Raw genomic sequence first — 144,179 nt, 5'->3', positions numbered from 1 at the left:
AAAATGTAGTTTGTCTTCTGCTCTCTCCTTCTAGTAACTCCATTTGCACATATGGTCTCCTGTCCTCTCCTGCCCAATTTCTTATTTTTCCTCACTCCATCTCAACCCATTCGCTTCTGCTGTTTACCTATCCTCCAGCTTTTTCCCCATACACAACAAGCTTTAGCACATTCCAGTTTATAAAAAAAAGAAAACCTTTGTGTCTCTATTTTGATGTCTATCAAGCTGCCTTTAATGCCTTCTTCTGACTAAAGCCTGAAGTTGTTCTTTGCCACTTACACCCTTTAGCCCCTCAGGAGCCATTCTGTTTTTGAAAAGTTGTGTTTTCTTTCTTTCTGAAGTTCTTTTATTTTCTCCTTAACCTCTGTTTATATTGCTAGTAAGTAATGCACATTTCTGGTGAAAATCAATGTCAATTTTTGCTTCTAAATTATCTACAGCTTCTTGAAATCCCTGCTTTCAATCTGCTCATCAGTTTGAAAATATGAGTCATTTAGAAAACTGAGAGGATAGTTTCATGTAGAAGCAGGTGCTACTCAGCCTTTTTCTGGAACTAGCCCTTATGTAAATGTGCTTACATATTGATTTCGTTTAATGCTACTGAGAACCTTCCCTTAGCATAATTTTAAGCAAAATTTCATGGGCAATTTCTTGAAACACACTTACAGTATAGATTGAAAGATAACTGTCTTAAAAGGTGTAATCTTGAAAGATGTTTGGGTTGCACTCTATAAGGTCAGTCATGAAAAATGGAGTAGGGCCATGTGTATTAAGTATCTCACAGATAAACACACATGATGAAGAGATACAGACATAGAAAGCTGTTTGGTTCTGGGACAGATTCCAAGGACAAATAGAGCACTTTGACTGTAAAAATATAATATTTTCTCCTGATAGATTGGCTAGTATAATCTAGACATGGCAGACTGAAAGCATATTTTACCTTCTTCATGGCTCAGAAATAATTTTTTTTTTCCTTGAATGAAAACTTTCATTAAACACTGAGCCCTCAAATTGACTGTTGTTCTGGTTCTGGTCTTTAGGTTATTTTATTAAATTCTCTGAGCCATCTCTGTATTCTGCTGCAGACAACAGTGTTGATACATCTCCATGTACTGGAATTTGCTCACTTCAGGATGCTTATCTGCCTGCAGTAGGAGCACTGAGCCCCTGTTCCACAGTATCACTGGCCAGATTTTTTTCTAACTGCAGCTGCGTCTTTCTGTGTTTTCCCCCCTCACTTGTCATGGAACAGATCAGTGGGTGTCTTACTGCCTCCACTGTCCAAAAGGGGCAGACTTACAGAATACATCCATGGTTGACTTGCAAACATTTTGTACTAGAAAAATAACAAATTACTGTCTGTGATATGCACAGGGAACTTGCTCATATTAAACTGCTTTCAGCTACTGGCAAAGAATGAATACTTTTTCCTATGGGGGGTTTCCAATCACTCTCCTCACCAAGATTTTATTCCTCTTTGATGTTGCAGACAGAGCCCTCCATCCAGCATTTGGCTAGTGGGATGGTCTTTTTGCCATTAATGGTCAATTGAATTTATCCAGCTCTGCTTTCCAGGCTAAGATGCCTAATTTTTATGTGAAAGAAATTAAATTCTGCCTATTAGTGTCAAAGTGCAATTTATCAGCTGTCCTTATGTGTGCATCAAGCATGGATAACCCTGAAGAAGAGAGCTAAAGGGTTAAATATAAAATGTAGAGTAGTCACCAAGCAGCTATTTTCCCTTCTCAGTATGGAGTGCAGTGTTATCACTGTACTGCTCAGAGATAGGCATGAATGACACAGTGAAGTGGGCCCAGGAAGCATAATCAGCTTCGTGTCCCTTTCTCCTGCAAGCTCAGCTGCTCTGTTTGAAGAAAGACTGCAAAGTACAGGACACCATTCCAGAAAAGCACATTCAGAGTATCAAAAATCCAACTGACTGTTGACTTGACTGAACATTTTTCTGTATGTCTGAGTTGATGTTCTATGGCGAGGAATTACAAACTGTTGGAGTATGTCAGCCCAAGGTTTCTGAAGGTTACTCACTCTGGCTGGATTAACCTTTTCTAAAAATGACCTCCTGCCAAGACTAGATTCACACTGCAGACAAGCTTTGGTGTTCACTGCCCTTCCTATGAAGTAAGCATAGTACCTTACTTTGATACTGACTTCCCTCCAGAATGATTACCTAGAATTTTAGTGCTTTGTGCTCTGTGTTAATGCAACAGCCATGAAACCTCATTTCTCTTAGCAATGCCTTCATGCTAACCTTGAAGTCCTGTCACTGCCCAGTACCTCCCTTACCCCATCTTCAAATTATTATCTTCATGATAATAATCTGCTTTAAGAAGTGCTTTGACATCTGCAGATGAGAAGCTTTATGTTGTACAGAGATACTTTCAGTCATGGGAAAGGATGCTGAACTTTTGAGAAGGGACTATGGTAATTAGTATAAGCTTTCTTTTATATGCAAGCGTGTATTTGAAATCAAGCAAATGGGATTTAGCAAATTGAATATGATGAGCAAAATACAAGTCTTGTAGAAAACAGCTTATGAAAAAATATGTATTTCTAATCATAACACTGCTGATTCTATATATCACTTCATCCCTTACTACAGGTCTAAAAATGTCTGCCATGTGTCTATCACTTCCCTAACTAGCTAACAACATCTTGAAGTGTGCCATATCATTCCATGATGATTAACATAGTCATCTTTCATATGAATTATGTGTCAACAAGTCCCTAAGACACAAGACAGGGTAATTTTAGAGAGATGATCCAAACTGAAGACCTTCCATGAGCAATGGATGTTCAACATAACAAAGAAAGCACCAAAATGTGACTGTGGAGGATGGTGCCATATGGCAAAAGGAGCTGAGAGGCAAACTTCTGCTTCTCCAGATTTCTTTTGTCCGTCCTGAGAAGTAAATTCAGTGTGTTACTGGTTAGCTGTGTTAACTGTTGTTTCATACACTTGAAAACAGCAGGAAACTTCCCACATTTTGAAAGACCTCATTTTGTGGGGTCTTTCAAGAAGGGAGGTCGTATTTCTGAGGAATCCCTATGTCTGGCATAAAATCCAAGCACAATGGGTTAATGAAATTGGGACAACTAACACAGGCAAAAGGAGATTATGGTCATATCTCAGGGGGTCATTGCTGAAAATGTATTTCAAGATCAAGACAACTATCTTTATAATGTGTAATTGATTTTGCGTTCTTGGCCTGTCCTTTAGATCCTATTAACACTGCTCTAGAATCTTTCAATGAGAAATATCTTCCTGTGGTTGGTTTCAGAAAGCAATTGCAAATGGTCATCTGTTTTTGGAGGATCTCAGAAAGTGGAGAATACATACTTTGGAGTAGTCTTGGACAAGAACTAGACCTTGGGCAGGATGGCACTGTGGGACTGGCACTTCTGGGCTGTGGAGGTGACTCTGTCTAGCCTGCAGCAACAGAAACGGTGCCCAGCTGTTCATCTCCCCAGTCCTGTGCAGATGCTGACAACTTGTTGACAGTGCTGGTGATGAGGTCAAGCACTGAAAGTGCAACACTCAGTCCTTTATTCATTCTCCTCTGTTATGCTGACACTTGAGAGGAAGTACTGTGAACTGGTGTGGATGGAAGAGGATGCTTCTGGTCTGTTGAAGAAGACTTCAGCATCATCAAATTGCTGTTCCCACTAGACAGCAACTTTCAGCTTTGATAGAACACTAGAGAGGAAATGGTTAACATAAAGAGAGAGTTGCAGTGTTTTAGTATCTTGTTGGGAAGTTATTTTGGCATTGGATTCAGATGGTAAAATATGTTTCCTTTGATGCTTTTCCCCCACAGAGGGGATTGGAGATGATTTGTCCCAGAACAAACTAGCAGTAGATACTGCACAGATCTGGCTGGTGTGCTGCAGCTACAGGTTGATGTTAAACCAGAACATCAAGAGAGGCTGAGGGGTGCAGGGATGAATAATGCAAAGACCAAGAGATGCAAAGACACTGGAAAGATGCAATGATGAGAGGTGTAAAGATAAAACAGATGACAAGTTGAATGCCAGCATATGAGGTTTGGAAGTTATGTTGTGGCTACTGCCCAGAAAAGAAGCTGTTTCTTTCAGCTTTACTTTTAGAGAAAATAAAAATTACTCAAATGAGATAAAAAGTAGGATGTTATACCATTCTATCATTTTCATGCCTTAATCTCATTTGACATTGTGTTTACTACATTGGCCTCAGGCAGGTTGCAAAATAAATGTCTAAAACCGCTAGAGACAAAGCAAATAACATCATTAGGGCAATTAGCACAGGCTGTCCTGGTATTTGGCACTAATTTACTTAAACATCAACAACACAATCTTTTTGATCATAGTCTGTATGCAGGATGTCTACTCACAGGAAGATACTTTAAGATAGAACAAGTTACTGCTGTCTTAAGTCACGAACAAAAGAAAACTACAATCCACAACTGTTTTCTGAGAAAATAAATCTTGTCTCGTTTTTCTAAACTGTTGATATATTTCAGCTTCTCAGCTGGGTTTTTGCTTTTTTTTTTTTAATACACTCTGTAATAACAATCCACAAACAAGTCCCTTAATTAAGTTTTGATTGAAGAAGAACACGAGGCCACGCACAGCTCTTACAAGGTTTCTGTGCCTCCATCCTGCCCCAGCCTGAGTGGAGGCATGTTAGAGTGACTTCAACAACACCTACTCAGAAAAAGATGACTCTGTGGTCAGAAAAGAGAGTCAGAATATTGCACACAGGCAACTGAGTCTCTAACCCTGTCATGATCAACATATTTTTCAGTTTAATAATCTATGAAGCTTTTGCAGGGGATCCATCCTTGAAGAGGTTTTATTATGGACACCAATGGGTTTGCTTTGCCAAGAAGAAAAAAAACAAGAGAAAAAGTTAATTTGCTAGTAGTATTTGAGCTTCAATCAAATTTGCTAGAATTTTGTTTGTATAAGCCTCACAAAGCCAGATAATTTCAGGAAGAATTAATTTAGTGTGCAATGACTTAACATGGCAAAAATGTGTGAGATGCAAAGTCCCTGCTTCTGATTCTCTTTTTACAAGTTGTCTGCACATCCTGTGTGTTTGAAAACTCAGGTATCTGTTAGGTCTTTCTAAAATTGTAACACCCCTCTCTCCCCTTCAGATGCTCCCTTATAGGAAGTTTCAAAACGGGATATAACCATAAAGAAGGTACATATGGTGAACATTGTCCCAGCAGCACGTGTTGAATAGACATCGGTGAATTACTTTAAGATGGAAAATAGCTTTCCACTTTGATCCAGAAGTCTTAAAGGCTTCCTCACATTTCTGCAAGACTGGGATCAAACTGAAAAATTATTTGCCAAAGGAGTACAACTGCTTTTAAAATATATCCAAAAGATATGTTTCCACACTCTTGATTTCTCTTATTGTTTCTCATGCTTTATATGTATTCACATTGCCAAGAAAATAATTATTCTGAATTTCAGAAGAACCTATCTGCTGAAAACCTGAACAAACTTTCCTCTGCTGGGAAAAGTACAGTAATTTCATGACTATAAGGCACACCCTTTTGACTAAAATTTTGACCCAAACCCGGAAGTGCACCTTATAGTCCGGTGCGCCTTATATATGGACAAAGTTCAGAAATTTGCCAACCCAGAAGTGCGAGCTGCGAGCCCCAGGGGAAGCTGGCAGGGCCGCGGCCGGTGGGTGCAGGCAGGGCTGTGGTGCCGCGGTAGCCAGGTGGAGGCGGTGCCACGGTGCTGTGGCAGCTGGGTGGAGGCGGGGCCTCAGCCAGCAACCGTGCGGGGGGAGCCAGCGGCAGATCCTTGCTCCAAAAAAAAAAAGTGCGCCTTATAGTCTGGTGCGCCTTATATATGGGCAAAAGTTTGGAAATTTGCCGACACCCGGAAGTGCACCTTATAATCCGTTGCGCCTTATAGTCATGAAATTACTGTAATTATTCTTCCTAGTTCTGGTCCTACCTGGCTTTTCCATGCACACAAAGCATAAGTCTGTGTTGTTCATCTTTTCACACCTCAAACACAGTAATGAGTCTACCAGCTATTTAAGGTTTTGTATGTCCATGGTCCCATATGGGCTGCTAGGCTCCTACTTGGTCTCTTGCTCCAGGCAGCAACTAACAGAACAAGAGGACACAGTCTCAAGCTGTGCCAGGGGAGATACAGGTTGAATATAAGGAAAAAGTTTTTCACAGAAAGAGTGATAAAGGAATTGTCTGCCTGGGGAGGTGGAGGAATCACCATCCCTGGATGTGTTTAAAGAAAGACTGGATGTGGCACTTAGAGCCATGTTCTAGTTGAGGTGTTAGGGCATGGGTTGGACTCCATGATCTTGAAAGTCTCTTCCAACCCAGTCATTCTGTGAATATTGTGACTACTTTTCTCAGAAAATGGCAAGGAACAACAATAGCCCCCTTCCTGGAAATTTCATGTGCTTTGCTCTTTACTCCTGTCTCCCCAGAGAGCTGATCACATCTTCTATGACTTCTGAAGGGCTCACTTAGAAGTCCAAGAATAGTTGACAGTAAAGCCCAGAGTAGTTCATCAAATGCAGAGGATGACTGGACTGGGGAATGGCAAGTAGCTTTTTAAAGGCTCAGCTACAATAGACAAAGCTCTTTCAGGGCACAAACATATGAAAGCCTAGTCCCCAGGTCACATGTCTTACTCCCACAGCTCCTATTCCTGTGTGAAAGGTGGAACATATCCCATCCAGTGCTGGTTGCCAAAGTGCTGCACAGCTGGTCCAACCCATTCAAGCAAGCTCATCTAGTGGCCAATGGGGAGACAGTGGTATTTCCAGACACTGATTTACTCCTCAGTCCTCTGATTCCCCAGTGTATGACAAACTCCTTATTTCTATCATCTTTTCCTCTGGCAAGTACTTTCCTAACCTAGGGCAGAGGTATCAGGGGTTTCCCAAGATTGGTGAGCCATGAGCTGGAAACCCACTCAGCTCCCACTCAAGGATATAGGACCTCAGCATCCTTTAGGAAAAGTAGGAGCAATCTTTTTCTAAGGTCATATTTGTTGGCTAAATAATTCACTTTTCTCGCTTGTTTGTAGACAGCAAGTGCAGTTTTAGTGCTTTGCCTTAGTTATGAGGCTCTACAGGCATCCTTCCTGCCATTTAAACTGTTCATACTGCTTTTGTTAATCATTGTTTTGTGAAGGCCAGAGGTTTAAAAGACACTGATATCACATAATGTCTCCACCTAACATCAGCAGAATAGAGCTGCCAAGAGCAAACCACGTAGATGTGAAGGCCGTGGTCACTGTAAGGACATTATATGAAGCTACCTACAGAACAGAAAGTGCTTTTCTCTGAGAAGTCTGTGCTGAGGCAAAAAGATGCCAACTGCTGAATGACAAAGACAGCCCTTTTGGGTTTGCAAACTTCTGCTCATGTGGAAAACATAATTCATGCTCTTGAGGAGGTAATGAGGATAAATCACCAGGTGTCCTCTGACATTTCCCTTCCTCAACTTCAGAGGGCACACCTTTCCTTGGACATTAATTCTCCTGGGAGTTTTGCAGGAAAAAAATGTTGCATGCTGATTACCCAATGAAGAACAAACTGTTGTTCCACTCTAAATGAACTTTGAGTTGTCCAGGGAAATTTTTTTTGTCCTTGACTGATCTTCCCTTTAGCTCCTTTAGACCTTTCCAATTTTTTTGATTTTCAAGCACAAAAAATTCCATGTTGACTGTTTAGATGGGGCACTGTATTGCAATGTTCTAGCAGCGTTGTCTTTAGTTCAGCAGTAAATCATGTAATTCCAGGATATGGGAAACTGTGGACATGATTTCTGGTAACACACTGTAGTATTGCTTTCTTGTTGACCTTAATTTCCCTTTCCTTCTAGCAGAGTTGTGTGGAAATGTTTCTGATCTGAAGCCATCTTTTGAACTCCCGTTGCTGTCATCACTATAAAGGAGGCAGAAATAAATGAAGCAGAGAAAGTACTGTGGGCACAGCAATCAGCAGCCACATTCTTCATTCCACCCATGCTTTTTGCAGGCTTGTCCCTCAAGCACAGAATGTTGCACCATGCTCTTGCCAGGTGTTCATGAAATAATGGTAGAAAGGGATCTCCATCAAGAAAAAGCCTGGATGAAAAAGGCAAATGATATATAGCTGGCATGTGAATCATATTTCCTGGCTGCAGAGCTCCAGATTTTCTGATGTGCAGCCAGGTCCATGTCCATCTTCTCTGTAACTCTTGTTTCACTGTAGACATCCTGTCTGCACTTTCCTGTCTCTGGGGAAGACAGCAGTTCTCTTGGATTTCAGAGATTTCATATGCTAACTTGACATAATGAATTTCCTGTGTGAATTCTGGTATGAATGTTAATTAGTTGCAAACTTTGTAAATATACTCTTAAAAATATTTGATTGTAGTCAGCATAGAAGACGTCAAGAACTTAGGGGAAATTTTCCATATATAATCAACAAAAAATGATTTTATTGTTGTGGAACTAGAGAAAGGCTCAGACACAGGTTTAGGCTCTAGCTGTGCTGCTGGCTACCTGTCCAACCTGGGCTAATTCACTGCAGAATTACCACTTTTTTCTTTCCTTTTCACTGTCCTGTTTTGTTCTGATTTCTCATATTGGAAAAGTCTCAACTTTATAATTGTCTTAATGTGTGTTTGTAAAGCTTCAATGTGAGAGGATGCTGAGGTGCAGCTGTGTTACTCATAATTGCTTTGCCAGTCTTATGCTTCACTTGGCAAGAAAGACAGTGCTGCAGAACACCCAGTTATACTCTGGTTTGATTTGGTTTATTTGTAGCTCTTCAACAGGCTTAGAATAGCAAGAGTCATCAGAAGCACGTAAGCAAGAAAAAAGAAAACTTTTTCTGCTGCAACAATAAGATCATAGCTTCAAGGGGAAGTCATGTTTGACCATTTGACAAACTTCTATGATGAGTATCTTGTTAGGAGGGGCATGGGGCAGTGAATGCTGTCCACCTAGACTTCAGTAGGGTTTCCAACACTGTCTGGATCTGCAGATAGTGAGGTGAATTGAAAATTGCCTGAACTGCTCTGGTTGGACCCACAGGGTGGTGACCAGTGGGAGAAAATCCAGTTGGAGACGAATAACTTGTGGTGTGACTAACAGTGTAACCCAAAGAACAACAGCTGGGTGTATCTTCTTAACATTTCCATTAATGATCGGGATGGCAGAGCAGAGTGTACTCTCAGGCTTGCAGATTACACCAAACTGGGAGAAGTGGCTGGTAAACCACTGTTTTTTCTGTCATCCAGAGGAATCTTAACAGGCTGGAGAAACAGGCCAGCAAGAACCTCATGAAGTTCAACAAGAAGAAGTCCTGCACCTGGGGAGGGAAAACCCCAGATACCAACATATGCTGGAAAGCAGTTTGGGAGAAAAAGACCTGGGGATGCTGGCAGACACCAGGTTGAACATGAGCCAGCAGTGGACCTTCTGAGCAAGAAAACCTGGTGTTATCCTGGGCTGCATTGGGCAGAGCACTGCCAGCAGGTCACAGGAGGGGATCCTTTCCCTCCACTCAGTCCCGGTGAGACCACACCTGGAGTGCTGAGTGCCCCACTAAAAGAGGGATATGGAGTTACTGGAGAGAGCCCAGCAAGGGGCCACAAAGATGATGAAGGGATGGAAGCATCTTCTGTGAGGAAAGGCTGAGAGAGCTGGGACTGCTCAGCCTGCAGAAGGCTCTGAGGAATATTATCAGTATATATGAATACCATAAGGGAAAGTATAAAGCAGATGGAGCCAGAGTCTTCCCAGGGACAAAAGAGGCAACAGGCACAAACTGAAACTCAGGAAGTTTTCTCTGAACATTGGGAGACACTTTTTTTACTGTGGGAGTGATTGAGCACTGACGCAGGCTGCTGAGAGGGGCTATGAGGTTTCCATCATGTGGAGATCTTCAACAGCCATTTGGGCATGGTTTTGGGCAATCAGCTCTAGGTGGCCTTGCTGGAGGAGAAGGTTGAACCAGGTGGTCACTGGAGGTCACTTCAAACCTTTCTGTGACTCTGTGTAAGGCTATGAAACAGAACAATTTCTGGCAATGCTTATACTATCTATCAGCAAAGATCCTGTAAGAACAGAGCCAGCCAATAGTAGGCAGAGCTTTCTTTCAAAAACCAAAAATATAGTCACATGCAAGAAAGGGTTAGTGCAGGAATGGTGGCATGTTCTTATTTATGAACCTGAAGCTCTGGAAATGGAAGAAACTTGCACATTGTCACTGCAGTATTGTTCCCCCTAAGACACTCCACGTCTTCCAAATTTAAATCTCCTGGTTCATATACTTCTAAACTCTTCCTTACAAAACTGCTTTACAGCACAAATCACAAAGATTTTTTTGCCACTTTTTGTCTTAATCAATGTGCTTTAAACCTGTGAAACCAATAGTGTCCTGGAGCTGAGGTTCCAGTGATACACAGGGTCATGGGAGGCCGGTCTTGGGGACAATCAGTGGCAACATCGTATCAATTTATGACAACATTCAATTAAATTCTGATTATTAGGGAGCAGGATGAGGAGATGAGCAGTGCAGATTCCTCTCCAGAAAGCTGAGGAATCAGGGCTGTGCAGTGCAGAGGAGAGGCATGACAGTGTGGTTTGGATGACAGAAGGTAGAGGAAATCATAGCAATGCTTTTGTGCTTTCAGTCAGGACTTCCAAACAGTTTAAAAGGCCATCCAGAGAGATTCTGCCCCAGTTTTATTATCAAAGAAGTTTACTAGGTTGCTGGGTATTTGAGTTAAATGACTGCATCCCACTGATACTCCCACTACCCCCTGTCAGGAGCTACTGACCTTTCCTAGTCCTATGAATTAAACTAGGTAAGAAATGAACTGAATTAGTCATTAGTAAAGCAGGATATACGCAGCAAATCAGCTCTGTGATCTGGAGCAAAAGATCTGGGGTGGCTGGGCAAACTGGCCTCCATTTCGGTAACCATGTAACCATGATTTTGGAGAGATCACAAGGCCCTGGAATGCCTCATCATGTTCTCTTCAGAATTCTTTTTGACTGTCTTGAACACCTGAAATATTTTGTAATATATGTACCTAAGATACTGGATGGACAGTTGAAGATGTGTCAAAATTGACAGTATTTTCAGACTTTCCTCTGACATTTTGGCATGAAATAACACCTATCATTTAAAAAAAAAAAATCATCATTAAAAATCATTTTAGAACAGAACTGCAGTTGATGTTTGTATTTACATTTTTAAAAACACAACTTGAATTAACTTTTAAAAATTATTTTAGCATAATAACCAAGTTTAGTTTTCACTTGAGGTCAGAGATGCAAGTGGATACCAACTGCATATCTCCTTTTCAGGGGATAAATCTTCATGTCCTGAAAAGACACTTGTTCTAACCAAAACCTTCTGAAAATACTTGCACTTATTTTAACTTCAGTTTTTCCTGGTTATCTAAAAAGATTACACTGTACTTGCTTAAACAAAACATTGAAAAATGCAGTTGTCATCCATTCTATTCCTCCTGTAGCTGAACACTTTGTTGTTTTATAATAAATGGTGACATTAGTTCATATCATGTGATTAAAAAGGATTCATCGCACATTAGAGCCCATAATCGCAGCCTATAGTCTCATTTTAACATTTCTCACTGGCATATCCTACTTGACCCTGCTTACTGCAGCACTTCTATTATGCTGTCTAAAAGGACAAGAGGACTGAACAGAAACAAAAATGCAGGGGTGAACATTGCTTTCACACTCACAGCTATGTGTTCAGTACTGTTATAGCTCTCAATGAATAGAAGAAATCTGGAGTCTGGCCAACACCGCTCGATAGAAATCTCCATCTTCCAAAAAAAATGTCCTGATGTGTTTAAAATAAAGTGACCAGCTAAACCAGTGAGCAAGAACTTTCTTTCACAGAACTACAGGACACTACTGAAGACAACCTGATTTAATTACAGCATCAACTTCATGCTTTATGCACTATCACTGTTTAGTAGTGTATATTTTTTTTCTTGGTACACTGGTAAAGTACAATGAGGATAAATATCAAAAGGTTGAAGGTTACTGAGTAAATCTTTCTGTCTACGTTTGTAATAGGTAATGCAGCACTGATTAATTTCTTAGGAGACACATCAAGATATAATAAAGGAAAAATCACCTTAGTGTGTCAATTTTGTCACAGATGGTATGCTGATAACAAAATGAAAATAGTTTCCATGTCTTTATTGGGTGATACAAAAAATGAAACCAGATCTTTATTGGTTTAGCTCTTTCTTTTTGCTATCTTTCAAGAGATCTGCATATCCAACCAACGTGAAAATAAAAGGCATTAAGGTGCTGTCTGAAGCTGAGAAAAGAGTTCAGCCAGAGCTGAACCATGGGCAGGTTTGTGCCGAGGGCTCCTGGGGAGGGCGAGGGTAGGGAGGCTGCTGCTGGTGCTGGAGGGCAGGCAGCTCTCGCTGCTGTGGGACAGGGAAGGAGGGTTTCACCTCCAGCCCACAGGATTGGTGCCACTGCCTGTTTGCCATGTGTTGCACCAAGAGTTTCCAGATGGAAATATGGTGAGGAAGCCCAAGCTCAAAAGAGATCCCAGCCTGAGGATTAGCTTGGACATTTCTGCTTCTCTGCTACTTTCACTTGGTTATCATTATTTGTCATCTCCACACTGCTTTGCTGTGGGCTCTGCCACTCACCTCTCCATGGCAAACCTGCTTGAGATGGGGCTGGCTTGGGACACTGTTTCCCTGGCGCCTCAGGGCAGGAGATTTTGTCCTGCTTTTGTTAAATTTAGCATATTTAGAATAGCCTCACAGCAGCAGATCTGAATGAAAGCTGTAGGCTGAGTACATGGTGTGGCACAGTGGTGAGGCAGCAAACATCCCCCTGCCCTTGTACCCTGCTTCTGGGTGTCCATCTGCACCTGTTTGAGCTACACCTCTGGCTCAGCCAATTTAACTCAGCTTCTGAACCAAATCTTCTCCAGCTTTGCTGAAATCCAGGTGCTCAGTGATAGCCAGTGTCTACCCAATGGCAGTTTCCTTCCCGAGGGGAAAAAATCCCAATCAATCTGAATCACAGCACCTCAGTTCCTTCATTTTAAGACCCTATTCCCCAGCCTATTGCTCCTCTCTCAATTGCTCATGTATTCTTCTGTGATGAAGAGACAGTCTGTCCTAGTGGCCTCTTTTTCACTTGGCAAAAGCAAGGTAGGCTCAGGCTTTCCCCAAATCTCTCATAGCCCTCAAAAAATGTACAAACTCCTTGGGCAGAAAAACCACACGAGACATTCCACAGTCGAAAGTATTTTACATCTCCCATGGGGGACATTGCTCAGGTTTTCAAATTTAAACAAAATCTCTGCTCATTCTGCAGAGCTTGATTATCATGCCAGGGATTTTTTTTCCACATTTTTTCACATATTTTTCATTATATCTTCTAAAGTTCATTTTTCAGGACTGCCTTATAGTGGATCTCTTTTAATCTTCCAGCATGGCTGATGATATGCTGCCTTTGCATAGCTTTCACTGTCCTCTTTCGCCTCAGCTCTCCCCCTGCCTGGATCCAGCCCCTTTGGCCAGTCAGCTGCTGTCCCATTTTGCTCACACCGGGGCCATGGAGCAGGCATAGGGTAACATGTGAATATGGAGCTGTGTGGGAACCAGCGTGACTATCCCTGCAGCTATCAGAGCTCCCTTCCCATGGGAAAGGAAACTGCCCTCCAAACTCAGATCCTTTTGCTGGCTACCAGAGATCTGCTGTTTCTTCCAGAATCCATCCCCACTGGTGCTATTTTGCTACTGAATCAGCATTTTTTCAGCGAAAGTAATAGTTAAATAGTTAAATGATCATTTCCAGCACTTACAGAGAGGTACTTACTGTACTATCCAACCTCCTCATACTCTATAGCAGCCAGGTGACATGGGGGAATTTTGTTACTTTGGTTCTCGGGTTTTGATTTTGTTTGCTCACAGCCATACAGAAAATCCACAGTACGGCCAGCTCAGGAAACTCAAGCTCATATGGGCTAAGACAACAACCAGATGAGATATGGCTATCAACACAGAAATGATCCTCTAACAACTCTCCATGACAGTGGAAATGAACAAGTTCTATTTCTTTAAAAAGGAGTCTGTGCAGCACCGGGGGAAGATATTGGAAAACCCTTTTAACTTTAGCACAATAGTGTTTGGTCCCTATATCTGTGGTTAATGCTTATTTTTGCATCATATAGTGCTTAGTGAAAATGCCAGAGATTAATGTGGTTTTGTATTAACTCTCTACATCTGTAACTAATAAGTCCTGTGCCAGTTAGAGCTTCCTTATTTACCTATATCAGTGATTAATATGTACTGGCAGATGACTCAGTTTTGAAAACAAAGATAATGCGCCAAAGCAAAAAATGATAAGAAAAGTGCATCATGACCTGACCACATATTTGAGATACTCTTAAGGAGAAAAGAGTCATTAGAAATCTGGAACCATGAAAAGGAAATTTAGGATGTTCCCAAACAACCACCAAAGACCCTCACGCATCCCCTACTCGTATCCAAATAAGTCCACAGATATAATTAGCGTATATGGATGTATTCAGGAAATGTAATGAATATGTAATAGAAAAGTAGACAATATGTATTAATTTAATGAATACAACCTGATCTGTTAGGTTGCTGGGTGTGCACGTTAGGTGGAGTGATCCCCATGCACCCAGTGGTCTCTAAGTGCACTTGGTCTCCCAAAACCTCTCCTTCCATGCTGAGGGATTTAATGATGAAATCATTGCTGCTTGGTTCAGTCCTCCACACCAGGTACCCACACACCCTGTGGCTGGGGGTGGCTGCAGGCCTCCTGCAGTGCTCTACTGCCTCACTTAATTTCTCTCTTGTCTGTCAAATTAGAAAGAAAAACATGCAGTGTAAAATTCCCACCACTCTCTGACTGCTTTTTAATAATATATTTTTGTTTGAATTAATCTGGTTAACACTGGTTTTATCTTGCCCTACTTTATTATAGCACATTGATGTGCATAGAATCCAGCAGCACTGAAAATAAAGCTCAGGAAAGTAACAGAGTTAAAATTGGATAATTACTGTCCCATCATTCTTAAATGAAATTTTTTTTTTTTCTTGAAATCTTTTGTTAACAGCACCATGTAATCATTGTATCTCATTTCACTTTAATATGAAACTCTCTGGGACCTGCATTGTCCATGTTCCTGAGTTTTCACAGAGTTGACAAAAATGTGGTTACACCAAGCTTTCATTGTGTCAGTGATGCTCTGTGGGCTTTGTTGGGCACCGGCTGTGCACGCACCCACGTGACCGTCTCAGACACCTCACACAATGGCATAAAAAGGCTCTGGTCTTGTCAGCAACACCAAATCTGTCAAAAAAAGAAAGGAAAACACTTCAAACAATTGTCTTCTGTTGGAAGAGCATATATTTTACTAAAAGCTCTGATATATCATTTGTCTTTTAATGCTTTTTTGCCTCAGTGAGAAACATGCAATGACTGCACTGTGGTCTGCCTCCCCTCATGCATCACCAGCTAATTTGGCTGGCACTGCCAGCTGGATTCTTTTACAGCACTCAGAACACTGAACAACTAAAAATTATGATGAAAATTACTACAAATTACGGAGTAGCATTATATAAGCTACCTGCCTGCTGGCATATGTTGTTTCTTCTGTGAAGATGACAGACAAACTTCTAACTCAAGACTTACGGAAATCAAACCTGGTAGAGACTAGAGCAGTATACAGCAAACAGTGTTAAGGTTCCCTTTTACAGGGAAAAAACCTGATTTAATTCTTACTGTAACTGAGAAACAGAATCACATAGCATGCCTGCAGATCTATGTACAAAGCTCATGGAAGCCATTGTCACTGCTCTCCTTTCCTGCAGCCACCACTGCAGCAGGTGATACAGCTTAAAAAGGCTAAAAGACACGTAGCATTTTTGTTTTTAAGAAATACTGTTTGGCATTGGGGAAAAATGTAATTATTATGCAAAATGATTGGTTTGAAAATACTAATTTTTGTTAAAAGAAAAAGGTTGATTTGTCTCAGGTGTGTTATATGTGCTCAGAATTCACTTACAATTGTGATCCTAGTGGGAGAAACTGTTTAGAATCCTAGAATCATGGAATAGTTTGGTTGCTGAGAGCCCCACCTAACCTGTGAAACTTTTCACCAATGAACTATCCACCACCTCTCTGGGAAACCTGTTTCAGTGTTTCACCACCCTCATCATAAAAAATGTCTTCCTTATGTCTAGTCTGAATCTTCTCTCTCTTAAATAAAAAACATTACCTTTGTCCAATCACTACAGGCACTGATAAAAAAATTTGTTTCTTTCTAATGAGCCCCCTTATGCTCTCCTTAAGAGCCTTCTCTTCTCCAGGCTGAACAACCTCAGCTCAGTATTTCCTCAAAGGAGAAGTGGTCCAGCCGTGAGCATTTTTGTACTTCTCCTTTGGATATGCTTCAACAGGTCCATGCCTTTCCTATGCTGAGGACACCAGAGACGGATGCAAACCCAGTTGCCCATGGGCTGAAAATGATGCATGAAAAGATCAGTTTTCTGTGCCTGATCTCCCAGCTATAGCTAAATAAGGTTTTTCTCAGAAGTTGATTGTCCTGATAAGAACTGAGTTTTCTTGAATTGGACCCAATTACCAGGAACCTTCCTGGGTATCCTGGGTTAAGTCCTCCCTTTGACCTTGGCAATTCTTCACCTTTCTTAACCACAGACATAGAAACAACCTTTTATAGTCATAGTCTCAATAGACAGGACCTTTCATATAGTCATGGTCTGTTTCCAGGGCTAGTAAAGCTGTTTCAAAGGCCATCACTCCTGTGTTGGTTACCTTCCTGAAACAGGAAGTTTGGATCTATTGATTCCTCTAGCAACAGTTCAGCAGTGACTGGCATGAACTAGAAATGATGGGCTGTAAATGCTCAACTCCAAAACCTTTTCAAAGAAAAAACAACCCCAGCCCTTAAAGGTTTCCTGGATCTCTCTCTGGTACCTGCATTTCCCAAAACACAGTTTGGGAAGCTGAATGCTGATTCCCCTTGGGAAGTTGAGAAACACAAAAAAACAAATTGCAGCAGAGCTTCCGGAGCTGCATTCAAATGAGCCAGCTCATGCCAAATTCCCTGTCCCTCGCATGCATTCCTAGGGACTTCCAGGAACATCGGAGTTAGGGGAGCTGGCAGGGCTCTGCCAGAGGCACGAAGATCAAGAGTTCTCAGGCATGACTGGTGCAGCTGCCACTGCTTCACCCCCAGTGACATTTCCAGTTGGACATGGGAATTATTCTATTGGTCAGAAGGAACAGGAGCAGGCAAACACCAGAGCAAACACTAAACTGGGCTGGTGTTTCCCAGGACAGGCACATCTGGCATCTGCAGCAGCACCTCAGCCTCCAGCCTCCTCCACCTGCCAAATACAGCCCCCATTCTCTAGTACATGTGAGGATGACAACAGCACTGAGAAATCTTCCTCCTGGTAATTTTAATCTCAGAAGATGATAGCAGCAAGACACAACTCCCTCCTTAACTCCTTCCCTACGCTGCTAACAATTGTGCCACAAAACTCATAGAAGTTCTTGTTTCCCCAAGGCTCTTTCTGCTCACCTGCTTCTCCCTGCCCTGCAAAAATCTGTCCCAGGATGCTGCTGAAGGAGTAAAAGGAGGCAGAATACTTGCTACAAACAAACAAACAAACAAACAAACAAACATCACTTTCTTGCATTAAAAAAAAAAACTCTACAACATTTTGTGCAAATGTAAGTGCAGCCTTGCATGCATAGAGGACTTGGCAGTGTTGCTCCTGAGATCACATCCCAATGGATTTCTGCACAGTAACAAAATAGTACGAAGGAGGCATTGCTTTTTGTTGATTTTTATTTCTTTTGCTCAGCAGTTTTCTTTAACATCCCTTGCTATTCACTTTCTCCCTACTGAGCTCAAGCAGTCCAAATTGTTCAGCCTTGCTCCCAGAAAATCTTTTTCATGCCTTTGTTGTGCTCAGATCCCAAGTAAGTTCAATAACTTCAGCACTAAATCTGGCTCCTTGCTAAACTGACTGCAGAGCCACCGAGGAATTTCAGAATCACAGAATATTCTGAGTTGGAAGGGACCCACAAGGATCATGGAGTCCAGCTCTGAAGAGAATGGCCCATCCAAAGATCAAACACATTACCTTGGCATTATTTGCACCATTCTCTAACCAACTGAGCTAATCCCTGGTATTTCACAGGATTCTCTCTTGTTCTGGCAACATACTGAGACTTAACTCACCACTGGCCTGTGGTTCTAGAGATTTAGCTGATGTGAGGAGTTGCTTTGAACCTCCTACCCCCTTACTCTGTGGGACTCTCCAGCAGAAGCTGGAGAAGAAACCACCTTGTATCTTGATGAGATACCAGTGATACAGATGAGAATGTTCTCCCTTCAGGGTGAGGACACTTTTTAAAAATTGCCCAAAATACATGTTGGACACCATCTCTGGAGATGAGGTGGAATTTTATTATAAGAAATACTTTCTGCCTGAAGGTCCTCAGAGATGCCTGCTTCAGTAGGAGCTGTCCAAGATACAGGAACATGAACAAGTCCGTCCATTGCTAAAGGTGCCTGGGCTCCTATCCTCCAACCAACCTGACTGAATGGACACACTGGTAGAGAATTCAATTCAATTTCCATCAGTTCCATCAGCTGACATTAGGGCCAAAGACTGCTCCTCCCCCTGTTCTCTTCTAAACTTGTCTTTTCTTATTTATTATGTTTTACAACTTTCACCTTTAATCCCTGTTGGTCACTGATACAGCCAGAATTCATCAGAGGGGAAAAGAAAGGAACAAAAAAAGCTTTCTTAAATTAACAGAAATTAATTATAAATCTTCCCATATTATTCTGTTATCACAATAGAGTTATTACATACTATTGTGGATGTCACATATGGGGCTGGAAAACAGAAAAACAGAAAATATTTTAAGATATAACGAGGAGGGAAGCTGATGATTTTGTATGGGTGGTGAGCCCCTTCGTCTCAGTGACACAGTTTTATCCTGAGCTGAAAAGCTCTCTTTTCACTTCTAAGTAGGGTGTTTTAAAATATGCTGATTAAAGACAAGAAATGCAAATACTACACATATTGCCCTGTATAATGCATGCTGAAAGCAGAAATAACCTTTGTGACTGGAAGTAATCTTCATTACTTACTCAGCTAACACACTAAAAAATAAAATTCTTCGTATTTTAAACCAGTAAAGCACTTCCAGTATTCTGGAATGTCAGCAGTTCTAATCACACAGATGACAAGGATGTCCCTTTGTCTAAAAGGACACAGAGGTTTCATGTTTTACAAACCAGAATTTTAGTATAAAAACAAAACAGAGTAGATACTTACAAGTACCTAAGCACATCTTAAATCACACCACCCACTAATGCTTTGAACACTTCCCTCTCCTGTGACTGTGAACCAGGAACAATTATTTCAATAAACAAATCAACAAATATATAAATAGAGGAAGAAGATGCTAGAAGATGTTCCTTGTATGTGCAGAAGACCCATCCTTGAGTTCTTCTGAGAGAAACCAAAGCAGCCTGCTCCTGCTTGGGGGAAGACCTGGCCATCAAAACCTTTTTTTAAATACACAGACTGAAATCCAGGAATATGCATAACTCAAAGGAGGAGATGGTTTAATGTTAGGTTTTGTTCTTTCCAGACCTCTTAATTCCAAACTGCCTCACTTGCTTGGCACCCATGGGCTTTACCTTCCCAAGCTTTCACCTCCTGCACAGCTGTAGGTACCCAGTGACAACACACATTTTCAGTATCTGCACTTCTGTCAAAGCCTCAGTAATTCTGGGCCAAGACAGTAAAGATTTAAACTTGGGGAACAATTCTAGGAAGCTTTCAGCTGTCACATCAGGAAGGAAAACACAGCTTTGTTGCTTTGTTGCATTGTCCCCTGGCCCAAGGCAGGGTGGTAGCCAGAAATGGCCCTCACCAAGTGCCACACACCACCTCTCCAGGAAATGCCACATTTCAGAGAAAGCAAAACTCAGATCATGTTCATGTCTCATCCATACTCACATTGCTAGAATTTGAAAAAGCAGTTGAGTAAGAAATCAAAGTTGAACTTCATCTTCTAATTTTCTTTCTCTACTTGTTTTTGAGAACATCTGCAGAAATTGCTCTGCTCAGAAGTGTTTCCAGGACTGGCACTGAAACCCTGCTTCATGAGGGGAGCAGGAGAGTCGGGGCACTCATGTCATAGCTCTTCCTAGCTATGACAAACAAGAGGGCTACTCTATGGCTCCTTGCCATTAGCCACCTCTCACATCCTCCTGCCAGAGGAAATAGCTGATGGTGTCCTTGAAGGATTTTTCTAAGAACTCTGTTATCTTCAGAGATTTTCTTCTTTCTTTTCACACACCAAGCAACACAAAACAAAACCAAACCAAACCAACCATAAATAAAGGGGGCGGGTGTAAGCACACTGAGATAGAAAAACAAGTCATGAAACCATCAATAAATCAGAAGTGCTGCAATACCTCACTAGTACCTGGGGCAAAATACAGACAGTTAACTGCATCCTTCCAAATTATGCACTTGCAAATGTATCATGCATGACTGCTGTTATCAATAGCTTCATTCCAGTTCTTGGGTGAGGAAACAATTTTCCAGATATATGTATTTGGAAACACCAAATCCACCAACAGACCAAGTTCCTGAAAAGAAAACTTGCCGGACTAAAGCCTTTAAATACATACCTCTTTTCTGCATCTACCACACTGTGTACAGCAATTGCTGGCTGAAAATCCTTGAGTCAGGCTATGCTGGAAGTTGTAACACGTGTCAAAAGCTCAAAAGGCCTCAGAAAGTACATATTAAACCCGCAACTTTTAAACTCTGGTAGCTGTTCAAAGTGGACACAGTCACCCTTTTCTGTCCTGTGTCACAGACACACACACCAGCCTGAATTTCAAAGCATGCATCCCATCACATGCTGGTCCCAAATGCTGAGGCTTTTGGGCTTCAAATTCAAAAGCTGACAGAGGAAAGCTTTATTTCTTACTTGAGATATTGCCACACATAACTGAGCCCCTAGGGACAGCAGGCCACACTCACAAACCCTATGGTTTAGTTCTAGCCCTAAACAAAGGGCAGCTCAAACACCAACACATCATTAACCTTTAGCATTATAATCCAGAGATTCACTTCAACTATGATGGTCAAACACCCTCCTACATCTCAGTAACTTAAACTCCCTCTCCACGTACTCTGCAACATACTCAGTCCTGCACATATTGTGTATTACACAATGCACAACACAAGTGCAATGAACTGAAGAATGGATGTTTAAAAAAATGGAAATTAAAATATTTAACTGCCACTCCTAACAGCAACAGACAAAAAGGGAAAGTGGAACAGAAAAAAGGTCAGCAAAAATCGGTATGGGATGAGTTCCTACCACTACTCATCCCTTTTTCTCTTCCATCTCACATATCACCTCCTTGTGTGACTGCAAGGTTTATGGACCACTTCTCCTGTTTTTCCCACCTATTTATATAGTCTCTCATGGCACAGAATCACAGACACTAAGGAAAAAAATATTGCTGCACCATAGAGTCCCACTGTGAGTACTTTAAAGGTAATTAATATTGTACACAGTGAAATTATTTCACAATCACAACCTTTTGTTCAATAAAAAGCAACCGCTGTAATTAATGCTTAGTTCCCTAATTACAAAAAGCTGCATTATTCTCACAGTCACAGATAAAAAAGATGACTCACAAAGTAAATTTATTTTCTGGAAATTTCATGAATTTTTCACTGTTTCTCACACTGAATTATATTTTCTATGTAATCTTCTTACTGCTGCTAACTTTCTTAGTGTCTTAAGGCCACTACTTCACCTGGGAATTGCTCAAAACTTCATCTGACAACTGGAGAAGTTAAGAAAACCCCGCCAGGACTGGAGTGCAGGGCTGTGTGTGGAAAGTGGTGTAGTCCCCACACTGCACTTCTCAGGTAATCTCTATCAGAGCTCACAGGGATGCACTCAACAGCCAGGGGTGCCTCTTCACACCCTCTTAAGGAGGAAGATGAGGGCAGGCTTCTTAGGCACATCTCTGCCTGAAAGCTGTGTGCCTGTGTAGAATAGAGCACCATATTTTGTCCTGCACAGCTTATAATTCCATGACATTAACCTTATTCTACTCCAGCTGCTGACAGTTCAGTTCTGCCAAAGCAAAAAAAAATTAAAAAAATAAAAAAAATTTGCCCTGAACTCCTACTTATTATAAAATTGTATATCTTTATTTTTTCAGAACTACGGCATTTTATTGCATTTCGCATCACCATTCAAATTTAGGAATAAAATGCATACATCAAACCATGATGCAGACTTGACTGCAATATCCCTGCAGTTTACAACGTTCAATCTGAACACATGAACCACTCGAAAAACATTATTGCTGATGATGGAATAGCTCCATCTTCTGGAATTAAAGTTATTTTCCTGACAACTGTCTTTATATTCCCAACATGGATCTATATGTAAAAATGTCTATTTCAAAACCAAACCTGGATATTTTTACTGATTGCAGATTAATCTTGAGTAGAAAATGGAAGGAATTTACAACAATAATGTGGTTTCTGATAAAATTTTAGAAGCATTAATTATTTCCTCTTGGTGGTGAAAATGCCTACAGATTGTTCAACATGCCATACTAAAGACTGACCTTACTATTTCAGAGACAGCTGTAATCTGATTTTGAGAACAAGAATTTAAAACTCTTATTTAAGACAAAACACTCAACATATATACTTAACTTTCAGCTTCACATTAAAGGTTTGCAGTTTTACAAAAGTGTGTTTGTGATGAAACACTGTTACAATCAGGGAGCAATTGAAGCCTCTGCTGAAGTCCCCAAAGCCTGAACTACAGAGAAGGGGCTGAAAGTGATCCCTACAGCTATTTATCAAAACACTTCAAGTTATGTTTAAATGAAGTATTTCAAATTTCATTTTACACAAGTAATTAATTAGTAATGATCCCCATATGTCTTACGGTCAAATCAGGTGTTGAAAAAGCTGGAGAGACCCGAACAAAACAATGACTACAATTCCTGATTTAATCTCTTTTATATATCAAAGGCATATTCTATGGCTGCTGTTTGAAAAAAAACAAGTGTTAATGAACTAAGTTCTTAAGTATTCACTCACAAAGTGCATTGAAGCTCTTGGTGATCTACTCACTGGTGCTGTGTTGTATTTCTCAATTTCACAGGAAGGGTAATGCCACCAGAAAAAAATGAAAAATTAAACACGTACATTTCCATCTCCATTTGAAATAGTGGTATATCTAAAATTAATACATACTCACAGACACACCAGAATAGCAGAAATTTAAATAAACTTGTTTAACAAAACAAAGCAACTGAAGCTTTATTTATCTATATAGAAAGATGCATCCTTATGTGCATTCTTTTAAGCTAAGGAAAATGAAGAAGCCATGCAGTCCTTGCAAGAAATAAATCCTCAGGTGGTAATATATATACATAGAAAGTTTCTCCTTTAGTTGATGATTCCTCTTAACAGATAATTAATGCCATTTAGGAGAGACTTAAGCTTATGAGTACTTTATAGTAGAATATTCTACTACATTTTTTTTCAGTACAACAGCAAAAACACTGCTTGAACCACCATATTGTTTGCATCAGTTAAATAAGAGCAAGTAACAAAACTTGAGCAGTTAAACATGTATCTGGAAATCAGACTACTTAAGTAAAGTAAGCACAAGGAAAGGATATAGAGCAAATGAAAGGATTTTTCTTCAAGAAAAATTATCTTTCAACTTGTTGCAACTTCACATCTCATATGGCTTTTGAATGGAGGCATTAGTTAAAAGACGTCCCACCCATAGTCATTACTGACTGTATTTAAATACAGCAATGCAAGGACAAACAGAAGTTAAAAATTTAGCATACCATATTACTTCATGTAATATGGCATAGAACCCCTTTCTATAAGGCTACAAAAGACAAATTTACATTAATATGAGGTACTGGCATTTATGATTGGAAAAGTAAAGATGAAAAAAGGATTATACAGCATTGTCATCAGACGTTTTGTTTTCTTTCCTTTTTGCTTCCTTTTTCTTTTTTTGAGGAGCTTTTGGTTCTAGTTTTCTTTTTTACAAAATATGTGTCTTGATGACCACATGCTCTAAGCCTATATTCATTTATTTTTACATACATATTTTATTTGTAGGGGCAATTGAGAGAGAGCCACAAATAATGAAAGGACACTAAGGTTTTAATAAGGGCAACAAAAAAGTGTTTTCACCAGAATAGATTCACATTACAGTACACCAATATTGACAGCATTCTCTTTTGTCTATTTTTGGTACATAAGATGGAATCTCTCTACATAACCTTATAAGGCTTCAGTAACTAAAAAGTAAAAAACCTATTAGTTTACAATTCATTTAAAAATTCTGAAAGACACAGCAAGTTCTAAACTTTAGTAGTGCTACCCAAACACAACCATCTGGTTTTAAGAAGCCATTAAAAGAGCCTCCTCCAAGGAAGCTTCCAACAGCAGAGTTGTGCAACATGGATGTATCTTACTACAAGGGGGAAAAAAATTACACATGGCACATTCTCATTCATATTTTGCAATGTAAAAAGTTACAAACATACCTAATCAAATAAATAATAAAAAAGAATCTGAAATGTGTTTGTTATGTATCCTAAAACCACTATGCAGAATAATGGAGACTTTCACTCACAAACTATTTACATGGTAATACCCGGGTGAGGGTACACACTGCTACAAAACTCATAAAACAAAGGGTAAACTTGAAATGTTTTCCATAGTAAAGGTCTAGCAGCATGACTATATCTAATGCTGTTTGTTGTCTTGACAGTTTTTGGAAGTTTGCTTTAATCTATGTCTTCGTCCAGTTCATAATTGTCTTTATCATAAATATCTTTTACTAGAAGAACCCGTACGAGCATATTTTCCAAAGTGTTGCGGTCCAGGGAAGTGGCAGTGTACCAGATGGGGCTCTCCGCCGACACGGAGCACTCGGGCTGCAGGTAGAACATGTCTGTCCTCTGGTTCAGATTCTGTGGGCTACAAGGAGAAAAACCCAAGGGCTTAGAAACACAGCCTCACAGGACAAGACAGTACGTTAGCAGCTCCAAAATCATCCACCAACAAAATTCTAACTGTACCTAGGCAAGTTACCAAAAATACCCCAAACCAACCAAACCGAAAAGAATAATGTGGAGAAATGTGGTCTTGTTGATAGAAGGAGCCATACCAGGTCTGGCCCAAACCCAGCCAGTCCCACATCCTCAGAGTCCCAGATGCCTCGGACACAGCAAGCATGCAAGAGACCATTGACTCTTCAAAAACCTGCAGATCCAGGTCTTGCTGAAGCAGAAAGTACTTTCCATGATTTGCAGAGGTCCAACATTAATTACAACATTAGTGGGTAGTTACATCAATAGAAAATATTGATTACATCAATAATTGCTCACACAATCGTTGGCTGACACAGCTGCCTCTGAATGTAGAGCCCTTGAAAAGTCAAGGATGGTAGGTCTGAGATGCACAGAAATATAAGCAGCTAAAATCCCTTCTTCTCCTATTTTTTTTAAAAGTTTGGTTGTTATAAATCTGAATCCATTAATTCCTTCCCTGCTATATTATGGAATTAGATGCAGCTCAGAAACATCTTCTAAGACACTAGAGAAGACTCCTTTCAGGAAATTCTAGCAGTTCATCCATTTAGGCAAGTCTCCGAAGAGAATTTTCAATTCTGGATGAGCAAGTAATCACTCAAGCTCCCTCCTTCACAAATACTGCAGACTTCAGGAGTCAACTCTATTTCATGTTTCTTCAGCAAAAATAAGGATTTTTACCAGCTCACCTTCCCAAATTTGTTGATAAAATTTCAGGTGTTGCTCTTCACCTGCTGGGGTGATTGTTAGATTGTTTTTCTCTCATGGTAATGAGACTAAGAGTCAGGTAAGAAGTAAAATATGACTGTTTAAAATAGTCTAATAATTTAAATATTTTAACCTCCCTACTTTCTTGAAATAACAGTATTTCTATAGGAACAAGCAATCATAGAATCAAGGAATCAATCAGGTTGGAAAAGATTTCAGGGATCATTGAGTCCAACCTGTGGCCCAACACTGCCATGTCAACCAGACCATAGCACTCAGTGCCACATCCAGTCTTTCCTTAAACACCTCCAGGGATGGTGACTCCACCACCTCAGTGGGCAGCCCATTCCAGTATCTAATCACCCTTGCTATGGAGAAATTCCTCCCTAATGTCCAACCTAAACCCCCCATGTGCAGTTTGAGACTATAATGAGACAATAATACAATGTTTCATAGCTGTGAATGAAATTTCAGCTACAGCTGTCCATTGGTTGCCAAGCGTATTTCAAACAGCTGGCATTACCCAAAATTTTGCAATAGTTTTTACAGTATTAAGTATGCCATTAAAATTATTTCAACAAAATTAGAAGCAGAACCAGGAGAAACAGTCTGCTGCTTTAGTTAACAATGGTGACCAACATCTGCAAGAGAGCATGGCTTGAAACCACATCATAATTGATGCTCCAAATGGGTTGAAGAGCATTATTTTCCCCAAAGCTGAGATGTTCCTCCTAAAGAAAAAAACCAACTAGGTTGTGGTCTCTCCTCCAGTGACTGTATAACTCAGTCCAAAAATACAACTTTGATTTTTTAATGACAAATCCTCCCCAAATCATGAAAGTAGAGAAAGTGAAGGCAGAATTCCCCTGCAACAACCAGGATCAACTGAGTTTATGAAAAACAGGTGGCTGTATTAACAGACCACAAGCTACTCTTTACTTGTTTCTCTCTGTAACATCGCATGCTCACACTTCTGCTGATGTTGTGTGTGAGCTCTACCATGCCATTTCCTAACACATGTTGAGTCTCATACTAACTTTTTTGTGTTGTATATACAAGGTGATTTTAGTTCTTTGGTATCACTTGCCCACACTTCCCTTAGAGCTACACAAAATTAGTCCCTTGAATGCCTGTTACAATTAAGGAAAAGTACTTTCCAAGAAATCTTGTTTTCAAGCTTCCAAAACACTTAGCATGCAAATTAATTTTTCAAAGAGTTGCCTAAACTTTTATTTTTAATGTAATAATTTCTGCTTCCTTCCTTGCTGCACAATTAGTTGTGGAGATTAGAAGGAAACAAGCGCTTTCTAAATCCTGGGTTACTGCCAGTAGTAGTTTTTCTACTACAAAGTATTCTAAACATGCTTCCACGCTGGGTGCCTCAAAAGCACCTACATTTCAGATGGCTAGTAACTTATAATGAAGCAAATCTGTTGTCTTAATCCAATTCTTAGTGAAGAGATGAGGACCTCACAAACAAAACCCTCAGTAGCAAAACCCACCAGAGATCCTTTGCTGGCAATTCTCTGCAGAGATACTTGGTATTCCCAGGTAAGAAAATTGAATTGTATTGCCATTCCCAGATGCAGCCCTTGACAATTAACACTGAAGTACTCCACTGCTCCCATACCTCATGCACGTCTTGTCCAAATACAGAACTGAAGATTTCAATACTTTCATTTAGGTTTTTTTCAGAAGATTTCAATCCATTCCCTTTGCTTGAGTACATTTCATGTTGCATCAAAACAGTTCCCTTTTGGACCTGGTTTACTCTAGACCCTGTCTGTATTACCTTGTATCACACTTACCTTTTAGACAGATAGCATTCAAACATTTTCACAGGGCATCTAGCTGGATCAGATGTGTTTTCAATCTGTTCAAATACTGGCACATCATCTTCATGTTTCCTTTTTCCAGTAGTAATTTTATCTTTAAGAAGAAAATCAACAACATCTAAGCTATAACTTGAAGTTATTTTATATTTTTCAGTAAAATTTCCCATAAGCAGCCCACCGAGTGCCACAAGGCAGTCACAGCTGTGCAAATCCGCAAACTGGAAATGCCACCCACAGCCACAGCAAAGTCACAGCATTTCACATGGAGACCAGCGGGCTCAAATTAACTCAGAGACTCTGCAGTCCCCATGGACCACTCACTCCAATTAGAGTTCTGGGAGCTGAGAGCTGCTAGACTTTGCATGCAAAGGCAGAGCTCTGGCTCCTGACCAGGTGCCCAGATGGCCCTCATCAGTGCCATGTGGATGCTGCTGCAATGCTAATTTTGAACTGCCACAGTACCTTCATTATCAGCTCTGCAGAGGGAAGACACTTGATATCGAAGACAAGCTTTGCTTTCCATTGTTAGAGGATTTTTCTTCCACTGTCTAAAAACAGTGCCAAAAGAAAGTCTTAAGTGCTGCTCCACTGTTTTCAGGCCAAAATATTTAGTGTTAAAGTAAAACAGAGTATTCAAAAGAGCAACAGGTGAATGCGATCCTAGCTGTTTAATCCTCCAAAGGTAATCTTCTTCAACTCGAGAGAATATTGATCCTTGGTAAAAAAGAATAGTAGAGAAAATCCAATGAGTTAGTCCATGAACTGTCAAGGTGAAAAAAAAAAAATCAAGTTCTTTTTACTATGAAATGTAACAAAATAATTATGACAGAAGCCGCTGATAAACTTATTTATTTCTCCACACTCCCCAAATCCACCTGTTAGAGACACTCACTGAGACAATCAATGGGTAATATCAACACAGGCAACTTTAGAGAGAACACATTTCTGTTGAGTTACAACAGCATTGCTGACATGCATCTCTCTCATGCTATTTCACAGAAATGAATGTCCAATGGAGCCACCTTAATTCCATCATAAAAGGCATATTTTTGAGTTCATTTTATTCTGCTCAGGTTAAGGCCTCCAAACATTGTACCTTCTTCTTTCTTATTACTAATGGGACAGCTCACTTGGAAAGCACTCCTGGACCATAACAGGATACAGGAAGGGCCAAACACAGGCTCTCTGGGCTTTAGTGAGAGAAGCCAATATTGAGAAGAGAAAAAGAAAAGAGTCTGGCAAGGACAAGCTCTCACTCAAGAGAGGATTGTGAGAAAGATGGAAGAACAGTTGATTCTGCTGTTCAGGACCAACACTGGTCTGCTGGGAAAAATTTACTTTCTCCATGAACTGATAATCCTTCTGAGCAGAAGAGCAAAGAGTCCTCCTAATCCAGGTGAGAAAGTCTAAAATGCATCACTTGTTAGCCCTACCTACATATAGTGCAGTGCCTGCCTGCCTGCTTCCATCTGGCAAAAAAAAGGGGCAAAAAAAAGTTTGGCTCAGAGAAAAACTACAGGTCAAAGAGCTTTTAACTTTCTCTCCTAAAGATGGAGAGCAAATTTTAACAGTCAGTGGCAAAACCAACTCTTGTAATATGAATTACCCAGAAACAAGACAAATAAAAACAAGTACAGTCTTAAATTAAATCTTAGAAGATGTCTCTAAATCTTCATCAACTACTATTGCAATGGATAACATATATAAATATGCATGCTTAAGAATACATAACTATTAAGAGATGAAAGACATATATGACCAAAAAGAAAATTACCATCTGGAAGTATGCTTGGCTGCCAGCTTCGAAGGATTTTATTTAATTCCTGTTCAAATGTCTGGTAGACTGGATCAATAAATATGTTGTCTTTTCGATTACTTCTATATAAATACTAGAGAAAAGAGAGACACAGTATTTATAATTCCAGATTAGAACAACTCCTGTGCTAGAGAGTTCTTTTTTTTTTGTAACTGTACAAGCATTGTATTGAAAAACGTATCTAAAAATAAGGCTATGCCACTTTTCCAGTATCTAACAGGTAACAATTACTTCCAATATAATTGTATGTTGTAAATTTCTAATTGGATGTGAATCACAGTTTAATTACAACTAACATTATTATGTAAGAGCTCCTGTGTGCAACATTGTATCAGTGACTGGGGAGTCATTAAAAAACCTCCAAACCACAAACAATTAATTTATCTTTTCCTCAACCTAGGCCTTAAAAAAAACCAAAACAAAAAACCACCAAAACTAAAACCAACAAATATTTAGTAAAAGTCTGCCCTTTTAAATGTGAACTCCAGACAGTGACAAAACCATCTTCAATAAAAAAGTGGGAGAAAAAACCCCACCTGTGTATTCGTGGTAATAATATACACCAGTGCAAGAAGGGTGACAGGATGGTGCAAGGTACTGGCCTATTCTGCAATCTAATTATCTTAACCCTCTTGACCTTACAGACACGAAATTAATGGCTGAGGATTACTATTTAACATTATCCTCTCTGGAGACATTTTTAAGAAAGGGAGGACTGGTTTCTTAAATTTTCCACTTTGGGGTTATCTTTGCAAAAACATACCTGTTAGTGAATACAATAAGAGTGACAGACACAAAAATGCATTTGCTTGTGGAAATGGCATCTATTCTGTACCTATGCTTGAAATCACATTAAACACAACACTTATTTATAATAGGTGGTCATGGTTCAGTAGATCCTGGCTTCTTTACTTTGCACTTAATTTTATAATAAGGAAAATGAATGAATACACTTCCTACAGGTTTTCAACATTCTCATTTAGATAATTACATAAGTTTAATTTTTCAAAGCACAGTATTTCCCCCACAAGTGTTTGTTTCTACATACACCAGTTTTGATTTTATAAAGCAGTTCCAAGCCAGATAATACTGTTTACTATACGCTGCATGGTGTTTGCCCCTCCATTCCCTGGCACATTTTTGCACTGTGTGTATTTCCCTGGTTCGCATTAAATGCTCACACTGAAGGCTGGCAGTGGAAATGAAGGCTGAAAACTGGTTCAAAACTAATCTGCACACAAGCCTGTGAGAACTCAACTAAAAATACTTGCTCTTCCTGGTTCAGAATAAGTGTTGACTAAACCCTGGCATCCCCAGTAGAAGTCTGAAGCTCCCTGGACCACCAGCACCACAGAGCCTATAAAAGGATGACACTGTGAGCAGGGCAGACTCCAGCTTATTACCCAAACCTGCAAACCTTCATTCCCAAACCCCCATGCCAGGCTCTGCTGCTCTACAAACCCTACAGGGGCAGGACGAGCAGAAGCCATTCCCACCTGAAATGAGCTCTACTGTAACAGCAGTGCATGGAGAGGAACTGGATGTGCCTCTGGATCCCCACAGCAGAGAACAGGCTGCATCGCTGCCCACAGCGAGTTTGTTTGTCTGACCTTCAGACAAATGTCTGCCAAACTCAACAGCCTGCCCTAACAACCCCATTACCACACATACAAAAAACAAGAAAAAATAGCTAACCAAATCCCAATAATCCCAATTAGGGACAAAGAATGAAGGCCATATTGCAACAAAGGAGCACTGCAGGCTAACACCTTCCTCTACAGGAACCCTCCTCACTAGATGCCTGCCTGACCATGCAGCAGCCTTTATTTCTAACTGCGATGTGCTTCAGGATCACTACTTCAGAGTTATCAAAAGCATTATTGAACCACTTCTGTCTGAAAGCAGAACAATTTCAGCTGCAAATGAACCTGAACTGAGAAACTGTGCCATCTGAGTCAGGGACTAGTTTCCTGGAACAGATTTTATAGCGCTTCCTTCTGGAAAAAGTCATTTTACAAAATTAAAAAAAAAACCAGAAAAAACTAACCAGAAAACAACCAACTTATTACTTGAAGACTCCTGGGCCCAAATCACATTCTCTCCATGAAGAAAAGCTCCAAACTGAGTATTTAGCCACAATGAGTGCAGTAATGCTGGTGGAAAGGGAATGTACTTTTTTACTAGCCTATGGTTCCTACATCTTCTTCCTTTGAAGAGAAACTTACTCTAAGATAGCAAAATATTGACGATCTTTGGACCAACTGTATCCTTAAATGACATATTTTAATCTCCTCTGAGCCCCTTCCAAGTTCAACAAAGTCAATACCTTTTATGCAGTAGCAGAAAATTTATTCTCTTTCAGGGTTGGGATTGTCAGATGGAAAAGACTAAGCAAATTCTAGAAGAGAATGGAGTTTTATTGTACATTGTGACAACTACATTGCACTCAGCTTGCTTAAACTAGCTTGCTTAAACATGTTTGTTCAGAAGCCTGGTACACCCCCAAATATCTGCCATTAGCACACAGATGATGGCTGCAGCCCTTCACAGCTCCTGTTTCTGTCCCTTACTTGCTGTCTGCCTTTGTGAAATGCAAACTCATCAGAACACAGCACATCTTCCTACCAGTCTGGCCAACAAATCAGAGCTGTTCACATTGCATGAATTGAATACTGGACACCAAGTATAAGCAGTAAATTGCAGTAAAATGACCACATGTTGCTCCACTAATGTCCCTGCATTGTGTATGTGTATTAGGCCTCATGATAATTGTGACTGCCACACAAACTATGGTTCTGAAGAGCTGAAAAAAAGATGTTTTATACATAACTAGCTTTCATGACTGACAAAATAGACAATGTCAAATGTACAGAGAGAAAGATTTTAAAAAATATTTGAGTTCCATTTTATAAACACATGCTTCCCTCTGTGTACTGTTTATCTGCTTAACATGAGTATTTTCAATTCAACAGAAAGGTACAGAGAGACAGTGTATCATGCAAGTGCAGAAGCAGAAAGCTACCTGAATTTGAAACACACCTTGTAGCAATATTGACTAAAAAGCCACCGACTAAGATCAATGTTTGCTTCTCAAGTTTCAACGATGAGGCAAAGGTAGCAACTCTATTTTTGCATTCTTGCAACACAGGCAAATTACTATTTTACTATTTATTTTTTAAATATTTCAATTAAAAAATCTGTTACTTGATTCAAGTCCTTTGCCTCAAGTATGGAACAGTTTAAGCAGACCCTGTGAGCAGCTTGCTTTCCACATCATACACATATTTTATTGCCTTTTAATTTGAATGAAATTTTCTGTGCTCTCAGCTCTGAAGACTGCTTATTTTACCTACGTTTTGCCTTATGTAGTAAAAATTAAGACAACCCTTCCTGCTTAAAAGTTAAACTTTGGAACAGCTTCTCTAATTATCTAGTGATAGGTTATTGCTTTCACATACATTACATCTAACCTGACTCCTTCCTCTCTTACTCTGTGTAAGACAGTCAGTACAGCAGTTTCCTGCACTCTATCTTGCCTGCCCACAGTTTGCAATACTCAGTAAATTAGATCCTCCATAAAAGACACTTAATTTAGGCTTTTTCCTCTATATGCTAAGGAACTGAATTCGTAGAACTCTTAGAGATCATGCCTTGCTTCATTCTGTTTTTACAGCGGACATCTTTAGCAAACAAAATGAAGCACAGCATTTGAAAAGACTATGCAGTTTTTGACTGGGTTAATTACTTAACACAGCAAGAAGCTTAAAATTATTACAATATACCAATTTCTGAGTTTTCAGGATGCGTCTGCAAACTCATTTCCTACACAGACAGCTTTCTACAATGTGATTACACAGCAGGCTAATCACAGCCATGTATTAAGGGTAGCTCCTAGCCAGTAAATCCATGTTATCTTCTACTGAAATGGGTTACAGTCAAATCAGCAGCTCCATTTCCCATCTCTACAGCCTCTACTAACCTCCTGAATTCCAAGACACAGATAATAGATGCTGTCAGGTGCATAGTTCTCTCCATTAGGCCTTCGAATTTCATTGACAAAATGTGTCAACCCATAGTTTAACTCAGCTGAAGTGTGTGATAATAGATCTTCCTTTAATTTCACAGACTTTACTGTAAAATAGAGAAGAAATGCTACATTAGACAACAGAATTGTCAGACAGTGAGGGTGGGATGGGGTCATTTTTGGACGGGAAACTGAGAAATTTGCTTGATGTCCTCTCCATTAACCAATGGATGAGACTAAAATGTACTAAGCAGTTAAAATGCTAGGTCTGGATTAAAACAATCAAGGCTCCCACAGTAAAGTCTAGTTAACCAAATGCAGTAACACCTGCTAACAAAGGTACTGTCATGCACAGCTCAGGATGACACAGAGGCAGCGCAAGAAGCTGACGTGAAGCCAGTGGTGTAGAGGGGCACCTTCAGGGGAAACAGCAGTTTCTAAAGATCCAAGAGCACAACACAAGGGTGCTGAGATGCACGTGGGAGCTGAAGAACAGCAGCAAGGAGTAGCAGCAATTCCCCGTTTCCTCTCACAGTACAAATGCGTACAGAGAGGACAGCTGCAGGAAGAGCAGCAGAGTTTCAGGGGATTGAAGGCCACCTTGTGCCAGAGCTCCAGAGCCAGGTAATGCCAGTCTCAGAGGAAGATCTCTTTACAGGACAAAGAGTAGGAGGATGTCCCTCCCTTGCCATTTAGAAGTGCAGAAATAGCGTGAACTCTGAAGTGAGTTAGCATATGAGGAAAAATAGGATGCAAACAAAAAATCAAAATGGTCACAGAAAATCAGAATAGCCAAGAAGGTGCTGTCCTTAGTTTCTTGAAAAGTGTGAGACCCAGCATTTTGAACCAAATAGGAAAAATTAGAAAAAAAAGAGTTTGGCAACTCTCTGGTAAAAACATCTCAGTCATGCTGGGAACATTAAGGACATGAGAAAAATTCTACCAAAAACTCCCATCTGAGAATCACACAAGTATGGTAATTTTTCCTAACAGGTCAGAATCTGGATGGCAGATTTTTGGAAACACTTACTTGATTTCAGTTCCTCTAACTCTGGCAGCTCTTCGTCTAAATACCGTGACTTTACCCAGTGCTTCCAGGCGTTTACCCCGTAGGCGTATTTGAACGGAAAGCTGCACTCGGAGTTTTCAGAGCTGTCATCGTGCGACTGGTACTCTGACACAGCTTTCCTCTTCACACCCTGCCATGGCATGGGAACACAGAGGTTAGCAGAGGTTCACCCTGCTGCTGGCACACAGCATCTGGCACAGCCACCTGCAGGCCAAAGTGCACGCTGAACCTCAGTGCACTCCCAGGATCTCATCCTGTTAATGCACAGGGAGCTAAAGATGCGACAAATCTGAGTCACGGGCTCAACTCTTAGGCTCAGATGAACCCACCGATGGAAAGGCTAGCACTGGTTCCAGATTAAAGCATGCCCAGCAGTGGGTATGTGGATAATAGTGAAAGTTTAGACTCCAGATTTGATACTAGAAAGACTCATTTATTATTGGAAACCCTTAGTAGAGGTTGGTTAGTTTTTTAAACGCCGCAGTATCTACTGCAGTTACTGGAACAAAACCATTTCAGCTTTGTGCCAGGCATAGGAGACTATTTATTGGTAGGGTCCTTCTAAATAAAAGACAACGGATAATTTGTATCCAATAAACTAAGATTGACTAAAAACAATCTGGGAAAATTACAAGAAAATAAAAAAAAATGTTTAAAACTCTTTAGAAAGGAAATGTTATGGCTCCCATTATAGACCAAGGTAATGCCAATGTTTTTCCATCTTACTATCAAATTAAAACAAGACACCTTTGTTCAAAGTAGAAGGTAAAATAGCATTGCTAAGAATACAGTAGGTATATACACAGTGGCACATTACATGAACAGTTCTGCCACTGTAAAGCAAAAACAGAACCAGAATTTACAAATCACACTCCTATCAAATCCAACAGTTATCTGCAAATGAAATAATTTTATTACTTGAAATGTATCAATTTGTATCATAAAGATACGATATTAGGTATGAGTAGACAGTAACACCCTGTAAATCAGTATGAAAACTAAAAAAAAAAACCCAAGTATTTTTTCCTACATAATTTTGGTGCTTTTCTTGGTATTTTTAATAGCATGAAAAAATTACCTTCTTTTTGGACCGAGGCCTTGGCTGTTCCTCATATTCTTCACCAAAAACAGGAGGTAATAAAAACTCATTTTCTGTATCAAGCTCCTCAGTTGCTGAAAATACATTACCAAAAACTTATTTCTAAATGTTTTTTAAATACCACTGTCTTAGAAAAAAAGATGAACTATATTGGTGTGCCTTAACATAAGGTGTCCACAAAGGCACACAAATAAACACAACCAAACACTGGATTTTGCTAAGAGGAAACTAACCTATTTTTTTATATTCAAGCTAAGACAAAGCTGTCAAATTGTAAGATAAAGTTTTCAAATAGTTCATTTCTAATTAAGTTCCAGAGGACATAATGCTCAACATTTCAAGTATTAAGTTGCTACAGCAGCATTTCTTACTATAGATTCTTACATAATGTTTTCTGCCCAGGCTGTCTTTGCTATCAAAAATTTTTAGGTATGGTGAGAATGAGCAGCTATGACTGGAAAAAGTACAAAATAACTTAGTACATGCAGTTTTAGTCATGTATTTAGATTATTTCTATTCGTGTTTTGTTATTTCTTGTAGCACGTTACACTTGGTTAAACACATTAAGAATCAGAAAGCAAACTTCTTCAGAGAAACTGGGTATATCTATATTTATACATGTGGTGGAGGTCTAGCCCATGATGAATATTGCAGTTAAGTTTGGTAAGCAGATGTACTGCAATACATCAAAATATTGTTTATTTAACATTTCAGAGGTACGATTGAGGACTCTATTTCAGGCGATGTTGAGGAATGAGACAACATATAAATAGATTTAATGCTGCAGGTCCCACCTTTATTTACTTTATTGAAGATGGCTCATCCCTTATTTAGCCATCAAAGAACACCTTCACTCAAAATTGAATGCTCTTCTGATAATCTGATTTCACCACTTTATTTCTCACGACAGCTTTCCAACTGGTGCAGATGAAATAGCACTTACATGCACAGATTTCAGAACTCTGCCCCAGACTCAAAAGCAGTCCTTCTCCTGATACCACGGAGAATCTTATCTCAGAAGCACTTCAGTGTAATCAATGCCTCTTACATACTGCTGCTACTTACTACTCCAACTTACTTATTTCTTTTCTTTTCTTCTACAGTTTTTCTTTCCTATGGACCTGGCCTCATTTAAAAGAGGGTTAAAAATCTGGTACGGATCTGATTAGTAAACTTCACAAGACTAAGGTCAGACTAATCCCCAGGCTTTCTCTCTAAACTAGAGCAAACTGGGCATCTACTGCAGATATCTATGACACAGAACAAAAGAAGCCTGTCAGCTCCTACAGGTGAGGTACATGAGAGTCAGGTGTCCAAGAGAAGCTAAGGAAGATGGACAGTTAACTACAGCCAGAAGATTTCTTGGATCTTGGATTGACTGGGCTATGGTGTAAGAAAACAGACACTGTTCCCTGCATTCTGTAGAGTGGTAGAAATTGTATTATATAGCATCAAGAGCTTTTTTCAAGTAAGGTCTCAAAGCAGTGATGTTTTTTCCTGCTAATTCCAAGAACACTACCGTTTCAAATGCAGATACAGACATTACCAAGATATTAAAAGGGAACACAAGTGGTGTGCAGCATGCCAACTTGAAATTTTCTAACAAACTTGAGTTGGAAGTTGACCCTTTAGTAATTTCTTTTCTAAACCATGAAAATACCTGCTGATTGAAGAATGTATTCATTATGTTTTCCATGACACATGCAATCTGACTCCTTGAGCCTTCAAAATAACTTTCCTATATCCATGTTCAAAACAATGATGCAGCCAAGTTCTTTGTGAATGGTTAACTTCCCCTTTTTCTTTGAATAGTTTCAAATACTATATTTAGAAAGATGGAAGAACTAATTCAGAAGTCCCCCATCTTACAAAAGCATGGCAAAGTTTTACTTAACCATCAGTCAGGTGGATCCTGCAATCGAATAAAGCTCCTCTGAAAGGATGATTAAACAAGGTACAATGGCTGCCCACAATATCACAGTATTTATTAAAATTACAGAAGAATTACCTCTTGGAAAGTCTATTTCAATATCAAGGTCTGGCTCATATGGAACATCGGGCAAGCTTGTCCGTGACTCTGAATTCAGGAGATTTGAGTCAACTATCACACCTGTTTAAAAGAAAAGGAAAAAAATCTCATTATTTTAACCAACACATGGATTAGCCAAATGGTGTAGATCTACAATTTTAGAAGTTGAGTTGTTCTAAAACCAATCGTCCTGCTCATTACCATCCTACATTTTCTTGTTCTTGGGATCTCAGATTTACTTCACCAACCCTTCAAACATAACATATACTACTACTAGTCCATTGTTCTCTTCCATGAAGGTGAGTCAGCAAAGCACACGTATAAAAAAATCAAATACTGGTGAACCTGGATCACATCATCCAATCCCAGAACTCAAACAACCTTGACAAACCTATCTGACCCTGTCGCAACAGACAGACTTTCAAGTCTGCTTTTCTAGGATCTCTTTCTCAAATAAGGCATGCAGGCAAGGAGAAACAAAGCTTGAACTCTCTCTCCAGCTTCTGGCAAACTCTGCTCCAAATTCAGTCCTCTGCAAGTGAGCAAGCTCTGATCCCACACATCTGCTCAATTAGCTAGCTGTACTTCACAAAAGAGAGCAACGACAACCTTGCAGAGCTACCAGAAACGTGCAGTTTGAGTAGAAGAATGGCAATAGATTGGAATACAGTAAGCCTCCTGGGACTGCAACTCCACTGGCCTCCTATGTAACAAGGCACAAAGTATAAATTTATGTAATTTGTCATCAACCCTTCAGAAATCTGTTGAAAGAGCTTGGAAAAAAACACCAACATTTCATCTGAGTGAAGGCAAATTTTCCTGGAAAGATATAGTAGGCACTTGAAGATTTGGGCAAGCAGAGCCAGGAAAAAAGAACAAAGAGACATGGACACTGTGAAACTAAAACTACCAAGTATGTGGGACTTTTTGATCTTCAGATATGAATTTTTATTATGAGAATAAAGTGTTGGTTGTTGCTCAGTAGTGCTTACTCTAAATCACGGGCTTTTCAGTTTCCCATGCTTTGCCAGAGTGCACAAGAAGCTGAGAGGGAGCATGTCCAGAATAGTTGAGCTGAAGTGTCCAAAGGGGTATCCCACACCACACAATGCTCAGTATATAACTGGGGGAAGTCAGCTGGGAACCAGCAATTGCCACTTAGGAACAGGCTGAGCATGAGTAAGTGGGTGGTGAGCACCTGTAGGGTGCATCACTTAGTTTTCTTGTGTTTTACTCCTCTCTCTCCCTTCTTTTAATTGTATTTACTAGTATAGTTAGTATAATATTTTTTGTTTCAATTATTAAACTGTTCTTGACTCACAAGGTTTGCTTTTTTTTCCCAAGTCTCTTCCCCACCAAGCACAAGGGGAGTAAGCAAGTTGCCATCTGACCTTAAAGCACAATACAACTTAATGTAAGACCTCAATGACAGCACTGTTGTGCTAAAACTTCCCCTAAAATAAAAACCAAACCAAATCCTTCTTGTCATACACATTCCCCAGCACTCCAAAAAGCCAAAAATTCATCAGGAAACTCACTGGCCACATCAGAAGCTTCAGCTTTTCCAACATGTTCAGGTACCACCCCTGACAAGTTCAGTAGCTCAGCTTCCAGAGGATCTGAGGGTGCTTTTCCTCTCAGCTCTTCTATTGCTGCAAGGATTTTCTCAGTGCTATCCAGAGCAGTGGGCAAAAAAACTGGAACTGGCACCTGGGAAGACAGGGAGGCAGAGATAATAAGAACAAATGCCACAACAAAGCAACCAACAACCAAAAAAATTTCTGTACTCTTCTGAAAGATAGCGTTGATACAGATTAGAAACGAGTCACTCTAGTGCGAGCTAAGAGAAAATGCTGACAGGTTAGAAACACAATACGAAGGAGCTATGAACAGAAGGGAATACTGGAAAGGACACAGGAAGAGAAAAAGACAAAACATAGCTGGTCAAAGAAGGAACAGAAGGGTCTTGGGAACTTCAAACCTGCCTGATTATAACCTCAGACTAACAGTTTGGACAAATCAGCTTCTTGTTTTTGTTTTAGTGGCTTGTTTTTTCCTGCTGTTTATCTCACTCTGACAACCTTTTACAACACAACCTTTTCAGCTTCTTTATTACAGGAACAAATCTTGCTGTTAAAGGTTTATTCAGCATATTCAGCAAAAGCAGAAGTATCATTCAGAACAGTTCCTAAAAAGCTCAGTGGCACAAGATTTTCACACTGGAAGCAGGCAGACAGCTCCTAAGGAACAATCAGGGAATCAAGTGCCACTGTCAGATTCTAATAATTTTTCAATAAATAGTGCTGCAATCCTTTAGATGGACCACAAGGAGAACAACCAGCAACACAAGGTGGTCCCACACATGCATGTGAATGGATGCCAATGCTAAAAGGAAGCTGAAGTCTCACTTACAGGAACAGGAACTGTGGTAGGAACAGGAACATTTTGACTATACATGTTCATAGGCACCGGAACGTAGACTGGTACAGGAATAGGCACTGGGACATACTCTTTTTTCCACTCATCTTCTATTAAAAGAAAAAGGAAAAAAACAAATACTGCCAGGTATTTAAATATATTTTACACCTGGCATTTAGTGAAAAAAAAAATCAGAATATTTGCAGTATGTTAAAATACAGTAATATTTAAGAAAAAGTTTCAATGAGGAAATTAGCTCTAGCACAGTTCAGGAGTTACCTGTCTGACAAGATTTTGTCTGCATATGAGGTTTACAGTACGTGGCTTTTGTCATTGTCAAAGGCTTGCAAAGAACTGCCTTGTTCTTCATTTCTCTGTTAGGTGTTGGAGAAGGTGGTGGAGCTGAGCCCTGCAGACAAATAAGAGAAGGTGCTGTTGCACCACACTGATTCCAACACAAAGTCCTTGACTAAATGTATCAGCTGATACTTTTCATAAACAAGATACTGAAGACGAAACTCACAGAAGCACAATACATCAGCACCAACTAGTATTCTGTAATTGCAAGCTATTCTACACTCCCAGTATTGAGCTGCCACTGTCAGGATTATAACAGGACAGCTAGCACTTCCAGATCATTTTCCTTTTTTTTTATTGAAGATACTCTAAAGATTTTTTTTACATGCCTGTTTAAGTGAAAGCATCATTTAAGCTATTTTTTAACATAAAAAAATAAAGTTAATAATAACAAAAAAAGTAAAATAAGAGTTCACTATGAGCAGCAGGAATAAACTTTAGGCTCAAAATCTAACCTTCTTGAATTATGCCACAGTCAAAAGATCACTTTATTTAAAAAAAAAAAAAAGTTATTTCTGAATAAAAAAGGTATTTCTGAATAAAAATCCACTAAATACTTTTTTTTTAACTTAAAGTATGATCTTCGAGCTCCCCCTGCTGGCTCTACAACAGTGACAACAAATACCTGGGAACATCCCATAATGTTCAAATGCATCCTTACAGTCAAGAGGTAAAAAACCCTCTTGCTCCAGACATGGCTTTTGTACCCTAGAACCTCTTTTAGAACCTGATTTGAGGAACAAACTCTCAGTTCTATTTGGTCATACGTAGGCAGACTAGCCCCATATGTTATTTTAGATGTGGAAGGAAAGTTCAGTCCCAAGAACAGCTCTACCAGGTGTACACTCCCAAAGATATATTAAAAAATACTGTATCACACATAGCTTTGACACAATCTTTAAAAATTTATGGACTGAATTAAGACCATTAAACATAAAATACTAAAATTTTTTAATGTAACAGTTTAGCTTGTCTAATATCTCTAGTTACCTAAGCAATTCTCTGTTTTCCATAAATATATTTATATCGTTATCAAAAACTTCCACCTAAATCTAAGACTTGTCTTTAATGCTTATTTGCATTTAAAAGGCAAGTCTCTCAGATCTTCCATGTGTCCATGTGACAAACAAACCAAAACAAAACTAAGTTTCAAACAAAATACAGTAAGCTAATTGAAAACAATATTTATAGCAGTATTTTGGTAAGTTGAGAAAAACTGAAAGTCAGAATGAAGGCTGCTGCTCCACTGATGATCCCCACCCGTCCAGACAGCAATCCTGCAAAAGGCTATGCTTCCCTACTCTGCAGCAAAGTCAATCAGACCTTGAGCACCTAGAGAATTCTACTCTTGGTAAGGATAAAATTTAAGAACTGAAGATTTATTTTCAGTTTTTTAAAGCTGAGCTACCACCTTAATATTCCAACAGTGGAATTTTCTTCTATATTCAATAAATATACCTATTCAGTCTAAACACAAGAATAAGACACACAATTTGTTGAATAACTTTCAAGCAACATTTATATGCACTATAGATGTAAAACACATGGTTGATGATTTAGTTTCCCAGATGACACTGAAAAGTAAGCATGACTACCTGAATTTTTTATTTCACCTGCAGACTGTGAAAGAGACTAAAAAGCTTCATAAATTTAGCTTAGGATTATTCAAAGACACTAATTTTTGGTTTTTAATAGCATCCCTCTAATCCTTGCATTTTACGTACATCTAATTAAGTTTTGTATATATATATATAGAGAGAAAGAGACAGAGTTAGATATATGAGTGTGTTAAATATATGTACTTACTGTTATTTTTGTCCGGGGGGTTTGACAGCCCTGATCTAAAAGTACAAAGAAACATTTTTAGAATTTTTTTTCCTTTTTTCAAAATCAAAGCAAATTTCAGCAAGCCACTCGAGATAACACCTGTCACCAATATAACATTAAATCAAGAGAACCCATTAGTACCATATTGCAGTGAGAACTGCACACAAGACTTTTCCTTCATGGACATCTCCCTACTGACGTTCTTCAATACTCCAATATTGAGCCTTACACATAGCAAATGATAAATCAATGTTCTAGCCAGATGAGAACACAGGCTCTTTCAGAAAAGTAACACCAAAACGTTCAAGTATGCAAAGAAGCTGAGTTGCCATAATTGCATTACAGTAATTTCACAATTATAAGCCGCACTTCAGGTGTTGGCAACTTTTCATTCTTTGTCCATATATAAGCCGCACCTGATTATAAGCTGCATGTTACAATACAGAGTGTGATAAAAGGTATCTGTTCTATCACCATCTGTTGAGGCTGGGGGCAGTGATCCTTATCTCAACGGCAGATATTCTGCTAATGGGCCATCCATTGAAACCTGGCGTGGTATTGTTCTTTATCTTTTCACAACCCATCCTTCCTCCAGCGAGTCATTTTCTGCTAATGGCCATTGAGTCCCACTGTGTGACTGATAAAATTACTTCATCCCATTGGAAGTTGCTCCAGACAGGGGGAAGAGCCCAACATTTCTCACCAAGATAAAAACAGAGGCTTTGGGACACTAAGGGAGCCCCTTTCTCCAGTGGATTCCAGAGGAAAACCGGATTTCTCCACATCACCACTGGACCTCTGGAGGGAAACTGCACCTTCTGCAGGAGCACTGCTCCAACTGAATCACATCTGTCACTGCAGGAGGATGCAGCCACCATTTAATGGGACTGCTACCAACACCCTGCCTGACTGTTATTCCTAATTCCCATATCTTTGCCTGAGAGCTGCTTGATTTCAAAATTATAATAATGTGGAGGGAGGGGGTTTACATTCTCCATTTCAAAGAGAAGCTCCTGCCTTTCTCAGCAGACACCTGTCCTCCAAACTAAAATAGCAACTTTTTGTTCTTTGTCTATATATAAGCTGCACCTGATTATAAGCCGCACTTTGGGTTCGGACCAAAATTTTAGTCAAAATGATGCGGTTTATAATCGTGAAATTACTGTAACTTAAAAGCTGGTTTATTTGAACTTTGCCTGACTTGCCATTTAAACTACACAAATGTATTCAGTGCCCATCAGCCAATTTACACAGTACCTACTGCCAACAGAAAAAAACCCCCAAAAACCCCAATGTATTCCTCTTATCTAGATACTTTCATTGTATACTCATTTCCATTTCATTTATTTCCTGTAATTTCATTTAATGTATTTCTTTATTTTCATTCCTGGTGCATCCATTCTCTCTGACCAAAAGGCATTTTGAGAAGTGCTTCCACAGAGCAAGTAATGACAAACCGGAGCACAACGAAATAGGAAAACATTTTCTCTTCCCACAATGATACAGCACTAAAATGACACTTAACCCAGAACAGCTCAATGCTGCCTCTGATGACAACACAAAAAAGGATAATCTCTAACACAGTTTATTACGACAAATAAATAATTCGTGCAGCTTTCAATTTTTCATTTAAAGGAAGCACCTGGCTTGGCACTCCCCAGCCCTGAAGCAGCACATACCATAGTGCAGGTTCTCAGGTCCTTTCTGGGTGGCCAGGTTGGGCTCGTTCTGTTGACAGTAGAAGCGGAGCAAGCAGTGCTGATCGCAGAAATGCTTCATCTCACCGCGCCACTGCACCTTCTCTTTGAGCACTCCTTGAGACTTACAACAGTCACACCGTACAGCCTTAATGCAAAGGGAGATGTTCACATTTTTAAACAGGCCTTGGGAAAAAGTCAGTTCTACATTTCAGAAGGCTACATTTTTATGAGTACTGAGGATTCAGTACCACTATACAGTTAAGTCTTGCTCGTGTACAATAGTTAAGCTACCTTCTTTTCAATCGTTTGCTGGGGGTTAGCACCCAGAATAAATCTACTTTGTTTTAGTAATCTGTCACTAGGTATAATTAAAAAAAACATTGTTCACTTCTAAACAGTCATCAAAAAAAGAATTTTGTGCACCAATTTTAATTAATTTTATTGAGGCATTCTGCAAAACAAGAGCAGAAAGCATTAGGCTCCTTAATGACTCTACTGAACTGAGGACAAACATAAGCCATTTTTCTACTTCCAAGACCTGGCAGACTTTTTCTGTTTTGTTTTATAAAAGAATCAGAAGTTTTAAAAAGTCACCAAAATAATCACTTCTCTAGGTATTAAATCTGCATAAATATTTTTAATATTTCCATTATTTTAGTTGTTTAACAACAATTTTATATTCCAATTCTTTAGTTCACCCAAGTTTCTCTATGATTTATAAACCACAATTTCTCTCAAAAAAAAGAGAGCTCCCCAAAATTTAGTTAGCATGTAACTTGAAAACTCAAACATTTAAGTGACATATCTTCCATGAACCTGCACGTTAGTTTCATGAGGCATCACTAAGACAATGTTTTTCTCCAATACAGATTCCACAGCACTTTATCTGCTGTGCTATAAATTATTATCTGAACAGATAACTATTATTGGTAGCTTCAATTTCACGTCTTCAAATAAGGAAAAAATTGTTTGTACTACAGCTCGCCTCAATATTGTTCGCAACCTCCACCCTAAAGCAGACCTTAAAAAATTAAGAACTTCTAAAAATGGTCAGGAATCCGAAGTAAGTCAACCTAATAACATAACCAGGAGAGGAAGAGGGAAGTTAAAATATATGCAACATAAAACATTAATACATAAAACCATACACAACATTGCAGTTATACACGAGGCTCTGATGGCTTAAAAAACAAAACAAAACAAAACAAAGTCCAACTGTAGTTTTTGTGACTCCAAAAAAGTATGAACAGGCCAATCAGTTCAAATATTTTTAAAAATTAATGTTTAGTTTCTTCTCTGTATTTGAACAGTGTGGCAACATTCTCTGGCAGTGTAAGAAATTAAGCTCTCAGTTGCAATTTTCAAGTACTTAAAGGTGATACACAGACTTGTTTCTAACAGTACAACCAGCTTTTAATAGGGAGCAATTGAACCTGCAGCTTCAAGATCGCCTCACACTGAGCACCAGGTGGCCCTGGAAGAGCAGGTATTTCTCTTCCCTCTCCTCTGTGCAGGCAGCAGCAGTGCTTATGCACCTGTAGGCACACAAGGTCAGAAACCTGACAGCACTGCATTATCCCCATGCTCCCTCAATTTTTGTTACACTTGTCACTTGGACTTTCCACAGTTCCTTATGCAGATCACCTCATTGGGACAAAAGAGGAAGTAAGTAGTATTCTTAGAAAGGAGTGGGGAAGAAGATAAAATGTAAAGTGCTGCCAAAATAGTGTAGATTTAATCAGTTCAGGAAAGCTGTGAATTCACACCTTTAAGGCAAATGCAGCTTCCAAAGCCACCAAGACTGAAATACCAGTAGGAAAAAAAGAAAAGTATAATTCACTCTAAATTTAAATCTCAAACCCACCTAACACTGATTAATAATGACAGCTGACTCAAATACAGAAAAGCCCATCTATTCTGACCTGCTGCACCCCGCTTGACTATCAAAGCACTACTTTCTGCTCACTTTTCTCTCCTTCAAAGAAAGAAAAAGGGGTCAGATCATGTCAAATCCAGCAACTACAGCCTTCCTACAGCAGGGCCTGTTGTGATAGGACAAGGAGGAATGGTTCTAAATTGGAAGGTCAACTTAGATTAGATATAAGAAAGGTCAACTTGGATTAGATGGAAGAAAGAAGTTTTTTAGAATGAGAGTGAAACACTGAAATATGTTGCCCAGAGAGGTAATAGATAGGGAAACTTTTAAAGTCAGGTTGGATGGGACTCCAAGCAACCTGATCTCATTGAAGAAGTCCCTGCTCATTGCAGAGGTGTTGGGACTAGGCAGCCTTTTCAAGGTCCCTTCCAACCCAACTATTCTGTGACTCTCTCATTCCTGTAACTGTTCTCTCCCTCTCCTGGTTTCCTTTTTCATTTAGGTTTTTGAATAAGTGTATCATTGTCTCTTCTGGGGACTTCTACTAAACTATTTAGGTTTAAAAAAATTAGCTTGTTTTCACTTGGAAATTACTATTCCTCAAGAAACCTAGGATTCTTTTATAGTGACGTTTCCCTTCCATCTCTACATTTACTATATTTTAATTCTACTATTTCCATAATTCTGCTCACAGTCAACATTATACACCGTTCCATGCACTGAATTTTCCTGTTTTCTTACCCATTTCCCTGACCATCAAATTTATTGAAAGTGAAAATAAATCAATGGTTTTAATGACATTTTATGATTTTCCTTACTTCTTTCCCCTTTTGTTTTCACCTGGGATACTGGTGCTAAATTTATAAATTTAACTGAATCTCCTAAAGTTAACTGAATCTTCAAAATACCTGCTTCAAGTCTGCTTATCTCTGTGTTCCAAAAAGCCCATCTCTGTTTGCCATGCTTGCAGAGTCCTTTGCCACTCATGACTGCTTTTTGCTGCATTTCTTTTCCCATTACTTCAACTAGTTCAAATGGGCATGGTGATTAGAATAAATCACTAATGTTCACAGCAAAGTTGGGTTGAAGAATAAAAATTTCACGTGTAGGGCTTTTATTTATATTTTTAATCTCTCCATCACCTGTTCCTAATGCTCTCCAATGGACTGGACTGCTATCAACTTGACCTAACCTTAGCTGTCTGTTCCAGCTTCAACTGCAGTAAATAGGAAGCAAAAGCTGTTCCCAGAGAGTGAATGATTATAAGAGAGAGGAGATCAACTGTTCTGAAAGAGTACTTACTGGAGGTTGAGATGTCTAACTAGAGAATGGCTGAATTCCAACAAGAGAAATTCCACAAGGCTGTCTTGCTGTCTTTACCATTTTGATTAATGCTGGCTCCACTTTCAAATTTTACCACTATTGCCAATCACTGCTGAGCTCACCAGCCACAATAACTTTTCTTTGCCTCAGACTGTAGTTCCCCACCTCTTACTTAACTCTTTGCTGCAGACACCTGACCCCCACTGAACAGAGTAATCACTGCACATGCTGAGTCTAATCAATTCTCCACTATAGCCTCGCATGACCTGTGTGCACTTCAGCTGTAGTACTGTCATCAATGTCTCTCAGAGGATATTTAAAGAAACAGATTTCTGTGCAATTCTCAGAACTGTATACTCTTTTTCAAGGTAATTTCAATGCCCTAATGTAACATCAAACAATTGAAACTGTCATCAAACATTGGGCTACTTAGAGATTTATATTGATGTTTCCCAGGCATCTTCTGGATTAACATACAAATCACTGCATACAAGTTTACAGGAGGAGCCCTAAAAACTTAGGGAGCTAACCTCAAGACATCCAAAATTTTGCCTCTTGTCTCAGAATTGCATGGAACGCAAGAGTAGAAATTTCCTCAGAACGTGGCATCAACTGGTAACTGCAGCTGATGCTCAACAGATGATCAGGACTAAAACTATTCTTTTACATTCCACTGCTTCATATTAGGTTTAAAGGATTCTTATCTAGGTAAGTCTACTGAATTTTTAATACAAGGTAATTTGTTGTGCTTCTACTATTGTTGACTTCTTCTGGCTTTCTGAGAAGAGAATTTTGGCACTCAGGGAAGTGCTCCCACAAAACTTCATTATTTTAGAAGGTTACAATGTTTTCCAGATAGTACTACATGAGAAAGATGTGTCTATAAAAAAAAGTAGACAAAGAAGATGGAGACAAACACTTGTTTAATGAACACAATGGTGGTGTTAAAACATTACTAGGTTATTACTACTCTTTAGGTATACATTCATTGAAACTCCAAAATAACACTGAACATTGCATAAATGAGACAAAGCTCATACATACGTAACTATTCTTTTAAGAAGCCAACAGACAGAACAGCTAATGAATTACAAATTCAGAGAACGATCCTTACCTATTCTGTCTTCCTATGCTTTGATCATTGTCTATTTTGGCTAGGTAAGAATATGAGCTAACAATGCACTACCAAACCTAAACTACAGTAATTTCACGATTATAAGCCGCACCATTTTGACTAAAATTTTGGCCCAAACCTGGACTGAGGCTTATAATCAGGTGCAGCTTATGTATGGACAAAGAACAAAAAGTTGCTGTTTTAGTTTGGAGGACAGGTGTCTGCTAAGAAAGGCAGGAACTTCTCTTTGAAATGGAAAATGTAAACACCCTCTCTCCAAATTATTATAATTTTGAAATCAAGGGGCTTTCAGGCAAAGATATGGGAATTAGGAATAACAGCTCTTTTCTAGGGAAATTAAAATAGAAGTACAGTACTACAAAGAAACAAACTCCAAAACCTGACAAAGTCAGAGTACAACCTGACACCCCGTCAGGCAGGGTGTTGGTAGCAGTCCCACTAAATGGTGGCTGCATCCTCCTGCAGTGACAGATGTTGGGCTCTTCCCCCTGGCTGGAGCAACTTCCAATGGGATGCAGTAATTTTATCAGTCCCACAGTGGGACCCAATGGGTCATTAGCAGAAAATGACTCCCTGGAGGAAGGATGGGTTATGAAAAGATAAAGAACAATGCCCCGCCTGGTTTCAATGGATGGCCCATTAGCAGAATATCTGCCGTTGAGATAAGGATCACTGCCCCCACCCTCAACAGATGGTGATAGAATAGATACCTTTTATCACACCCTGTATTGTAACATCCGGCTTATAATCAGGTACGGCTTATGTATGGACAAAGAATGAAAAGTTGCTGGCACCCAGAAGTGCGGCTTATACTCAGTGCGGCTTATAATTGTGAAATTAATGTATCTGGAGTGACTTCCATAAAGTGGGAGAAGTTATCAGCAGGAGTGTAAAGAAACAAAAAAGAGAATTTTAGCAAAAGACACCACTTCCCAAAACCTATTATAATGTCTTTCAAATATAATAAATCTCAAGTTTTTTAACCAAAACTCAATTGCATTAAGGCTTTAAGAAGCACTTGAAAATAATTACTGTTAACAATTCTTCATAATGGAACACTAGTTCCTCTAGCAAGTCTAAGATTCAAAAAGCAGAAGTATCTAACACTTAACTGTCATCAAAAGTATCAAAAGTTACTAGCAAATATGTTTATATTGCCTTTTTATGACATCAGATCTAACTTTCCTGTAACACAGTACCAACAGCACTTAAGCAGACTTCATGGGCCAGTTATTACCTTATCCCATGAATCAGGATAATCGGAAGCCTGAGTTTTCAAGTGGTTCTCAAAGCTGAATCACAGTATAAGCTTCCACAGAAGCTTAGGTACATGAAAGTAGTTTGGTAAGGACACCTCCAGACTATATCTTTTGCTGAATCACCGAAAGATTTCTAAAGCAAATCAAAGATTTAAGTTCTCTACCAGAAGGCACTTTTGTCACAGGGACAAATTTAATCTCACTCTCCAAGTTTTAAGGCATATAGATAGACTAAATATTATTGTATGAAGTTAACTATTTCAGTTAAGAACTTTGCAGCCAAGTTTCGTCACATTATTTTCATGTGAGACAAAAGAAACACATTGTGGTCTTCAGAAGTTTTCTTCTAGGAATGTCTAACAAGACCCTACATGCATTACCCAAAATAAAGAATTCACAATGTTTGGCTGTAACATTTCTGGAACCAGACATTCCAAAGTATCAGATATGTCTTCATATTCAGTTCTTTTATGGTAGGTAGATGGTCTTGAATTACATGACTTGTATCTAGCCCTCTAACATTTCAAGTTTTTTACAGCCTTCCAGGCTGTATGCAGAGTTTTGGTATGGTGATGAATTTTGTACTGTCTTTTTTGCAATTGCATCCACAGTGCAGCTCTTGTTTTGAAATTATCAGTGTAGATTTCCAGGCCGTTCACACCAGAGACCAAATATTTTATCCATGGTACTAATCGCAGGTTAAACCCAGTCCAATTTCATCTTTTTCTTTCAAAAATGTAAGGGAAAAACCCTCTTATTGTGAAGTCTTTGCTGGTGCTTCACAAGGCAGTTAAGCTTCCAGAGAGTAGAAATAGATGCCATCTGTTTGATTTAAACTTTTATTAGAAATCCATTTGGTCTTGCTTTTGCCTTTGGCATCCTTTCCACTGGGAAATACTGAATAATCAAAGCCTCTGCAGTTCAAACTGTGGGAGAAGGGAAAAGGCAAAAAAGGAGGCAAAAACAGGAACAAGCAAAACTCTGCTAATGTCAGTGAACTCAAGGTATTCAGCTACTAACTAACAGTGTTTTCAATATTCTGAACACACATTTAAGAAGATTTGACAAGAAAACTGTATTAACTAAGAAAAAATTGGAATTGTAAAGTAACAAATATACATAGTAATTTTTTGGTTTTCTGTAACTCAAGACTTCCTTGCTGAACGAATTAATAGAATCAGAGGATAGAAATGCTGCTCTAAGATCTAAGAAAACTCAAATGATGAAATTAATACATTTGCTTATTTTATAGCAAATGCTTTGCTGAAGTAAGCCATATTTGCTGCACAGTCCTTGAGATATTCTCACATGTGCGTTTTTGGTTTTTTTAACTGTGGAGCTCTCGTCAAAAATTCTGAGTTACTTGCCTTGTAGTACCAGTCCTGAAATTTTTTACAGCACTCTTCACTGCAGAAATCTCTCACTACACCATCAAGTTCCTTAGTTGCTCCCTTTTTGCACAGCTGTGAGCAGTAATTACAAGTAACACATCTCAGTCCTAACCGTCTTGCAAAGTCTTGTTTATATAGCAGCTTGCAGCCTGGAAACAGATTTTAAACATTAGGAACAAAGCAATTTTTACAGAAAGATATCACAGTTAAGAGTTAAATATTGAAAATTAAATGAATACAAAACAGCCAACAACTGGGCTTCAGACAAATTCAGGTTGCACAGTAAGACTATAATTAATGACATTTTTACCCAAACACCTTCCCTGCACAATTCTATGGTTTCCTGTGATGCCTGCATCTTTTTCAAATCCCTATGCTGAATCTTTGTTTATCAAATCTCTGAATAAACAGTCAGGGAAAAATCCACAATTTTCTTTTAATACAGACCCATGCAAAAGCATTGACTTGGAGTTACATTGCTGAGTTACACATCCTCAAAATGCTAGACATCCAGCCAACACTATGTGCTAAAGAAATACCTATCTTCATGGATCAATTCAATTTTATTATTACCTTTACTTATATTAATACAACAAACTGCTTAAGGTAACTCATTAAAATTTAAGAACGTTAATATGTACAAGATGATCCAAGAACTGAGAGATTTCTTTAAAAATGTAACTATAAAGCAAGCAATGGTCAGTAGTGAGAATTATGCAATGACAGGAAATTACACATGAAATTTCTGAACAGTTTGTATGCAGTTAATAGTTAAATTTTTTTTCCACATTGGAGTGGGGCGGAGGTGTTGGTTATTTTGGTTTTGGTTGGTTGTTGTTTTGAGTTGGTTTGGTTTTTGGTGGGGTTTTGTTTGTTTTGGGTGGGGTTTTTTTCATTTGCTATGTAGTCGTAATTACAGGGTTGTATTAATGACAGCTATATTCTCCCATAATCTGATCCTCCCTCAAGCAAATTAGAAAAGACATTCTAACATATTAAATGCATTAAAAGATGAATACCGTAGCTACTATATAGGCTATTTTCAGAATTTACTGAATTTAATCCAAATCCAATGCCTATTCAGCTGATGTCTAAATCATATATTGTATACATCTGTAATTGTTCTAATTTTACAGAAGAGAACAGAATGAGAAGATGAAGTCACTGTCTATACAGAATACTGGAGGAACAAGACAACATTTACACAGACCTTTAATCTAAGGTACTGCACTTGTTTTTATGATCTACCAAATATCACAGTACCAAAGTACCAAAGACCAGAATGCAAGTCTTCAAAGAGGCTACTCTGCTAGGGCATATATATAATCTAACATATGCAGACTTCTGTGCTTCTGATAAGTTATGAAACTCTGTATATAACATACATGTTGTACTTCCTCTGCCATAGAGAATATAAAAATACTATAATGTATTCAGTAATTTCAATTATGTGATGCCTGCTGTTGTGTATTAGGGTAGAATTCATATGTATGAAACTGAGATACTATTTTTAAATCGCTAAAAGCACAAGAATGCAAATGGAAGATGCAGCAGACTGAATCTTCCAAAACCAAAACATTATTGAGGAACTTTAACTTGGAATGCAACAAGCTTTGCTAACAAATTCAATTTGCTAGTAATGTCAAAACAAGACATTTATAGAATATTGTACAAATAAGAAACTGTAAGTAATTTGGTTTAAAGTGGTTTTGTTGGGGTGGTTTTATTCTTTGTTCTTTAGGTTTTTTCTTTTAAGTTCTTTAACAACAGAATAAATAAAATTACTAGCACAGATGGCAAGTGCCATGTCCAGCAACCATCCTTACAGTGCAACTGATACGGACTTTAAATACAATGCTTTGAAGGAAATAACAATCCTAAAGATAACTGTGTGCAAGCTATCAGTTAAAAGAACCAATTAAAAACAAAATTTCTTGCCAGTATTTTTTCCTGCTGGCTGTATCTCTCACCATTGCATGGAGGATCTTATTCTTTCCATTCTTTCTTTTCTTATTTTTTCTTCAAAATTCCAGAGATATCTTAGTACCACAATGTATCCTCCACTTCAATTGTCTCTCAGAAAAGCCACCCAATGCTGCATCACCCTTTCAAAACTATAGACTAGTAGCACTCTTCTACTACCAACCAGGCAATTTGTGTCCACCTGGTTAAATAGTTTAAAAAAAGGAATGGAAAAAACTGACATTTTTCTTGGCCACTGAACTACAGGAAGTAAAGTTGAAGATGATGCTGCTGTTTTATTAAAAAAAGTTATCAGCTAAGAAATTTTTTACTCTACAGACAAACATCTTCCACATCTCCGTGACTCATGGAAAATGATGACTGAACATTAAGGGGAAACAAAAAGTCAAAAATTCTAGCCTTTATGACCTAAATGCCTGGAAAATATGGGGTTTCTTTATATAGATCACTGAGTGTGTAGGGCTTCTTGCAGAAGGAGGCCTCTACAGAAGATAAAAACCCCATTTTTATAAAACTTCGGATGTTGACAGTAGATTATTACAACCCTGAAGATTGCTGAGGTTGAATCTTTACTAAGTCTTTCTTTTGCAACATCACGTGCAAAATTCTACAGATTTGTCTGAAACTCTTGTGTTTGTAATAGGTAACTTTATCTGTGGGGCCAGGAAAACTTGGTGAAGTCACAAGATCTTGAAGCTAAAAACAAAGAGAAACTGAAATGCCTTTCCTAGGCTCTTGGTAGTCTGCAATCCAGGTTATACATTTTTATTACAATGCCATGGTATCGACTGAAAAAGTAAGACTCTTTGTATGGAAAAAGGTATTTACCTTTGGTAAAACAGAACTCTAAGCTCTAACAACTTGGTCTTCTCTTGCACAAGGGAAATCCTGGATCAACATAACAGTAACACCCACGACGGCTATGTAGATGTGACCATGAAGTGGGCTTCGATTTACAGCACATTGTGGATGAGTAATACAAAAAGCACTGAATATCTGACCTTTCTAACTAAATATAAACACTAAAATCCTGAGGGGTCGTTCAGCCTAACTGCCCTGAGGACTTGGGGTTCACGAGTATAAGCGCTGCCTAAAACAGAGCTGACAGTTCCAACATTATGAACAAAAAAAAATCTGAGTAAAATCTTAAGTTCCTCAAGATTTCTGCTACAACACCAGACTCACAAGTTACAGTGTGATCAGATGGAAACCTCTACTGCTTTAAAGTGCCTCTGAGAGAAAACAGCTCTCACTTTGAAAGAAATTATAAGCACAGATTATTTGGCCCAAGCTACACCAGTCCTTAATTACGGTCTTTATTAAAGCCCTAACACCACCCACACAAGCTGGCTGTCTCAGAAAGACCGCTAAGGACCACTTTCCAGCAGTATCTCCAACCCAAAATCTAAAGCAAAAAAAAAACCAAATAGGTGAATATCTGCTAACTGAACATATCCTTAATTACACTATTGTAATTCTGGCTCCCAAGCGAAATCCAGAACATAACTTAACTCTTAAAAGCCCTGAATTATGGTTCCCCACACAAATGGTAGAGAGTACAACAATCCGAACACATAAAGAGAAGATTGCTGACAAGACAACATCCAGGCAGTTCCTCAAAACCTTTACCTCGGGGAAGTTCCAGGTTTAAGAGAGCTTCCTTTCTCTTGGCAGATCCAAGAACTGCCCCAGGTTCAGCCCTGCAGAGCTGCCCATGGCAGAAAACCAGCTTCACTTGACTGACTGCAGACTCAGTGCAGGTAAGCTGCTAAGAACATGATCTTAATTCTACCAGTAGCACCTACCTGAATTTCAGGAAGTTGACTAGATCAAGTAGCTCTGTAAAAAGGAATGCTGAACCAGAAATAATCCTGAGTGTTCAACACCAGTCCCTTTTTACCAAAGTGACTAATATCTTTTAGAGAAAGTAATTGTTCCATCCTGAAAGAATTGGTCTTTTACCTCTGAAAGGCTGTCTTCACTAAACTACCTTTGTCCTTCAAGTAACATGCAAGACTTTCTGTTCTCTCATATTGTAACAACTTCAACTGTTAACTGTTCTAGAGAAGAACAACAACAAGCCTGCAGCATCACAAGCTACGTCTTGGAAGCTTTCTGGAGCTACGTTCCATCCGGATCTTTCTACTCTATCTCCCTATGTACTGATTCACATGCAAAACCTCTTCCATACCCACACTGAATGCTGTCTCTGCATTCATAATAAACATTGTTATTTTTAGGAAAACAGACAGAATGTATCCAAATTCTGGGTCCTACTTGGATTACTGTTAAAATAGACCCTACCCTCTTCCGTGCAAAGAGAAGTTGCGCATACCTCTTCCTTCCTTGTTTTCACTTTAAGAACCTTCCATTATTATGCATTCCAACTTTCACACAACCTCAGTTTATCATACTATTTCCTGATATTAATACTATCTCATTCAATTCTCCTCTCTCCTATTCCAATCCAGTTACTCATGTTTTGCTTAGTCTTAAATCTTTTCAGGTTGATAATTCCTTGACATTAATAAGAAGCATCTTTATAAGCTTTCTCATTCTTGTGCTCATAATCTCAGCACATTAAATTGCATCACCCTGTATCTGCAACTGTGAATGCTGTCTTTGTTCAAAGAACTATCTCAAACCTCTTTCAGAAACACAACTGTGGAATTAACACTGAAGAATGAAAATTTAACAATCACCACTGGTGTTGAATAGTGCACAGGAGTTCAACTGATATTTTTAACCATGTTACAAATTATCTCTCCACAAAGAAAAACAAAAATTTCAAGACTCAATACATGTACAGAAAATTTAAATTACATTACTTGAGCACTATCAGTGTTATCCCTCTACAAAGAGAAAGGAAGATAAACCATCTCTTCCACAGCAGTTCTATATTTCCATTTCTCAACTACAACAACAGTGTAGAAATATCAAAATGCAGGTTAACAAGTAAAAACTGTCAAGTAATTTCAGAAAAGATGCATCCAAGAAGCACAAATTGGAAACTACATCTACAATGAGGCTCTTCCACAAGAACCAACTGTCCAGCTCCTCCATCAGTGTTCATCTAGGAAGTGCAGAACTATGCTTTCCTTCAGTATAGCCAAGAGCCTTCACTTGGTGCTTCTGGAGACAGGAAGCCTGTTAAATACCTCCTAAGTGTCTTGTCAGAATCGACTATGATGTTCTTTTTAACTCATTTTTATAAGCAAAAAAGATTATTACAGGTTTTACAGTAACAAAATTGTTTGGAAGAGTCATCTGTGGCTCAAAGATTTAAAACCAGACTATTTAATCAGATGGCATGGCCTGATCAGCTATGGCCATGACCACAGCCTCTGTGCCATCAGAGTTCACCAAAGAAAACTGCCGTGGCTCAAAGAGATGCCAAGAATGTCCCATTCTAACTTCTGTCCATAGCAGTCAAAGGGGGGTCACAGTGTCTCAGAATCGCCCAGGCACCTCTAAATACCTCCAACATTCACTTCCACTTTTCTACTAACCGAGTCCGTAGGAAAGGAGTTTCTTCCTGCAGTAAGAACATGACTCTTGCAATTTTGGATGAGTATTTTTATAGATCATGCATTTTGCAGTATTTAAGACATGATCTGCCTTTTAATTTGTCCCCTTTTGGCAGGATATCCCAACTCAGCACCAAACAAAGTTTCAGATGAAAAGTACAAGCAAACTGACATTTCAGGATAGAATTTATGTCAAGAGGGACACTGCCAAAGTAAGTGGTCATAAGCAAAACCAAACTGGGCACCATAGCAAGATAAAATTATTTCAATATGGCAGGCCTCTATCAAGAGCTGTGGAAGGGACCTAACAGCTCTGTGAAACACAAACCCAGGAGTGTGTAAAAGGGTGATTTCATACTGTCTTCAAAAACTTCTGTATGTTAACCCAAATTCTGTACATTTTATTTTTAAAACCAGTGTCCATGCCTCTAAAAAAGATAGTTGCTAATGCAAACTATTAAAAAAGATGTGTTTGAACAGTTTCTGTAGCTCTCATTCTAATAATAATGAGACCAAATATCAGGAATAAAGATATTTACACACAGCTGTGTCCTCCCTTTGTCTAGGGGGACACAGCAGCTCAGCATGGCAGGGCCACTGCACCAACTCTTAATTGGCCCACCCACCACAGAAGCCCAGCAACCATAACTAAGTCTTAGCAACACTTCGTATCAGTTCTTACATACTTTTTTTGCTGTTTCTAATAACAACAGGAATTGCTATAAATATCAGGTAGTATCCTAACTGATTGTGAAATACTGGCATGCAAGCACCTGTATAAAACTTAACACACCTGTGTTAAGGCTATGTCAGTGTCTGTAATATTTTCATATAAATCTAAGAATTAATCAACTAATCATTTAATAATATACTGTACCAAACAATGCACGTGCAGCACCGGTTGGGAAAATCCCACTCTAAAATCTACAATGCTTTAACTGACTATAGATCTTTCCTAGAGGAAGGTACAATTACTTAATTTCCTAAATTTATTTTTCCACTTGTTAACTCTACAGTATTTTAAGAGCTTATCTCTTAGATGAAACAGATACTACTTCAGAGAAAACTCCATGTCTGCACTGACTTTCATTTGCAGAAACCGTAATTCCCAGAAATTTATTAGCAGGCTATCAGGGTAATAGCACAGTTGCTAGCTTGACAGCTGTCTTTCATCTGTATTATCCATTTAAAATAGTATTAAAATTTGCATTATAAAATTATTAAGCCTGTGTTGTTCAAGTCACAGCACTTAAATCTACTGGAAAGATGAATTAAGTAAGTCTACAAATAAAATAAAATTACAGTGATACTCATCATATAATAGCTTCATTGCTGGATTACCAAAGACTGATTAGTTCTCCCAGACTCTCAGAAGGAATATATATTTAAAAAACCCAAAAAAACCCACTCCCAAAATACCCCAAACCTGGTAACCTGAAGATTTCGTCAGGATTAAAGGTTTGTATAGCCTATACTCAACTGTCACTCATGCAACTACACATACATAAAAACCCCACAAGTTACTTCTTAGTTTCGCATACCGCATACATATATTGTTTATCTAAACAATATATCTAAATTTAGATACAGATATTTTGGAATGCAGCATTCTAGTGGCAAGCACCAGGACAGCCTCAGCAACAGTAGAACAGATTAAATTCTTTTATATACTCTGTTCAGGTTGTTCACTCTACACATAGCATCTGATTTTTGGACAAAACCAGAAAAAGTATCCAGTACTCCATGAAAGAATTAATAACCATCTTTAGCACAAAATCTAGGTCAGTTCTAATCACACCTTATTGTAATGGAGGTTTCAGCTACTTCCTGCATAGGTTTTTAAGTGTCTCAAGAGAAACATATAAAGAAACAAAGCTGGAATAAAACTGCACAGAAACACTGACCCAAAAGACTTTAACCCTTTAGACAGGGTTTGTGTAAATATGCATATATATGCATGTCTGGAAAAAAAAACTCAGGTATGAAGAAGGGGAGCAATGACAACACCTGCAGTACAGCAGCAGGGCAGCTGTAAGCAGTCAAGAGGTATTTGTGGTTGATCTTATATATGCTTTCCCATCAGTTTGCATGAAGATGAACAAGTAAATACACTTGCAGGAACACATTTTTAACTTCCGATTTTATCTAGGAGCCTTTTATAAACACTCCCCTGAAAATTATCCACATTTTCTCTTGAGAGTTCGATTTCTTCCAAAGATGCCAGCAGCTTTTGTGACTGAGTACCTCTGGCTATTCCTTCTCAAACTGTGATACATTGTCTTTTGCATGCTCAAAAAATAATCTGTTCGTGAGGCTCCTTGAACAATCTGCAATATCAAAACCAGGGTGGCCTCCATATCCAAAAAGTTTTTGGTACTTGTACTGGTTTTGTTATTTCACAAACAGTTGGACACATATCTGGGAAAAGGCTTTGAAATTAAGGACAAAGCAGTGACGTTTAGGTGCCTGAAAAAGGGCAAAGAAAAATCTATCGTGTCTGATCATGGTTTGTTGTCCATCAAAGTCCTAGCCCTGTCCTTCCCACATAAGCACTATTAATTCTTGGATTACAGTATTTCTGCAGCCATTGATGACAACTGATGGTTTTCCTTCAAAATAAATGGTCTAAGGTTCCTTCAGAATTTCTGTCCAGATCGTTGGTTTATTTGCGACAAGAACACATACAGCTCTTTGTCATTTGCACCACAAAGTAGACCTCAGCTACAGCTGGGAGGTATGCACTGTATTTATTTAAGTTATAATCCACTTGATGGTGCTTTTGACTATCCTCTCTCTACTACTCAGTGGTTCAGATCACAGTAAGCTGATAAACTTTGTCTTTACGGTAACATTTTGCACATTCACCCTCATAAATATGCTGTTTACTCTTGAGCTGGCAGTCTAGCACCTGCAAACTCAAGACCCACACTAAGACATCTGGCAATAGATTCCCCCCACTTAGTACCCATATTTACACAGGAGAGACTGTTTTTATTCCTTTTCTTCCTCAAATTTTTCAAGAGGAAACACTTCAAGCCTCCTCATACAGAAGCAGTAGTGGCATAGCTGGCATTATCAATCCTATTCATTTCATTGTGAAAGCCACCCAGTTTTAAAATGAGGGAGTCATAAATATTCATAGCAATAGAAGCATACACTTTAATCTCCAGAAAAGTATCTTGTTCTTGTTTGAATGTATTCTGTGGAATTGCTTCATTCACAGAAACAATTTCTAGCTAGAGGCTGCTGATCAATGAGTGCAATAACACACTGTAAGGTTGGGCCTTCATTTGCCTGTTTTTAACTCTCCAGCTATCACTCTGCAGTCCAGAACACCACACTCCATTCTTCAGAAAAGACTCCTGAGCTGTCAGGGAATGGCAGGGAGGGAAAACTTCCTTCAGCTCCGCAAGCCAACCCTCTCCAGCTTAGCAGGATCCTCCTTCAAGTAAACTCCCATATCTACTATTTAATCTGCCTGACAGCAGAGATCTTCCACTGGCCCTATCAAATGACATTGGAAGTGTTGCTGTTACAACTAAAGAAAAAAATATTCATCCTATTTGTGAATGACAGGCCACCCAAACTCGTAGCTAAACTTCTAAGATCTTGATTAAATATCAGTATCAAAGGAGAGTTCACCAGAAGTGGAAAGGATAGGTCCTTGTTCAAAATCGATTTTGCTATTTCTATTAAATCATGCTTTAATGCAACTTAAAAAAATCCTAGGCCTGTGGAGTTCCCTTTTCGTTTGCTTTCTTTTTGAAAATTCAAGTAATTAGTCAAGCAAATTGTAGTGACAGTAATCAACATACAGCAACAGTCATCGCTCAAGTTATTGCTTAAGTAACCATTCTAAGCCAACATAGAACTTCTACTGTTGTACCTAATTTTTCTTAATCAAAGGGAAAGTCTGGTGTTTATCAGTGCAGTTAATGCTGTATATGCACTACTGCATAAATTTAAAAAAAAACAACATACAATTTTTTTTGTGCATATGTATATATGCAATGTGTGTATATATGTGTATATATTTACACACACACACTGAAGAGTGCTAACCTGGACTAAATGGTGAAAAGCTCTAAAGGCAGTTCAGATAAAAAGTACCTGCACTAATAACAACAGGCACAATCACTTCAATAACAGTAATGAAGAGACTTCTGGTTTAGTCTCAAGTACAACAGAATGAGTTATCTTAAATTTTAACATTATATAGAAAAAACCAAAACCGTACATACCTTCACTGCAAAAGGGTCTTTTGACACCGGAGAAATTCACTGTTTCATGGAGCGTTTTCTCTTCCTGACAGTATTCACAGTATGTAACTATGCAGTGCAGCTTCTTATAATCATCAGAACATGCTCTGCTGCAGAACTGATACACTTTGTTCTAAATGCAAAGTTGCAAAGCATTGTGAACAAGGTTAATGGAGAAAATATTAAAGTCTAACTAGTGCAACCTGAAATAATAGCTGCCTTTAAGACAACTCACAAAGTAAAATGAAGTGCAAACACATAATTAGAGTATGACTTCTAATGCTAAAATATTTACAAATTCCAAATCAGCTGACAGTGCTACAAATCCTCATAATTTCACATAAAAACACTGAACACAAAATATGCTACTCAATCTCAGCATATCCTCCTCAGATACTTCTCTCAGTTCATAAAGAAGTGTAATAATGATCTATGATATCTACAGTAACTGAAGATGTAAGCAGATTTCAGACATACATCTGATCTGACAAAATACTTTCTTTTTTTAAAATTCCACAGATAATATTAACAAACAAAGACTTCCGCTTTTATCCATACTGAAACTAAACTATATTCTACAGAACAGGTAGATTTTAACGAAACTTTTTAAAAGACGCTTCAATACCATAAAAAATAGCTAGAAAAACTGTATTAAAGTTCTAAGCTTAAAAGTTTAAACACATCATCATTCTAAGAATAACACCAACATCCCCCCTTACCTCCCATTCCAGTACTTCTGGTTTTGAACAGAAAGAACTTTTGCAATAATTACATTTCAACTGAATATCACTGGGAGAGACGAACTGACCATTTGTTGAAGACTGAACACTGAGAGTCTGGAAAACAAATATATATATATATACACATCACTAAAAAAACAAAATTACTTTTAAAGCATGGGGTTTTTTCAAGTAAGCTTAGAGTACTTGAGAATTTCAGAGTTTATAAATAAACTCAAGAGCATTTCTAGCAAAACCACAGGAGGTTGGTTCTTTAGCTTAACTTCTTTTCCTTTGTTTTCCAATTTTGAATCTTTTTAAAGTCATATTTTTTTGCCTTACCTTTCTGATGCCTTTGATTTAAGGGTAAGTACATTTTTTGTAAAAATCAACAAGAAGTATGCCCAAACTGAACACTTCTGTTGATCACAAAACAGGTATTTTCAAATAAATTCATTTCACATCTTGTATTATTTTCATGACAGACAGGTAAAGACCAACAAATATTTTCAAAGGCAAACCTCACCAAGGCACATTATCAATATCTTATGCAAGCATACCACTTGAAAATACAATACTACTAAAGTAAAAGGCTTTCAGTGAGCAACCTCACATCTACTCAGATTAAGAAAAAATTAGCTGAGTCCTAAATTGCCCCTCCCATGGCAGGAAGATGCAATTACTCACACAGCCAGCCCCTAAACAATCCAGGAGTTTAAAACTGAGAAAAATACTGTAGATTGCATGTGTAGGTATAAAAATTTAATTCTGTAACTGCGTAATTTCTTTCATGCATTTCTGAGATAATCAGTAGACAAGAGAACTCAATTATACAGTACCTGTATCTTTCAGTATGTCTTATACGTGTTTTTGCATACTCCCTGATTAACCATGAACCATTGGTGTATTATAGATGGGATGTTCAAGACACAAATCTGAATCAGTAATTATCACAGACACTTGAATCCAGGACAAACTTCATACATCTGTCTTGTCAACAAACTTCCCCACACTATTTGCAACAAAACAAATATATTTACAGACAAATTCTCTTCAGACAGATTTGTTACTACCTCTTCACTGTGTATTAGTGAAAATTCAAAACATTTCTGTTACAGGATACTTTTCTTCAACTCTCATGTTAGTAAGGGCTCACCTACACTAAAAAATAAATAAAACACTATTTTGAGACTTAATGCTGATATATACCCTGATCTATGCAGGCTGGTATTACTGAGTGCTAGCTGGCAGGGCAAACAGTATCATCTTATGCAGATGTATTAATTCTGTATCAAGAGTTTGCAGACATTAAGTAGTCATGCATATTTCCCAATCACAGGCAGGACCTGAGAACCAAATGCCAGGCAACAAGAAGACAATACCTTTACCTCAATGGCCCATTAGCCTATAACAACTTATATATATAACTTCTAAAATAACTTTTTTTATGATGCCTACACACAATATTATGATATTTCTCCCACTATAACCAGCAAATATTCCTGTGGCTGAGCAAGGTTTGCTTCCCTTTGGCTGCTCTAAATAGCTGAAGACTTGCACAAACATGAGAGCCACAGAGGTATTAACTGCAAGCTCCAACCTGTGCACTTCTCCATTTGCAGGTGTCTTCCCAGAGCAAACACCACGCTCAACACATGCTCCTGTGTGGCTTACGGAAGCCTAAAAGCTCTCATTGAAAATGAAAAGAAATGAAGAATACCCAGCACCTCCAGTTCAGGAATGAAGGCAATGTAAAGCACTAGATGTGGCAACTTGTACAGAAACACTGCAGACAGAGGGAGGAATGAAGATGAATACTAAGTGGTCATCAAATGAAAAGCAACTCTTATTTTTCATGCTGTAGTTATCTTTCAACATGGGACCCAAACACCATATTGTGAGGTGTTAAGTAAGTTAAGTTAAAAGTAAAACACAGTTTTTCACTGTTTTCTGAGGTATGCCACAGTCGCATTCTTTTGTTTCTTTCCATTATTGTTTACTGGGGTAGAAATTCAGACTCACAAAGTCTAGGGGGCTGGTAACTGAAAAATAACAAAATACTAGAGAAGTGAGAACAACACAGTTTGATACTATTTAAAATTAGAATCTGTCTTAAAGGAAATTTACGCATAACTCTAGATTAAACAAATCTAAGCTATTAAGCATTATTGCTTCTAAAACAATTTCAAAAGCAAGGTTTTATATCATGAGTTCCTCTGGTTAATAAAGTATTTTTCCAGAAAAATCTGTAAAGAACTGAATTCATATTACTGAAAGTTCTAAACTGAGCAGAAGATTATTTTTAAATCAAGTCAATCACAACATCATTTTGTATGCCTCTTTCAAGTTTCAATTATCCTGCTTACAATTAAGGAGTGCTTCTGCATATTTTGAGCCAATATGACATGCACATAGCACTGTCATCATATTTCTTTGTTTCTTACTTGCAAGGTATTTTAAGTAACTTTAGGAATTACTTGGAAGCATAATTACACACAAAGAATAATAAAAGAAAAAAGATCATAAAATCATTAAAATCTTTCACCAGTCACCCTGAACACTAAGTTTTATCTATGCTATGTTGTATCAAAGACATCTCTGAATGTCTTTGGTATATGTCAAACATGTACCAATGTTTGTTCTTTTGAGAGCCTGCCCTGAATGACAAGAGCACAGGAAGTGCAAGCAAAGCAAATAAAACACTGTCAAGCCCTTTTAAATCTCAATGCAATCAGCTCAAACTACTCTAAGTTGCTTGTTTAATAATGAAGATTTGGCAGGTCCAGCCCAGGATCTTCTGAGAGGACCACCAAGCAGCACAGTTTCTGGCCTGCCCCTGCCATGGCAGCATATGTGACAGAGGGTTATCCTTGCTCACAGCTACATGAAGTCAAATTGTGGAAACATTTCTGTACAGAAGTGTACATGTGGAAGAGCTAGTAGGGAGTCAGACTGAGATAAGGTGTTTTTTCCAACTGAGGAAAAATAAAAAAAACCCTTTGAAAGAATCAAGTTGTTCCTAAAGTGCATGAGAGAAAGACTTATGAGGAAACTTCTACGTGTTGTCATTCATTAGGACTGTTCTGCAAGCAAATTCAAGGGCACTAAATTAAATAGGGGAGGAAACAAACACTTCCCTCGCACTCATGCACACACAGACCTTCTAGCCTGGGCATGGAAGCCTCAAATATTTTTATTGTTATCAAATTTAGAAGAGTATTTGTCTGCATGCACACACATGTGTACAAGAGATGTAAAGTATATAGCCAAGAACACTTCCAAGCACCATCACAATGGTGAAAGAACAGCATTAGTGAATAACCAGAGAGAGTTTCCTGCTAAAAGCCATTGCACTTGTAATTCTTACCCATACTGGTCCTACAATTCTCCAGATACATCCATAAATTGGAAGCAAAACCCAAACCAATTAAAGCTTTAGCACAAATTTTGCAGACTTTTTGCCAGGTAGCTTGTACTTCATATACTTACACAGCTGCTAACTTTGGGAAGACAGCTCTCTTACAGCCTCCATGTTCACAATAAATAATCAGATTTTTTCCCCTCACCAGCAAGATCTTCAACTGACCCAATAAAAGCACCAGTATCCATACTGATTTAAAACAATACAATAAATATGTCTTTAACTCTACAATAACATCCTCCAAGACAGTGTGGAAGACAAGATTCAGTCCCACTGTTCTACGACCAACTACCAAACAAACAAACCACATACAGCAGGCTGTTCTCTTTCCTTTAATATCTTTCTTCAAGATGAAATGCTCTTAAAGGCTGGCTGCTCAAAGTAGAATGTAGATATGGACATAAACTGTACAATGTGCAGCTCAGCTGAATCTTTCCAATATTTCAATTCGGTAAAAGAACAACTAGCTGGAAACAAAAGGTTATTTCTAAGACACAATTATAATCAATCCTGAAGTTCTGTAAAACAAACTTACCCATTTGTAAACCAAAATTACTAAAATACTTGCAGAAAGGAGGAAACATAGGCATGAAATATCAATTAGTCTGTTCTGAGAAGGATAATCTTTAAGAAAGAAGTCTAGGAAAATCAGGCACAGCAGGAAAAAGGAACAAATATGAAGCCAGAAAACTAAAACAAGAGCTATCTCCATTAATAAACACTGAAAAACATGGAGCACCATAGTAAACTGACCATTTTCTCCATTTAGGTTTAATACCTTACATGTAATTTATGTAACAAGAGAAGCCTCAAGGGAGCACTTACAGTCCAGTGCTCACATTGCTGGGTAACATCCTTTCCACCTAAATACTAAATGAACAGAACAAAGAAGCTGTTCTCACTAATTCAGCTTTAGCCTTATGGAGAATATATTTTATTCTTCTACACAGTGATTATTCAAAAGCTATCAAAAATTAAAATCCAACAGTGCTGGTGGAGCAAACTAACTGTAAGCAAGTGACAAACTACTCATTCTTGGTTTTTACTGAGAACTCACAGACTGCAAGGCTGCTTCAATTAAACTCCACTGCAACACTGACAAGAGATCTATGTGCAGCACTGAGACTGCAATGGAAGCATGAGCACAAGGACTCAGTAAGACCACAAACCCACAATCAGCATTAAATGATCTGGCAGTTCCATTCAATAATGTTGCCCAATGTTGACTTATGTGCAAATCCAAGAAGGTCCAGGTTGAATTCATCATTCCCGGGTTGTATTTGTTCCAACAGCTCTTGGGGATGCATTTAATTGTAAAATCATGTACAATAAAACAGATGTTAAATGGGTTTGTAAGAAGTATTACAGGTTTGTCATTTCATACTAACAATACACAGGCATCCTGTTGATCAGTTCCACTGACAGACACCTACCAAACTGGTTATGAGGGAAACACAGATCAGACTACAAGATAAGAGGTGCTACCCAGGGTATATTAAAAGAAGCAATTAAAATACCAATCTGGTGTCCAGTTGACAGAAAACAGCAAAATTCAATGACAAATGAGAAAACTCTGTGTGGGTGCATGACACCCTTTCAAGACAAAGCAATTATCAATTATTAGCATAAATCTAAGGAAAAATGTTTTTACATACAAAAATTGAAACATATTATTTTAAAATATCCTTTAATCACCAAGAGATTAATGTCTACAACACATTTCACTTATGTTTTAACCTTAATTCATACTGAAAATATGACACTTTCAGCAAGCAGAGAAGCCTCATCCAGAGTGCACAACATTAGCCTTGCAACCCCCCATTTTCTGGCAACAATTTAAACAGCTAGTTATGTCCATAAATGAAATGGCTGAGGCTCCAACCTTTCATTTCGGAAGGAATCATTTTTCCCCATGGCAGACCTTCGTTAGTTCTATATTCAACATGAGAATTTTGTTATTGTGTTTAGTACAAAAGAGACTAAATTTGTTGATCTTTAATGCAAAACAGCAAGTCTCACATCCATTAAGAGGCTTAGGTGGCAAAAATAAGATGAGCAGTGATACAGCTTTGTGGTTTCTAACAATATAAAGCAGAAATTGGTTGTTATAATGTAATTTTATACGTTTAAGACAGCATCTAGTGTTATCATTATGAAACAGAACTTTGATCAAAGAAGTTGTTGTGAGCCAGAAGCACCTGCTATGTTAATTGCAACTCTCAAGCATGTATATACAAGCAAGTTAGTTAAATATTCAAATACTTAGCACAAATATAGGTACACAAATATTTAGGGAGGAAAAGATTTAACACAACAGCTAACCTGAAATTTAGCTACACAACTGGAACTGCAAAAGTTGCACAGTTTTCCATCAGGCATTGTGGCTTGATAGTGAGGTAAAGAGTTTCGCTTACAAAAGTGGCAAATAATTTCCACACCTAAAAGAAAAACGTAGTTTACAAATAAAATAAACAGAAAATAATAGGGGGAAAAAAAGAGTATTACAGGTGAGCCTGTTTTAGTTTTTCAATGTAGAAAACTAAGATTAGTCTGTTTTCCAGTCAGCTTCTACAAGTCACACAAACAAAAGAAATTACAGAAGTCTGGATAAATGCTTCCACTAAAGATCAGTACTAAATATGAAAACACCTTCTTCCATAGAATTCACTGGAGCGTTTTCAACATCAAGTTGAGATCTGCTTTGCATACTGAAGAAGACACGTTTTGAGTTATTTACAGGATCAAAAACTTCACCTAGAGAATATCTATATGCATTATAACTACCTAGTTTCTTATCCATCTACTGTTTGACTAAAATAAATAAATAACTAAAATTAAAAAAAGAGTGAGATTCATATGAGAATTCAGAGAATATGAATTCATTCACCAAAAACCTACACTATCACGCTGTGACACATCGTAGCACATTATGTCTCACCATTTTTTTCACAGAAAGTCTTAAGACAGCTAAAAATTCTTTCCAACGTCATAAAAATAAGGCCAGTGAGGAAAATTAATCCTCATGGGTCATCCATTTACTGGTGTTCAACAGAAGATCTTTTGGTTTTTTTAATTAAGTTAAAAACTATAAAGTCACATCTGCATAGAAACTGTAAATCAAACATTCCCACCCCCAGTGTTCAAACTGTAAAAAGTGTCTACTCTTAGCAGTGATGAAAACCCATCATCCTTTTCACTTACTTTGTGATTTTGCATATTTTGATTTGTGTGTGTTCATGCATACAGTTGAGCAGTATGGCTCCATATATCCATTAGGTCCTATGCACTGAGTCATGTCAAAAAACCTGCACTGAGCTCTGCAGCCAGTACAAGATGTTAATTGGCCACATTTCTAAAACATAAAACAAAGCAAAACAACACGTTAGTTAAGACTATGCTTGGGTTTTGACTTAAATTATGGTCCAAAAAAAATAAAACAAAGGAGAAGTTTTATTTCTGTCATCTCCCTCATCAGATCCTTCCTGTATTAACTCTACTGATCGTCTCCTCAAGAGCATTCAGCACTGTGTGTCTTTTACTCCTGGGAAAAAGTCAGCTAAAACTAACTTTCTCTCTAAAGACACACACACATGCACACACACACCCCCTTCAAAAACTCAAACCACTCAAAACATCCCAATTCCATCCCAAACCCCACTGGTATGCAAACTGAACTGAGGTAAGAGTATGCAACAAGTTGTGCTGAGTCACGAGTTTGAAAGAACTCTATTCCTCTCTCCTTGTTGATGGGACAATGGTTGTAAGGAAAGGAACAGGAATCTGGCATGGTTAATGTGATTTAGAGAATGAGTAAGCTTAGAAAAGACCTTTGGTCCAACCTCCCTGTTCAAACAGGATCTTCCTAGAGCACACTGCACAGGATTACATCCTAGACAGTTCATTAATATCTCTAGTGAGGGAGACTCTGTACTTTCTCTGGGTAATCTGCTTCATTGTGCAGTCACCTGCACAGCAAAGAAGTTACGAAGAATAAATAAACTTCGGGGAGAAAGAAATTTTATCTCCAATCCTCCAGGCAGGAGGAACACACTGCAGAGTTTCTACACTGAACTGTGACTCTATGAACCTGTAAGAGACTCGATTTTGACATCTCTCAACACAGCAGTCAGTCCATCAACAGTTTTCCACAGAATGGAACAAATGTTCTGTAAAAAGCCCAGAAAAAGCTGCACAGAGCAGAAAAACCAATGACATAGTCAACATACAAAATCAATAATTCTGATGTGCCACATGCATTATATATGCCAGTGTTAGGCAAATATCTCAAGTTTCAAAAAAACCAAACATCTGGACACCTTCTCTGCCCATATAAATACTATCATTGTTTTGACAGTAATAGAGAAAAATTCTCAACAAAAAAGATGGGCCTCTTACTAAAGAGACTCTCACCTTACTAAGTATTGGAAACTCATCAATAAGGCACCTAAGATCTCTTCCCTTCTAAAGAAATTATTTTGGCACTCTCCCTCCCTCTTTCCCTAGTCTCAAGATGGAAAGGGGAAGCAAAGGCAAAGCACATTTCATACATGCTTCACTTTGTTCAGAGAAGCTGCAGAGGGTATCTTTGCTCTTCCTATTTTTCAGTACCCAAATTTGAAAACTAGTTAAATCCAGTCTTACGGACAGCTGGAGATTAAATTCGTGGGTTTATCTTTCCTATACTAAGAGCATCCACATAAAAACATACAAATACACATGCCTGTGACACAAATCAGATGTAGTACCTTGAAGAGACCAGTAAGATTTCCACAAATTTCCAAATGCTGTTTTGATTAAACCTTTGCTGGGGATTTCCTTCAAAAGGGAGTACTTGTCAAGATACCAAACTCCTACCTGGAAGAGCGTATAAAATACAACTCTAGGATACTTCCTTCCTATTTTAATTTTAAACATGTTACTCAGGACATCATTTATCTTCCCAATCAGTCACAATATTGACAAAATTCACACTTAGTACCAAGACCAAAATGTAGCATATACATTGTCCTATGATTTGCAGCTATTCTGCTGCTATACATTCATCTCCTCTGGAAGGCTAAGAAACAAAAGCAGGGCATCCAGAAAACTCTTGAGTTATATTAGTAACACAGGAGGCTACAATTTACAAAGGACTTGATTTCTTGGAACATGCTTGTCCATCAGACAACCACCACTAAAAAATCTGCTTGAACACATAGCCTTGGTAGCTCCAGAATAAACCAAAATAAATCTAAAAGCATTGATGCAAATATGCTGGAAATAATTTAACTAAGAGCATTCAGCAATATAATCAAAAAACAACACACAGGCAAATGAAACTTTCACAAGTTCCATATCCACAAGAGAAATCCAACAGAGGCTACAGTGACTTCAAGAGACAGCAAGACAAAAGTATATGTTTTAATAAATGAATTTATAACAAACTGATCAGAGCATAATCAGAAAAAAATCCGTTGTGTCAGCAAACTGTATGTTTTCACAAAAATTCCTTGAAAGCCGAAATAGTTTTTGCTAACCAGCATATCAAATACCTCATCATTTAGGTGATATCAAGAAAGGATCAGGGACACAAAGAACAGTGCAACAGCATGTCAATCACTTCTGAATGTCATGCATCTTCAAAATACTGGAGTTGTTTATTGATTTCACTCCATCTCTGTCAGATTTAAAAGCAAGATTTTTTTTTATTCTTACCTAGTAATAATTGAGCAAACCTAGTTCTAATTTATCAAGACTACAAAGAATAAGAATTTCAAAAAAACATGACAACTATGCAGAAGATTCTGTGGGTAGGAGCAAAACTGTAATACCAAAGCTCTCCTTTTATTTTTGTAATAACAACTAAAAAGTATTTGAGCATTTGTGATTAGAAATTCAAACACATTCTCACGCAAGTGAAAAAGACAAGGCATGGTAGAAAAGAAAGAAAATTAGAAGGTCCAAACCTTCTTTAAATGCATTGCTCCTAAAATCATGTAATCAAGGTAAACACTTTTCTTGCATTTTTATTACTCTTTCCAGCACTCTCTAAACCATTCAAAAAACCCCAAGGAGTACCACACTATTATTAAAAAAAAAAAAAAAAAAGAATACCTGAAAGTATTCAATCAGTAGTATACATCTGTCTCAAGCATTTGTTTTTTAAAGTCTAACTCAATTATTTCCTCCATTGACATCAGACAGCCTCACTAGATATCAAATGTTTTTTCTAATACCCATAATACAAAGAATGCAATAATTTTCTTCTGTTCACAAGTGTGAAATTTCCAGATCAGACTATCAAGTTTCTCAGCTAACTTATATTTCTACTCTCAAATTCTTCCCAACATTATCTCTTTCATTTCTAAGAATCTGCAGTACTGACTTCATTCTGCAGAAAAAGTAACACTTGAGAATCCTCTTCTCAAAGTATCCTTCTAGCTGCCATAAACAAACAGAGGATTCACTAAAATTAAGGAAAGCTACAGTAAGACAGAGGGTCAAAAGAGCACTCTCATGGTAGGGATTTTTGGCCTGGAAACAAGACAGTTAGGAGAATGACAAAGAACCAAAAATGGTATTATGTAGGGCACTATGGATCAACTGCTCAGTGTATTTTCTAATATTAACAACCATGTGAAATCACATGAATATCAAGAGAAATAAGAAAATAAACAGGAGACAGCTCTTCATGTAACACAGAGCAGGTCAGCAGAGCCTCTTACCAAAGAGAGTCACGGATGGAAAAACTGTTTGTATGACTGGACAAGCACTAATTAAAGAGATTTGCCAAAAATAGTATACAGGAACATCACAAAGTTCAAGGGATGCCCTGAGAGTCAGAGGCTAAGAGAATGCTCAGAGGAAAATATCCTAAGTTCCTGCCCTGGTCTTACTCTTCTATGTACGCCCACTTACATCACTACAGGAGTTTCAATCCCTGATGAGAACCATAAAAGCTTTCACAGGTTCTTACTACATACATATTTAATACTTTAAGCATCCTCAAGGAAAAGTGCGTGTTTAGAAAATAAATTAAGGAAAACTTAAAGCTTTGTCAATGTTGCTGATATTTCTTGGCAGGACAAAAAAATATCTTCACTGCAGAGGAAAACCAGAACAAAATACCAAAATCTTTACTAGTGATTAAGTTAAGAGGGAACAAAAAAAGCAAAACTTCTGGAGTCTTTATTTTAAAAATTACTGCTTCCTTCTTTGTTTCAGAACAAAATCACAGAATCATATAGACCAGAGGAGACCTCCTGAGGTCAAGTGCAGCCTCCTGCTCAAAGCAGATCCAGAGGTGTTTGCTCAGGATCTTGTCCAGTCAAATCTGAGCTGAGCATCTACAAGAACCAAGCACTCAAAAACCCCTCAGGAGGATTTCACCATCCTTATAGAAGAGGAAAAACAAAACAGAACACACACAGACACACAAACCCAACAAAAGAATAAAACAACTACAGTAATTTCATGACCATAAGACGCACCGAACTATAAGGCACACTTTTTTTTTGCAGCGAGACTCCGCCCCGAGCTCCCCCCGTGCGGTTGCTGGCCGAGGCCCCACCTCAACCCGGCAGCCATTGGCCCCCGGGCCCGACCAGACCCGGCAGGGGCGGTGCCACGGGCCCCTGAGCCCGCCTCCACCTGACTGCCGCGACACTGCCGGCTTCCCCCACGGCTCACACTTCCGGGGTGGCAAATGTCGCAACTGTGTGCATCATATAAGGCGTACCAGACTATAAGGCGCACTTCCGGGTTCGGGGGAAAATTTTAGTCAAACGGGTGCGCCTTATAGTAGTGAAATTACTGTGACCAAAAAACCCACAATTACAAAAAAAACAAACCACCGTTTTCTTTATCTAAGTAAGTTTCCCTTTGTTTTCAAGTTCACCTCTTGCCTTCCACTGTGCAACCCTTCTAAAAAGTTCAACTTTGTCTTTTTCTGTCTCCTCCCATTAGATAACTCATCCTCCTTTACGCTTCCCAGGGTTGAACAAAGTAACCTCTGCTGAGCCCATCCTAGTAGGTCAGGTACTCCAGCAATCTAAGCATCTTGGTAGCTCTCCACTGAACTTCCACCAGTATGAGAATGCCTTGCATTGTGTCAAATCCAAAACTGGCTATTGTCACTCCAGAAACAGTCTCAAGAGCAGAAGGATGGGTGGGGGGGCATGGAGCACAAAAATCACCTCTTCTATCCTGCTGACTGAGCTCCTGCTAATATAGCAATAGCACACAAGTTGGGGAGTCTCCATCCTTGAAGATACTAAAAAATGCAAATGGACGTAGTCCTGGAGGACCTGCTCCAGCTGACCCTGACTGAGCTGGGGGTGAACAAGATGACTTCCAGAGGTCAAGCATTTTATGAAATAACCCAGGATCCAGCTGGCCATCTTTGCCGCAAGGGCACACTCCTAATCCCAGATAAGCTTCTCCCCTGGGACCCCTAAGCGTTTTTCTACAAAGCTGCCTTCTTGGCAATTACCTTCCATTTCAGATCAAGTATTAGCTTCATCTTGTGCTCCCCATGGTCTTTCAACAGCAGAGAAAAATGCCTCTTGACAAAACCTACACAGTCAAACCAGTTTCAGTTTCAAGTTTCCCTCAAAAATGAAATTAAGACAAAACCAGTCTGAAGATAGAAGTATTGAACATTTTCCTCCAATATGCAAATTCACATCTACAACATCCTATGAAAACATGCACATTTGAGGACTGTAATTTAAAGTACAGTAATTTCACGAATACAAGCCGCACTGTTTTGACCAAAATTTTGCTCCCATACCGGGAATGCGGCTAATATTCAGGTGCGGCCAATATGTGAATAATTTTCTGACATTTTCAACCCTGGGAGTGCAAACCAAGTCAGTGCAAACTGCAAAGTTGAGCTCCTGCCAGTAAAACCCTGCATTTACGCGGTTGTTACAAACTGGTTACTCTGTTGCGCGGTGGGTGGAGTTGCTCTGTGCAGGTAGCACAGGGGGTGGGGAAGGCGGGGCAGCTCTCTCTGCTTGGCCCCGCGGCTCGGGGGAAGCAGGGGCAGCTCTCTCTGCTTGGTCCCACGGCTCGGGGGGCTCCCGTCCCTGCGTGCCACCGCCGCAGGAGCAGGCAGGCTCCATCCCCGGCTCCCATGGCCGCCACAGGTGCCGGTGGGCTCTGTGCCCCCCCTGCCGCCGCGGGGCAGCGCTGAGCCGGGGTGACCGAGCCCAGCGGTGGCGGCGGCCGGCCCCGAGCATCCCCGCCGAGCGGCAGCGCCGAGCTGGGCCACCCAGCCCTGTCGGCAGCCCCGAGCCCTCATGGCCCGAGCCGAGCCAGTAAACCCCGCCCTGCCGCGGTTCTGTTACTAATTGGCAACTTTGTTGCACGCGGGTCCTCGCTGCGAACACAGAGGGGCTTATACTCAGGTGCGGCTTATTTATGGACAAAAAACAAAATGTTTGCCAACACCCAGCGATGCGGCTTATACTCAGTGCAGCTTGTATTTGTGAATTTACTGTAAAACCAAAGTTAAAACACCATCAAATTAGTAAAGAAACTGTATCAATTACTAAGTACAAATAAACTAAGCTAATCAAGAAGGAAAACTTCCAAGAGAATAAAGAGCCAGTACTCTCTGAGGTGAAGCGTGATGTACAGTAGTCTGACTATACCTCTCCTTCATTACTCCACCTAGATTCTGCATAGAGATGACCTAATTTTGGCGAGATCCTATTACATGTTTCACCTCTTCCAAAGCATAAAGGCTATGGCAGATGAAGAAGCATGAATATTCTTCTCATTATAACTGATTCTAAACTCACTCATTCTTTCATGACTTGTCTGTATTACAGATTAAATTAAAGATTTAAAATATTTTAAATTACAGATTTAATTCTCGAAGGCTATTTCGTTATAGGTATCTCATGACAGGCAGCAGACATTTAACAAAGTGATATGAAAACTCTAGCAAGTCACTAGTTCTAGATATTTTTCAAATATTCCTTCCGTTCACTAGGACAGTGTTCAACTCAAACAGGCAACTACAAAAGCAGCTATGAAAATGCAAGACAAAGCACATGAATGTGACATATTCTAGAACTGAAGGAATTGTTTCAACAAAAATACTAATTCCTGGAAATAAAATTCACTTAAAGGGTTTTGAGGAATTTTTATTCTTGCCACTATAAGCAACTATGATTTTAGAAGGAATCTTGACCTTCCTTTACATCTTACTGAAAGGATCATGTAAGCTGAAGTCTAGAGACCTTGTTTCATGTACCCTACAAAGAATTAAGATCCAGCTCCAAAATAAATGTCAGAGCAATACCATAACCTCATGGCGTATTAGAAGCTTCATTTCTGTTTGCAACTGAAACTAATGAAAGCCTCTCTGTTCTTCAACCTTCTGGTTGCAACAGTACTTCAATAAGCTATTACTGCCTTGAAACTAGGCATCTGTGCTAGCCCATTCTATTCTTGACTGGAAAAAAAGCAGTATCATCTGCTTCATCTGCCTTGACAAAGCTAAGAGAGCATGACGGATGACACTCCAGCTGTGTAAGAGTTCTGGCTACAACTCCTCCCATGCAAGGGCCAGTCAACAGAAAATATCAAACAGCAGCTGATTGCTACAATGCTATGTAGCAGCCCAAAGATTTGCTTCCAGTTAAAGGAAATGCTTTGTAGTTAGAACTCCATGGCAAAACAGATTGTTAAATACTTCTCAATCCAGACAAACCTCCCTGGTAGCTTTATGGAATAAGAGGTCTGGATAACAATTAAGAAAAACACCAGGAAATTCCAGGACAGAAACATAGTACGCCTATGTTCAAACAAAAAAGGAGAAAGAAGACAACACTATCTGTAAGCATGAAAGCAGATACATCTGCTACATGGAATTCCATGTTAATAGAGATTCCTCAGAAAGATAATCAAGAAAACATCAGCTAAACTACTTCAGATTAATTTGAAAGGATGATGTGACGGATCCAGAGGCAACATGGATCTGTAAGAAAAGAACCAGTTATCAGCAGAATCTCTAACAGCAAAGAAAGAAGAAACTGTTAATTTTCTCTTAGAATACTGCATCCAAATCATCTCTGCCCCAGGAGTAACAACTGTAAACTCTTCCTCAAAAGCATTTGCCCATGTCCTAAGAGCAAAAGATGAAGCAAATGCTTTTGTGGGCTTGAATGCCAAGTGATTTATGTGTACATTCTGTCAGCTGAACTCTGCAAACAGCTAGATCAATAACTTGTCCAGTACTTTTCCCTGGCATCTCCAATTGTTTTTTTGCTGGTTTTGTTCCCATGCCCAAGACACTTGTCTTCTTGTCTCTGAGAAAAGCAGAGCTGAAAACACCTGCCTCAAAATGTAAGTTATTTCTATATTAACTGAATGTTTCAGCTGGTTTTGTTCTGGCTTTTCTGCCTTCCCCTAAACCCCACCCAGGTTATTATTCCAGGTACACCAGTGTATGGATGAGGTTATACCCATCATAACTATACCTAGTCATGCCACCTCTTTGCTTTCTCTTCCTAAGAACCTCCTGTGCTATCACACAAATCACACCTTACACATTTGACTGCCCTATGTAATTTTCTTCAGAATTACAAAGCCATTTTAACATTTCTGATGGACTCGTCTAATTTTATGTTCTAAAATGTCTACATAATAGTATTCTGAATAGTTATGATGAACCACATTCAGATGTCTAAATAATCTGGTAACATAGTTTTTATTGAAGAGTGGCCAATTCTATAGCTGGAAGACAGACATTTAAAAAAGAAATGGCAAAATAAATTGTTCCAGAAAGCAGGAGTAAATAAACAGTAAAAGAAAAGGTAGAACAGGATTGTTTGTAAGACTCAATTTGCAAGAAACATGGGGTCATAAATACCAACAGGTCTCAAAAAGCAAGAAAGCAAGAAAGAGGAAACGATTATTCCTTGGTTTATAAAGATTTGTCTTTTAATCATGTTAGATGGTATAAAAAGCATCTCAATTTGTAGAAATGTGCATAGTATGAGACAACAGTATTATCAGAGATTACTTAATACCAAACTGAGTATTTCCTGAACTAAACAGAAGTGGTTTACTATATGAGGAAGAAAACTCCACTATTAAACCAGTTTGATCTGGCTGAAGCCACAGAACAACTCTTTAAAACCAGAATTTTAAAACAATAAGAGGTCAGTATTTTTAACATTTCAACTTAAGTGGGCTGTTCAATTGTAACAATTACTGACTTTCAAGACTACTTACTCTTGAAAAAGACACTTGGAAATGACAGTTTATAAAACAGTAACAGCAGGAAGTGGCAGATTTTGTAGTTCATTGTTACTATCAAGATAAAAAGGAAGACAGGAAGGACACTGTGCCTTAATAGTAAAGCAGCAGAGAAAAAACCACAGACACTACATGGGACAAGACACAAAACAAAGCCAAAAACCCTAGATGCTTCCACTGAAATGCTAAGTGACACAACATTCCATCACAGCATTTGGTGACATTTAAAACAGCAGATAACAATACACTTTATGAGGCTAAGTAACAACTCTATGTAAGTAAATAATTGTCAGCTGCAGAACTGATATACAATTATTGTATACAACAAAGGCTCTTAAACCCCTGCACAGAGACAAAATAGACAAGTAAGTTTTAAGAGTTTCATAAAAGCATTTCCTTGGCAAGGACCAGAAACTGAAAAAGGAAACACAACTGCCTATGGTGGGTTTTCTTCCTACTGCTTGTAAGTGAATAGCTTAGGGGCATGGCACAGCCTTATTAGTCTTGAAGCATGTTCTGTAGTAAGTATTCATCTAATCAAGAAGTAACCAAGTGCACTTTTATTCAGTATTGAAAATATTTACGTTAGATGAAAAGACACTGCAAGCACTCTCTCCAACTAGAACTCTTGTTTGGCTTGCATTCATTCAGTATCACTTCAGTCCAGAGCTATCAAAGAGACTAAGAAATAGCTAGAGCTCTTTCCCACTCCTTCCCCCTCTCACTCCTTTCTGGCAGTAGATAAAGACCATCACTTTAAGGAGCCCCCAAAGCAAGCAAATCCCAGGCCACATTCTAAGAAGAATTTTAGTTACAGAAGCAAAGTGAAAAAAAATAGAGGAACATTTTTACCTAGCAAGGCATGAAATACTTTCTTGGTAGAATCAAGAGCACCGTGGACTGATCAGGCAAGGAAGCAAAATATTTACAAAAGCAGACACACATGCTGCTTTAGCTTAGTTAGAAAAGCTCAAAATTAAAAGGTATGGTTGGTTGCACAAGCTAAGTCACAAAATCACAGGATATTCCACTTGCTTCTTAAAACAAGGCTGTCAAGCCTGTACCAAAAACCAACAAACCAGGACATAAACATGGCAACTACTTTGAAAAGGAAGTTAACTCATTTTGTGGACACAGGAAACATGCAATAGTAGCAGGAACAAAAATACTGAAACAACCTAGGTATATACTGCATGTGGTTAACATCTTACGGCAGGCAGACTTGAGGTCACTTCCAATTTACTTCACAGATAATTTTCAAGGAATCACTAAAATAAACATTTAAGTGCTTACATTTTCATTTCAACTATATAAAATATCTCAAGGAAAATTAAGGTATTTCAGTATTTGTACAATAACAGAATTTTACTCAGCCCCCGTTCAGACATAATTTCATTCTCTTCTAGTGTGTTTTTGTTTGGTTTTGGTTTATTTTCCATTTTATTTAGAGTCATTCCTTAAGTTCATCTTGACCCTCTACATGTGAAGTTTGAACCTCAGTGCAACAGAGTATATACTCAAGCGGTAATCACCATCTTCAGGTTTTAAAAAGTATAAACACTTCCAATGAGAGTTTTATTTCCAGATTTTATCTAAATTGTCACATTCATTTTTGAGAAGTGACTTTATCATTGTTTTGTCTTTTTTTAAAAAGCTTGATTTGCACTTAGCTGTCTTCGAAAATGGTTGTTATGTCATAGAGAAATTAACTTGCTCTTACACGTAACTACAGTGAGCATAAGTTATGTTATGCCTATTTATTATTTTTTAAGAAATTTTTTTTCTATTTAATAACTTTTTAATACTAAAACACACCTAAGCCCTACAATCACCTAAAGCTTTAGGAAAGAACAACAATGACCTCTCAGAAAATCAAGACTCAAATTGCAATATTAAAGATTATGTATGTCTAATTTTTAAACAGGTTCTGAAACTGGCACATAGGAAGCTAAGTGCATCCATCATCTTTAAAGGTGACTCAGGACATGTGAGAAAAAACCTACTCTCCATCCCAGGAATAACACTGTTTCTTACTCTCAGCAACAGTCCAAAGTAGAGGAAAGACACTCTGCAGCAGATGGATTACTTGCAGTAATCCAATTACTTGTCATTCTGAGAGTCACTGCAATTTTCATTACCCACAAGTTTAATTTTTTTGTTCCAAGAAAAGAAAAAAAGTCCATGATGAGTTATTGAAAAAGCATGCATTCAAATCAGTGTAAAATTTATTTTTTAAAATTATGATTTAGTATAGATACAAGTAATAAGGAGTTTTCATTTAATACATCTGTAAATGTATAGCAATATTGATAGGTGTATGACATTTACAATATAAACTGCTTAACACAAAGCTAATACCAATAACACCTATTTATTTTACAACTGTTTGTAAGAAAACATTTCCTAAAACTCTTATGTGACACACAATAATTGGTTGTAAAACACAATGCTAGAATCAAATGACATGAACTTTTTTTCTGCATTATTTGTTTAATAAAGTTTGTTTCAGTATGCAATAATGGCTCTCGCAAAATCTCTCCATCAGCAGCTCTCCTTTAATGCAAGATCTAGCAATTTCCAAGGAAACACTGCAACAACTGAACAAAACAACTCATAATTTACCAATTGTGGCCCACTAGGTTGTCGGTGACATTTTCCAGTCTAAACTTATTTTCTAAAAAAAACAGAACTCCTTGAACATACTCAGCTCAAAAAATCTAAATAAACTTCAAACCTAAATACTACATCAACTAAGTATTCTCAAGTATTTGTGTCCTGAGCACCTACAGCATACACTAGAAGAACTTCCACTTTTATAGTTTGATTTTCATACATTCATGAGATCACAGAATGTTCTGGGTTGGAAGATCACCTAATTCCAATCCCTCTCGCTAGAGACACCTTCCACTAGACCAAGTTGCTCAGGGCCCCATTCAACCTGGCCTAGAACACTTCCAAGGATTCACAACAAGGCATTCACAACTTCCCTGAACAGGAAAACCTGTTCCAGTGCCTCATTACCCTTTACAGTAAAGATTTTTTTTCCTAATATCTAATCTAAATCTACTCTCTTTAAACCCATTTCCCCCTGTCCCATCACTATATGCTCTTGTAAATAAATAGTCTTTTTCCCATCACTCCCGTAAGTTCCCTTCAGTTACTGGAAGCTCACAATTAGGTCACCCCAAAGCCTTCTCTTTCCCATACTGAACAACTCCAACTTCCTCAGCTGTTCCTCACAGGTGAGGTTCTCCCTCCCTCTAATAATCTCAATATCCCTTCCCTGGACTCTCTCCAGCAGGTCCATATCCCCCCCAGAGCTGGATGCAGCACTGCAGGTGGGGTCTCACAGAGCAGAGCAAAGGGCAGAATCCCCTCCCTGGCCCTGCTGCCCACGCTGCTTTCACAGCTCATGTCCAGCCTCTCACCCACCAGCACCACCAAGTCCTTGTAAGCAGGGCTGTTCTCCATTCATTCATTCCCCAGACCCCAACCCAGGTGCAGCACCATGCACTTCACATCTCTGTCCTTCATCTGGACTTTTGTGAAGCCTTTGACATGGCTAAGATTCCCATGCACTCGCTTTAAGTTTGTCCAGTCCCTCTGGAATGGCATCCCGCCATCAAGGTGTGTCAATGCACCTTCAGCTTGGTCTCACTGGCAAACACGCTGTGGATGCACTTGGTGCTTTTGTCTATTCCTTAATGAAGACATGAAATAACACCTGTCCAAATACGGACCCCTAAGGGACACTACTTGTCACCACTGTTTATCAGGACTCTAAACCTGATACTCTGGTTTATCAGGACTCTGATCCACTACCCTCTGGATGCAACCATCCAACCAATTCCTAATCCACCTAACAGTCCACCTGTTGAATACATCAGTTTCCAATTTAGAGAGAAGAACATTGTGGGGGACCATGTCAAAGGCTCAAGAAAAGTCCAGATAAACATCTATAGTCCTTCCCTTATCCACTGATCTAGTTTCTCTGTAACAGAAAGCCACTTGGTCGGTCACACAGAATTTTCCTTTAGGAGCTTCCCTTACTAATACCCCAAGCTCCTCACACTGTGAATATTTGAAACCTACCAGTTAAGAATTATACCTAAGTACCATTCCAAAACAGATGCACACAGGCACTCAAGTTAAGCTTCTCACAGCCTATTGTATTTGCACGGTATGATACATTTTGATAAAGGAATTAAGAACTTGCTTGCATAAAATCTACTGTCAGAAGTGAATGAACCAAAACAATGTGTCTCAATTCTAAAGGTTCACACAATAATGCACCAATTTGACACTACTTGTTAAGATTCCTGGTACTGCAAACCGCTTCTCCTCCCTAAATTAAACCAGAACATACAACTTGCTACCCATATTCTTCTCATTCTCAAGTACATATCTGAACACAAAATACAACAATACCTGAACAAATACAGTATATTCCGTCATTAAAGTACAAAGTTATCATTCAACCTCAAAATTACATGTTCGTTTAAAGGTTGTACTGTTTTTGTGGGAATGTCTCATGTTCAAGGTTAACGTCTTGTACTTTTGTTTCTTCAATGTATTCAGTATTTCTTCAAGTCTTTCCATGGCTTCTGGGCATGGCTACATTTTTAGCAGCTTGCAAACCTATCCTGTCCCTTTTGGACAGCTGTGGCAAAAAAATAACGCTTATGTTACGTTTCTAGTTAGGCTGTTTACATACGCACGTTTCCAGCTTGGCTCTTGACACACAGCACAGACATAGGAACAGCCATCCCCAAGAGCATCAGAGCTCAGAGTCCAGTGAGAAAATACAAGCACACATGACGCAATATTAAAGAACTTTACAACACAGCATTGCAATGCCTCTTCTCTTAGACTTCTGTTTCTTAAAAATGGGAAGAGATGAAGAATAAGCCCCAAGCACTAGGGCCATTCACATACTCAAGTGTGCATTTCAAAACCAGAAACATAAATTTGCTAGTAAAACAGCACTGTCAGAACATTACACCCCTATAAACTCAGCATAGAACGTACCAAACAAAAGAACCCAAATAATAAAAACCCCAAAATCCCCATATTCTACATCCTCCCCTGAAATATTTAACATTCAGGGTTATCCTATTATACTATAAACACTGTGCTTAACTTTTAAACCTTCTAGCCAGCATTAGCAACAGTTCAGAGTTAAGCTGGTTCTGCAAAATGTAAGACATCGGTATCAGTATTTGGAATTATTTTTAAACACAATTACTACTATCTTAACAGTCTTAAAAATAAATGAAGAACAAATCACATAAATAACGTTAAAGGATAAAATGTAACACACGGAAGGATGAAAAGTAGTGATTTTTTGAATCCTGTGCTGTACAATGGAGATGAGACCTAGTGAAAGTACACAGCCAAACTGCAACCACTTAGAGCCTTCTCACAGCAATATCCAATCTCTATGTTCTGCATGTTTTTTAATGTTTCAACTGCATACAAGCAAGCTTTTATATAAAATTCCATAACTTAAAGGAGTAGAAATGCCTGTGTTGTGTGCTTGCTATTACCACACTTCAGAAACAATCAATAGAAAAAACAGAAATTATTAACAAAAGTTAACTTCAATTACACTTTCATTACTAACAAACAGGTATTGCTATTACAGCAACATTAAAAAGAGACAGTAGTAAAAGGTCCAGTGCAGATAGTTTTTTTCTCACAGGCATTATTTCAGTTTTAGAAGTCTCTGTTACTGATGTCTTCTTAGAAGTAAATCCTTGCTATCAGTAATGGGATAAACTAAGGAATTATTAATGTTTATTTAATTTTAATTTATAGGTAAAGAAGTCATTACCTGCTTGTATTCACCAACGCAGTTCTGACAACAGAATCTTTTCTGCTGACCATCAATAGTGAGGACATTGTTTCCAGCTCCTTTACTGGGCAAATACTCCCCACAATGCTCACAGCAATTCATTATTAAACCATTGGCCATCCTGTATCTATTGAAGCAATGGTCACTGCACAGCTTATGAGTCATATTTTTAAAGCTAACTTCGTGACGAATCTAAAAGATAAAAAAGAAAAAGTATTGTATTACTAGACAAGCACAAAGTTACCTGAAACTAGCAGGTCAGTCAGATGTCTTACATTCAAATAACTATCTTATTATTTAAAAACCTGGAATGACCATGAAATATATAAACAGAAAGGGATGTTTCTGTAGTCTCCGGACTGATCTACCCTTCAGCCTAGAAGGAAAGACCAGAGGGAAGGATATGGTAATTGCATACGAGAGCAGAATGCTTTAGGAGACTGTATGAGGCTGTAGAAGGCGAACTGGATGGCTGGGACAGAGATTTTTTTATAGGTTGGTTTTAGAACTTGTGGTTTATTGCAAAAGGTTGTGGGTGAAAGGGCCCTGCTTGGAGCTGCCAGTCGCAGCTTGGAACAGGGCAGTGAGAAAGTAAAGAGTAATAAAGCAGGGGGTAGGAGGGTGGTAAGAGGAACAGTTAAGAGTAAGAACTAAGAGCTAAGAGTAGGAACTAAGAGAGCGAAGTTCCTGTTACAATACAATAAATTTTTTTCTGTGTTTAATATTCTAATTTCTACTAACCAATTAATACAAGATACAAATTCTATAGCATTTACATACAGCTTATAAGAATTATTACATGACCATACTATGTTACACTTTAAATTACTCGTTGGACCCCTTCTGCCTAGTTAGCAGGGTCTTCTCTGACCTTTGGACTTGCACTTCAACAGAAGGCATTGTTCTATCAAGAGAGGATTATTTTTGGTCGGCCATCCTGTTGTCTTCTATTTATTAACTAAGGTTTGGTATCTCAAAGATGGCTTTCATTTCAATCTCACCTATGGTTTCCATATTCTAAGAATCTTTTGCCAGGCAATCATATTTCTAAGGTTTCCCTGACCCATCCTTTCCAACAAATGACAATTTATGCAATTTTATAAAATGGTCGATTTACAGGTGAAGAACCTCTTATATGAAGATTGACCAGACAATATGCTGTGTGAAGCAGTACCCTGAACTATGCTGGGCTCAGTAATCAAGAAGGGATCAAGAATAAATACATATATTCATGAGAATTTGAAATTATACATATTCTACAGATCTCTAAAACCACTTGCATTACTTTTCAAAACATACAGTAAAAAGAAATAGGTAATACAGTGGATCTTGACCTTTTCATCAGTAATTCTTTTATGTGAGAGATCCAGGTTATAATTACAAGATTCTATGCCTAACAGAACACATTATCAGCCAAAGGTTCTTCAAGTTCTTAAACAAGTATCAAGCTCTTGGAACACTTCCTTCAGCTGCTCTTTGTAAATATTAAGACTGTATATTTTAATACCTCAAAATACTGAAGATTTTACATTTTCTTAATTTCACTTCTCTTATTTCAGTATATAACCTCCTAATATGTCATTATTGAGGAAGACAAAAAACAGTCAACCAGACCTCAGTTAGTTTGCCACAGATCGTGCATCTTGATTTATTCAAGGCTCCTTTTGAGGGATTCTGTTTATCTTCATAGAAGGATAAACACGATGTACTGCAAAACTCCTGGAAAGACTCACTTGAATCTACTTGAGCAACAATGGTACCTTTCATTGTTGTTATATCTCTGAAACACAATTAAAAAAAAATTTAAATCATGTGCTTATGTATAAATACATATATAAATAAGAACACAAGTTGTAAGATTCGTTCTTCCTTTCAAGGCTTACATTTCCAAACAGTTTTTTGAATGTACAGTTGCTAGTCACAGGATGAATATTATTTGATAATATTTTTACAACTACTTTAAGTCTTTACTGTGTAAATGCCTATATTTTTCTTAAACTTTCAGTTATTTTTTCCCCCAATAAATAATTCTAGAACTAAGCAGTATTAATGCACCATTAGATGTAGCTACGGCAAACTCGATTTTATACAAAAAACCTAACACAGCAAATCTGAACTAGTCATTTTACAATGGCTTTTCCTTTTACACAACATCTGTATGCAAATTTCATAAGAAAAATTCAGGTTTGTAATAAAAAGCAAGAAATGGTCTTTGTTTGTAGGTACCTCCACCATTTACAGTATTCATCTCAGGACAGGATGACAGGAAGAGAGAAACTTGTTTTCTTGTATTTCTCAAATTTATAGACAAACAAAAAACTTAGAACTCTACCACAAACTTGGCTGGAAGTTTTTTCAACATCTGCAAAAGTTAATTCCATCATTCCTTTAAAAGTTTCCAAAGCATCTGAGCACTTCATGCAGTTGCCCATAGAACTGTACCAATTTAACACCTCAAACCAGAAAACCAGCCATCAATAAAAGTAATTTGAAATCAAACAAACTTTGCTCTAATCAGACTTACACTGTCCCTAACTAATATACACCATATATTAGAAGTAGTAAAGAGTGGAAATAAAAGCCTCCCCTTCTGCCTTCTAAGCAAAAACCACAAAAATCTAAAACCTATTACTGACATATAGGAAATTCTATTGGGCAGAATATATAAAAAATTGTTTCGGCACATCTGTAAACACATGCCCCACAAACTCATACCCATAAGCTTTTAAACTAAGATAGGTAAAAAACACTGGGAAAACAGTGAAACACAGGGAAAACAGGGAAAATGTATGTTTCCCAGGACACACTTCCTTGAAAATAAACCTGCACAGCCCCAGTACAAACACCTATAAGCTTGCCTTCTTCCATCAAGGGGAAGTCAGCAGAGTTTGGTTTACCGTTTGGAGAACTATTACGATTTGTGTTAGGGAGTACAGTAATTTCACGAATACAAGTCGCAGCAATTTGACAAAAATTTTGGTGGAAACCCGGAAGTGCGGCTAATACTCGGGGGCGGCTAATATGTGAATAATTTTCTGACATTTACAACCCCAGAGGTGCCAGCCAGTGCGCCGAGCCAAGCACCTGCCAGTAAAGGCCGGCATTTCGCAATTGTTACAAAGTGTTACTCTCTTGCCCTGGCTCCCTGCAGGTAGCACAGGGGGCGGGGAGAGAGGCGGGAGAGCTCTCTTCTTCCCTCCTCTGCCGCAGCCTGGGGAGAGACGGGGGGACCCTGCGCCGCCATTGCCGCGGCTCAGGGAGGAGGGGGGGTGCTCTGCCCCTGCCCTCCGCGGCCGTGGCGGGAGCAGGGGGTGCTCCGTGCCCGGCCGACGCCGCGGTGGGAGCAGGGCCGGGGCGAGCAAACCCAGAGGCGGCGGCCAGCCCCGAGCGGCACCACCGAGCTGGGCCACCTGGCCCCATCAGCAGCCCCTAGCGGGCCGAGCCTGCACAGCCTTAGTTGAGCCAGTAAACCCCGCCCTCCCGCAGTTCTGTTAGTATTTGGCAACTTTGTTGCACGCAGGTCCTCACTGCGAACGACAGAGCGGCTTATATTCAGGTGCGGTTTATTTATGGACAAAGAACTAAATATTTGCCAACACCCAGAGATGCAGCTTATACTCAGTGCGGCTTGTATTCGTGAATTTACTGTACTTTCATCATTCCTGTTCTGCAAAACAAAGGCAGAGTTCCTGCCCTGAGGAGCCTGCCATTTATGTAGTTACAGAGGAGTTCAGAGGAATGCAAGAAAAGGGATTTATAATAAACTACCTAAGAACTTCCACTTTTCTGTGGGGTTATACAGAGGAACAGTGCCACAGAAGAACAATTTAGTGCATATACTATCTTCTATTTAACTGTGATTGAGTAAAAACTTCATAGTGATGGAAAAGCAAAAACTGGTATCACCTCAAAAACTGTTGAAGGTGACATCACAAAGATTCTCCTTAACCTCAAGAGCTAGAAATAAGGTGTTATCCTCATCATTCAAAAATAAAGCCTTTTCACTTAGGGCAGTTTTGTACATAGCCTCTTGCAATACACAGCTTAAGTATCTCCAAAGTGGAAAGAGAGCATGGATTTATCCATGATTTCAGCTAGAAGGGATAAGACAAATCTTCATCCTTATAGATCACGTAGCTAGCTGAATATGGCAGTCACCAGACTACGCATAAAAAAATAACAGTGTATAAACACATAACAAGCCAATAGAAAGAGCAAGGATTACTTTTATCTAGCCAAGTAGAGAGAAGGGTTCAGAGTATTTGAGTATTTACATCTATCTTTAAAAAGCTAGAATATCTTACATTTTGTGAGTTTTCAGGGTACCGAGGTATGAATATGCAGGATACCAATGTTTTCTATAATGTGTTTTTACTGACTGCCAAGGAAAAAAAGAGCAACAGCTAGCATCTGAATACTAGCCATTATTTCAGCACACTGGACAATGATGTAAAAGGTTTTTTTCACTAGTTTAAATCTGTGATTGAGCAAAGATCACGCTCTTTGGAGCACACACTAACAGAGGCAGTCTTTATTGCAAGCCTTCTTTAGTTCAGCAAAAATTCATCCTTTAACCAGTGTCACTGCAGCACGTACTAGATGGAGAATATGAAAAAGTGCAAAAATCTCAGTAAACGGTACACTGAAAAAAAAAAAGAGTGTACAAACAGTCTGTACACTTAACACTAGAAGAACACAACTAAGAAGAATTCTCTTTAGCTATTTCAAGTCTGGCAAATGACAAAAAACTGTAAGTCAAACCTAACCAGTAATTTAAAACAAGCTACTTCCAGCTCTGCTTGTTACTCCCTCAGTATTGCCCACTTAAGGTATCTTAAGCTACAAAACTGCCAGTTGCCCCACTATGGGAAAAACCTAAGGCTTCTCCTATCCGTCTATGACCAAGAGTGGAAGAACTCCTAGGTTTCTTCCAGCTTCTTGCAAATGACCATCTCATCCTTTTAAAGCCTCTTGATTTTACACCTTTATCTATCAAAATGTGTGCTTTCTACACAACACAAGGTCCACTTTTTCATAAAGGACTTCACATTTTAAGTATATCTGTCACAAAGTAAGCCACAACTCTGACACCTTGTCTGTTTAAAACAAACCCAAAACCAATCAGTTATTTTTAGTGTACTGGCTTTCAATAAAACATCCCATACAGAATTCAAAAGCTGGTATTATTTGGTTAGACACCAGGAATTTAACATTTCCAAACACTAAACTATACTATATAAAGCATTTATATAATCAGATTTTATATCAATAATGGAGCAACTCTTATGCATGTGTTAGAATCTTAAGTAGTACCGGATTTAGGTGCTAGAGTAAAACAAAATTAAAAACTCACTTTCTGCACATGACACAAAGTTTCTTTGGAGCGGGTTTGTGTGAAAATGATGAGAGGCAGGCAGTGGAACAGAAAAGGTGAGCTGATCCTTTCCGCTGATACGCAGTCTGTCCCTTTTGCAAAGGCTTTTTGCAGTTCGCACAAGTGACTTTAACCTGCTTAGAAGGTTGTTGCTGGGCAGAAGGCTGAAAAATTTGCTTAGGAAGTGATGCTACAGGTGACAAGGAATCCACACCTGGTTGCTTCTGATTCCTAGGAAAGGAAGCTGACTGGGATATCCAAGAATCTTCAAGACAAAAAACGCAAACATAAAAGTAAATCAAGAGACACATATGTATGTACAGAATAGTGTTCATAGATATATGATCATAAAAACGTTTTTCTGTGGGAATGACCACAGAAGAAATATATTTTAAGTTCAGGTGTAATGTAAAAAATCCTGTTTAATGGTACCACTCTCCATTGCTACAAAGCTTCAGAACATGAGCAAATTTCAGGATGGTTCCATCCTACATTTAGTGACATATTTTGCAGATTTTAATTCACTTGCTCTGAGTTTGCAAGCTGACAATCTTTTCTTAAGACAAACAAAACTGCCATTTAAAAAAAGAGACCAACGGACAACTCAGAATTTCTAAACCCATGTTTGAGTTTAGATCTGAAATTTTCATTAGTTATTTTGTTCTAAAGCTTTAACAAGCATAATGTGTCCAGTCTCGGTGATAGACCCAGGAACTGGCTCCTAGTCCAGCCTGAAGTCAGAGAACTATACTGCAGAGCAGTAAACTTGCAAAGTCATGAGAGATACATCTTCCTCAGCAGAAATCAATTAATCTAGAAAATAATATTTTTTTAAGTTCTAGCAGTACACAGACCCATGTCCCCATGCTTCAGACTCCACTAGTTTTCTATCTTCATTTTTGGAAAATAAACTACAGTGGAACAAAGTCACCTTTTCCCAAACTTTTGTATCATAACTTGCTATATGAGTAAGTCAGGTAACAAGAATGTAAGCAAAACCTTTTTTTATGAAAGAAATAAATCTATAACGATCATGTGTTAAATTATACGCTCCACATCTTGGTCTGGACAGAAGATACAGTTCAGGGCAGGGGGGGAATCCCCCAACAAATTGTCATTTCAAGGCTTTTTTCTGGAATTTAAGCTTTCATTTAAAGTGATTATCATCAGAATTTAGAAATGTTTACCTTCTGAAGAGGGCCACTAGTAATACATTACTTAAGTATGAAATAAAACTGAGAAGAACCAATTTTGTATTATAAAAGCATTTGTGCAAATTTTCAATAGTGTGCCACTTATACCAAATACTGTGACAACATTTAGGACTTACCTAGTCTTACTTCAGTGATTCAGAATATTTATGGAGTGTTATTAGAACTAATACACAACTAATACCCAAATATAAGAATGATGATTTTAAATGCTATGACTTCAGATAACAAAAATATTATCTGTAGGTTAACCTACAGATATGGGCAAGCGTCCATACCTTATTCTTAAGGGACATTATTTTGGTCCATAATTGTTCATTAAATAGAAGGAACCCTTTCCTCCTATTTACTGCATTTCTTTCTTTCCCCAAAGCATTTTATTAACAACATAGTCTGATGCATAGTTTTAAAATTCATTTAGGGATAAAGTTCCAAGAACACTGGTTAGTACAAGAAACAACATACATTCCTTAGTAGGTAAAAGATAATTTTCTGATGTGACATATTAGCCACCAAAGATGTCCTACTACTCAGGCTTTTAAGACAAGCTAGAAATTTACCTGTTGTAGGGCTTGAGAGTAAACAGAAGAGCTGGAATGAAGAGGTAAAGGGAAGAGGACACAAAACAAAACACATTTTTCTTTAAAGCATTAAAGACATTTACCTTTGAAGGCATGAAAATCCTTACTGACAAAGACAAGCTACCAGAGTGCTTAGAATAAAATTTCAATGCAAGTGCCCTCTTCAAACTTTTCTGTACTTCTACCATTTCAAATACCCTAATATCCTAGTAGCAGCACCTTAACACCTCAAAACATTTTGAGATTCTCCTCTTTTCTCTTAGATTTCAAGTGAAAGCACATTGCCTCTCTCATCAGGCATGCACAGGATGTGCAATAGAGCTACATCTGCCTGTAATTCCAGTAGCACTTAACTGCCACTCATGAAAATTTCAGTTTGCTACTCACTTGGGTTTGAAACTTTCAGCACCACTAACACCTAATTAAGGTAGGTAATCTCACTGAGGTTAGTTTAATTATTCCTTATTTTTGTAAGGCCTTGGATAGCCTCCCTCAATACTTGCTTGAGTTTCTCCTTCTGCAACCATACCAGAAGAACATCTAAAAATCTTTACTTTTTTTTCTTTTACTTTTTCTATAACCCAGCTTAACAGATATCCATTTTTATATTATGTTTTTTCTTCACATCTCACTTCTCAACCATGTTACCACCTCCTTTGCTTTAAGTTCTCTACAAAGCATCTGTAAAATCCAGTTTTCATGTCCTTGAACTGAGGTGTATCACACTTCCTTAGTTCATTCCTGATGAGTTTTTGTACCTCATTGCCTTATGACATCAGGTTCCTACCTGCAATTCTGTAATGGCCAAGTTTATGAGACTCTACAGTTTGATGTTCAACTACTTGTTACTGTTATGGTTTTTCAGGTTGCTTCCCTTCTTTCTTACTCATTCCTGCTCTAAAGTGCTATAAAATTATACCTAAGTTCCACTCTAAAGCACATTTAGATGGACTTCATCTACCTGGACCTCTCCCAAGACCTTTGATACGGCCCCCCGCAATGTTCTTGCTGCTCAATTGGAGACATATATTTGATGGATAAGGAACTGGTTGATTGACTGCATCCCAAGAATTACAGTCCATGGCTCAATGTCCAACTGGAAACCAGTAAGAAGCTGTGTCCTTCAAGGGTCTATACTGGGACTGATATTATTTAGTATTTTTTTCAACAACACAGAGTGAGATTAAGCAGACTCTCAGCAAGTTTACTGGACAAGCCACAGAGAATATATGCCATCCCGAAGGACCTTGACAGCCTGGATGAATGAGGCCATGGAAAACTCAAGGGCTCAACAGGGCCAAGAGAAAGGTCCCTCAGGGCAATTCGCAGTATCAATACAAACTGGGGGGTTGAGTGGGTTGAGGGCAGCCCTGTGGAGAAGGACTGGCAGATGAAAAATAGAACATGAGCCAGGAACCTGCGCTTAGAGACTAAAAAGTCATTCTATCACGGTCTGTGGTGATTCTGCCCCTCCTCTCTGCTCTGCTGAGACCCCCCTGGAATACTGCATCTAGCTCTGAGGTCCCCCGTACAAGACAGAAATGGGCCTGTTAAAACACACAAAAGAGGGTCACAAAAAGTGGTAGAAAGTTTGAACACCTCTCCTGTGAAGAAAAGCAAAGAGTTGGAAGTTGAGTCTGGAGAAGAGAAGGTTGGGGAGACCATATTGCAGTCTTTCAACATATAAAGGGGGGTTACAGAAAAAGATGCAGTGAGATTTGTTAACAAAGACCTGTAGTAACAGGACAAGAGGCAGTACCTTTAAATTGAAAGAGGGTAGGCTTACACTGGACATGAGGCATAACTCTTTTACAATGAAAGTGGCAAGACACAAGAACAGGCTACCCAGAAAAGCTATGGATGCCCCATCCATAAGAGTTACAGGTCAGGCTGAATGGGGCTTTGACCAACCTCATCCAGTGAAAAATGTCCATGCCACCGTAGGATGGATGGATGACGCGATCTTTAAATGTCCTTTCCAATCCAAGCCATTCTATTATAGGCACTCCAATGCTTACTGGGGACATCAGACTAAATTAGTGTGTAAGACTGAAGTTTGTCTGTTATGCACCCACTGCTTCATACAGAGAAGAGGTACCTACTCAAGGAGAATAGACTAACAGATCCAGAAGAAATCTTCTAAACCACATATATAATCACAGAATCATTTAGGTTGGAAAAGATACTTAAGGTCATCAAATCCAAGCATTAACTCAGCAATCCCACTAATCCATGTCTCTGAGTGCCACACCCACACTACTTTTAAATATCTCCAGGGTGGAAACCACTTTTGTGGGCAGCCTGTTCCAATACTTAATAAACCTTTTGGTGAAGACATGTTTCCTAATGTATTACGCCACTGACCATATTTTATTCTAATCACAGGTGAAGCAGTGATGGGCATAAAGGGAATCGAGCTCTTTCATACACATTAAGCTAAAAGACTTATCAGTGCCACTGCCAAAAATACTTTAATCAAAAATTCTATAATCAATTTATCTCATGATTTATTTTCAACCTTTAAGGAAACATTCAAAATTGCAACTTACCAGGATTATGATGAGTCACAGATTCTCCATTTTGAAATACATCTCCAGCCACGTTCATTCTACCAGGATTGAAAGGTCCTACACCAGTCTTGGTCTGTGAAGTCAAAGATGGGGTGTATGTTTGCAAATTAAGACCAAAATTATCTGACTGCAGTCCGTTAGATACATCTCCCAAGCTGGCATTCTGCAGTGACGTTACATGTGTAATCATTAGGTTCATGTCACGCCCGTCAGCATCATTTTCTAAATGACTGTCACTGACAGAGCTTACAGCACCTACTTCTAATGTAGTTACATTAGCAATTTGAATTTCAGAGTCTGGTTCTGTGGTTATACCACTATTACCTATTCCTGAATTTACCTTACTTCTTGAAAAACTGGAAGGTGAGAATTCCATTTCGTTGGTTCTATTTTTACACTCTGGTAGTCTTCGTTCATTAAAACTGGAAGCATTCTTCTCTTGTCCTTGATTTGTTTCAATGTCTTCTTCATCATCAATGATAATAGTTTCACTTATACTCCCCTTTCGAGAATTTAAGTCTTTGGGGGAAGGAAGCATTTTGCAATCATTTCCTTTGAGTTCTTCATTTTTAGATGATGTAAATGCAGTGTTCCTTTGGTCTGCTACCAGCGATGAATTTTGTGGAGGTTGTATAGGTTCGATAAAAACTACATCATCATCATCTTCTATAGGTGAGGTCTGGAATTTATTAGGTCTAGAAACTAAAGAACTTGGTGGCCCTCCAAATGTATTTCCCACATTTGCAAGACCTGCTGCCATGGTGGTACTCCCTAGCAGACTAGGAATATGCTCAGACAAGTCTAATCCTCCCAGAGGACTCCTGTCCATTCCAGATTTGCTGTTTGAAGAAAAACATAAAGCAAGAAAAAAAACACATCCAACTTTAGAATTAGAAACAACTTTTCAGTAACAGTTCTTAAAAATAACTACAGAATTAATAGTTCCCAGTTTTACTTTGTTTTCTTCCTGAGATAACAAGAAGGAAAATTAAGTTTTCCTGCACTCTTCTTTGAATGTCTTAACATCCATTTACTTTCTAATCCTATACTGGCAAAAAAATACACAATCGCTACACATCACAATGTTTTATCAATACATACACACACAGGAGACAGAATTTTCAGTGCTATTTATTACATGATCCTGATCTCTCAGTCCCTTTCCCACCCCACATATGCAAGCAATGATCTTCTAACACTGCTTCTGCTAGACTGCAAAGCAAGATCAAGAGTTAGGCACACAGAAAGAAAAACTGAATTCCTATTAAATTTCAGCCCTATTAGCAATGTTAATGACTTTGAAATTCAACTGATTTTCCCCCAACCCCACAATGCCAAAGCTCCTTAGATAGCCACACAAAGACTGGAACAAAGAAGTAAAGAAGAGATAAATAGGAAACCCTTGCACATGACAAGAATAGATACATTATTGAGTAGCAGAAAGTGGACAGCGACTTCTCATTTGTAGCCACTACAGACTAGCAGCTCATTTGAAGTCCTGACTTATTACCTCATGCTCCTGCAACATTCAGTGACTTTGCCTTATTTCTTTTAAGAGCAAGCAGTGTTTATTCAGGCTACTTCCCAACAGCTACTGTGCCTGGGGAGATCAGTTTGCTTTTAGCAATTGTTCAGTTTGGGGAATCTGTTCTTCATAAATGTCAATTCAATCATGAATTAAAAATTGCAAAAGTCAATCTGGATATAATCAAAGCCAAAAGACCTAAGATGGCTCAAGAAAAACAGCCTTACTAAAGGTCAGTAAGTTAAACTGTTCTTGATATAATACTACATACCGTAAAGACATACCGTATTTTCACGACCATAAGGTGCACCGGATTATAAGGCACACTTTTTTTTTTTTGCAACGTTGATCCGCGCACAACTTTCGCAAACAAATTACTAACGGAATCGCGCGATCGCGGGGTTTACTGGCAGGTGCTCAATTTGCAAACATTTTTCATGGATTGGTGTTGCCTTTAAACGCAGCCTAAAAAAGAATCAAACACTAAAAAAAAATACAGAGAAAAATCACTCACTTTTCCTCGCAATCCGCCGGTAACTGCTGAGACACTGTCGTCCTTGGACGGATAGAGAGCTGCCGTCGCTTCATGAAACGGAAGCACCAAGAAGGCCCTGCGTTAAAGTCACTGATATTCATCTCATTTGCCATCGCTTTAGCTTTTATCCGAATGGCGACAGTTGAGAAGCGTTTGCCAGCTGCTCTTTGTTCTGAAATCCATTGGTCAAGTCTGTCTTCTAGTTGCAGCCATCTTGCTTTATTGCCGCGGAAACTTTTCTTCGTCTTCTTTGCACGACGTAGCTCATCTTCTTGCAGTCTCCACTTGCGCACCATGGACTCATTAACCTTGAATTCTCTAGCTGCAGATCTATTTCCGTGTTCTTTTGCATGGTTGATCGCTTTCAATTTAAAATCTGCCTCGTAAGCAAATCTCCTTTGTGGAGCCATTTCGAAGTCTTTTTGGACTTACAGGACTTCTGATTTCACAGCATACTAATACTGCGAAAAGTTGGGGTCGAGGTCAGCAAGCGCGTAGAATGAAGGAAATGTGTCCGTCTCCCCTTTAACACCCCCCCTCAATAACGCCTTCATCCCCAGGTAGGCAAGAGCTTTTCTCTGATTGGTTTATTGTGGTCAAAAATGCTCGAATCGTCAAAATCGCCACACCCAAACAATCCCCTAGTCTAAACAACGTAGGCAAATCCACTTCAACCCATTTTTGCTTGGGAAAGGTGCAGCGCAGTATCAGTTAAAGATAAACTTTCAAATTGTTTTCATATATAAGGTGCACCAGATTATAAGGCACACTTCCGGATTTTGATCAAATTTTAGGATTTTAAGTGTGCCTCACAGTCGTGAAAATACGGTAATTATAATTTGGATATGTCTTGGAGTATACGCTCCTGTGTATACACTCACTGAGATTGTGCGGAAGGTTAGAAGTAGTTATCTGTGCTTTTTTATAAAATCTTTATACAGGAAGATAAATACAAGAAATAGAAATATCCTGCTTATCTATACTTACCCATCCAGATATCCACTGCAATCTGTTTACCTTAATAAGCTGCTCAAAGCACTTTTATTTTCTTTCCTGTGGGGAAATTGCTCTGGTACCAACTTGTTGCGTCTCACAAAAGTACTGTGGTCTGAAACAGGGTTAAACCAAACATTAGCTACCCAAAACTATTTTCTCATCTCAAGCATCATCTGCCAGTAATGTTCCTTACACCAACCTTCTTCTAAATTTACAGTTTAAGTTCAAACCTGAGTTTCAGTGCTACAATCGTACAGTAAGAGAGAATGTGAGTCTATTCAATCCCTGCTCTGAATAAAGCAGCAACAGTACTGTTTGAGATTTACTCTGTCACATCACATATCCAAAAGGTTTTATAGAGGGGACAAATACACCATGTTTGGTAAGAGACAGACATATATAACTGCAATTGAGTAATCAAACATTACAATACAGAAGTATAACTATAATGGAATATTAAGGAAATAAATGATTAAAGTAAACTGAGCACTTGAGAAAAAAAAATCCTTTTTTTATTGCGTCAACCTCCTTGCTGCCTATTGCATAACATACTGTGCTAAAATTAAAATATAAAAGAAAATCTACAGGACATACAATCAGGCCTACAATGAAATATAAACCTTACACTGCTAATATTTTTCAACTTGCATATATGCATTGCAGTGATACTTAACAGGGATTAAGGCATCCATAGCCTGCATTAACACATGTGATCACTCACAAGAGACTGAAAATGTTCAAAGTTCAAGTGTCTAGTTATTCTTCAGGTTTTATAACAGTCATTAGGTTTTCCAGAACTTTTCCAGAACTTTTAAAAAAGAAAGCATCAACTTGTGTAGTTATCTAATGTTTGAGGACAGCCCTTAAAATCCCCAAAGAGTAAAGATGCCCAGAGGAATAAAACTCAAATATTCTTCTACACATTTACACTATTCAAGCCCTGTTGTCCGTTAACTGAGCAGGAGCAGCGGGGGTAGGACAAGGACCTGTGAACCAGATTAATCCTAGAAGAGAGGCGACCACCTTTTAATTCCTTCCTATGTTAGCCTTACAGTCAAATGCCATTATGTAATAGCATTTGAACCACAATAAAGGTAACATTGAATTGGAATTAAAGAAGGTTTCTTACCCAAAAAAAATTATATAATCAATATAGTTGGCTTGTTACCTCCCTGGAAACCAGTCAGTTACACAGAAGATTAATTTAATCCAATATTCTCTTTCACTTTTACTTTTTCCTCTAGGGCTGAATAACTTCAAGTTAGATTTTTCTGCATCTCTGATTCTGCTGAAAAGAACTAATTAAACTTTTAAAGTTTCACAAGTTTATTACATATATTATCTTTCTCTACAAGGACAAAAGCATCACAAGCATCACATAAAGCTTTTGATAAAGTTTTACATATACTTGAACAGATGTGAGCAGAGAAAAACATGAGACTATGAGACTATGCCAAGACTACACAGCAAGCCTGACTCAAAACCTTTATGATTCCTATTTTCATAAACCCTCAGTAGAAAGATAGACTTAGGCTGTACTACAGTACCTGCATATAACATGTAGCAAGGTTAAGACTCAAAACACGTATCTTTTTGCCTAAATCTATTTACTTTTTCCACAAAGCTCTTAGGCTTTAATGAGCTGTACCATTAAGTATTAAAAAAATAGAAAAATTTGTATTTAACTACTTGTGCAAAGTTATAAGCAAAATATGCATCTGCATGTATTTCCCTGCAAATAGCTTCTACAACTCAACAATAAAATTACCCATAAAACATGCAAAATGAGGTAGCTTGTTTTCTAAAAGTAGGGGCAGGAAGGAGAAACATAAAAACCATGCAGGCAATGTCACAGTCAGTATTTCTAAATGAAAAACTACCCAAAAACGTGACTTAGCCAAAAAAAAAAAAAAAGTTTAGAATGGAAAAACAGGAAAAAACTCACACCTCAAAACTGGCAACAGCAAAAGATGCTTTACAAAAGAAATAACTGTTAGAAACCCATGAGATTCATTACACTGATCAATGGATAAATTGCTGACATTTGGGGGAAAAACTAAACTGAAACAGAAAAACCTCAACTAACAAAACAAACCCCCAACTCAACAAGGAAGTCAAATAATAACAAAAATAACCCACAAACAAACATCTCAAACAAAAAAATCCCAACCAACCAACAACAACAAAAAAAACCCCACAAACTAGTGAGACCTAGTTTGCAGAAAATGTATATTTAACACTGCTGAAGAACAAGCTCAAGACTTTGTGGTGGTATACAAATATCAAAATCACAGCTGGATGGAAACAGAAGCACTGTCAACATTCAACAGCTCTTCCTGAACCAGGCCTTGTGCGTCCCTTTTAACTTTAAGCTACATCACTCACCTATTAAATGTCTTCACGCTGAAATAAATTACAATCCCATTTCTTTGTTCAAGGTTTAATTCCTGGAAGAAATAAGAGACAAAATACAAGCACTTTTTAAAAATGATGACAACTACTACAGCTCTGAAGAGAACTAATACCTGTAGGGTCAATCCCACTGATGAATGATAAGAGAGTAAAATTTATCACGAATTGCTGAAACCCAGATGAGGTGTATTACTACCCCAAGGAGAAAGAAAAAAAAAAAAAAAAAAAAAAATCTAATTTGCTTTAACCAAAGCAGAAACTGGAATTTAAATGCCTTTACCAAGTAGAAGAAACAGCCCATTCACTATCAATCACTTCCACTCAACAGTGACACATAGGTGAGATAATGGGAATAATGACTGCAAAGCAACAGCTGAAGATTTTAACTACTGCTGTGCAAACTAAAGGGGGGGGAAGCAAAATCAGCCCACCACCAAATTTTTTACAACATAGCCAACTTAAATCACCTAGAGAAAACTCTGAAGAAAAAGAAAATCCTTGTCTAACTCTGAGCCACACAACATAGTTCAAGATGTAACTATCCAGACAGCACTCCAGAAAAACATATTTAAATTCCATGGGGAATAAAAAAATACAAATACAAAAAACCTCATTACTTCAACATCTGGTTTCAGCAAGAACAACCTCGATGTGAGGAAAAGAAATGAGGCAGCTAGAACAAAAAGCTTGAAAGGCCATTAAAAAGCCTCACTATATTATGCATACAACCAGCCAAAAGCACTCCAAAAACCCCATAAACACTACTATCAGGATGTATCTGACCTACAAAAATGCTGGAATTGTACTGGGGGGATGCTTTATTTACATTTCATACACCTTTTGGTTAGACAGGCTACTGACCTATGTCAGAGCAAGTGTTTGTCTAAAATCCCAATTCTTGTCAATTTTACAATGAGTAAAATTTTCCTGAAGTAAAAGAGTATCCAAGAAGCCTGAACCAGAAAACACAGAAAAAATTCTTTGCACTGATGTTCAGTAAAGAAAAGATCAGGGGGAAGATCACATCTGAGCTCTCTTTCTACAGGTCACGTCAGAGGAAAAATGTTGCATCAAAGTGCTAACACAAGAGGATTTTAGAACAAATCACTAGGGCTATGTGGCAGTCACTGAAGATTTCTAAAGGCAGTCAGCAATCTTTTATTTCAGTATCTGCAACCAATTACTTAAGCAGGAGGCAAGAACAATTACTCAGACAACAGTCCTATCTCTATCACTAAATAAATTGATAGAAAGTACAGCTGAACAAATATACAAAAAATGGGGGGGAGGGGAGTAACACGGATTTTGCAATGAAAATGTAACATGTCACAGGACTACTGCCAAAATCTTTTGAAGGGTTCACATACTTTTTGACCAATCCTGACTAAACTGGTATATCCCACTGAAGTCTTACAAAAGGCTTCACTGTACTCGGTGAAGACTGCTGGGGAGATTATCTATAATAAGTATTTTGAGAAGAGCTTCTCTGGGGGATTTGTAATTATTTAAAGAGAAAATTATAATGTGTTGTTTGTTGTTATCACAAAGACAAGTTACCACAGAAGTTCCAAAATAAAATGACACAGATCAACATACATACATAAAGAGTGCTTCCTAATCACAAACTTGTTTACAGCAGCTGAAAACACAAACTGATTGTAAAGTAGCATGGTAGGCAAAATCACTAGTGATAAATGCAAAGTTATGAACGGGGGGAAAGAATACACAGAACTTAAGATCCGAGTTGCAACTCTCTTACTCCTTCAAATCAAAGCTACTCAAACATCAATAACCAAAGTGGGAAAAAAAAAAATCAAATAACACAGAGCACATTTATTACTACAAAAAACCCCATACTCCACCACCACTTTGCTTATCATGAGACATTCTGATCACTCACTTTTCAGACAAAGGGAAAAACAGATGAGTTACATGAACAATTTATATATACTCATGGAAAACACTTCTCATTGAAAGGAGAATAATTCATGGAAGATCCTAAAACTGAAAGAATTAAAAAAAATACATAGATGATAAGAGTTGTCTAGTGTCTTACAAGGAAAAAAAGGTGTCAAATTAAATAATTAAGAAGATTTAATAATCTATTGTGCATGAAAACATTTTCTTCTTAATTGGGAGAGTCACTGCTGTAGAGGGCTACAAGGTTAGAAATGGAATCAGTTTAAACAGGATTGGGCAAACATGAAAAAATGCATTGAGGACTTAAAACACAGCAGTTCAAAGGAAACTCTACAAAATTTTTGGCCAGCCAGTTGAAAACTAGAATACACTGGTAGAAAAATCAGGCTACAACTGAAAAGCTTCTATTCCTAGACATTCCTGCTGCAGACAAGTTACCCAATTGTCTATTTGCCTAGTACAGCAATTACCCTAACCTAGGAGAGTAACAATAATCTTCTTACATACAAAAGAAATTATCACTAGCCTCATGGAAGCACTACCCATTTACCCAAAAAAATCTAAATTTCAGCCTATGCTCTCAAGTTGACTTCAGCTGATGGACGGCTGTCAACATTTTGGTAAAAGGTTAGAGATTACCTGAAAACATGTCCCGATGTTGTGTGAGGCCATCCAGTCCTAATGATCACTTCCTGACCTTGACATTCATTTCACCATAACATCATTTAATTCCTTAATTCAGCTACTTTCTGAAGTTCCTATCCTTATTACAGAAAACCACTTGCTATCAACTTGATTTTTCTTATGTCTGATGACCACAAGCAGTATCTGCAAAGCAGCAATCAAGAAGCTCTCTATCTTAAATATCTTGCTGCAGCTCTGGAACACTCATTCCCTACACAACCAGGTGCAACCCACATACCATAGCTTTCTTGGGGTATGAACCATCAACCCAGTTCCACAGTAAGCCACTTCAGCTAAAATCACGTAAAAGCAGCACTTTTTCACTGCAATTGAAGCAAACTAGTAACCCAGCTATAGCCACATTTAAGAAGTGAAAAGTGCTAGAAAAACACAAGTAGCCCAGCATTTCTGAAGGGTTGTACTTTAAGCCAGTTTTAAGCTAAATCTGCATGCTACGCTCCAGTCTCAACATGGGCATAGTGAATGATATATACTGTATATGGAGAGACTAGTACCTATGTGAACAGAACTCCAAGTTAGAGACAAAGCAGTGGCAGGGCCCTTCTGAGTCAGCAAATATAAAACTCTTACCACAGCCAACTACACAAACTCTTTTTGTTTGTGGTTTTTTCCCTCCTTATATCCTTGCTGAGGGGTATTCAGTCATCAGCCTTAGCTTTTTATGCTCAGATATGCCTTGGATACGTGGTGGCTCTGATTTACTGTTAACTTTTACACTTCCAACAGAAGTTTTAACACTTCTGAAAGTCTGCCTAGTTACCAGGTCCACAGTCTCCTTGTTATGCTGTCATGTGGCACAGCTGTTTCTGCAAACACACACACTACCAGACAAGAGACTTTCCAGCCAGATCAGTTCACAAACGAAAAGTTTCTGTGCAAAAACACAACATCTGTGCCTGGACATATCAAAGCTGGTGTCACAGCTCTGAACTTCAGCACAGAGATTATTTCAGCAGACAGGATAGTCATGACAAGCTGATGGTCGCAGACAGAAATGCTCTACCCTGACAGTAACTACCGCATAAAACATTCCAATATGTATGCGCCCACTGACAACACAGCAGTAAGTAACAGGCTGAATATTAAAACAGGTGAGACTGAATTTTACAACAGGTATATTCATCAGGTACAATGAGTGTTACATCTGAAGCAAACAAGGCTTTAAGAAAGCCACAGATATTACATTAATGTCACAATGACTCAACTCTTTCATGTGCTGGCTTCACACACAAATCATGCTAATGAGTTCAACAGGAATACTTGCATTTTTTGGCCTAATCTCTAGTGCAAGTATCCACAACACCAAAGTAAAACAAGGGTCTTAAATTTCTATACAAGCTAATTAAAGAGTCTGAATAATATTTAACATAAAACCAACAATGTATTTATATTGCTGATGTTTCAGAACATGGGTAAAAGTTTTCAGGAGCAGGATACCAAGTTCGGGTTCACAAATCTAATTTATCTGTTAATCTGAGTACCATCATTACAAAAGTCTGGTATATCTCACTACTTCAGTTTTGAGATACTACTTCAGAATTCATTTTCTGGTAGGTTTGGAGCTGCTTCAAACATAATTCTTTCCTCTGATTTTGAAAGAAGTTGTATGGATTGAAGAAATTAGCTCACTAAAAGCCATTACATAAGATGCAAAATATGTTTGCCACGCAGATTTAAAGAATTCAACAAAAAAGCACACAAAAGACCTGTAATCCATCAGAGACAGCAACTAAGAACAGCAAAAGGGCAAGATCTACTTAGTGAAATATTTTAAAGCAAGTCAGCAATTTTGGTTTTATTCACAAGAGTAACTATTTACACACAGTTAAAGCTTATCAAAAACATGCAAACTTTGACATCTTCTGAGTATCTTAACTGAACTGCAGCCACCACCTGTTACACGTTGTCCCAGGTTACAACGACATGCCCAGAAGTATGTATTCTATCACCATCTTTATGAACTGTTGAAACCAGGAGGGCCAGTGATTTCCTTGCCTTCTTCCCCCGGACTATCTCCTGTTAATGGGCCCATCAATGCCTTGCTGTATGACTCATAGATAACTCCCTCCGGAGCCACTTCTGTTTAATGGGCAATCAAGGATCCACCGCATGACTCACAGAATGACATCAGCCCATTGTGGGACGCTCTGCCCAGGGGGGAGGAGCAAAGCATCCTCACCTGGATATAATCTGGTATTCAGGACAGATCAAGCGGCCCTTACCTGTTTCCAGAGGACAAGAGCAACCAGACCTTTCCTACAGGATCACTACTTCAACAAGACCACTTCATCTGTACTGCTACCACCAGGCTAACTAGTGGGGTGTGAGGCTGTATTCTGACTCTGTCAGCAGTTTTGTTTTGTACTATTGCATGTATTTTACTTTTTTCCCCCCACATTAAATTGTATTTCTGACTTGGAGTCGCTCACTGATTTTGCTTTCAAACCAGCGAAACACATGTGCACACTGACATCTGTTTTCCAACTGATGTTTCCAGGAATATTTGAATAATTTTACTTAACACAGCCTCTTTTCCTTGAGTCTTCCTACTCAATGAATGCTAAGAAATGCTTTCTTGCATACACGAATGGAATCAAAATACAGAGTCAACCACAAACTAAATTCTATGAAGATCCATAATGTTGACCAACTGTTTTAGGGCACCCATACTGACATGTCTCTCCTTATCTGCACATTTTCTATGTACTTCATGGCTGCTTAATCTTGGAAAGAAACTGATCAGCAAGAACACAGCACCATTTCTAGCCTTAAAAACCATTATGTGTAACATTTTATCTATTACTTAAGCAGCAAGATGCTGTTTAATGATGTCCTTTATTATAAATGGAATAGAAAGGTGAAACAAGACAGAGAAACAAAGGACCCACAATAAAAGCTTATCTATTACTTAGATCCAAACGTGTATCTATTGCCAGAAAATAGGCAACACTAGACCACAGCAACAGAACTCAAGATGGCTAAGTGGAAAAAAGAAAGACAGTACAGGAACAATAGAGACACTATGCTAAAGATATGGAAAGGACATCTAAAATCCTGAAAAATAAAGTGGCACTAATACAGCATGAAAAGAGGTGAAGTTGTCATTTAATGGAACTTAACTTTAAAAACTGCAACACTTAATAGGATAAACAAATACTGAACAGCTAGATCAGAAACAGACTCGGGAACAATAAATTTATTTAGATGTCAAGCCTGGGCAATAGAACACAGGCCACTGGTGTCAATGGGTCACAGCACACATTTCAAAAACATGCCTTACTCTTGCCCCACAGGGAGCAATGAAGATTAATTGAGAATTCGAATCTATGAAGTCTCTAGTTTTTGCTGGTATTTCAAGAACATCCAATAGATACAAATAGCACACAATCTTCCAAATTCATCAAGTTACAAGAAATTCAGTGTACAGCCAATCATATATAAACCAAGCAAATGTAAACAAACAACTAGAGACAGGAAAGAAATCTCAAGAGTAAAAATTTTTCAGTGTTTGATTATCTTAGCTATTCACAATTTCTCTCTTGTTGCTACTTATGCCCATTACCTGCCATTCTATAGCAACAGGTACGGCTTTGTGCTCTTGGCTTTGTCTTCTCTGTATTTTCTCACTAATTAGTTGAAGACAGCAATAACCTCTCCCTTCAGCCTTCTCTTTAGACTGATCACACCCCTCTTTCTCAATTTTTCCTTCTTTGTTATGTGTTCTAACCCTCTAAGCTGATGGCCTTATACTGGGCTTACTCCAGTATATTGGTACCTTCACTAGGGCACAGTTGAACCAAAACCAGACTGAACACTGTAGATGTGCTCCCCCAGTACAAGAGAGTTTGGAACAATCACCTCCCTTAAACTGCTGGCTACCTTGCTTATTTCAGTCTAGTATGCTGTTTGCATTCATCCTGCTAAGGCGCACTATTCCTGTTTAACTTGTTGCTCACCTGACTGTACTATTCCCAAACATTCTGGAAATGAAGACACTTTTTAACTATCAACACAGACTTTTAATATTATTCTTCATTAATGCTTCTTCTTAATTGGTTGGGGTTTTTTTTAATTTTAATTTTAAAGTAGCATTCAATCTATACTCCTATGTACATCCCATGAACAGGTAGCTCTGCGTGGGTAACTGGTATCCACCACGCCTAATGGCACACCAGTTCACAGTGCCTAATTGCACTAATCTTTTTGAGTGACGCTTCTAAAATATTTTGCACGTACTTAGAAAGAAGAAAAACTGTCATGCCAAAATCCATTAATGAACAAGTTGGCAGAAAAACCATTTGCTTTCGCTTTACCACAACTAACATCAGCTAATAACCTCAACCAGACTTTTAATCCCTGAGAAATTACCAAGTATTGGTTAACAACCTAGTATTTTTGGCCTAGTAAGAACAAGCTTCTGTGAAAGAACAATATACCTGCAGTGATTAGTATTCAATGCATTGAGTAATTCAGAACAAAGAAAACGGAATTTTATAAAGTAAGTTAATGTTACACTATATGTAGAAGGGAAACCCATGTAGACTAGGACCAAGTAAACAGACAATGAAGCTACAGTATAAGAAAATCTTATCACCACAAACAAAATGAGAGAAAAAAGGAAGTGGAAGAAAATCAGAATCAAAAACCAGCCACAAAATAGTTCATGTTCTATATGAAGTAAGGTTTCCTGTAAACAGGATCCAAGGCAAGAATAGATCTGGTCAGCAAGGCAAGCATGATAGGTTTTCGCAGCTGCTGCATGGCTGGCTGACTGCAAGTTACATTATGCAATCAAGACTCCAGGTTATCCAACTGTTTTTAAAATGTATGAGGTAGCCTTATTTTTAAGAAAGATGCATACTATATTCATTAAGGCCACAGTTCCACAACTACAAAGCACATCTAGTCCTGGACAGGACTCCTGCGGTTTTGAATTCCTACTCCTTTCCCCTTTCTCCCTAGCTGTTTAAGAATTCTAACAGCCATCCATCATGGGAGCCAAGACGATACAAAAAGCCAAGAGCAAAGATTCTACACCTACACAGCTCCTCACCCCAAATTTCACTGTGATGATTCATGGACATAAACTGACTCCCAAAATTAAAAACATAGAACAATCAAAAAAGACAGAAAAGGCTGATGTTGGTACAAACAGGAAAGGACATGACAAAACGAAGTTAGTCTGGTTTAAATAGTAATAGAACCAAGGATATTATACATTAAATTTAAACCCATGAAAAATATACAAGGTAGTATTTGTTTTAAACCAGTATTTTGTTTTTTGAATCCATGTATGCAACTGGAAGTATATTCTGAGCCTTAAAAAAAAAAAAAAAAAATCTATTAACTTTCCTAGCAGGGAGCTTTTCCAAATCCTCTAAAAACTTTTGCCCAAAAAGAAGAAAGTGATGCCTCAATAAGCTATTCCAACTCCTAGCTATCGTACCTGCTGAAAAGCTACACAATGTTCCCTGTTTGATTTTGTACTGCTCAGGTAAGAACTGACAGTCAGAAATTCAGCCTTTAACACTGGGCATAGAAAGGGAGGTGGAGTAAGCGCATCCTATTATCTAGCATGTTATCAGGCGCACAGTCTCTCCTAGATCAGGATTAAGCCACACACTAATCTATTCTCTTTTAATTGAGGAATAGGCTGAATTTCTGAAGTCTGTTAATAGAAAGCATGTTTTCCACTCCTCCAAGCAATTCTTGTGTATCTTCTCCAAACTTTATGGTTCTTTTAAATTACAAAAAAAAAGCTGAATTTAGTTAGATCATTACTGTACTATACACAACAGAAAGAATTTCACAATACACAATCTCAGAATTTCTATTTGTTAATTCTTTGGACAGAAGTATACATAATGATGGTCAAACACAGTGATGATAGCAAATATCCAACTTTTGCTTCCGGTAAAAAGTAAACCACTTTTGTTGTGCTCTCCATTTTCCTTCATTTCTAAATTGTGATTTTTTTTTTTTTTATTACATGGATTACAAAGGACTTCTTACCTGGTCTCTCTAGATACTACTTGAGTTCCCTAATGAGGCATCACCATCCAGAACAAGACATAATTTCCTGAATGAACATTTTTCTCAAAAAGCAAAACCACCACTACAAGCAAAACTACTACTACTAATCATAATAAACAAAATCCCAAAAATGCACATGTGCAAACACTAGTTATAAATTCAAAAGCTGTCTGATAAATTCTGCCAGCTTAATAAGAATTATTAAACATTTATATATTGGTATATTAACAATCAATTTCTGCTCAAAAAAATGATGACATTATGTCAGGTATAACAAAACACAAGGTCTTCCCTTTTCCACACACACACAAAAAAAAAAAAAAAAAAAAAAAAAAAAAAAAAAAAAATAAAGACACCAATACCACACCCATAGATCTGAAGTGTTATCACAGACTCCCAGGAGCCAGAGCTGTGGTCACATCATGCTAGCCACTGTGCAAACATGCAAACAGAGAGTACAACTGTTCAAAGCGTACACAATCTAAACAGAATGGGCAACAGATGGAGAGAGACAAAAATGAGAATACAAGGAAACAGCACCACCATAAACAATAGCTACAATTAGTTCTTGTTCTAAGGATGGTAAGTTTGAGTCCCAGGGTGACAGGAAAGGTGGTGGTTTGGGTTTGTTTTCAGTAGGCTTCATTTCCTAAATCCAGCTTCTTTTGCATGAACAGGTTCCAAGTAGCCTGCTCGAAAGGGTGCACAAGTAGAATTTCTCCAAGCACGAGCAGCATCACAGGAAAATGAACTGTTTAACTGTCCATGGTGTCACTTCTAAACAGCCCTTACAATCTCTTAAACAACAAAAAACACACAGTACCTGTCACAGTTAAATCCCAACATTAGATTAAAGGTAAGTAAAACCTGTTGCTTTTACCACCATAAAATGCAAAAAGACCAGACAGTCAAAAGAGAAGTCCAGGAAAGCACTCTGGTATAGGATTATGAATCCATATCAACAGAGTAGGATCACTCTTACTACATCTGTTAAGAAAAATTGTTACCACACAATACAGAGGTCAAATGCATGGATCATGTACTCATGTGATTTATTAACATACAGTAATTTCACAACCATAAGGCGCACCGGACTATAAGGTGCACCCCTGGGGAGTCGGCAAAATTCGCAACTTTGTAGATCACAAGGCGCACCGGACTATAAGGTGCAATTTTGTTTTGCAGCGAGGCTCCGCTACCAGCTCACCCCGCGCGGTTGCTGGCCGAGGCCCCGCCTCAACCCAGCAGCCACTGGCCCCCGGGCCCGCCTGTACCCGGGGGGGCCGGGGCATGTCCGCCACTGCTCCGTGCCACCTCACCGGGGCCGGGGCATGCCCACTGCCCCTCCGTGCCGCCTCTCTGGGGCTGAGCTATGGCCGCCGCCCCTCCGTGCCCCCCTCCACGGGGCCAGGGGATGCCTGTGGAGGGGCCGTCCCACCTCCACGGGGCCGGGGCGTGCCCGCCGCCGCTCCGCCCCACCTCCACCTTGCAGCCATGGCACTGCCGGCTCCCCCCGCGGCTCGCAGCTCTCACTTCCGGGTAGGCAAATTTCTGAACTTTGTCTATCAGATAAGGTGCACCGGACTATAAGGCGCACTTCCGGGTTCGGGGGAAAATTTTAGTCAAAAGGGCGCGCCTTATAGTCGTGAAATTACTGTACATAATATAAATAACAAACATGTAATTGCTGATTAACAGTTAGGACACCACTTACTATGTGGAAAAATTCTAGTCTCTGTTAGAAGAGTGTGTGCTGTGTCTAAAACCAGGACTAGATTATGGGCTTGAACCAAAGATCTCATGACACTGCTTTCTACAAGCAACAGCACAGAGCTTTCCTTTGCAATAGTAGCCTCAGCTAAATGTCAGACATCCACAAAGAGAAGTCAAAAGCACAAACAGATTTAGCTAGTTTAGAGGGCAGCAAGTCTGGGAGAGAGAGAGAGACTTGAAGGTCATCCATACAGGCATGACAACTAAGTTTATGAATGAGATAAACAAAATTACTTTTAGAGAAATTTGATGTAGTACTAGGAGTAAATATGAAGCTGGAAAGATCTTACACAGATCTAAGGAAAAGGAACTCCAAAAAGAACTAAAGTTTTCACAAGGTTATTTTCAAGGAGAGGGGAAAACAAAAAGCACAGTTGCATTATGAGTTAACTGGAATGAATTAACATTTTTTAATGTTCAGTGTGGCTGCATTACACAGAAGAGCCTAAAGAAAGATAAGATGCCATCACACTTCCAACAAAAGCCTGCAGGAGGCAAACAAAGATGTCCATGTTTCTTGGACTAACTGTGAAGTGTAAGCAGCCCTCAATTAGCAAAATTTTGCATAACCCATACATGTATAATTTTCTCCTTCAATGCCATCTTTCACAGCAAAATATTAGAGGAAACTAAATGCAGAGACCAACATAAACAAAACACCAACTCTTCCATAATGCCCATTGATCTCTCCTGAAGATCTGGCCCAGCAAAAGTTACACCAGCAGCTCTAGTTCAAATATCTAAGTACCTGTTGTCCCCATCAGTGCCCAAGTGGCAGCATGTACCCAAGCATACACGGTACTTTGTATAAACTATTCCATGGGGGAAAGGTGGAACTGTCATGACATCCTGCTTAGCCTGTGTTGGGGGTAAAAACTCATGAGCAGGAACTATGCCTGAACAGACTTCTGTACAGCACTAGGTACACAAATGTCAGTATTAGAGCCTTTGGAAGCTACTAAGTGATGCTAACTGAAGGATTCTGATAGTCTTGCAAGGGTTAAAGAAGCTGTACAATGAAGTTCATAAACCTTTTAAATAAAGAAGTGACATATTACTCATTATATTTTTTAGAGACCCAAACACACAGTTTTGCACAACAAACACCATTAAGTAGTCTCATCTCAGACAAACTTTTAAAAAACCAAACAAATCCATCAAAAATCCTCCTGTGCCAATGACACTCAGCACAGCTGGCTAAGAGCACTGACAGCGCCTGAGTGTTTCAAACCAGTATTGCAGCTACTCAGTTCAGATCACTGAACACTTGCTTCTGCACCCCACCCCTGTGATAAGTCCCTGCTATCCCCATGAGATTTTCTAATAGCTGATGGTGAGAAAAGGGGCAGAGAAAGAAGTCACAATAAAGCTAATCCCAAAATTTTAGGAAATGTGGACAAAAACTAAGCATTTAAGCATGAGGACAAAGTTATGAAGTACAAATGCCCTCTGAATCAAGGACAATTTGAAAAATATGTTGGTGGAAATCTTGTCACAGAAAACTGTCACTTGAACACAAAAATTAACAACCTAGATTTTACTTATGTTGGACTAATAAAATCTGTATTATAACCATTGACTGAAATAATTTTGTTCTGATAGCAAACTGAAGCAAGAAAACAACTTTCATCATTAACATGTCCAGTCCATGAGATAATTCAGGGTGAAGGCAAAGAGAAACCCTAAGCGGACCCTACCCATAAAGGACAGTCACTGTTCTCATCTATTGCAACTGGTGATGTTCTAATACACATATACATATAATGAAACTCCTTGTGTGTGTGTGTGTGTGTATGTGTCTCCTATTGAACTTCAGTGGCATTGAGTTTCACAGAATACACAGAAAATTGATAATTCCTGGAACTTCATGGAAAAGAAAAACATTAAATTCTCAAAATAATGTAAGTATAAATAACTGGCATTGAAATCATAAAATAATTTAGGCTGGAAAACACACTTAAGATCAAGTCCAACCATTAAACTGGCATCACCATGTTCACCATTAAACAATGTCCCTAAGTTTCACACACACACCTACCTTTTAATTACTTCCAGGGATGGCAACTCCATCACTTTCCTGGGTAGCACGTTTCTATGCTTGACAACCCTTCCAGTGAAAAAACTTTCCCAAATACCCAATCTAAACCTCCCCTGGTGCAAGTTGATGCCATCTTGTCCCTGTCACTTGTTACCTGGGGGAAGAGGCTGACCCCACCTCGCCACCCCCTCCTTTCAGGCAGCTGTGGAGTGATGAGGTCCCCCCTGAGCCTCCTTTTCTCCAGGCTAAACACATCCAGCACCCTCAGCTGCCCCTCACAGCACTTGTGCCCCAGACCCTTCCCCAGCTCCGTTGCCTTCTCTGGACACGCTCCAGCCCCTCAATGTCTTTCTTGCAGTGAGGGGCCCAGAACTGAGCACAGGATTGGAGCTGTGGCCTCAGCAGTGCCCAGCACAGGGGGAGGTCACTGCCCTGCTCCTGCTCGCCACACCACTGCTGATCCAGGCCAGGATGCCATTGGCCTTCTTGGCCACCTGGGCACACATGGGATTGTATTCCAGCAAGCAAACCACAGCAGCAAAGAACGCTGCTTAACCATCTGACTAGGGGTAAGGGATGGAGATTCACACAACAGCAAAGACACACAGCTTGTTCATGCACTAGAAACCACAGAAACACCTGAGAACAGTCAGTCACACATGAATCAGCACTTCTCTCCCAAAATAGGTGGCAGGATGAATAGTCTCAACAAAGTGCATTTATACCAATACACACAGTGCGGGCAACAAACAGGAGGAGCTGAAATCCACTGTGGAGATGGAAAACTATTATATAAAAATCAATATCGTGAAAGTCCTAACTGAAGAGGCCACAACATGCAACTGCATCCCAGAAGTCTCACACTTCTTCCTACCAAAAATTTCTCTTAGAAGTACAAAATGCTATCTGACGAACTTGTAAATCTTGGTCCAAAATGACTAATGTAAGTAGTAGGATCTAAACTGATTAAATCGTTCATACATCAAGTTGACATCTATTGCCAGCCACATCTGCCAGCAGTACATAGGGCAAACTATAAAAATGGAAGATAAGCTAAGTTTCGTCTGAACTTTAATGTGTAAGCAACCTAGTTAGGTACACAAAGCTTTCAACAACTAAGATTAAATCACTGAAACAAAGTAAGAAGTTGAAAAGAACACTTTCAGCTGTGGAGTTAAACACAATTTCAGTGGACACAAAACTCCACTGCAACACAGGGGTCTTTTAAGGCCCTCAAGAGGCAAATATAACCTGAAACTTCTCAGATGGGATACATGAGTAGTCTTTTGAATTCTTGAGAACTTCAAATTTCAATCTCTTTCCACAAATCGGTTGAGCTCACTGCTACTTGTGACAGAAAAAATACATAGTTCTCCACGAACAGAGAATTTTCCATTAGTAACAAATCTTGATTCGAGTCCGTAACAGGAACTCCTCTTTTGTTGCCGGGTGTATCAACTGAGTGCAAACTCAGACAACTGACAGAACTTCAGTAATTCTGTACTTAGTCCTCAAAACCAAAATGAAATCTTCTCAAAAAACACAACATAATTCGTGATGCTGCAGGACCAAAAAAACCAAAACCCAACCCAAACAATCTCAGCAAAAACCTCAGAGACATAGAACCAGCCTTGTACCACATCCCTCTGCATACCTGAACAAGCTCTATAAAAGACAAAGAAACTTGCTTTCACTTTTTTACTGCCACTTTGACATTCTTGCTGATGCAAATCCCTCTTAGCATGTTACTACAGAGTAAGCAACAGTAAAATACAATCATATATATTTGAGGTCAAAGAGGATTAATAACAACAATATAAAGCAAATTTAGTAGATAATAAACTGAATTTATTGCTCTAATTAAGACTGTTTTCTATTAAAACAAGTTACTTAGTTTAACCACCTAATAATGTGGTTGATGAGTTTGGTTCCTAGAGATGACCTTGCAGCACTAAGCACCAAATACATTCCCTCCCAGAACAGCATGGTTCTATCACGTGCCATAAGAAGGCTGCAGCACCATCATCACAGCTGGAGGAGGACAATGTGCCACCCACCAGGATGCTTTTGTGCAAGACGCTTACTGAGTCTTAGTAAGGTTTACTGAATCTTAGCTATATGGCTGTTCTTAGCAGTATTCTCATCTTTTCATAAGAAGCCACACAAAGCTGCAATAAGTTTTGTCAAACCAGCTTCAGAACACAACAGTTCCCCTCCTTCCAAAGCATTATTTGCCTTGATTGCACCTAGAAGTAACTTTTTTTTACATGAAGGATCATCAGAAAAAACAGAACAGCTGTTAGACTGGAATGCATAATGAATCAGAAGTAAAATTAGATTGTAGCCTTGCATCCAAGATATGGTAAGAGTTAAAAAATTACTACTAAAAATTTTAAACTGCTGTATCAAGTCAAGGGTTGGAGCAGACCACTTTATTAATGATAACCTGCCATGCAAACTCTTACAAGTCTTTGATGTGGTTCCTAATTTTAGGTGCTCAGAATAAATACAGATCTGATGTCCTCATCCTAAGCAGCGAGGTTTTGTAGCGAACCACTCATTCTTTGTATATGTAAGCCACCAAAAAGTGACAAAGAAAGTTGCAAGCTTTGCGAATCTGTAACATCTACCACGTAACACAGCAAGGGACAGAAATAAAGGGGAAAAAGAACCCTCAAGATACGAGTGGTGGGGAAGACTACAAGACCTGAATCCGTGGTGTACCCAAGCGAGGGACCCAGAAGGCAAGACAGGCGCTGAGCGCTTTTTGTTTTGTTCTCGGGCTGCTGGCTCCCAGCGGAGCCGCCGCGCTGCCCGCCGGCGCCTCTGGCGGCACAGCCCCAGCACCGCGCCCGGGCCCGCCGCCGCAGCTCCGAGCCTGTCCCCGGGCGCCCGCAGCCTCGCCTGCTCCTTCGCCGCACCACTTGGCCATTTCCGAATCCCCCACGCAGCTAAAAAACAGCCCCAAAATTAAACAACGGCAGAAACTAGAGTCAAGTTACAACCCAGCCCTAACCACAGGGATTGGCAATCAGCCTCTCCTTAGCCAACCTAACACCCAACAAAGATCAAAATCTGCTCTCAAAATTCCACGCAGACAAAACACCAAAAATGCTCGCTACTGAGAACCCGTGGGTTTCCCCAGTGTCATCCAGCTTTTTGGGGAAGGGGCAAAGCGCATGGCTCAGAAGCCCAGCCAAGGAACCCAACAAAACCACCCAAACAAATCTGCGGGTGTAAAGAACCAATCTGAATGCACAAAGAGACGATGGAGTGCGCTTCTCCATCGCGAACTGCTGGTTGATTTTAAACCTCCCATGCCTCTTCTCAGATTCGAGATGATACGCGGGGCACGTGATTCGAGCAATGGGGGGGGAATTCAAGATGGCTGAAGGTGTCTTGTCACGGATTTTCATACACGCTCCAGAACTCTAGAGGGCACCCGAAATATGCCCTCCTCCTCCTCCCTCCTGAGCCGGGTAACGTGAGCAGCGGCAGCAGCCCGTCGTCTGCCTGCCGGAGTTGGTATTGCAGGAGCGATGTCTGCAGCAGCAGCGCCCACCCCGAGGAGGAGCCGCCTCACAGCCATTACTGGGGTTTCGCCCCAGGGCAGCAGCCGCTGGATCCTGGAATTTCCCCACCCAGCCCGGGAAGGACCTCATTCCACCCCTGGCTGGAGAATACGAGGCCAGGGGAATGGTTGAAGCCCACTCTAAGCAGGTCTAGCAAAGGCAGAAACAGACACACAAATAGCACTCACAATGGAGCTCCCTCTCCTTGTTGGTCGCTGCCAAGGCTGCACCAAACTGGGCTGGAGCCTAAGGGAAAGACACGGGGTTAACACGGGGCACCGAGGATCAGGCAGCGCCCCCAAGGAGCGTTTCCACCGCTTGGCCAAGGCATGTACTGCCTGCATCACTCACCACTTCCCTTTAATCCCAGTCTTTCAAATAAACAAACAAACAAATAAATCCACTGCCCCCCCCCACCCCCGTAGGGGCGGTGGGGTACTCCTCACGGCACACCCACGCCGCTTTTCCCCGCTGAAGGAAGGAAGGACGAGGAGCCCTCCCCGGGCGCCGCCGCACCGGGGGCTTCTACCGCGAGTGTGGAGGACAGAGGCAGCGGTGGCAGCCACGGCGTGGAGCAGCGAGTGTTAGCCGCCAACTTGCCCTATCAGCCCTGAACCGGCGCGCGGGGGGCCGCTGGGCCCGCAGCGGCAGCGCCCCGGCAGCGAGCGAGCGCCCGCGCCCCCCGCCCGCTCGCGCGGCAGTTGCCCCTGGTCTCGGGTTTGCCCCCCTGCAGTCGGCCAGCAGCACTACCGCCTCCTGGCCGCCATTAGAGGGACCCAGCCGAACAATACGGGAGGGGAGCAGCGGCGGCGGCAGAAGCCGCGGAGCGCCGGGCAGGGGAGGGGAGAGGAGAGGACGGGAGGGAGGTACCCGCGGGGGGGCGGCGACGGCGGCGGGTGGGGGAGGCACCGGGGCAGAACAACAGCCGAGAGCCCGGCGGGGAAGGGAGGGAGAGAGTTAAAATAGGAGGCGCTAGAGCAGACCCGGCCCTTCCCCCAAATGCCCCTGCCCCCCCTTCGGGGCTGCCTCTGGGCGCACCCCATTTACCCCCACCGCCCCCCTCCCCGTGGCGTGATGCCTGTACGCGGGACTGCCCCCAGTGCCGCCCGCACCCCCGCCGCCAGAGGTGGCGGCACGGCAGCGGCACCGCGGGGTACTTCGGCCGGGGAGCTGTGAGGCACGGCGGCTGCTCTCCCATCCCCGCCCTGGGGGCAGCTGAGCGCCGCCAGCCCCTCGCCAGCCCGCCCCGGTGAGGTGCAGCGCCCCGCACCCGCGCCTTACCCGGCTCCCCACCGTCTGTGGGCACGGACCCCCCCCGCCGGGGACGCACGCACTCTGCGCTACTCCTCCGGCGCCTCAACTCTAACTCGGTCCAGTCCCGGGCGAAGCGCAGCTGCTGGCGAAGGGGAGGAGGAACCGGGCCAAGGGAGCTCGGGGAGATCCGCCTCCCTGCCCCGGCATTGGCTTTCCCAGAGGGCGGGCTCTGGCGCTGGGCTAGCCGAGTGGGTGCGCCGCCCATCCATCAGAGCCGCCCGCAGCCGGTTGACCCTATAAACTGCCAATCTTCCTCCTGGCCATGCTTGGGGTTCTTCCCACTTTGATCCATCAGGTTTGAGGAACCCGGATCGCTGCCCACCGACCGGCTCGTTACCCGTGCCCGAGGGTTGCGCCGGCGCTCCCCGCGCCGCTCTTTGACAGCGGCAACTTGCAGAAGTTTTCGTTGCCGCCGAGCCGGCTGCGCCCCGCCGGCCGGGGGCAGGGTGCGCTGGCCGTCCCGGCCGTGCGCTCGGTCCCTGCGGCCGCCACCGCTCCGACCGTGGGGCGCGGGCTCTCCCGCTCCGTGCCCCGCCGCCGAGCCATAGGGGCTGGCAGTGCTTCTCCGAGGGGTCCCACTCCACTCTTTCCTTCCCCTCACCAGAGCTTGAACCCGGGGCCATTCCCATGATGGACAGAGCATGGGTAATGGAAGCGTTCCCAAAGGGAAAAGGGAGAGTTCACGTCTCCTAGGGAGGGCGCCTGGCCTGTGTCCCCGCAGCCTGCCCCGCCGAGCAGCGCCTCCTCAGCCGAGGCCGCCTTGCTGCCCCCGCCCGCCGCGGGGGAGGGCGCCATATCAGCCGCCGACACGGCTCCTGGAGGAGGAGGTGGTGGTGGTGGTGTTGGTGGTGGCAGTGGTTGGTGGCGTCCTCCATTTTGTCGGAAGCTGCTGCGGGGAGCTTGGTACCAATTCGAACCAACGTGAGGCGCAGCGGGGCGTCCATTCGAACAGCCTCCGTTTGGCTTCCCCGCGGGAAAATGAGCCGGGTGCCCCCGGCAGTGCCGCGGGGTGGGGACGAGTGCTCCGGCCAGGCGCCGGGAGCCAACTCTCCGCCCGCCCTTCGCCAAAATGGAGGATGCGCGCCTCCCTTGCGCGGCTCCTTCCCCGCGCTGGCCATGACACCAGGGCCCGCTCCTTCGAAGACCAGGGCAGCGCAGCCGCCCGAGCGGCGCGCTGGTCCCGCTCTGCCCCATCCACCCATCCTCCTCTGCCCAGAAGAGGGAGAGAGAGAGCGCAATACCCGCCCTGCCTCCTCTAGCCGGGATCAATCCGTGTCAACCACGCGGAGCAGTGTCCCCGGGGAGACAGAGCCTCTTGTGTGCGCAGGGCGCTGGGTTTCAGCGGCTGGCGCCATTTCCAGTCCGGGAGCGGGAGCCTCCCGCGGGATCAGCATGAGGGACAGCCTTCCTCACGGGCGGCGCAGGAGTCACTGAAGGGTTGTCTCCTCTCTCCACTACCTTTGATGTTTTTGGCTAATAATTTTTATCTGTGGGAGAGACAAGAAATTTTCTACTCGTGCATTGTCACAATAATACATCTAATTTCTTCTTAATGATGGCGCCCGGAGACACAGGCTCCAGTCAACAACTCAAGCCAAAAGCTTATTCGACACTGCTACTGTGTGTTGAGTGGAATTAATGTGGATTTGGTTTTGTTGGTTTTGGGGGCTTTTTTTTTTCCCAAGACATACTGCTCATCAGACGAATCTTGGGAGGGCTGCTTGGTATGGAGGGACTGAGTTCCCTGAGGGCTGGCAGCAGTGAGCTGATGGCCAGACAGCTCTAATACGACCACTGATAAGGAGAAAAGTGTCATGGAGATGCATCATCACCCATTTTGACGGTTTCAAACTTGTCCTATAAATTAATATCTATTTGATCTGCAGTATCACGCTTTCAAACTAATTACATAACCAGAAAGCTGTTGAAATTTCAACACTGAATCCCATTCACTTCATGAAGTCACCTGGCTCCTGACCATCTTCATCACCAGCCTGGAATATCTTCTAGGTTGGTAAAACTCAGCCATTTTAAGTTGTCCTCCATACTACGTATTTGCTAACGTTCCTAGTCATATGTCTCAGGAAGGTGTCTTTTGTTCTACAACAGTGCTTATCCTTAAACATTTTAAGTTCTTATGGAGTTCAGAAAAAATTCAAGAGGACTCAAGCACTAGCAATGGATGGTAGAAAACAAGTGCTTTTCTAATTAAAAACACATTAAGAGAAATCTGTCACTTCTAGTAGTCATTAAAAAAGTAGGTGGAGAATACTTTTCATCTTACCATTGCCCTAGCAAGAGACATTGCCTAACAGTGTCATCTAGGACTATTATGTGGCAATAGAACTACATATTAATGTTTTAGATTATACAACTCAAACAAATATAATGGTTTTGCTTGCACTTTTGGAACTGTATAAAATGTGCTTTGTATATTAAAGTTTATAACTTTAGAGGACTGTTGTCTCCCTGTATTAATGGAACCTTAGTTTTAAATTCATATGTTGAAATATAAGCAAAAATAATTAATTATGCCATGATTTTTCCTTTATTTTTTTCAACTGACATCAGGAAAAAGGACAAAAAGTTCAGGTACCCATGTAAATTCCTCTTCCCCTATAGAACCAGGTATAATTGAGATTTAAGAATAATAAATATAAATATATTTTATATAATAAAATAAATAAAATCTAGAAATATGTTTTAAGAATAATTCATATAGAGTATTTATTTTTATGGTTCAAAAGAGCATTACCTCAAATGCTAAGCAGCAAAATCTCTTCATGAACACCAGAGAACTGAAGCATGTCTATTTATAGGCTCCATACCACTGCTTTCATGGACAGACCTCATATCAGTAACCTTACTAGAAAATGTCAAATGTATTGTCTGGGAGTAGATAAATTCAACAAAGCTGAGCCAATAGTTTGTTCATCAACTTACAAGAAGTTGGGAGGAATGTAAGGGAGGAATATTTTCTCAAAAAACCATCAACTATTTGAACTGAGAAGGAGTAATCTGATATATTTTGAAAAGTTTGTGTTTGAGCAGAAATCTTAAAAGTCCTTACCAAGCCAACCTTCAAGTGATGCATATCATATTGTAAGAACAGGATGAATACAGTTTAAAGCCACCTCCTGCTGTCATCATTATTTATCTATGGTAAAGAATAGCAGCATTTGTTCCAGGCTTAGAACAAATTTTCTTTTTTCCTCTACCATTTCTTCCATTATTTCTCTTTCTTTTCTGTCCTTAATCGTATTTTTTTATCTACCTATCCTCAGTCCCTCTCAGCCATCACAAAGAAGAAAGATGTGAACAAACTCTATAGGTTGATGGAACATGTGTTCTAGTAGTCATGGCATAATGGAATTCTGGTCTACTAGTGTTTGCTCAACACAACTTCAAGAAATAGTAGATGGAAGTAGAAGTAGTAGTAGATGGAAGTAGATGAAAGAAGTAGTGGATGGAAAACAAATTAAAAACACAAAAACAAAAGAAAGCAGAATCTTAAAACACCTATGATCAGTAACAACTTCATCACTTTGGTTCTTGTTATCTAATACTTCTATCGGTGTTCTGATTTTTAAGTATCATCAGGAAAAGCAGCTACTCTTTGTAGACTAAAGCTCTTAATGAAAAGATACTTAGGAAAAAGCTCTTCACTACGAGGGTGGTGAGGCTCTGGAACAGGTTGCTCAGGGAAGCTGCAGATGCCCCATCTCTGGGCCATGTTCAAGGCCAGCTTCAATGGGGCTTTGAGCAGCCTCGTCTATGAAAGCTGTTCCTGCCCATTCTACAGGGATTGGAACCAGGTGGTCTTCAAGGTCCCCTTCCAACCCAAATCAATCTGTGATTCCGTGATACCATATCTGTGTGTTTGTATTCTACATAAAAGAACATAGAATTTTTTTAAATTACAAAAGAAAAAAATGCTTTGCACAGAACATTACCTGTGGATTTCACTATGATTGTTGAACTACATATACATTTTGTAATATTTATAAATCAATCACTATGTATCTATAAGCAGATTGTATTCAACTGTTTGATTTGCAGTTTATTTAACCAAATGTGATCTTTCTAAAGGTTAAATAAGGAACCAATATATTCTATCCTATAAGATTATAATTCATTGCATAATATGCCTTCAAATGACCTTTACGCCACATCCCATTTTAAGTTTTGGAACAGTAAATAACAACTTACATTCTGATCTGGGCAACTTCCCCATAGAAGACATTCCCATACTGAAAGAATAAAAATGTAAAACTTACCAGTTGTTCTTCTGAAATAATTTTAAGAGCATTTGCAATAATCCACGTAATCTATACTTGCAAAGTAATTTTTATTATATTTTAAACATTTGAGGCTTTTAGCTGGATAAATCTCTTGTCTTAATGGAGAAATGGTATTACAAAACAGAAGGTAGGATCCTAAAACTAAAAGAGACTTCCTAGGTCACTGAGTCCACTGTCTTGCTATTAGAGGAAACTGTGTCATATAATCCCTTGCAAAAACTTTTCAAGCCCCATCTTAATGGTAGCCTGATATGTTTACCCCCTACTTCTGTTGCAAATCTATTCCAGAACTTCATTGTTTTAGTGCTTATAAACCTACTTCTAATTTTCAGACTAAATTTATTCAAGAATTCATTTGTTTTTGTGCCAATATTCATCCTTTGGCTTAAATAGCTCTTCTCCCTCCCTGGTGTTTAGCCCTGATATATTTATAGACAGCCATCATATTCCCTCTCAGCCTTCCTTTTGCTAGACTAAATACAGATTTTTTTAGTCTCTTCTTGCTCAACAGATCTTCAGTCCACTGGTCATTCTACTAGGCTTTATTGCTACTGATCCCAGTCTGAGTTCATCTGTCTGAATGTGAGCTTAAATTCCCATAATAATCCATTTTAGGCTAAATTATTACATTGTACAGTAGATCAATATTTCCATATCTCCATTAAATATTACTGTCTTGGGTGTGTAGTTGCCTTTTTGCATAAGTACATTATATAACCACCATCTATTCTACTGCTACCTATGTTCTTTTCTACCACTAAGTTACTGGGAAAGTTCTCCATTAACAGCAAAATTGTTGTTAGCCTCCAAGTGCATGACCTTGCATTTTGTATTACAGCAGTTTGTTTTGTTTCCATTAGTTCAATCAACAAGTTCATTCATTGTTTTTCCATATGACATCCCACTGCAGCTCTGTTGATGATGCTGCCTAGTTTTGTGAAGCCAGCCACTGCAGTAAATTTATTTTTCTCTTCTTTACCGAACAATAAGATCAATCCAAGAATAACTCCCAAAGGAATCTACTAGAAGACACTGTTCCTTTTGGTACTCTCATGTTTTATACTACCTGCTACCATTTCCTTCATTCTGCTCTGGAAAGTATCATCTTGTCTCTGTGATTCTCAGTGTGTAGCAAAACTCCTCTTTGCTCAAAAACACTCTACTTAATGATCCTTTTAATGAACTGTCTTAGCACCTGCCCCTTTAAGAAAGGGCAAATAATTTAAATTTTGAGCTTCTGATCTCCTCCATTCAGTTGACTTGATTAAATAGGTCATAGCTTACCAAAATTTGCCTTATGAAATCAAGGGGTTTAGATACAGACCTGCTTTTGTCTTCTTTCCATAGAATTTACACAACATCAACTTTTAGGATAATTTTCTACCAACCAGTTTTTCTATACTGTCCTGTCCTCAAACTGTAAGTCCAAGTCTAAAATAGCATGATTTCATGTTGGTTTAGTGACATTTTGCTGAGAAAAGCTGTCAGCTATGACATTCAGCTATTTTTGGGGCCCTGCCACCATTAATGACATTTGTTCTCCAACCTACTAAATCAATTAAGTAAAAAAAAAAGCGAACAGCTTTTTGCCACCTTAGTGAGTTGAAGAGACTTATGTGTCAGCCAGGTACCAAAGCCCCCACAAAGACAGCACAGAAGAGTGTGCAGCCTGAAGGAGAGAATGACTCCATTTCAGCAGGAGGGAGTTGTTGCATGAACCTAGCTTCTCATCTTACCATAACCTATCTTTGGAGCAGCATCTGTGTATGTATTCCTATATATAAGGAAAATTCCATATTCTTTCTAAATCCTATTTCTAGATTTTCGCTTGTGGATCTCAAAAACTATTTGATCACAAGTATTAATCAAGTACTGGATTTGGTAAGTTAAACCTTTTCTAGATTCCTAAACAAGATCTTTCTACTGAAGAGGTTGAAGATTTCCTCCTGTGGGGTGTGTAAGAACAGTGCAGAACAGAAGAGCTTCTGTGCACCTTCACCTTTCTTTCTTTCCATTAAATCTGTCTTATGATATTCCTTTTTTTATCCTGGTATTTCTCATACTGAAGAACCTGAATAAGATCAGGCTCCATGGTTTCACCACAGGCAAGTTGCTGCATGATAAAGCTGCTGCCAAAAGTAGCTGTCCTGTCCTCTTCTCAGTGACTAGCTATAAATTAATGTCACATTTCTATGGTGACATGAGCATTCTTGCAGCTAAAAATTGGCCAATTACAGTTGGACCAACACGTTGATCTTTCTTCATGTTCAATCAGATGAGTGATAGTGCCTGATAAGAGGATGCAGTGGGAAGCACGGGAGAATAATGTGTATCCTGTTTTTGAAACAGCACTACTAGTCTGCAGAAATTGAATAGTGCTACATGTATATAAAGGAATGAGTAGTTTTTGGCTGATGACCTGACTTCTGCTTTATCTCAGAAAGATCCACAATGTAGTTTTTAATTGGTTATTAGCACTGTCTGAGAGAAAAAAACCAAACTTGCAAAATATTAATTTTATTTCATAATGTTTAAATTTGGTCAATTTTTAAAACATTCTTGAATATATTTATTGTAGTAAATTTAATTTTAAAATCAAATTATTAAAAATCATAGTAAGATTCTCTTAGTGCAAATCATTGTGATGATAGTTTGGCAATATTTTGACATGTGCTTCATAGACAAAAACTGGAAAAAAACCGTAATTTTTTGTGAACTTTTTTATTTTCAAAGCAAAGCCGTTTTTCTCCAGTTTCATTTAGTGTTTGAGCCTGTTCTAGGAATTAACAAAGTTCCTTTTTTAGGCAACTTGTCCTTTCCTGTTGGATGAGAACTGTACCATAGTCAACAGGACCGTCAGGTTGGATTAATGCACTGCTCTTTCATATTCTAAAAGGCCATTTGGAAAAATTAGTTAGGGAAGAACTCAGGGCATTTACTAGAGCACCTTTCCATGATGGCTTTGTTAAACTGTAAGATGGATGGGTGAACATTCTAAATACCAGAGTCCCTTCTCAGAATATGTCTTGCAGAGAGCCTTGCAAAAGAGAAGATTTTGTGATGATGCTCTCATAAGACTCCTGACTGATCTGACCATTTCTTCCTTTAAAAAGAATACGGTCTTGGACTTTGACTTGTGACCTGAAAACCTAAATTCTTTCTCTTTAAACATGTCATCATGGTGCAGCCTCTTTTTCACATGAACAGTTTTTGTCCTTGTTTGTATTAAAAGTGCTTTATCCTTAATTTCAGACCCCTCACTAGTGCACCATCACCCCCAGAGCTGCATCTGTTGTGGCCTTTTTTTTATTTTTGTTGTCTTTCAGAGGTTCATAATTTCCTTTTAGTTTTCTACTTTTTCTTAAGGTACCTTCCCTTCAATCTTTTGCTCTTACCCTAAAACCATAATTTCTTTTACAAACTTTTCTTCATTTAGTTCTAAACTATTCTTGCTCATCGTAAGTAATGTGTTATACATGAAAAAGTAACTGAAGCAATAGAAACTTTGGAAGTCTATTGCCTACAGGTTAGGAAGTACAACATTCCCTACATCTCCATGCAATTTCAGTTCTAAAAGGCCAACTGTGAAAATCACAACGAATTTGTGACATGGCTTTTAAGAACTGCCTTCCCTACTCCCTGCTCATTGAGCTGCTGTCTCCTATCCTTGTGTCTCACTGCTTATGTTCAGCTCAACAGGCAGCGTCTTGTCCCCCCTTTGTCATCTTATGGTGATTCAGACTCAAAAATCCCCACCCTGTGATCCCACCTTCAAGCTGCATTGGTATGAATTCAGATTGGATAGTAAAATGTTCTTCACTGAGAGGGTGGTCCAGCAAGCTCTACAGGGAAGCTCTACAGGGAAGTGCTCGTGGCCCCAAGCCTGTAGGTGTTCAAGAAGAGTTTGAACAGTACTCTCAGATACATGATTTAACTTTTAAGTTGTCCTGCGTGTAGTCAGAAGTCGTGGGGTCCAATTCAGGATATTATATGATTCCATAGTTCCTTTGACATCTATCACTAGCATATGACAACTTCGCAAACATTAATGCATCTATCCCCTTTTTATGCACAGAGAGCATACCATTAGTGTCAAAAATATGTTATTTGGCTGCCTGTTTTGGATGGCTATGTTTGTCAAGGATATAACATTTATTTCTACACTTTATTTGGCAATCACATCTGACATCAACTTTGTTTGCAGTTGAGAAGTCTTCACAGCATGAGGCTGGGTGCCCAGATAGTGAAAAATACCTTTTTCTCATCACCTGCTCAAAAACTGAATTAAACGAGATTCAGCCTCTCACAGGATCTATTGAAACAAGGAGATAATCCAGTTGCTCAGGACATATTCTTCTGTCCAAAGAATACACTTTTTCTTCATGAGACCAGGTGCCTCAGTCACTGTACTGTGTAGCTTTTGTACTAGAAAAAGTAAATACAAAGAGTCATACAATCAGCAGGCTACTTCATGTTGTCTTCTTACTCTGAACACTAGATATCTTGTGTACTGAAATAAGTAAGGAATGGCCTGTGGTTCAAACAGAATTTGATCACTTACAGATAAAAGACTCTATCTTCTAGGAGTTTGAATTAAATTTTCACAAGTAACCTGAGTTTGAGTGTTCTCTATTTTATGAATGTTTCAATGTCTGTATTCTTAAAAGTTCCAAAATTACTTTTAGGAGCTAACTAATCCAGAAAACAGCCATCAGAAATTCTGTCTTGTTAAACCAAATTTATATCCCTGCGGCTCATCCAGAAAGTTTGAAACTATCAAGTTTGTCGAACAAATTCTGGTGACATAAGCCAATAGCAAATGAAAACAGGAGAAAAATATAATCTGTGAATTCAGTGTGGCTTGATCATTTGGGAGACAAAAGCTAAAATGTTAGGTTGTCTCTACCAGCTAACTCCAGAATCCTGGATCCTGAGCTGTGTGCAAAAGAGCCATAAGAACCAGAAGAACCATTCCGTTTTCTTTTGCACCACTACCTGCACTGCAGCCTATGTCTCAGTCTTCCATTTTCTCATATCTTAACTTCCAGTTTGAAGATGCACATCCTGGCACATTTGAGGCTTATATCCTAATCCCCTATTTCTTTGAAACATTGTTCCAGGTCCCATTCTTTCCTTATCTCAGTAATCACTCAGTCCCTTCAAGCATATCTTCTCACATTTATGTATTCCAGCACTGCTTCCCTGCTCTCAGTTCTTGGCATTGTAGCAAGCTGTTTAGGAATAATGGCAGTTTGGACCTCAGACTGGAGCATATCAGTATGTATGTAATCAAGAACTTATCAATCACAAGCTAACTTGTGCAAACAGAGAATTTTCAAACTTACAGGAAACAAAAAAGCAGTCAAAGCAACGGTTTGTTTTGCACAAGATCCCATTTCTCACAGTGGCCAGTGGTGGATATTTAGAGAACAGCAGAAGACAGCAGTACAGCGACACTTCTGGAATATTCTCTCAGCCTCCATCTTATCACTTTTGCGAATATAGGTCAATATAGAATAGAATAGAAATCAAGAGGGAGAGAGGTAGGAAACAACAGGTTGCATATATTGCCATGGATTATAGTTGTTAAATACATTGGTTTCAAGGTTTCTTTTGGATTTCTATGAGCTCTGCCCCATGGCTTTTGGTTAACAATATGTCACATTTTAAAGATTTGAGATTTCAAGATGCCTAACCTTAACCATATTATCAAAACAACCTACCCAGCCCAAAGTCACTTTCTGCTGGAGAACAGTTTATCCACTGAGGTAAGTGGCTTGTTTTTCTACTCAATTAGATACTGATTAATTTCTAGACAAGGAATCGTAGAATCATAGAATAGAATAAAAGAGTATCTTCAGTTAGAAGGGACCTACAAGAATCATTGAATCCAACTCCTGGCCATTGCGGAAAATGGACTGGCTGGTTATTGTCAAAATAGAGAGATGCTGTGAGGAGGTGGAGAATTGATTCAGATGCTGATTCAGCAAAACCACAAGCTAGGCCACTTGCTCATCTTGCACCTGGGCTTGAGCAAGGCTTAACAACTGAAAGGTGCCTGGGCTGAAGCAGAGCCCCACAGCCCGATGTTGTCTCAGTGAAGGGCAGAAGAGCACCCACGTCTCTGTGCCAGCCCTCAGCCTCCCTGCCCCTTCACTGTGCACAACAAGCCTTGGCTTAGATCAGTTCCTCTGAGGAGACAGTGATGGGAGCAAAGACCTGGTGAAGGTCAGACGGCCACCACTGCTGCCTCAGCCATGTGGAGGAGCACACTGAAGTACCACAGCCTGTGCTGTCTTTCTTTCAGCCACAAGATAGGGTAGTTTGGTTCAATGAAGGTACCAAAGACCCTTATTAACCCCTTCTTTATATATTAAAAACTACACCTACCAGTATGAAAATAAGAAAATAAGTTATCCCCCCACCCCACATCTATGATGCTAGCAACAGGCATTCAGTGATTTTTAACTGCAGTAATTCATCCATTTGTTCAAGAAGTATAAAACTGATTTTTGAAATCCTCCATTATGGAAGGACAAGAATACTGTAAAGACAAATCAATGGGCTTGCTCCTCTCCTCTCCCCAAAGCAGGGACAATGCTGTGGTAAGATTTGAATCTCTGACTGCATTAGAGCTTACCTGAGAACACTTGTACACAGAGCTATGCACTTATACTTTGCAGGTCTAGTGCAATTATCAGCAATCTTAACAAGAATCTATAACCTTTTATTTCAGTAAACAACACTATTAATGAAGCTGTGATTGTGAAAGTTCTTATTTGATGTGACCAGACTTAGAGTGTTGAATTGGTAAACTACATTATTCCTGGATGTGTGATTTGTGAATGTTCTTACTGAATGTGACTGAACCTGACTTTAGTGCTTAATTGGTCATAAATCAGAAATTAAGCTCAGCCACACCAAGCCTCTCTGATCTCTAAGGACTAATTGGAATGCGAGGGGTTTATTTTCTTCCAAATTTCTTATACTTACTGCAATAACTGCACAGGACAACCCCAAGAATCACACCATGTGTCTGGGAGCATTGCTCAAACAATTCTTGAACTCTGTCAGGCTTGGTGCTGTGACCACTTCCCTGGGGAGCCAATTCCAGTGCCCAACCCCTCTATGGGCAAAGAACCTTTTCCTAATGTCCAGCTCCAACCACCCTCTGGATGAAGAACCTTTTCCTAATATCCAACTCAAACCTCCCCTGACACAGCTTCATGCTATTCCTTTCATTTCTATCACTGGTCACCAGAGAGAGGAGGTTGGCACTGTGAGAAGGTCTCCCCTCAGTCTTTTAGGAGGTAGAACTTTGATGTAGCATATAAAAGAAGAAGCTTAAAACCAGGTAACCTACTGGAGAAAGTTTCATCTGAACTTAAAATATTGTTTCTGATAAATCCCCTTATAACAATGCCAAATGTCACAGATTTTAACTCTCTGCAGTACAGAGATCTTTAATGTAATGGAAGAGTGTCAACAGATACATTTTACTGATTGAAAAAATTAAGTATGAGACTCACTCTCTAGTTACATTGGTAAGACTGCGTAAAAGTGTGGAACAAGTAAAACTGTAAACACACCTATAAGGAAAGAGGCTAGAAACTGCTCTACAAAGACACTCTTCAATACACACAATGTAAAATGGCTGGAGATAATTAGTGGAAAATCCCCACTAAGAAGAGCCATTCACCAGGAGATGACTAGGGAATCAGAGAGCAGAAATTAATGTATAATAATGTATTTCATACAGTCTGGGACTGGGACAGGAATTAGTTTCAGAGTTTTCTTGCACTATACCTGATGGGCTACTGGTAATAGCAGCAAAATTTATGATGCCATAATTTACAGAAACTCTTGGTTTAACTTTTGTGGGGACCCAAACATAAAAGATGAGAACTCACTTTCCACTGTATAGAGAAGCAGCAAATGTGATCCAGTAAGACATTTATAAAATGCAATTGGAGGTCTTCCTTGGGTTTTACCGTAAGCCACTTCATTAATGCTCTTAATCTGTAAGCACGTCACTCTCATAAAATTATACAATCATTTAGTAAGAGAGTGCAAGTAACAAATAGACGTTTTAATATTTCTACATGAAAACTCATCAGCTGGGAAGAAATTTTACCATCTTTAGAGTCTGGATGCTTTGTTCTGGACAGTGCTAACTGGGTCACAGCGAAATATGATTCTTCAGCACAGTCTTGTAGGCAAGAGGACCATTACAATCCTTAAATGTATAAAGAATAACATTGAGAGGTTGTAGGGGAGTTATATTACAGCTGTACTTGCCAAAGTTGTGGACTAGTACTGAAATGACCACTGAGTGTTTAGGGTAATTGGTTTACTAAGAGTACACATCCAACTTTTGGATGTCATTAAGCCAATCAGTAGTGACAGACACCATTGTACTGAGAAGGTCATAGGTTTGTATGAATCCTAACTTTACTTAACATTTCTCCCATGGGAAACTTATGTTTGGTAGAACCAGAGAAAGAAAAAAGAAAGAGAGAAAGAGAGAAAGAGAGAGAGAAAGAGAGAAAGAGAGAAAGAGAGAAAGAAAGAAGAAAGAAAGAAAGAAAGAAAGAAAGAAAGAAAGAAAGAAAGAAAGAAAGAAAGAAAGAAAGAAAGAAAGAAAGAAAGAAAGAAAGAAAGAAAGAAAGAAAGAAAGAAAGAAAGAAAGAAAGAAAGAAAGAAAGAAAGAAAGAAAGAAAAAGAAAGAAAGAAAGAAAAGAGGCTGCTGCAGTGGAACTACTTATCAAGCTTTTCCTCCTAAAGTTGTACTATAACTCACATGGGAAATAATTCTGAGAAAGTCTTTCGTTCTAGGTTGTTTAGGTGCCCACAGGTCTATTCTGGAATCCATCAGCAGAGGAGAGACAACAGCCCTTCATGGCCTTCTGTCAGGAAAGCCATCCTGCATATCCTTTTTTTCAATAATAGGTCTCAGGTAGTTTGGCTAGAATTAAGAATAAAGAAGACAAATGGAAAAATGTCATGGGACACTTAAAATACATGTAGTCTAATCAGTTCTTCAGAGGAAGACTATGAGTATCGTGTTACTGTTTATTTAGATGGGGTTATCATAAGTAGAATGCAAAGAACAGTTGAAAAATTAAAATTTTACTTTCTTGTTCTTCTCCTATAAAAGAAAAAAAAATTTTAGTATATTCCTCAGAATATGTCCCATTTTATTTTTTTGGAAATAAGTGGGATTGTGTCAAGAAATAACTGACTTAGTTTTTTTTCTGGAGAAAACAAATCAACACCCAAAGTTGTTGGGAAACCCACTGACTGAACAGAGGTATTCTATTTTCCTCTAAGCAGGTTTTTGTTGCGATTTGTTTTAGCGATTACTAATTTTGGTGACCTTTTCAATCATGATTAAATTCTAAGAGAAAGATAGCAGGAAAAAACTTGTGGTTTATTTACAAAGAGCAGTTAATAACAGTTGACCAGTTATTTATTCTGAATTGGGTTGTATTTCTTAATTCTAATTTTCCTCCAACAACAAACAGCAAGGGTCTTAATTTTCTTTAGCTATCTAAATGCAAGTTCATATAGATATTTTAAATTAATAATCAAATTGTTGTCAATGTCTATATTTCCTAGACAAAATAATATGATTCAGACATTTTTGTGTGGATTAATGGATGCATTAGGAATTCACTGCAGTTCTGTATCAAGTCTGTCACTGCTGTGAATATCATAATCACAGTAAACTTATAAATCCAAAGTGATGCTTTCAGAATTAAAATGAAACTATTTTATTAGAACTAGAAACAGAGAGGTAAACAGGAATTTGTATAAGACAAATGAAATTAATGTCAAAACCTTTATTTGTTTATTGCAACATGTGCATTTTTGTAGTAAACATTTCTTGGTGTATGGGATGGAATTTCAAAATGGTTTAATTTTCTTTCTTTCACTGATTCGGAGGTGGGTTCAGAAGCTTCACAGAATTCCTACCCCTCCCAATTCCCTCAGTTCTAAAAACTCTAAAGCAGGTGTTACTCATGCATTGATCGCTTTTAAATTTCAGACTAAATGTGATTCATGAAAAAAAAAAAGAGAGAAACTACAGCATTTTCCTGGTTCAGCGTTTTCACTTTCCAGTTGTCACTCAGAAGCTGATGTACTGAATATTCCCAGTTATATACCAGCTGAGATAGTGGTTTTCTTGTCTGTTTGGCATTGGCCCAGGGAACCATGATTGCTCTTCTTTGCTGTAAAATGAAGGAATTATGTACTATTTGATAATAAGTAATTGTGAAATATTCAGCCATGTTCATAATTTACAAAAATACTCCAGAGGAAAAAGGGAATTAGCTAACCTTTTAGAAAAGATCAGTATGAAATTTTCTGCATAGCACAGGATTTTTAAATGCAGGAATGGAATATTGTTAATCCAGTGAATTTTGCATTATAGAGAAAGAAACATAAAAGTTAAGTGCTTGGACAGTACTCATTTTCTATGCAAGGTTAATAATACTGTCTTGAGATTAACCTTCTTTCCATAAAATGCTCAATGTCTTTTCCTAACTAACTGTCGACAAGCTTTATTCCAAGATGAGTCTAGCCAAAGTCAATGGATACTGAAAGCAGAATTTTTAAATTAAAACACTTAAAATCATATATACATTAATAGCTGAAAATATTTCCACCTACTATTTCTCAACAAGCAAACAGGCCACAGCAAAACCCACAGGTTTTCATTTTAAGTGAAGAAGACACTAAGCTCAGAAAGACAGAACCCTCAAAGCATTTAACACATTAAATAGTCAGTCAAGTGTCCGCTGAGAAAGCTAAAAAGAACTAAAGAAAGTTCTAGTGCGTGCAGAGGGCTGGCGTGAATTGGTCAAAAACAAGTGCCACTAAGGGAGTGGCAGGGAAACAATACTGGAGCAGAAAGCAGATCTCAAGAAAACCAGTAAGTGCTCAAGAACAAAAGCCAGGAGCACGATTACAGCTTAAATGCAAAGAGCAGCAAATAATGACAGTGCTCATGAAATGTACGGGGGGAGGGGTGGATCTCGTGCAAAAACAGAGACAAAGCTCTAAGATCACCTTCTAAATTGTCCACTTGTCAGGACTTGGTATGAGCAGCTACAGAGCTGATAGCCCAGAAAGTAACTTCCAGAGCAATCTGACTGGAGGACACCACGGGATGTGAGCCTTAGCACATCCATGCTACTTGGATTTCTCGGTGGCACAAGTGAGCAACAGCGCCTCTCAGCTCCACAGTGTACTTTGCAGCTGAGCGTGGTTTTAGAGGGTACAGAGTAAAGAGTTTAAAACTAAACAAAGTAGAAATTCTACTGTGGACTTGTGGCAATATTTCCACTTGAATATAAGGAAGAACTTTTTTACCGTGCAGGTGACCAAGCCCTGGAACAGATTGCCCAGAGCGGCTGTGGAGTCTCTCTCAGTCACTGCAGATATTCCAGAATAATCCTGTGCTGTGTGCTCTAGGATGGCCCTGCTTGAGCACAGAGGTTGCACCAGATGTCCCACTGCGGTCCCTTTCAACCTTACCTGTTTTGTCATTCTGTGAATACCACTTAAAAGGGTAATTCCATAATGAAAAGCTGGTTTTAGACATTTTGACAATTTTAGTCATTGGAGCAGCTCCATTACCTAAGACTGGGTCAGAACTGCTACATTCAAACGAAACGTTAAACAGCAGAGAGGAAGTGAATTGGTCTCCGCAGACCAAAGTTTTCAGTTGTCATTACATTTTTATAATCTGAAATGATCCTTTAATATCATACATCTTTGCATGTAACTTGTCATCCTCCTCTAGAGACAAGAAAAGTACTATTTTAAAATATTTTAGGATGATATTGAACGCTTTTATATTTTAATCTCTTACTTGTGTAGAACACAATCATGTTTACATTGATAAAACTGGAAAAGTGTATGGGTATGGAAAGCAACTTACCAAGGTAACATCTACATATTTTATTTTTCAGTGTTGGAGACAGCTCCTTTGTTGAGTGATAGCTGCATCTGGGAAGATGGGAGGGGTTCAACACGGACCTTATGCATTTCTTCGTAATTGAAAAAAGGGATACCTGAAATGGCAAGTGTCCCGTTAGAGAAACAAATGTTTTTAAAGGCTTGATGATAAAGAGATAAAAAGTAATGACCAGCACAGTAGCGCACTTCTTACATTTGTATCAGCGATGGCAGGTGAGATTATCAAGACACACAACTCGAACTGGCTTATCTGTTGTGTATGGCACAAACGGAATCCTGTGGAAACAAAGAAATACAACATGAAATCAAAAGTGTGATAGTGCCGGCTAAGATGTTATTATATTGAGAAAAAGGACTTGCTTAAGTGAACAACTTATTCCATCTTTATTTGCTTAAAATTACAGTTTAGAATGTACCAAAGATGGTGTGAAGTATCAGAACAGTTACTCCTGGTAGACTTACCACTGTGAGTAGTAAAAGTGATAGTCATTACAGAGGTACTGTAGTGTCTTCTGCAAATAAAAATTATAAACTCAAGGAGAATGACATCAGCAATAAGTGTAAAAGAAACTGTCTGGCACCTTTGGGAGTGGTTAATTACTCTGCAGCAGTCTGTGCACACTGAGTGATCAGAAGAGGTCAGCATGTGACTGTGTGCCATACCAGCTCTGTTTAGAACATCAGACAAATATTCTGGCACTTTTCAGATACTGATCAGAGAATGAATAATTAATTCCATTTCAACTACTGTGCTGTATATTTAGGTGTAGAGGGTCTAAAATAATCTTAAAGTATTCTATACAACGAACTGTAAAATGTTCACAAATAAAAATTCCCTATCAGACAATAAGTTACAATGGCTCAGTTCACATATGAATAGTTCCAGCTGCTTTTTGAGGAAATGGTATCAAAATGACACATCAGCCTCTTACCCTCCTGCCATGAACGGATTAGTGAAATTATTCATTCAGCCATTTGAGAATGCAATCTGTGCTCCATTCCTGCATGGTATTAAGCTAGCTAGCTCAAGCTAGTTACCAACACAATAATCTGTCTGTAGAAAGGCACTCTGACACTACCCTTTGTAGGACTTAATTTAAGGCCTCACCAGGATGTTCTAATCCTTAATGTACAGATGGATACTGAAAATAGATATTATGACTGAATAGTTACAGGTAAAAACATCAGAGCTTTCATGTTACAAAAAGAAAAAAAAAAAAAGGGATAATTTGGAAAGGTGGAGTAATTAGGAGAGAGAGTGATGATCACATCCTCTGCTTCACTAAGCTGAAATCTTATAGAACTAATTAGGTTGTGAAGAAGACATGGAATGTTAAGGCCGAAAGAGATCTCTCAGGGTCATGTAGCCCATTGCTTTGGTCCAATGCAAAATGAATTCTATCTTTATCATTCCCAGCCTGCTCTTTAAATCGTTAGTTAGCTTGGTTTTAAACAACTTCTACAGCCCTGTTCTTTAAAATTTTAGTTAGCTTGGTTTTAAACAACCTCTATACCCTCATAAGCTTTATTCCAACACTTCAACACCTTCAACATTCAAAAGTTTTTTTTAACATCCAATTTGAATATTTCTTGCTTTTTCAGAACAAATATAAACAGATTATATTCCTAATTTCTTTCAGTCTTTACTTTCTACAATTCTAGTCATTCTTTTGGTTTTCTCTGGACTTGCTAGTTGATACATGACCTTGTTCAGAGCCACAAATTGAACATGTCATTGCATTAGATGAGTCCTCAGAGCCATATAATGTGTGTTTATTTCCTGTGTCAAGTAAACTGTATTACTGTGCATCCACTCCACTATTGCTAGGGTGTTTGTAACACCACTGTGTGTTGGCAATACACCAGGAGTCTCACATCCTTCTTTGCAGAACAGTCACTTCAGCAGTTTAAAAATCCCTCCCATTTTTGTGCAAAGTTGAAGTTTCTATTTAACAATTCAGAAATCTTCTGAAATAGAGAAGAATACTGAACCCTGGCCTTGCAGGACTCCAGTTAATATGCTGCAAAAACAGTCTATAAAAACTCTATTAGTACAGTTTTGCATTACAGTAGTTTCATCCAGGTCATCTTTCTCCAGGTTATTTATTAGGGTCTCACATACAGGAATATCAAACCCATTACTTAAGTCAGTATACAAAACATCAACCAGTTCTTCATCTGTAAAACCCATTAATCTGACCCAGAAAATAATTGAACTAGCTTGCTATGATTTTTTTAATGCTGACTACAACTTTTATTCTTTCTGATTCTTACAAGTCGTTCGTTCCAGCATTTTTACAGGAAAAGACTGATCGGTTTATCAGCGGTGGCAGGAGCTGCCTTCTCCACTATCCTGGCAAGAACAGTATCATAGAATAATCGAATATCCTGAACTGGAGGGGATACACAAGGCTCATTGAAATCTCACTGCTGGCCCCAACAGGTCATGCCCAAGAGCCACACGTGCCTGAGCACCCTTTGTTGTCTTCTCTCTGACAAGCCTCAGGGGATGAGTCCGCTCAGGAACAATGAAGTGACTACAGGAATCTCCGTCTCCCTTCAGAGCCGAAGCAGGAGCAGGAAGAGGTATGCATAGATAGTACTCCTCTGTAGCCAAGCTATTCAAGTACCTTAGTCTGGAAGAAGTCATCTGTGAATTCTTTTGTTCACATAGTTCTTTCACTAAGTAGTTGTTTCCGCTCACAGCTCACATTTCTTGTTTAGGTTTAGAGATTACACACCCTCAGTCAGTCACACCTAATTTATGGTTGCAGTATTTCCTTAGGAGCCAGGAAATTTGCTTTTTAAGTTTTAAATACAAATCCGAGGGTTTTTTAAAGAATATTTTTGCAGGAGAAATACAGCAGACACTAGGCTATAATATCTATGCTTTAATCCTACCGTAGATAAAGAGTGAGCTCTCATTATCCCATGAAAACTCTGAAATGCTTTATTCAGATCAGGTAGATTTTCTATCATGTTATTAAGCTAAGAATGAGATTCTAAGATAGATATTGAATAATCAACTGATTTTCAAATGTAACACCTGATAGTTCCTAATGAACTTACTGGCAGCTCTTAATTAATGTTGCCAAAAACCAAACTATGCATTTAGAAAAATAAATATGGATAGAAGATGCTAATTTAAATTTCCATTAGAAAACTGACAGTTTTTAAGGAGGTATAATGCAAATATACAATCAGTTGCCACATACCAAAAATTTCTCTTGCACCCTAAGATTACATCATGAACTTTCCGTGTACAATGCTCTATTATGAGAAGGAAAATTTATTTGAAACTGTTCTTATTTAAGTAAATTTCACTGTGTACTAGCTCAGAAACATTCTGGTTTTTTAAATCAGAAACATTCTGGTTTTTCAAATCTTTCTCAGTCTTTATACAGTGCAGCTGGAATTGTTACTCAGGTGTTGATGAAAACCAAAACAAACCAAACCATGCAAAGTAAATCCAGTAGGTAATTTCTGCAGACATGCTTCCTCTGCTTGACTGTCAATGCAAGAGAGCCCAGAACCAATTTCTGACCTTTAAAGACAATCTGCACAGAAAGAGGTGCTAGGTCCTGAAGTTAGCACCTCTCTTTGGAGAGTTTGCAGGCTTTTGCTTTATACAAGTGACAGCAAAGAAAAAGTTGCACAAAACTTGTTCATTGGTTACCTTGACCAGTGCATTTCTGCACATGCTTCAGTTGTTCACTATATAGAGGCAATCTGATATTAGCATGTCAGGTTCCTCTCAAGAGTATTATTTTTATCAAGGTAATTAATCTTTAATTATCTTCAGACAACCTTGCTCTCTTCTCCCCAGTCTCGCTAGACAGGAGGAGATCCATCTTTGGCATTAACACACCCTTGTAATTCTTGTGGTACCTTGCTGCAATTCTCCACTTTGAGGACCTAAGGATTACAAACATTGAAACCAGGTGATGCAAAGTCCTGACCTCACACAAACCTACTCCAAAACTTCAAGTTCGGTGGAGAAGGTGGACTTCTGTCCTAGGGGATTTGATATTGGATCAGCTAGTATCAAGCTACTTTTAACTTCTTGCTGAATCAAATATACTTTGGCCTCCTATAGACAGTATGAAAAACTATAGCCATTATAAAAGAAGCTGTATCAAGTGCTGTGGTAGTGTGATGGCAACGCAGGGCTTTGTTCATGCTTGATCTATATCAAATCTGAACTGAAACGTGGTCCACTATGTACAAATTTGGAACCAGATCTGAAGCTTCTCCTGGTCAAGGGAAATACTTCAATGAATGACCAGTGTGCTTATTGCACTTGTTATAATTGTATAGTTTTATTTCACAAAAGCTCTGTTTAGGTAAAACATCCCTTTCCTTATTTTTCCCAGGACTTTTAAGGGTAGAAGGTAAGATACAAATAGATCCTTCTGAACTAGTGGATGTAGATACTACAAGGTATTTGGCTAGCACACTATTGTGGCTATATAACTTGAATATTTTGTGTTGAAGCAATTTTAAAACCATATGTCAGTGCTGCACAACATTAGGATTTTTTTTCTCCATCTTCTGGAATTCAGAACTAGTCTACCCAAAATTTTTGAGTCAAACAAATTAACTAAAATAAAAAATACAGGGAATTTTGATGACAGCTTAATTGTTCTGCCAACAGTTATACAACAGTAGCAGTACAGTTTCTATAGGTAAGATTGAACCAATTAGATTGAATATTTAATTATAGTAAAAACCAGTGTATTGTAGTGAAATAATCGTGATATTAGGGGACATGCCTCAGCTTCATCTGACTAAATGAAGATGCAATATTTTGCCACTTAACAGTCAAGTAAGTAACCACAGTTACTTTTTACTTTACAGTTACTCCCAGTCAGTATCTTTAAGGTGAGTAGAAATAGATTTGTAATTGTGTAACTAAGAAGAAATGTGTAACTTAAAAAATGCATTGTCTGGAGCACCTGGTAGTTGGGATACTAGGTACATTTACCACAATGTCTTTGTAGGTAGAGAGATAGTTTTGTGGCCAGCTCCACACAGATCATTAAACCTGCTGAACTGGAACAAATGCAAAGGGAGAACACATACTCCTATAAAAACATCAACACCAACTCCAGTCTCCAAATAAAAACAGGCTGATGAATATTCTTCCTTCATCATTATTTCACTGTGCGGCACAATTAGCTGATATCCAAACCACTTTTTACTGTCATTCCTGTCATTCTACATCAAAAAACTTTGCATATCAAGAAGGCCTCTGTAATCTTTGAAGGCATTTTTTCACTGAGACTTCATTCAAGCTTGATCTCTCTATGCCATTCACCTATTCATTCAAGCTACCCTGGAGAGCAAGTTTCTATTGCTTTCCACAAGTTTGAAAAAGAATAAGAGTTGCCTTTGATGGCATCACTGCATTTCTTTGTATAATGTAAGCTTTTTCCACACTTCTACAATGTGCTCAGTTTTCCTCTCTGTACTACTTATTCCTCTGATCCTCAAACATATGTTGGAAGAAGTAGCAGATTCATACCAGAATATGGAATATATATTTTTAATTCTTGATTAACCAAAGCTTTTATCACACTCTCAAATGATTTGCATCTGAGGATGCTGGGATCGGCTTCCCTGGAATGATTCTGAAATACACAAGGAATGTTTTATAACAGTAAATACAGTGCTTCTCACAGACAACTCTTCTCTAGGTTAAACATTTATACTCTCTGGATGGACTGCAGTCTATGTTCACAGATTTATGTGTATTTTTTACCTGTTATGCATAGTATGGTCTTCTGAAAGTTCACTTGGCAAGAAGCAGTTTTTTACTAAGTATAAACTGTGAAATCTGGCAATAAAGTTTTAAATTAAACCCATCATTTTTCAGCCTACATTCTGGCAACTGCTGTCTTACTAAACAGTATCGATTTCTAGCCAGTATTATGTCCCATGTCCAAGTCAGTTTTTCAGAGCAACATACTCACAGCTATTGAGATACTAGGTATCACAAGGCAGGAAGGGCAGGCAGGGATGACTACAACACCTCTGTTAAAGAGATGGTGAATGTGGACCCATAAGAAAGAATAAATTGAAAAAGTAAAATTACATTGTCTTTCAAATGTGTTGCCCATTGGTTAAGTGTAAATACACCTGGGGGAAATCCTGGCCAAGTGGTCATTAAGGTAAGTGGTGCTCAGTCCTGTTGGCAAGAAGGGATTCTGTCTTGGGAGACCATTCTCAACTCTGACATTTCCAGGTATGAACAGATGGATCACTGTAGACTGAACCTCTTTACTGTACATATCAAAAAAGATAATATACTTCTGAGTATTTAAATGCTCTCTTCTTGTTACAGGATTGTGTAAATCAATTACTTAGCTGACAAGTTAAAACTGATTGTGTTGAAAGCTATTTATATCATGTGTAGCCTTAGACTCCTAACTTTTGTCCTAATATGAAAATGAGGTGGATCATCCAGATTCATGCACTGTTGAAAACCACTGGAACCTCTAGCACTGCATTCTTCCAGCATCAAATATGGGGCTGTGCTCCATCAATGACCATTTCCCAGTACTCCCAGAAGAGAAGACATGCCCTCTGCAGAAGGCAAAGCCACACTGCACCAGTGCTTTCTCTTAAAATAGAATCCAATTCCCATAGTTCTCAAAGGGAATGAAGCCATTGTTGCCTCCAGGCCTCTATTTTCACAGTTTTGTGGCCCTTGGTTGGGCCAGGCCTGCCCCTGTGGCAGTGCAGTGAGCACAGTTCATCTGGAAAAACAGCAGGGACCTGGGAAATGGCAGAACAAAACAAATCAGCCTGAACTCTCAAGAAGAAAAAGATATGCTGGCATTGTGGAAGGGATCAATTATTCATTGGGTTCCTCATAGGTGACTTTATGTACTGCCTCTCCTAAGCCTCCAATTACAGCAGAAAATAAAGTACAGTAATTTCACGAGTATTAGGCGCACTGGAGTATAAGGCGCACTTTGTTTTGCAGCGAGGATCTGCGCACAACAAAGTAATGAATTAGTAACAATCACACCAGCCATGCTGTCTTGGATTACAATACAGGATGTGATCAAAGTATCTATTCTATCACCATCTGTTGTGACCAGGTGGGGCAGTGATCCTTATCTCTGTGAGAGATACTCTGCTAATAGGCCATCCATTGAAACCAATAGGGCATTGTTCTTTTTCTTTGCACCCCCCCTATCCTTCCTCCAGGGAGTTATCTTCTGCTAATGGCCCATTGATCCCACTGTGTGACTGATAAAATTACTGCATCCCATTGAGAGTTGCTCCAGCCAGGGGGGAGAGTCCAGCCTTTCCTACCTAGATAAAAACTGAAATTGTAGGACACCAAGTAGCCTTCTTTTCCCTGGACTCCAGAGGAAAACCAGACTTTTTCTCCATATCATTGCTGGACCTTCGGAGGGAGGCTGCACCCTTCTACAAGACCACTGCTTCAACTGAACCACATCTGTCACTGCAGGAGGTTTGTAGCCACCATTTAATGGGACTGCTACCAACACCCTGCCTGACGGGGTGTCAGGTTGTACTCTGACTTTGTGTCTTAGTTTGGAGGACAGGTGTCTGCTAAGAAAGGCAGGAGCCTCTCTTTGAAATGGAGAATGTAAACGCCCTCCCTCCACATTATTATAATTTTGAAATCAAGCAGCTCTCAGGCAAAGATATGGGAATTAGGAATAACAGTTCTTTTCTAGGGAAATTAAAATAGAAATACAGTACTACAAAGAAACAAACTCCAAACCCTGACAAAGTCAGAGTACAACCCGACACCCCATCAGGCAGGGTGTTGGTAGCAGTTTGATTAAATAGTGGTTGCAGTCCTCTTTCAGTGACAGATGTGATTCAGTTGAAGCAGTGGTCTTGTAGAAGGTGCAGTTTCCTTCCAGAGGTCTAGTAATGATGTGGAGAAATCTCGTTTTTTTTCTAGAGTCCAGTAGAGAAAGGGATACTTGGTGTCCTAAAATTTCAATTTTTATATAGGTAAGAAAGGCTTGGCTCTCCTCACTGGCTGGAGCAACTTTCAATGGGATAAAGTAATTTTATCAGTCACACAATGGGACTCAATGGGCAATTAGCAGAAAATGACTCCCTGGAGGAAGGATGGGGGATGCAAAGATAAAGAACAATGCCTTACTGGTTTCAATGGATGGTCCATTAGCAGAATATCTCCTACAGAGATAAGGATCACTGCCCCCACCTGGTCACAACAGATAGTGATAGAATAGATTCTTTGATCACGTCCTGTATTGTAACTCAAGACACTTTGTCAGTGTTTGGGGTTTGTTTCTTTGTAGTACTGTATTTCTATCTTAATTTTCCTAGTAAAGAACTGTTATTCCTAATTTCCATATCTTTGCATGAGAGCCCCTTAATTTCAAAATAATAATAATTTGGAGGGAGGGGGTTTACATTCTCCGTTTCAAAGAGAGGCTTCTGCCTTTCTTAGCAGACACCTGTCCTCCAAACCAGGACACGTGCTGAGCCCCACTGAGCCCTGCAGCCCCGTGCGAGCCGCACTCACCCCGCTGTCCCCCGCTGAGCCCCGTGACTCCACGCATTTAGGCTCGCAGCCCGCACTTCTGGGTTGGCAAATTTCCAAATTTTGTCCATATATAAGGCGCTCGGGGTATAAGGTGCACTTTCAGGTTCGGACCAAAATTTTAGTCAAAAGGGTGCGCCTTATACGAGTGAAATTACTGCACTTTAAAAGGCAATTTATGGTAGCATATTTGCTAAAAGATGAAAGATTAGAAATAAGAGAGATGCAATGATATTGAGGCTATAGAGATGTAGAATAAACGAGAGGATTGCCATATACATAACAAAATATGTGTGTTTTTCACACATGAAAGGAATTTCCACTTCAACCTGGTCACTTACCACAAGTGCAGCTAGATCTCTTTCTGTTTGCATAACCCAGCTCCTTCTCCCAGCTCAATTTGCTGCTCACTCAAATAGAGCCAATTTTGGGACTGTCTGAAGCATTTTTTTCCTTTTAACACTGTTCATCCTTCTGTCTTTTATGGGAACATTCACTGAAGTGAATGGTGTGGAGGACACTAGTGTACAGCCCATGCCAGAGATAATAGCTTCAGCCCTCAGCGTATTTTGACCAGCCATCTCCCCATCATCCAAGCACTCTGTCTCAGGCATCTCCCACAAACAGCAGAAGCATGAAGCAGTGATGGTGATGTTGCCATGCTGTTGAATGGAGACTTTCATCCTGCCAGTGCACTCGCTCTGTAGGTTGGCACATCCTGGTTCCTCACATTGCTATGCATCTTCTTTCTTCTTTCCTTCCTCGTAAGGGCAGATTATGTCGCATTTGGTTTTCTATCATCTGTGTTCTAGACTTGGCCTTGTTTGTCTTGATGGGTTTCTTGACAGGATGATTTGTCTCAGACTGGATTTCACCATTCTCCAGTTACTTTCCGTTTTGTTCCTATTATTGACCTATTTCTGTAGCTTCACTATATTACCCATATGATAATGCATGCTATTCTTCAGTGTAATAAAGGGATGGTTGTATTCACCAAATGCTTAATTGTGTGTCCCTAATATGAGGTCTTTTACTATAGCAGAAAATCTTCTTTGCATTATCTTCTCTTAATTGAAACATAATCTTCATCATTCCTTTTCTATTCTTAATTGAAAACAAGGAATCTGTTCTCTAGTCAGTCAGCTGGTTACCAAACCAAAGCTAATCGAAGCTAATCAGTTTAAGTCCCTGAAACAATACACCTTGATGGTTCAAAATTGATTAACAGCACTCCAGGTCTCAACTTTTGATCCAATTTTACCTGTGCTCAAATTCTTTCCTGTGCAAAACCATTTGTATTCAACTGCAATGCATGGTAGTACCTTGCCTAAGTGTGGCCACCAGCCAAGTTTAGGTGACCTAGTTCATGACCAAATCATATAAAGGTCCCACTTGGTTAAATAAAAAAGCAAAAGTAAAAATAAAACACAAGGGGGTGATTATTTCTTAATATTTTTTTGAGCCATGAGAAATACTGAGAAATAATACATTTTTTTTACACAGAGAGCTCAGGCAAAAGCAATCAGATTATTGAGATATTATAAACAAACTTCTCTCACCGGGCCTAATTTCTATACGCAGGCTCAGAGATAGCTCAGAGATCCCTTCAAACTTGGACCCTGGCCAGTCTATTCTCTCTTCCCATCAAAGCGGCCTCTCTATTTTAGGGCTTCACTGAAACCTGTCATAGAAAGTGTGTGCACATGTGTGAGGATGCTCTCCTTGTGTTCTGCATTCATCACACTCAGCATAGCGTGTCATGATTGGACTAGTTTGAGAAAAAGTATCTCAAGTGTTCTGGTTGCAGTTCTCCACAGAGTATCCACCAAGTAAGTTGATCTGCAAAAGGCTGAATTAGTGACGTTTTGTGACCTTATAGTTTCAAGTTTGATTATGTCCTGAGGAACTGGACACAGGACTTAGGACATTCCAGGACCCTGGGTTTCAGGTGCTTTTGTATCACCACAGTTTTTTCAAATGCCATGCCATTTCCCATATATACTAACAGAAGCATTCATCCCTAGCCTAGCTAGGCTCAGGCACATGGATCCCACTGTGCAAACATGGTAGGCTGCTGGGTTTGCTTGTGGTCTGCTTTGTACATTGTACATGGCAAAGTAGGTTGCATGTAGGATGCCTCTGTGAGCATCAGGTGATCATGTAAGCTGATTTGTGGAGTTGTTGTATGGATATCTGGCTTGAAGGTTGGGTTGGGATGATTTTTTCTTTTTCGTCCTGTTTCTACAACCAGTACATTTGGTCCTTTGCCTTATAAAAAAAATAACCACAGTGTTCCAATTTTTCTCAGAATTGGAACATTCTAATGAACATCATTTGCTTTGGGGATTTGTCCTGCTGGCATTTTGCCATAGCAAAACTAGGATTCTGTGTGTGATAATACACTAGTAATCTTGGGAATTTATGCTTGAAGTTTCCTTCATTTGAGAATTCTGAGTGCTTAAAAGTTAATTCATATTACATTACATTACGTTACATTACATGAAGTAAGTAAACATTTTCCCCAGTGCAGAAACTGAGATCTTATGAAGATCAAGACTTTGTAGGCTGTGTCATAGACACCTGTATAAAAAATGGCCTTATTTTTTAATGTACTAAGTACTTAAGGCTTCTACTGATTTTAGCCTCTAGCTTTTGTCACCTGCTTTGGAAAAGACTGACTTAAATAAACTGTGCTGCATCACAGGATGATGTGTTAAATGTGTTCACATCAAATATCTGCCTTTGGTTTGACATTCAAACAGAAACCCTTCTTTAATTCTCTTTACAGTCCTTAATATTAGGGAAAAAATACCAGGCTTAAAAAAACCAAAAACAAACCACCACAACCCCAACCAAAAAGGATCTCATATATGTGTCTCATCTAGAACCGATAAGATGTACCATTGTCTTAAATTTCTCTATGTGAGAGTACAATTTCTAACAGAATTCTTTATTGCTGGGCAACAAAGCAATCTTGCTATGCTACAGATTTAACCAGTGACTTGCAGGAACTGTTACACAGTGTGAGGAGCACCACCAGGACCTGTGGGAGCAACTTATTCCAGCATGTAACTAATCAGTCACTGGTGCAGGAAAGCACTCAAGGGAGAAGTTCCCTGCTACTAGGCTTAAACAGGATCCCAACAGGAATAGAAGCTGGCTGGCTGCAGGAGAGTTGTTTTTAAGTGCAAGAGATTTTTTGAGATCACACTGTCACTACAAGGCTGCCTGTACCTTCAGGCATGTACACCAGTTTACTGTATTTGTTTGCTGAATGAGCTAAAACTGCCCTTGCATTTACTTTGGGATTAGACTTTGCATGAGAGATTAACTGGAGTGCCTGTGGCCTTCTTTATTCTGGTGAAAAGAGATAAAATGGACTATACCACACAACTTTGAACTACAATTTTGGACAAAAAATATGGGTCTATGTTTAAAGTTTTTTCTCAAATTTTATTGTTGATTTTACTGTCATGATGCAGTGTGTTACCTTCATCAACTACCTGCTTGGTAGCTTAGCTATTTCCTTGACAAGGTAATTTTACCTTAATCCAAAGATGAGCTGGGAGCAAGGAATATGTGCTCAGGTCTCATTACTCCAGAGCTCAAGTCCA

At 39.2% G+C, this 144,179-nt stretch overlaps 1 protein-coding gene across 5 annotated transcripts; it reads right to left on the bottom strand.

Moving 5' to 3' along the window:
• Positions 1–23,445: 23,445 nt before the first annotated feature.
• ZMYM2 (zinc finger MYM-type containing 2) lies at positions 23,446–115,843 on the bottom strand. Of its 5 annotated transcripts, XM_033051428.2 has the most exons (28): positions 115,687–115,842; positions 114,594–114,651; positions 98,338–98,399; positions 95,944–96,064; positions 94,936–95,417; positions 93,237–93,735; positions 92,876–92,969; positions 88,514–88,799; positions 84,775–84,940; positions 83,140–83,352; positions 68,256–68,406; positions 67,377–67,492; positions 61,634–61,750; positions 60,897–61,047; positions 51,122–51,294; positions 44,141–44,306; positions 42,441–42,475; positions 40,557–40,686; positions 40,272–40,387; positions 39,398–39,569; positions 37,839–37,940; positions 35,810–35,904; positions 34,693–34,861; positions 33,618–33,769; positions 29,597–29,711; positions 28,285–28,536; positions 27,796–27,916; positions 23,446–25,166 (listed from the first exon to the last, which is right to left on the bottom strand). In XM_033051428.2, exons 5-28 carry the CDS (start codon positions 95,364–95,366, stop codon positions 24,974–24,976), a joined length of 4,215 nt encoding a protein of 1,404 aa, XP_032907319.1. In that variant the 5' UTR covers positions 95,367–95,417; positions 95,944–96,064; positions 98,338–98,399; positions 114,594–114,651; positions 115,687–115,842; the 3' UTR covers positions 23,446–24,973. The 5 variants fall into 5 exon arrangements, with proteins under 5 accessions (XP_032907319.1, XP_032907317.1, XP_032907321.1 ...); XM_033051426.2 differs by having other exon boundaries at positions 92,876–93,735; positions 115,687–115,843; XM_033051430.2 differs by lacking the exon at positions 94,936–95,417 and having other exon boundaries at positions 92,876–93,735; positions 115,687–115,843.
• Positions 115,844–144,179: the final 28,336 nt, after the last annotated feature.

Source organism: Catharus ustulatus, chromosome 2 (assembly GCF_009819885.2).
Source record: "Catharus ustulatus isolate bCatUst1 chromosome 2, bCatUst1.pri.v2, whole genome shotgun sequence".
NCBI classification, from domain to species: domain Eukaryota; kingdom Metazoa; phylum Chordata; class Aves; order Passeriformes; family Turdidae; genus Catharus; species Catharus ustulatus.
Note: the sequence above shows the minus strand (reverse complement) of the source record. Positions and strands in the feature narration are given on the sequence as shown.

Excerpts from the sequence above, each read along its gene's own strand:
- ZMYM2 (XM_033051426.2), bottom strand. The coding sequence starts at position 95,366 with ATGGCTCCACAAAGGAGATTTGCTTACGAGGCAGATTTTAAATTGAAA. Across the intron at positions 40,687-42,440 it reads CCCCCCGGACAAAAATAACA|GGCTCAGCTCCACCACCTTC; the intron begins GTAAGTACATAT and ends ATTTGTCTGCAG. Across the intron at positions 35,905-37,838 it reads TGAAATAGACTTTCCAAGAG|CAACTGAGGAGCTTGATACA; the intron begins GTAATTCTTCTG and ends ATGTATTTTCAG.